At 36.7% G+C, this 144,179-nt stretch overlaps 2 protein-coding genes across 5 annotated transcripts; one reads left to right on the forward strand and one right to left on the reverse strand.

Annotated features, from left to right (window-relative positions):
- The first annotated feature begins 8,996 nt into the window (after nt 1-8,996).
- On the forward strand, nt 8,997-9,425 carry LOC137756494 (protein eva-1 homolog A-like). The gene has a single exon (XM_068532731.1). It carries the CDS (start codon nt 8,997-8,999, stop codon nt 9,423-9,425), a length of 429 nt encoding a protein of 142 aa, XP_068388832.1.
- A 7,438-nt stretch (nt 9,426-16,863) lies between these two features.
- Nucleotides 16,864-80,289, reverse strand: TMLHE (trimethyllysine hydroxylase, epsilon). 4 transcript variants are annotated; one of them, XM_068532757.1, is made up of 8 exons: nt 80,154-80,285; nt 60,321-60,502; nt 46,566-46,742; nt 46,019-46,298; nt 44,288-44,407; nt 40,929-41,165; nt 18,999-19,137; nt 16,864-18,313 (listed from the first exon to the last, which is right to left on the reverse strand). In XM_068532757.1, exons 2-8 carry the CDS (start codon nt 60,499-60,501, stop codon nt 18,182-18,184), a joined length of 1,266 nt encoding a protein of 421 aa, XP_068388858.1. In that variant the 5' UTR covers nt 60,502; nt 80,154-80,285; the 3' UTR covers nt 16,864-18,181. The 4 variants fall into 4 exon arrangements, with proteins under 4 accessions (XP_068388858.1, XP_068388859.1, XP_068388861.1 ...); XM_068532758.1 differs by having other exon boundaries at nt 18,924-19,137; XM_068532760.1 differs by lacking the exon at nt 60,321-60,502 and having other exon boundaries at nt 80,154-80,289.
- Between the last annotated feature and the right edge of the window lie 63,890 nt (nt 80,290-144,179).

Consider the following 144,179-nt stretch of genomic DNA (forward strand, 5'->3'; position numbering starts at 1 on the left):
TGTTTGTGACTATTAGATCAATATTATTAATTGTGTTGAGTTTTCACATCCCTCCTTTACTCCTGTAAGTTTTTGATTATGGATGTTGAGGCTATGTTATCACTTGCCTAAGATATTACATCATCCTGGTGTATTGACCTTTTATTTGTAGGTAGTGACCTTTTAAGTCTTCAGTAAGTTTTATTACCCTAACGTCTATTGTGTTTGATGTTAATATAGTTGCACCAACATTTTGTGGTTTGCATTTTCCTGTTATAGCTTTAAAGTTCCTATTGCTTTCTACATTTCAGGATTGGCGTATTTTCATTTTATTCTGATTTTCAAATTTATTTGCATAGAGTTGAGCAAAGTAGACTCACATAGAACTTTTAAACTTTTAATTTTGAAATAACTTCAAACATATAGAAAACTTTTAAGAATAGTACAGAGAACTCACCTAGGTTCTCCATGTAAAAATATTTTTTGTACATCATGCAGGGACTTCCCTGACAGTCCAGTGGTTAAGACTCTGGGCTTCCACTGCAGGGGGCATGAGTTCAATCCCTGGTCAGGGGACTAAGATCCCACATGCTGTGTGGCCAAAAAAAATTTTTTTATCACATATGCTTTCTTATTATATCACCTAACCATCTATCTCTGGGTATATGTCCATAATACTATTTTTCTGAACACATTGAGGATATGTTGTAGATTTGATGCCCCAGTATTCTAAAGTAGTTCAGTGTATACCTTTAAAACTACAAGCATCTCTCATTCATAAGCATGGAGCAAAAACCATAACCATTGTATATCCATACAATCCATACAAAGACATACATACAAACCATTGTATGTCCATAAAACCCTTGAAATCTGGGAATTAACACTGACAAAAACCACCATTAAATCCAGATACCCTTTTCAAAAATTTCCAGTTGTTTCAATAATGCTCTTTATAACTATATTTTTTTCTGATCTAGGATTCAATACATGATCATATGTTGCATTTGCACTTCATGTTTTTAGTTTCAATGTAGTCTCTTACAATCTGTAACAGTTCCTTGGTCTTTTCTCTCATGACCTTGACATTTTTGAAGAGGCATAGACCCACTGTTTTGTAGAATGTCCATAAGTTCAGATTTGTCTAGTGTTTCCTCATGATTAGATTCATGTTATGCACTTTTGGCAGAAATACCATAGAAGTGACGTATTTGTCCCATTACTGATCATGTTATCTTTGAAAACTTGGTTAAGGTCATGGGTCCCAGTTTTCTTTACTGTAAATAAATTTTCCCTTTGTAAGTAGTACATATCTTGTAGGGAGATGCTTTATATGAATGTCTTGTTCCTCAACAAACTTTCACTCACTATCAGTGATTTTTCCCTGAAAGAATTATTATTTTGGTTGCAAAATAGTGATTTTTCCAATTCTCATTTCTTCTACATTTATTTGTTGCAATTCATTTTTAAAAAGAGGTTTCCTTTCTCCTCATTTATTAAGATACTTTCATTGGTTTTTACATGCAGTGTCTAGATGTGGATTTCTTTTTATTCACCCTGATTGGTATTCATTGGAATTACTGAACCTGTGGATTTCATCAGTTCTAGAAAATATAAGCCTTTATAACTTCATATATTACCTCTGCTCAGTTTTCCTCTCCTCTCCTTCTAAGCCTCTGATTAACCATATAGTAAAGTTTCATACTCTATCCTTCATGTTTTTTATCTCTTGTATTTATTTTTTATCTCTATGCTGCATTCCAAATAATTTCTTCTGGTCTATCTTCCAGTGCTCTAAAGTCAGCTGTATCTGATCTGCCATTAAACCTATCAGATTAATTTTAATTAAAATTATTATATTTTTATTTACAGAATTCCTTGTGGTTCTTCTTCAAATCTACTGGGTCATTTTTATGGTTTTTGCTCTATATGCATATTTTCAATCTCTTATTTACATGAAATATATTAAACAATGTTATTTTATATAGTGTTCTTGATAATTCCTTATGCTCCAAATCACTATACTGCTTCTGGATCCTTCAGGAATTAGGAGTAGGTTGGAGTACGAGAGAGAAGTAAGGAGACAAAATGGTTTTAACTGAATAGTGCTGTTGTAATATGGTATTAGTGTCCTGTAGGTGGCAGGTGCCCTAATGTTGGTTGTTTCCCTTTGGGGATCCTTTTGGGACGTTCAATACTGCACTCCTTCTGGACATAATGATGCACTCTTTGTCTTACCTCTCATGAACCTACACAGCTTTTAAGTTTCATTAGGTCCCATTTGTTTATTTTTCTTTTTATTCTCATTACTGTAGGAGGTGGGTCAAAAAAGATCCTGCTGTGATTTATGTCAAAGAGTGTTCTGCCTATGTTTTCCTCTAAGAGTTTTATAGTGTCTGGCCTTACATTTAGTTCTTTAATCCATTTTGAGTTTATTTTTGTGTATGGTGTTAGGTAGTGTTCTAATTTCATTCTTTTACATGTAGCTGTCCAGTTTTCCCAGCACCACTGATGGAAGAGCCTGTCTTTTCTCCATTGTGTATCCTTGCCTCTTTTGTCATAGATTAGTTGACCATAGGTGCGTGGGTTTATCTCTGGGCTTTCTATCCTGTTCCATTGATCTATATTTCTGTTTTTGTGCCAGTACCATACTGTCTGGATTACTGTAGCTTTGTAGTATAGTCTGAAGTCAGGGAGCCTGATTCCTCCAGCTCCGTTTTTCTTTCTCAATATTGCTTTGGTTATTTGGGGTCTTTCGTGTTTCCATACAACTTGTAAAATTTTTTGTTCTAGTTCTGTGAAAAATGCCATTGGTAATTTGATAAGAATTGCATTGAATCTGTAGATTGCCTTGGGTAGTATAGTCATTTTCACAATATTGATTCTTCCAATCCAAGAACATGGTATATCTCTCCATCTGTTTATGTCCTAGTCACATTCTCTGATGTCCACTCTGGCCCAAGGGAAGCAATACACTTTATCTTTCAACCAAAACTTGGGCAGTGAAGGCTGCTCCTCACCAACTGTATCTCTGCTTTGTTATTTCAAACAACTCCAGCTAGCCTCTTGTTTCTGGACTTTTTAAAAAAGAGCCCGTTACCAAGTTCTGTGCCCTTCAAACTCCAGGGGATACAGATAAAGCTTGCTCCAAAATTCTCTTACATGTTTTACTTCAGTAGTAGTACAAGGTAGGACTGTAAACTTTTTAATCTCAGCACATCCAGCAGGGATGATGTGGGGTTGGAGGTGACACATCCATACTTTATGAGGGTAAAAATTTCCTCATGTGAAAAAGGATAGTGTATGAAAAGCACTTAACCAGGGAGGGGAAACAGCACTCCACACACTATCGATCATCTGATGGAAGATGCTTCAAAGAAATTTGTGCTACCAGCCTCTTTCCACAAGCACTCTCTCATTCTTTTATATAGCCTGGAGATGGATGATTACGAGCTAGAAGACACAAAACTGTTTCGGAGTCAGCCCTTTATAAGTCCTGCTCAGATGAATGGTCAACTACCTCTCTTTAATGTGGAGGTACTTGGACCTATTGTTCTCAACAGCAATTCTGTGGCAGGAAAATTCCTATTCTAGTATCTGTTTTTATAGTGTATTCTAATTTTTTGTGCTCAGTGGCAAAAAATTTAAGGTAAAGTTTTCATCACAATCACCTTCTAAGATAAGGCATAAGGCTACTTGAGGGAGCGGCTGTTGAAATGATTAGAGCTTTAGACTGAGAGATACATAAGTGGATTTAAAACAAATTTTGTTCTGTGTGGTGTGTAACACATAAAGCTGATGTGCTTTAGTCTGTGAACAGTGTCATGGCTAAGAAGCACAGTTCAATAGCTGAATATATTTTTAAAAGAGATAAAGTTCTTTACTTTCATTTCTTAAAATCTTGAAAGGGTATATGTAGACCATAGCAACGTTTCTTTAAAACTCCTTTTCAAGCTTCTGTAGGACTTTGTTAAAGATTAACTTTTCATAGCTTTTTTTGGAAACATATTTGTGTTTCTTTTACACATCTTACTGAGAATCTTTGGGGATGGGGTGGCAAGAAGGCTGAGTTTCATATGTCCATCTATTGAGGAGACTATGCTTTCTGAGGGCAAAGACTTCATTCATCTTTATTGTGTCACCAGCAGTAAAGTACCTAGCAATCAGAGGCGGGTAATAAATATTTGTTGAACATTTCATTGATCAAAGCAAGTCACATGGCCATGCTGGGTTCAATAGGGAAGGGATGTATAATGCTTCTATGGGAAGCAGCACTTCATGGTAAAAAACTGGAATATCTGGTGATGTTTTGTGCTGGTCTCAGACTATTGATAGTGATGTCATCAGCTAGAAATGTCTAGAAGCACTCACTTGGACCCGTAATACTCATAGTGAGCTCCTAAAGACATTTCCCCTTTCAGAGCCAATGTTGTGGCCGGACCAGCCCTTGTGGTTATTATGATTGCAAGACACACCTCAACAACAAACATCAGGGAACGTTGAAAAAAATCAAAGCAAGTTTTATTATTCATAGGTCCTGGAGGGTACACAGCATGCCTGGGGCCACACAGTGAGGCCCCAGGTAGAGAGTGAGAGAGAGGATATGGGGTTCTGCCTTTACTGGGATTGAAGGTAGGGTGCCTAGAGTTTCACAGGTTCACTCTTTATTGGTGAATTTAAAACATAAGAATAGGAATTAAAGTGCAGGAAGGGAAAAGCCAGAGCTTTCTAAACAAAAGGAAACTTGGGGTTGGGGGTGCCCTGACTCTTATCTAGTAGCTGGCAATGTATTTGTTTGCGATGGATGTCTTTGAACATAAGAAATCAAAAGCTAATAGTCAGGCACTTACACCACGGGTGAACAATAAAACCACCTAGCATGAGTTATCCTTCTGGTCACCAAATATTCAGTATGGACAATACAATTACCTATTATCTATCAAACAATAAATCACTCAGAAAGTCCCAATCACTGACTGTATTGAGCTCAAAGTTTGGGATCTCTAGGTGGTATGTGGTAGTCTCTACATTAAGTCCAGATATGACTCCTCTTGATCCAGAAACACCTGAACTAAAAGTGACCGGAGGTGGAAAGCATTGTTTGATTAGGCCTTTGTTCTGTTCCTTGGGAGTAATTCTCCCACTGTGTCCTTATCTATGAATCTTGGCATTTTCCTTTAGAAAAATCTTTCTTTTTCTTTTATTCTTTTTGGTAATATTTGAAATATGAGGCTGTAGTTAGGGGCTGAGAAGCTCTCTGGGAATACTTCTTATCCATGAAAGGGTTATTTTAAAATCCACAACCATCATATTTTCCATTAGTTAAGACTTATTTTTATTTTAGCAGTACATTTTCTAAAATTTCTTCAACTTTTTAGCCATTTTGTTTCAGTCAGATCCAGGTACCAATAGCTGTACCCACAATATTTTTTAATGTTAATTTTATTGGAGTATAGTTGATTTACAATCTTGTGTTAGTTTCAGGTATACAGCAAAGTGATTCAGTTATATGTATACATATATTCATTCTTTTTAGATTTTTGTCTCATATAGGTTATCCCAGAATATTGAGTAGAGTTCCATGTGCTATACAGTAGGTCCTTGTTGATTATCTATCTTATATATAGTAGTGTGTATATGTTTATCCCAAACTCCTAATTTATCCCTCCTCCACCCACATTTCCCCTTTGGTAACCATAAGTTTGTTTTCCATATCTGTAAGTCTATTTCCATTTTGTAAATAAGTTCATTTGTTTCATTTTTTAAAAAATTAGATTCCACATGTGATATCATGATATTTGTCTTTGTCTGACATTTCACTTAGTATGATAATCCCTAGGTCCATCCATGTTGCTGCAAATGGCATTATTTCATTCTTTTTTTTTTATGGCTGAGTAGTATTCCATTGTATATATATACCACATCATCTTTATCCATTCCTCTGGCATTGGACATTTAGGTTGCTTCTATGTCTTAGCTATTGTAAATAGTGCTGCAATGAACATTGGGGTGCATGTATCCTTTCAAATTATGGTTTTCCACAGATTATATGCCCAGGAGTGGGATTGCTAGATCATATGGTAGTTCTATTTTGAGTTTTTTAAGGAACCTCCATACTGTTCTCCATAGTGGCTGTACCAATTTACAGTCCCACCAATAGTGTAGGAGGGTTCCCTTTTCTCCACACCCTCTCCAGCATTTGTTTTTTGTAAACTTTGATGATGGTCATTCTGACCCCTGTGAGGTGATACTTCGTTGCAGTTTTAATTTGCATTTCTCTGATAGTTAGTGATGTTGAGCATCTTTTCATGTGCTTTTTGGCCATCTGTATGTCTTCTTTGGAGAAATGTCTATTTAGATCTTCTGCCCATTTTTTCATTGGGTTGTTTGTTTTTTGATACTGAGCTGCATGAGCTGTTTGTGTATTTTGGATATTAATCCCTTGTCGGTCACTTCATTTGCAAATATTTTCTCCCATTCTGTGTACCCACAATATTTTTAAAACATGTTCTCTCTCTACACTTAATTAAATTAAATCTTCCAGATTTCTGTAGGAGAACTACAACCTTAATTTCTTTTCCCTGCACCATTTTTTTATTTTATACACCATGAAAGGATTTAATAGGTACCAAATTATTTGATTCGGAGTTTAAAATTTCTCCTTCATTTATGAAAGACATTTTTTTCTGGACATAGAACTCATTGTTAAAAGTCTTTTTCTTCTAGCACTTTAAATATGTCATCCCACTGCCTTCTAGCCTCAATGGTTTATTGATGGGAAATCAGCTGTTAACATTATTGAGGATCCTATGTACATTATGAGTCACTTTTCTTTTGCAGGTTTCAAAATTCTTTTCATCTTAAACAACTTTCAACAGTTTTGTTATGATATGTCTAGGTATGACTCTCTGAGTTTTCTAACTTAGAGTTTGGTGAGTTTCTTGGATGTGTAGTGTTATGTTATTCATCAGATTTGGGGAGTTTTCTGTCATTATTTCTTCAACTACTCTTCCTGCCTATTCAACTCTCTCCTCTCTTTCTGGGACTCCTATTATGCATATGTTGGTATGTCTAATGGTGTCCCACAGGTCTCTGAGGCTATGTTAATTTATCTTCATTACTTTTTCTTTCTGTTTCTCAGGCTGCATAACTTCAAAGAACTAAAGGAAAGTATGAAAATGATGTCTCACCAAATAGAGAATTTCAATAAAGAGAAATCATAAAAATTCAACTTGATATAAATTCTGGAGCTGAAAAGTATAACTAAAATGAAAAGTTCACTAGAGAGCTCACAGCATATTTGAGATGGCAGAAGAAAGAATCAGCGAAATTAAAGATAGGCCAATTGAAATAGGAGGGACAGATTCTCTAAAGAAAGCAAGTTGAAATAGGAATGATAAAATAGGTATAGGTATGGATTAGTTCAGATTAAGGAAGATGAGGGAGTTTCTTTTTTGAGAGTGGGGATAGGGATGAATAGGTGGGGCACTGTAATGGTAGACACATAACATTATGCATTTATCAAAATCCATAGAACTGTACAACATAAAGAGTGAATCCTAATATAAACTGTAGATTTAGTTAATAATAATATATCACTATTGATTCATCAATTGTAACAAATGTATTACACAAATGAAAAATGTGACTGAGTTGGCCAAAAAGTTCGTTTGGGTTTTTCCATAACACGGTTAGATCCTATAGAATATAAAGTCATTAAAACAAATTTAGAAAAATACCTGAAAGATCTACATCAAAAAGTTAACAGTCAGCATTCCTAAGTGATGATATTGCCGGTGGTTTCTTCCATTTTCTGTATTTTCTAAGTTTTATCATAATATATCTCATGTTTATAATAAAAAAAAAGACAAAGATAAAAAGTTAATCCATCTCTCAGTGGGAAAGAAAGGCTATCTGGTCATTTCATGAAAAGATCATAATATTGTGAACATAATACTGCTCTAAAAAATAAAGTCCTTTTAAAAAAACAAAAGAAAAAAGATAATACTGCATATATAATGTTATCTGCTTTTTTCCAAGTAAACTCTCAGTAGCAGTTTCTCCTGTCATAATAAATAATTTTTAGATATCCAAAAAGACAACTAATTATAGGTAAAGGTCATAAAAAGATAAATTCTTCTTTCTGAATTGATAGCAAGGGGAGAAATATGTGTCTCTCTGGTGCACTGTGTTGCATTTAATATGGAACTGGTGTGAAATAAGCACCTTCTTTGAAGGTAGGAATAGGAAGTGTACCATTTTATTCTCTGTAATTTGAACTTTGACAAATGAAAAATGCGTATCCAACTACTATCTTTTGTTTGAGACATTAGGAAAAACCCCCACTAAACCATGCTTGGGCTCTACATTTATAAAGATTAAATAAACACGAAGGCCCAGTCCAATTCTTATTCAATGTCTTAGTCTGCTCAGGCTTCCATAAGAAAATACCATAGACTAGTTGGTTTAAACAACAGAAATTAATTTTCTCACAGATCTGGAGACTAGAAGTTTCAGATCAAGGTGCCAGCATGGTCGGTTTCTGGTGGGAACTCTCTTCCTATACTGTAGACATCTGCCTTCTCACTAGATGTCCTTAAATGGGAAAGAGAGAGAGGGACAGAGAGGGAGGGACAGAGAGAGAGAGAGACAGAGAGACAGAGACAGACAGAGAGAGAGAGAGATCCTTATGTTGTCTCTTGTTATAAGGGCACTAATCCCATCATGAGGGCCCTACCATCATGACCTTATCTAAACTTATTTTCCAAAGGTTTCATCTCCAAATACCATCACATTGAGGTTAGGGCTTCAAAACGTGAATTTGGGGGTAGCTACGCAATTTAATCTATAGCATTCAGGAATACAAAACCATCAAGAGACTAAAGAACCGGTTTGTCATTTGTCATTTATTCTTTGTTTGTTTCAGTATTTCTCATATCTGCCCCATTATAGAGTATTCTCAGAAGGATCTACCTTGGCTAAGCGATGAGATCAATAAATACTTGTCTCCTTGAACGATGCCCATGATCCTTATGGGTCACTGGTTTATTGTTTTCCTCACAGGCGTCCCTGAGAAAATGGGCCTGTATTTCCTGTGCGGTGTCTCCGGAGGTCTTATCTTTCTATTATGCATCTTTACTCCCAAAGTGACCTTTATCCAGGACTTGAAAGAAGTCTTCTGGTGTAAAAATTCCAAGTTGGGCAAGAGAAAGCTACAGGACCAAGAGGAAGAAGAAGAAGATAACCACAACGATGACAGTTCTTCTGGCTCCTCTTTCCATCATTTTACTCACACCTATCCAGCCTCAAATAGCCTGTTTTGCCCTGAACTGACTGCAGTTTTAGAGCGCGCAGCTAAGGAAAGAAACCGAGAAAGAGATGAAATCTGGATAGCCAAAGAACCTAGTCCCTACGCCATTTACAAAGTCAAATCTGCCACAAAATAAAATGACCCAGAATATGCTATTTACCTGAGTACCAAGTGTAAAGACAGATGATCGTGTGTTTTAAATACAGAAATGCCACAAAATACTGGGTAATAGGGATGGAAAAGTATTATTGTTAATATATCAGTTTTCAAAGGTCTGATTGAGACCATGAGCTTTCAGGTTACAGTAAGGCCCCATAAGCTATATGACCATACTAAATTTTTTAGAAAGGTCTACAAAAAGGAAAATAGAAATGAGGTCATTAGTGTGAAAGTTTGTTAATAAGCAGGGGAGTAAGCCCTGGAATTTTTGGTAGATAGGGAAAGAAATTACAACATATAAGCCTAGGATACTACCTATATCAATGAGTTCACCTGATGAAAAGATACTTTTAAGCATATATTTAGGATTTTATAAAGGCTCAGAGATGAGGTGGAACAAGCACTTGACAAGGAGTAGTAACAGGACACATGAACTTCAAGAGGTCACTCAATTTCTCCATTTTATGATCTATAAAATATACTTAAAATTGTGATTGTTTAGAAAATCAAATGGATTATTGTATGTAAAGGTGTTATATAAAATGTAATTTAGGGTGGCAGGAGTTACTATGTTCCAATTGTTGGCACTTTAGAATCTATCTATATTCAAAGGCAAATCAGCAAAAACACTAACCTTATGTGGTACAGTAGATTATTTATTTGTGGATTGTCAGGTGTTAAATACTGCCCATTAAATGTCCTTTTTAAATAATTCATTCATTTAACATCTCCAGATGCTGGGTATTGGGGATATAGAAATGAATAAGACAGCCCCTGCTCTCAAGGAGTTCACAAATTAGGGGAAACTGGCTCTTAAACAGAATATGGGGGAAGCATAAGGTGCTAATGTGCAAAGGGCTGAGGTCAGGGAAAAGGCAAAATAATAAAGAATATTAATAACTAAAACATACAGGGTAAAAAGAGGTGAGGCTACGATTGAATCTTGTAGGATGACTAAAAGTTTGCTAGGCACACTAGATGGTGGGAACATGGCATTCAAGGAAAAGGAAAAAGCATGTGAAAAGGCACAGAGGCAGGGGCAGGCATGGCACGTTGGGGGAACTGCAAATAATTATATATAAGATAACGTGTAGAATAGTGTGCAGTTTTTAAGGGCCACTCTGGGTTCAGTATGGAGATTCAATTAGGAACACGGACAAGAGTGAAGGCAGGAACATGTTAGAAAATATTTTTAAACCTTTTAGAAATGTTTAGCTAAAATATATATAAATACATTTTAACCTGTAAACTTGTATTGATATTGACAAATTGCCCACAAAATTTACTCCCATAAGATAGACACACACCAAAGAGTGTATGAATGCTCACTTCTCCACATCTTAACAATGCATACTAAAAATCTAAGGGAATCTACCCCAAATATGCTTCTCACCTTCCCTCCTATAAGCCTGAATTCTTTCTGTATCTTTATTTATTGTCTTTTTCACTCATGTCTGAAAGTGTGAAGCACAATTTCTTTTTAAGTCCAGCTCACAATAATTGCAAGAAGTGTGTTTATTTCTGCATGTTTTCTTTTTAAAAAATATTTCAGACATACAAGAGTGTAGATGATAATATAACAAATAACAATCTACTTACCACCAAGTTTTAGCTCTAAAGCATCACAACGATAGTTGAAGCCCCTGTGTATTCTTCCTTGATCTCATTGCCCTTTATTCCTCCAGTCCTTATTCCCCAGAGGTCATCATCACCTGGATTTGTAATTTATCATCGACACACAGATTTTTATTCTTTTGTTACATATTCATGGATTGCATAAAAATATCAGAGTGCTGTTCTGCCTTTTAAAAAACTTCATATAATTGGTAATATATTGTACATATCTTTGTGCAGGTTGCAGTGTTCACTTAATCTTATGTTTGGGGAATATGTCCACTTGGGTAATCATGATGCAAATTGTTATCAGTTGTGGCAGGATGATGTTCACTAGGAAGTCAAGACATTGGGATGTCAAGTAGCATTTACTACCTGTGTAGTGATTAGAAAGATGGTGAAGTCACTAGGCTTCTTATGTGTCTAGAGATGTGCTGTCAAATAGGGTAGCTATTTGGCCACATGTGGCCTTTTACATTTAAATGCAAATTGAATGAAATTGAAAAATCAGTTTCTCAGTTCCACTAGGCACATTTCAAGTGCTCAAAAGCCACATGTGACCAAGGGCTACCATATAGGACAGCACAAATAAGAAACCTCTCCATCATCACAGAAAGTTTCTATTATATACCAAATGGTGGGATTTCTATTATATCCCAACTTAACTCATTTGTTTCACTCCTACAAAAGACGGATGGGTCATGGAAAATGACAGCAGATCATCACAGATTTAATTCGGTGGCAATATCAATTGCAGCTGAGATTTCAGATGCGTTGTGAGCTCTGGAGCAAATCGACAACCCACAAAGTTTCTTTTCTCCGGTTCCCCACGATAAACAAAATCAGAATAAGTTTGCATTTACAAGGAGTATTAATTTTACTGTCCATCCCTCAGGGCAATGCCAGATCCCTTGTTCTTTGTTGTGAGTTGTGAGATATATATATATAATGTCTGCCATAAGGAGGGAGATTAAACTCCGTGGAAGTTCTACGGAAAGACAGGATATTACTTCTTAAGTGAGAGCAAGTTGCTGCACCTCACACTACTTATGATTAAGAAAGAGGCACAATAATTGGTGTGTCTCTTTGGATTTTGAAGACTGTGTACATTGATTTTGTATCCTGCTACTTTACCAAATTCATTGATTAGCTCTAGTAGTTTTCTGGTGGCATCTTTAGGATTCTCTATGTATAGTATCATGTCATCTGCCAACAGTGACACTTTTACTTCTTCTTTTCCGATTTGGATTCCTTTCATATCTTTTCCCAGAATCCTCTAATCTCTCCCTCTTCTCTGACTAGCTCCTTTCCTTTCAGTAAGAAACATGCTCCGGTCCACTCTCCCTTTCTGAAAATAAATATCCTCAAATGGATGGGTCTCCTCCTCCTCATCTTCCTCACAATGTCAAACTATGTGCTTCACTGTAGAGTAATCCAGCTGGGCCCTTTTTGGGGACACTTCAGTATCAATATCCTTAGATATTTTTCTCTTTCGTTGGTCAGATGGCCCACAGAATACTCCTCCAGCTGCCAGAATTTTAGGGTCAGAGTTGGAGAAGACTGGGGGTTTATAGCTTTCAGGGTGCATACCTCCACTTAAGCCCTCTGTCTTCAATATGAGACTCCAACTGTTGGCTATGTTTGGGAACTCCCAATCCAGATTGTCTCCGCTTTACCCTCTCCAGAGAATAACGCTTCAGACTTCTGTCAGGGCAGGGAAGGGCCAGACACTCAGCGCAGGCAGGCATCAAATACAGAAAGGGATTTTGAAAAGAATCTACTTCTTACTTTTCAAAAACCCTCATTAGTTTGGTACCCACTCCCCTTTCACCTCCCCTTCCAGAGTTACCTGTTGCAACCTTTGAAGATTCTTGTGAGGAGTGAAGGGGGGTTAGTAAATCAGGTTGTTTTCTGGCTTTTCCCACTAAGGGCTTAGAATTCCTAGTTTGTGGACTTCTTAGTTGTCTCTTTTCCTGCTCCTCTAATCTTTTCAAATATTGCTTTATAGTAGTTTCAGTGGGGTTTTGGAAGGTGAAGTTAGATGTGGAAGTGTCATTGCAGGCATGGATGTCTCCCTGCCTGCCTCATTCACCCTACACATCTTTGTTATCAAGCCACTCTCCCTAAAACACTCCAGACTCAGCTTTTCTCATCAGGCTCTCCGATCTCTTCTATGACCTTTCTGCTCTTTCAGCTCTCAGCCCTCAGACCACCTACCCCAAACCAACTTCCTATCCATAAAGGCCATGCTTGATGTTCAGATGCCTTGCCGGTACTTCTGCAATTCACGACCTGTCTACTCTCTCTGACCCTTAGCATTCCAAATACTTTTCCAGCTCTGACTCCCATAACTTTGCTCTTTCTCTCTAAGTAGAATGCTGATTTCTATCAAACACACAGGCTAACCCTGGTCTCTGCCATTTGTTCAAATAATGATATTGGTGACAATGATAAACTACTAAGTACTGAGTGTTTATTATGTGCTGCTCACTATGGTAGACACTTTATACATATGACCTCATTTCATTCTTTACCACAGGTTTATCAGATAGATGTCATTTTTTACCCCACTTTGCAGGTTAAGAAACAGAGGCTCAAGGAGAGAAAGTGGCTTCCCAAAATTCTCCAGGCTAGTAAGAGACAGAGGTGGAATTCAAGCCAAGGGTGGTTCAAGTCCATGCTCTTCTTACAACACTATGCTGCCTCAGTCAAGGTATGAGAGAGGGAGCTAGAAAGCAGAAGGTGAGAGGACACTGAGTACCTGAATTGGAGGGAGTTAACCACCATCAGTGGGGCAAAGGGTAGACCATAGGTAATGATGGGGCTAATAGAGAAGAGCCTTCACTGACTTCACAGGTTTGCATAGCATTGACCCTTGTGATCTTCACTTGCGCACACGATAAATTATCATGCTTATCCACCACATAGGAAGTAAGTTAGAACACCACTATTAATCAATATACTACACACCTACATGGCTTAAGACAATGTATCACAATTGTAAGAGATGTTTGATTAGTGTTTTCGAGAAAGGAAGCTTGGATTCCGTTAATCAAGCTAAGACTTTATACTGTTTCATAGTCTGGCACAAAAACAGACATGATAGCGATGAGTGTGATCCACCAAGAAAGTGTGCAGTCATATTTTGCAAACTCAATTTAGGGAATCAGGGAAGAAGAATATCAATATGGAAAAGATTTCCATTCAAGATGTTACAGTGAGTTCATGCTGTGGCTCACCTTGTGCTCCAAACACACAGCAATGATGGCAAAATATAAAAAGGTAAAATAAAAAAGGAATGGTCAACATACACACAAAAAGGATAATTGTCTCTTGTGCTGAAGCAGCAGGCTTTTGCTGCACGGGAAGCAAACAATGGTGTCTAAAAGTTAAGCTCCTGCTTAACTATGAGCAAGATGGAAGCTCACTGCTTAAAGCCAAGAACCAGGATGGAATTACCCACAAACCCACCAACCCCTGAATGTAAATCAGGAAAAAAAGAGCTACGACCAAATCTCCCAGCATCTTTGGCTCTGGTGAGCTGCAATCTTGAAGAGTTGAGGACACGGACACAGGCTGACCTCACAACTAGGAGCGGAGCCAAGCCATCAGCTGGCTCTGTGAGTGGATCTCCAATATGCCCAAGAGATTCCTGGGGCAGTGATGTGAGTAGGTCCTGTAAGGTGCTTTTGATCTTAACAACTGACTGGTATTTTGCGATTGTGGTAAGAAGGAAATATGCTGAATAGGTTGATTGAGTTCCTTCTATCATCAAGGTTCCACCTTTGAAAGAGGTAAAATTATTAGAGAAAGTGAAGAACAGTTTTTAGAAAGTTGGGGGGGTGTTTGTGGATGTTTGCAGACTATTTGCAAAACAAATGTAGATATTCTCATGGTTCTTTTAAGATATTTTGGGAAAGACTGTGAAAGTGGAGATGATTGTTATCTATGATTGGTCAGCTAGACTGTGTAAGTATGGGAAAGGGGGGTAGGAATTAACATTTATTGAGCAATATGGCAAATTACTTTAAAGCATTGTCTCTGTGGCCAGACTGTGAAGGTTCTATTCCAAACTCTGACACTTATTTAGCTATGTGATCTTGGGTAAGCCACTTAATCTCTCATTGCCTGTATTTGTTTATTTCTAAAATGGGGATAGGGTTGCTGTGGGGATTAAAAGCACTTAGAACTGTGTCTGGCACATAGCAAGCACTATGTAAGAGTTAGCTATTATTATTGGTCGTTATTATGTGCCGCAAACATCGTAGTTAATAATCAGAAATTTGTCACAAAACCCTGTAAGGTAGGTATTTTCCTTACTGTACCCATATAAGAAAACTTAAGCGATGAGAGGCCAAACAAAATTACAGAATGGCACAGCCTTTAGATGCTACTTAGTCCAAGGCCTTCATTTTAAACTGAAGAAGAGAAAACTGAAAAGCAAAATGCAGCTAGCAGCAACAAGGTAGGATCAACAGTCATGATTTGCGTGGGACTTTCCCAGTTTTAAAACTATAAGTTCTGCAGCCCAGGAAACCCCTCTCAGTTTGCGCACACTTGAATGCTTGGTCTCTCTAGATGAAGATGAACAAAATTCAGTGCCAGTTAACTGCCAAACACAAAAAGACAGAGAATGTGATATTTTCTGGTGAGTTTGTTTGAAAATAATTCATTAATTTATTCTCATTACAACAAATCCGTATTATGAAATGATTATGTTAGGTGCTATGACACCATATTAGGTGCTGTGCTCTTGACTCTCTACTGATCCCATCCCACTATAGCAAAAGGTAAAAGTGACTCTACGGTGAGCTTGGTTGACACACACCCATGCTTACATTTTCAGGGACACCAGAAAGAGATGTGAAAAAGAAATCTCTCACGTAGAAAGTTGTCAATGACCATGATCAACACTCAAATAATTCCTTTTCCTCTTTCTTCCTCTGAGGAGAGTACACTGTAGAAAAGTATTGATTGAAAATTTAGGAACATGAGGATGAAATAATTAATGAATCAAGGTCCCAGGGAAGACAGAAGGTAAAGGGAGTCCTTCAGTAAGGGAGAAGATTGATCTGTGTCCTTATCACCCCGGGGCCATGAATATGTTCTTTCCTTGTCATAAAGCAATGCTGACCTCAGTTATAGTGTAATTTTCAAGGCTAATTTAGGCAAAACTTCAAAAAAGGTAAATATCCTGATGAAGACTAATGAATGGTAACATATTTTAAGAGTACATAATAGTACAGAGAAAAGGCGGTATGTTAAAATGTTGTTACTTCTATTCTAATTGCTAAAGGGTATACTCTTTAAGACGTGAACTTAATTATCAATCCTTTGACCTAAGAGGAAAACACATTTCATGGAAGACCCCTAAAGATTCCTATATAGTACAATTAAAATGCAGAAATATTTGAGAACATATTTTGGAGCACTGGATGGGTCAATAAAATAATGTATAAACTATTAAATGTGAACTAGGAACTTCCTGAAAGCATCAGATTACGCTCTATTCTCTGTCAGAATACTAACTTTTCTTTGATTTGTGACTCCTAGCCTCACTAATAATGCTTTTTTCCTCTTGTGCACATCCTAGCCTGGACTGTCTTTCATCATTTTATAGCAGTCAATGTGGTTATTGTACAGCTTCGCTTTCAATGAAAGCCAAGGGAAAATAAACCTCACACCTATCTCTCTGTCTCTGTCTATTTCTGTCTCTCTTTCCCTCTCTCTCTCCCCACATATAAAGGAAAGCCATTAAAAAAATAAAAGAAACAGGGTATTATACTTAACCCAGTCAAATCTTGGCAATTAACATGTATAATATTTTAAGATGATAGGGAAAAAAAAAGATTAGCAGAAATGGAGGAAAACAGATTGTATCCTAAATTCCATCAAAAGCCAGAAAGCAATTTTGGATAGTAATCTCCAGTTCTTTGGAGGCACATTATCGATTGTGATGAATTCCCTGAACAATCTTAGAGACTACCCCTCTGTACCCTTTGTTGTGTTTTGTGTGTATGCACACAAGCGTGTGCATATGTGTGTGAATTACTATATGGAACCTCAGAAACGTCTAAAAACTTTCTGCAATTATCCCTCACAGAATTACCAAACTGATGGGTTTGTTTCACAGGAGCTATTGTGACTTCTCAGTTTTACTCCTCAAGAGATGACTTAGATAGAGATAACTCTTCTCACAAGATAAAACACTCTGTGTTCAGTTCCTACCTTATCACTGAGCTTGTGATATGAAGCAATTCCTACAATATCTGTAGTTCTAGGAGACCACAGAGAAAAATTTAGGGTTCCAGTTAAACTCTTTAATCCATAGGCCTATGTAAAGGACTGTCCCAAGGTATCCTCTAGCACACTGGTTCTCGAAGTGTGGTCTAAAGACACCTGGAGCAGTCCATGAGATCCCTTTAGTGGATTTGTGTATTAAAAACAATTTTTAATAACAACATTAAGATGATATTGCCTTTTTCACTCGAATTATCTGATGAATGTACAGAAGACTTTTCCAGAGGATACATGACATGTGATGATGTCATCTCTCTGATAGCTGATGGATGTGTGCTTTTTTGTTCTTAAATTTTAAACATTTCTAAGTTTTACTATCTAATACAATTAGTAGCAATAGATACGACCCACATCCAAGCATTCTTTGGGGTCCTCAATAACTTTTAAGAGTGATTAGGTGTCTTAAGACCGAAAATGTTGCAAATCTCTGCTCTATTAAGACTTTGTTATTCCTAGAATGCATTTCTTTTTAACAGATTCTGTTGAAACAAATTTTTACCTAGTGACTATTATTGTTTCTCTATCAATGTGGTGATTATATTTCTGAAGCAGATTGACCACAATTACATCAAAAGGTCCAAAAACCAAATGAGTCCATGTTATAACTTGGGGAAGAAAGCTACCATACTAGATGGCTGACATTGGCTATCTCAGAAGCCTCTCTCCAAGGTTTTCCCTATTAGAGAAAGGGGAGGTTTTTGTTTTGTGTGATGAGGTAAGGAGACAATTTGAAGTCGGTATTGACACAATATTATTCTGCTGATATGAACTCTGGTAGCCAGGTTGTCAGGTGTGTTCATAATACCAATGCTGTCAATTTTAAGCCTGAAGACCCAAGAGACGAGCAGTGTTTAATACATCATCCCTTGTTAAATAGCAGCCACAGAGTTGGCGGTAGCCAGTGAAGGATTCCCTGCCATGTAGGACGCGCCAGTTGTCTATAAATAGGACCTGTGAATGGGAAAAAAAGAGAGAAAAAACACTCAGAACAAGGGCAGACCAAAGGAACCCTAAATCAGAAGAGATCATTTAAAATAAAAGCTTTAGGTTGTTCTCTGGTTACATTCAATGAAGTGTTTTTCTTTTGAGATTAAACAAACATTTGGAAACTAGGATGTACATAGCTCTGTAGTAGGCTAAATGGAAGTAACAAAGGTAACAGCAGGTTACAGGCCCTGAACTTTGAGGAGCTTGTATTTCTTGAGTAATTATTCTCTTATCAAAACAAAGCAAACCAGATCATTGGTTTCTTTTTTTTTTCTTTCTCTTTGTTATTATATATGTTCTCAAAGAGTTAAACTATTTCATTATGTCTTATGCTAAGCTAGAGATATTCTTTATCCAGAGGAAATATCAAGAGCAAAAAAAAAAAAAAGGAATCATAAAGCCAGAAGGACCCTTAGCCCTTAGGGACTATCTAGTTCAACCCCCTCATCATACAAATAGAGTCACTGAGTCACTGGGGAGAGCCTGCTTCTAGGTCATTTAGTGAGTGAGTGGTAGGACCAGGGCCAACACCCAGGACTCTTTTCTCTTTTTCCTTTGAGACATTTTGACTCACATATTCAATAGGTACTCATTCTTCACTGCTTCAGTATAACAAGCTTACTTGACATCTTTTGAGTTTGGCACCCACCCTGCCAGGCTTTAGTTTGACCCAAAACTCATTCTCAGGTTTCCTCAACTCTATTGTTAGAGTCCGGTGTGCTGTATACCAACGATGGACAACATCATAAGGTACGGTATTGATGACAGCCCGGTCATAGTTGTTGTACCTAAGGTGAAATTGTGAGAAAGAAAGATCTCCTCAAACACATGTTAAAGACATCTGTTGCTTATTAAGCAATTTTATATAAGCTTTCCCTATACTTATTACTTGTCCCATGATGAGGTAACAATAATAATGTTCTCTCATGACTATAGGATTTTAGAGAAGAGCTCCACTGCCTGTTGACCATATTTTGTTTTCTTTTGGAAAATCTGAGGATAGGGGATAGAAGAAAGTTTTAGCTGGTTTCTACCATCTTAGAATATTATGTTTTATCTAAAGAACATTCCCTTGGCCAAATTTCATAGAAACATTGGGGAAAGATCTGAGCTTTCTCCTCACCAAGCTTAGGTTGGCAAGAGTTTGTACTAACAAAGCTTTCTTTTTACTAGGATGACTTACAACTTTTCAGGTGTTTTCCTTCATGGGAGAAATCCTAGCTACAGCCCAGTAGAGAGTTTACCCAGGAATCTTCATTGATTCATTCATTCAACCCTAACATTTACATGAGCACTTGCTATGTGCTAGGTGGTGTGTCAGGCATTAAAGATATAATGGTGAACACAGCAGACATGATCCCAGCCTTTGGGGATTTTACATTCTATTGAGAAAGATAGATGATGAACAAGTAACAAATACATAACTAGTTACAGATGTTATGTAGAAAAAAATAGTGTTAAATGATAAAAGAAAATATTGGGAAGTCTATTTCAGAAGGATTGTTGAGAGAAGGACTATTTTTTTTTTAAAGAAGTGACATTTGAGCTGGTACTTGTATGATAAGAAACCAGCAATATGACAAGCTGAGAGAAGCACGTTCCAGGCAGAGAACAGCAAGTACAAAGTCTTAGGGTGGAAAGTAGTTTTATGTTTGCAGACAAGTGAGAAGGCCATGTGGCTGAAGCTGAGTAACCAAGGGGAATAATGGTAAGAAGTGAAGTGGAGGAGGGTAGCCATGGGCCAGATCATGTATAGCTCTGTAGGCTATGGTAAGGACTTTGGATTTTATTCTAAGTACTGTGGGAAGCCACTGAAAAAGCTTTGCTAAGATATTGGATTTCTTTTTTACCTAAGGCAAATTAATTTTTTTACTGAAGTATATACTACATATACAGAAAAGTACACAAATCATAAGCTTGATGAATTTTCATGATGTGAACACATCCATTTCACTAGCACCCAGGTCAATGCATAGATAATTACCTGAACCCCAGAACATTCCCTGTCCCCCTTTCCCATATTGTCTCTCCCCTCACCCAAGGATAACTACCATCATGACTTCTTTCAGCAAAGATTAGTTTTGCTTATTTATAAAACTTTATATAAATGGAATACTACAGTATGTACTCTTTTGTGCCTGGCTTCTTTCATTTAACATTATATTTAGGAGATTTATCATCATTGTGCTATATGGCAATAGTTCATTCATTCTTCATGTTGAATAGAATTTTATTGTGGGACTATACCACCACAATTTATTCATCCATTCTGTTGATGGACATTTGAGTCATTTCTGGTTTGTAACTATTACAAATAGTGCTGGAGGTTCTGGTCCATGATGGAAATCTAGGAGGCTCCTGAACTCACCTCCTCCCATGGACACAGCAAATCTACAGTTACACAGGGAACAATTCCCTATGAAGAAATCTAGAAACTAACTGAGTGACTCCTACACATTGGGTGAATGAGAATGTATAAGAAAGGCTGAGACAATCTTGCCATGACCCTACCCCTGACTCAGTGACATATAAACATATAATCATGTAGAAACTCACAACTCCCAGCTTCTCCTTGAGGACTGAAGGGTTTGAACCCAACATCTAGTGTCCCAACTTTTAAGACTTCCACCTGAGGGATGGGCCCCCAAAACACATAGCTTTGAAAGACAATGGGGCTTGCAATCATGAGACCCAAAGGGCTATACCAAACAAAGAAACACTTCTTAATAGGTTTGTGAGGACTTATTGTGGCTATCCCCCCCAGGCCTACCGCAGAGACAGCAGACATAAACACTCATATCCCAAACTTTCCCTAAAAGAGGTCTATTTGTATACCTTAAAAGCTGCTGCCTGAGGGTCAGGTTTCTAATTTAGCACACATCTATGAACAGACTGTGACCCTCCCTGGGATGGGAAAGGCCAGTGGGCACCATCTTCACATTCTTCCTCTGGCCCACTCCAGGTCACCAGTGTCTCCCTGGAATGAGCTTGTATACATGTTTGGTAACCTGGTTTTTGTGACTGCTGCACAGGGGACACCCCCCTTGATCACATGGCTCTGGTAGTCAGTGGGGTTTGAGTTACAGAATCCACAGGACTGTAGCAAACAAAGAAACACTTCTTAACTGGCTATCTCTTCATGGCTTAGTGCAAAGAGGCCAAGCAGAAGCCCTCAGCTCCCAGTCTTTCCCTGAAAGAGGTCTACTTGTATACTTTAAAAACTGCTGTCTGAGGCTTCCAATCAGCCTGCATCTGGTGCTGACTGAGATCCTTCCCTTTGGGACACTGACAGGTCTTGACATACCCTCGACTACTGGGAGCCACTAAGAACAAAGAAGGCACCTTAGACAATCACAAAGGTTTGAGAGACAATCAAGAGGTAGAGCTGGGCTGAACAATAAGGTTCATCTCCTACATGAGACCACTCTGTCAAAACTGAGAGAAGTGTGAAAAACCACAGAGAATCAAGGAGAATGAAGAAACAGAGGAATATGTTATAAACAAAAGAACAGATAAAACTCCAGAAACAGACCTTAATGAAACTGAGATTAAATGGTCTACCTGATAAAGAGTTCAAAATAATGGTCAAAAGATTCACACCAGGTTAAGAGAACAATGCATGACAAAGTGAGAATTTAAACAAAAAGACAGAAAATATTTTTAAAAAATGTACCAAACAGAAAGCACAGAGTTGAACCCTGGGCCATTTGGGTTCACAGTTAATAGCTGAGTGTTAAGTGACCTTTAACAGATTCTGATTCTAATAACAAAATTTGATACACTTACATATTTCATTTAGTGTAGGATGTCAATGTTTACAAAACAGACATACTGTATGTAGTATTACAAATATGCTGCCTATTAAGCTGTGACTTTCTCAACAACAACAACAAAAAAGAAAGCACAGAGTTGAAAAATATAGTAACTGAACTGAAAAGGTCAATAAATGGATTCAATAGCAGAATAGATAAAGTGGAAGAAAGGAACAGTGAACTCCCAGATAGGAAATTGGAATTATCCAATCAGAGGAGAAAAAAAAAAGAATGAAAAAGAGTGAAGATAGCTTTAGGGAGTTATGGGACTCAGTCAAGCAGACCAGTATTTGCATTACAGGGGTCCCAGAATGAGAAGAGAGAAAGGGTCAGAAAGCTTATTTTTTTAAAAAAATAATAATGGCTGAAATCTTCCCTAATCTAGAGAAAGAAACAGACATCCAAGTCTAGGAATCCCAGGGATTCCCAAGAAGATAAATCCAGAGACCCGCACTGAGACACAATATAATTAAAATGCCAAAAGTTAAAGACAAGGAGAGAATCTTAAAAGAAGTAAGAGAAAAACAACTTGTTACATACAAGGGAACCCCCATAAAACTATCAGCAGATTTTTCAGCAGAAACTTTTCAGGCCAGAAGGGAGTGACATGACATATTCAAAGTGCTGAAAAAAAAAATCCTCCAATCAAGAATACTCTACCCAGCAAAACTGTCATCCAGAATTGAAGGAGAGATAAAGAGTTTTCCAGACATGCAAAAGTTAAAGGAGTTCATCACTACTAGACTGGCCTTACAAAAAATGTTAAAGGGACTTCTACAATATAAGCTGAAAAGAAAAGGTGTTAATTAGGAACAACAAAACATATGAAAGTATAAATCTCACTGGTAAAGGTAAATGCATAATTAAATTCAGAATACTCTAATGTTGTAATGGTGGTGGGTAATCACTTATAAACTCAGTATGAAGGTTAAAAGACAAAAGTAGTAAAAATGACTATAACTACAATAATTTGTTAATGGTTACACAAGGTAAAAAGATGTAAACTGTGATGTCAAAGACATAAAACACAGGGGAGAAAGTAAAAATACACAGCTTTAGTATGTGTTTGAACTTAAGTGTTAGCTTAAAATAGACTGTTATAAATATAAGATGTTTTAGATAAACCTCAAAGGAAAACCTATAATAGACACATGAGACAAGGGAAAAGAAATCTAAGCATAACACCTACAGAAAATCATCAAACCACAGAGGAAGAGACAAAGAGAAGAAGAAAGGAACAAAGGAATTACAAAATAGCCAGAAAACAAATAACAAAATGGCAATAATAAGACAGTATCTATGACTAATTATTTTATTTTTTATTATTTATATTTATTTATTTATTTATTTATTTATTTTATTTTTGGCTGTGTTGGGTCTTAGTTGCAGCATGCAGGATCTTTGTTGTGGCACACGGGATCTTTTGCTGTAGTGTGCGGGCTTCTCTCTAGTTGTGGCATGTGGGTTTGCTCTCTCTAGTTGTGGCGCATGGGCTCCAGAGTGCGTGAACTCTGTAGTTGTGGCATGTGGGCGTTTACTTGCCCCATGGCATGTGGGATCTTAGTTCCCTGACCAGGGATCGAACTGGTGTCCCCTGCATTGGAAGGTGGATTCTCTACCAGTGGACCACCAGGGAAGTCCCTATCACTAATTATTTTAAATGAAATGGACTAAATTTTCCAATCAAAAGACATAGAATGGCTGGAATGGATTGAAAAATAAGACCCATCTATATGCTGACTACAAGAGACTCACTTCAGCTTCAAGGACATACACAGACTGAAAGTAAAGGGATGGAAAAAGATGTTCCATGCAAATGGAAACCAAAAGAAAGCAAAGGTAGCTAAACTTATATCAGAAAAAATAGACTTTAAGCCAAAGACTGTAATTAGACACAAAGAAGATTATAATTTAATGATAATGAGGTCAATCCAAAAAGAGGATATAAGATTTATAAATATTTATGCACTGAATTTAATAGCACCTAAATACATAAAGCAAACATTAACAGACATAAAGGGAGAAATTGACAATAACACAATAACAGTAGGGAAGTTTATCATCACCATACTTACTTCAATGGACAGATCATCCAGACAGAAAATCAATAAGGAAACAGTGGCCTTAAATGATACATTAGACCAAATGGACTCTCTCTCTCTCTCTCTCTCTCTCTCTCTCTCTCTCTCTCTCTCTCTCTCTCTATATATATATATATATATATATATATATATATATATATATATGTATATAGAACATTCCATCCAAAAGCAGCATAATACACATTTTTTCCAAGTGCACATGGAATATCCTCCATGACAGATCACATGCTAGGCCACAAAGCAGGTCTCAACAAATTTAAGAGGATAGAAATTATATCAAACTACTTTTCCCAATTACAATGGTATGAATCTAGAAATCAATTACAAGGAGAAAACTGGAAAGTTCACAAATATGTGAAGATTAAACAACATGTTACTGAACAACCAATGGGTCAAAGAAGAAATCAAAAGAGAAATAAAAAATATCTTAAGACAAATGAAAATGGAAATATAACACACCAAAACTTATGGGATGCAGCAAAAGCAGCTCTAAGAGGGAAGTTCATGGCAATAAACACCTACATTAAGAAATAAGAAAGATCTCAAATAAACAATGTAACGTTACATCTCATGGAATAAAGCCCAAAGTTAGTAGAAGGAAGAAAATAACAAAGATGAGAGCAGAAATAAATGAGATAGAGATGAATAAGACAACAGAAAAGATCAATGAAACTAAAAGCTTTTTTTTTAAGAAGATAAACAAAATAGACAAGACCTATAACTAGATTTACCAAGAAAAGAGAGGACTCAAATAAAATTATAAATGAAAGGGGAGCTATTACAACTGACAGCACAGAAATACAAATGACAATAAGAGACTACTATGAATAATTATACATCAACAACTTGGGCAACCTAGAAGAAATGGATAAAAATTCCTAGAAACATACAACCAACCAAGACTGAATCATGAAGAAATAGAAAATCTGAACAGACCAATTACTAGTAAGGAGATTAAATCAGTAATCAAAAACCTCCCAACAACGAAAAGTCTATGACCTGATGGCTTCACTGGTGAATTCCACCAAATATTTACAGAAAAATTAATACCAGTCCTTCTCAAAATCTTCCAAAAATTTGAAGAGGAGGAACACTTCCAAACTCATTTAATGAGGCCATCATTACCCTGATACCAAAACTGATAAGGACACTACAAGAAAAGAAAACTATAGGCCAATATCATGGATGAATATAGAAGCAAATATCTTCAAAATATATTAGCAAAGCAAATTCAACAGTCCATTAAAAGGATCATACACCATGATCAAGTGGGATTCATTCCAGGGATGCAAGAATGGTTCAACATCTATAAATTAATATGATATACCATATTAACAAAATGAAGGCTAAAAATCATGATCATCTCAATAAATACAGAAAAAGCATTTGACAAAATCCAACATCCATTCATGATAATAACTCTTAACAAAGTGAGTATAGAGGGAACATACCTAGACATAATAAAGGCCATATATGACAAACCTACAGCCAACATCATACTCAACTCTGAAAAGCTGAAAGCATTTCCTCTAAGATCGGGAACAAGACAAGGATGCCCACTCTCACCACTTTCGTTTAACATAGTACTGGAAGTCCTAGGCACAGAAATCAGACAAGAAAAAGAAATAAAAGGAATGCAAATTGAAAAGGAAGAAGTAAAGCTGTCTATATTTGCAGACTATGTGATATTATATATAGAAACCCTAAAGACTACACCAAAAAACTGTTAGAATTAATAAACAAATTAAACTGCAAAATATAAAATCAACATGCAGAAATCAGTTTCATTTCTATGCCCTAACAACAAACTATCAGAAAGGGAAATTAAGATAACAATCCCATTTACAATTGTATCAAAAAGAATAAAATACCTAGGAATAAATCTAACCAAGGAGGTGAAAGATCTGTACACTGAAACCTATAAGACATTGATGAAAGAAATTGAAGATGACACAAATAAATGGAAAGATATTCCATGCTTATGGAATAATATTGTTAACATGTTCATAATACCCAAGCAATCTACAGATCCAATGTAATCCCTATCAGGATTCCAGTGGCATTTTCCAGAAAAATAGAAAAAGCAATTTTAAAATTTGTGTGGAACTACAAAAGACCCAGAATAGCAAAAACATCTTGAGAAAGAGGAACAAAGCTGGAGGCATCAAACTTTCCGATTTCAAACTATATTACAAAGCAATCATATCAAAACAGTATGGTACTCACATAAAACCACACACATAGACCAATGGAACAGAATTGAGAGTCCAGAAATAAGCCCATGCATATATACGGTCAACTAATATTTGACAAGGGAAGCAAGAATCCTCAATGGGGAAAGAAGTTTCTTCAATAAATGGCGTTGAGAAAACTGGACAGCCACATGCAAAACAACTGCACTGGTCTCCTATCTTATGCCATACATAAATATCAATTCAGAATGGATTAAAGACTTGAATGTAAGACCTGACACCATAAAACTCCTAGAAGAAAATATAGGGTGTATGCTCCTTCACATTGGTTTTGGTGACGATTTTTTGTTTTGACAAATAAAGCAAAGGTGACAAAATAAAAAATAAAGAAATGAGACTACCTCAAACTAAAAAGCTTCCCCACAGCAAAGGAAATCATCAACAAAATGAAAAGGCCACTTACAGAATAGGAGAAAATATTTTTAAATCATATATCTGATAAGGGGTTAATATGCAAAATATATATAGAACTCATACAACTCAATGGCAAAAAAAAACCAACCCTTAAAAAGTGGGAAGAGGACTTGAATAGACATTTTTTCCAAAGACATATAAACGGACAACAGGTACATGAAAATGTGCTCAACATCAGTAATCATCAGAGAAATGCAAATCATAACCACAATGAGATATATCCTCACACCTATCAGAATGGCTATTATCAAAAAGACAAGAGATAACAATTGTTGGTGAGGATGTGGAAGAAAGGAAACCCTTGTACACTGTTGGTGGGAATGTAAATTGGTGTAGCTACTATCGAAAACAGTATGGAGGTCCCTCAAAAACTGAAGAATAGAACTACCATGTGATCCAGAAATTCCACTTTTGGTCACATATCTGAAGGAAGTGAAATCACTATCTCAAAGAGATAGCTGCACCCCCATGTTAACTGTAGCATTATTTCCGATAGCCAAGACATGGAAATAACCTATGTAACCATGACAGATGAATGGATAAAGAAGATGTGGTAATACACACACACACACACACACACACACACACACACACACACACTGGAATATTACTCAGCCATAAAAAGCATGAAATATTGCCATTTGTGACAACATGGACGGACCTTGAGGGTATTATGCTAAGTGAAATAAGTCAGACAGAGAAAGACAAATACTGTATGATTCCACTCATATGTGGAATAAAAAAACTGAACTCACAGAAACTGAGAACAGATTGCTGGTTGCCAGAGGTGGGGTTGTGAGGTGGGTGAAATGGGTGAAGGTGCTCAAAAGGTACAAACTCCCAGTTAAAAGATAAGGCCTAATGTACACTATGGTGACTAATTAGTTAATAATACTGCATTGTATATTTGAAAGTTGCTAATAGAGTAGATCTTAAAAGTTCTCATCACAAGAAATAAAAAAAACTGTAACTAAGTGGTAATAGATGTTAACTATTGTGGTAATCATTTCACAACATGTACATATATCAATCAACACATTATGTTGTATACCTTAATCTAATACCAATGCTATATGTCAATTATAGTTCAATAAAACTGGAAAAGGAAAACAAATAGTGCTGATATGAACATTCTATTACTTGTCTTTTGGTGAATATATATATATTCATCTATGTTTGATATAAATTTAAGAATGGAATTACTGGGTTATAGGGTATGTATATACTCAGCTTTAACAGATACTGCCAAAGCTATTCTTTTAAAAGAGAAGAAAACATTTAATGGTACCTTTTTGGGACATCATACAGTATTCATTAGTGTTAGATAGTACATGGCACAATCAGAGCCAATACTCTTAGTTTTCTCACATATAAAAATGAGCATAACAACATCTGCTTAGCTGACCTCATAGAGCTATTGTGAAAATCAAACGAAAGAATGCATATAATAGTCCTTCATCCCAGGCTTCAAGGAGCCATGCGCATAGGGAAATATGGGTGAGGAAGCATAGTTTTCACCAGGGTCTTGACACTCACTGTCACTTCCAGAAGCCCTCAGTGCTGTGTTAGGCACTTGGTCAAATATTATTTCATTTAATCCTTTCATCACCCCAGAAGGGAAGGTGGTATTAGCCTCCTTTCACATGTGCAGCAACTGAAACTTAGGTTAAACCTGCCACAGAGTTTATAAATAGCAGAGTGGTTTTGAAATCAGGTCTCCATAATACTTCAACTCATTGTTTGTACCAGAGAGCAGAACAATGATCTAATTCCTGTGTATGCTGGTTCATAAGGTCAACTTTTTACACATCATAATTGTGATCTCTTGCCTTCAAATAGAGATTTGAAGTTTATAAGTGTTTTCATATACACCATCTCATTGACCCTCTATCTGATAACCCTGTGAGGTAAGTAGCACAGCTATTAATTATTATCTTACTTTACAGATAAGGAACATAAAGATAAGATTTGTCCAAGGTCACATGAGATCTAGTATTCACTATTTATATTATATTAGATGATGTTGTTTTCTAAGGCTGATAGCAAGAAGCAGCAGGAAAAGTTTATTACAGATTAGCAAAATGGATTTGCAATTTTTTAATATTTAGAATAAGCTGACTTTTGCACAAAGTGATGTCATTATATTATTGCATAATTTTTCTGTTTGTTTTTTTTTTCTGCTTTGATATGATGCAAGAAAGCCCTGGAAGTAGAGGAAAGCAAATAAAGCAGATACTTATCTGACAAGAATATCTAGGGAGTCCTAATGAAACTATTCCTCTTATTAGTTGACAGAAAATTAAAGATTTTCCAAGTACAGAGAGCTCAGTGATTGAATGGAAGATGCATTTGATGGGCACTGTACTCTGACAGATCACTGTTACAATCCCAGTTCAGATGTGTGACCTTAGAGAAACATTTGATCACCTTGAGCCTCAATTTCCCCATCAGAAAACTGAGAATAATAATAACTTCCTTATATGGTTATCAGGATTATATGAAGTATTATATATTATGAACTAACACCGTGCTTGACACATAGGTGGTCAATAATGTTAGCTAAAATAAACACTAGTTAACTATCTCAAGCCACAAAAATGAGCCCTAGAAACCATGAAAGTCTTCACAGTAAGTTATACTCAGACTTGGAGGACAGGGTTAGACTAAGCTTTGAATAATAACGGCTGAAGGATAGGTAAGTAGTTGTACCAAAATATTTGCATTTTAATACCCCTTGCTCTAAAATGTTTTAATAAGGTTTAAAATGTGAATAGGTATTGCACCTATTATAATGTCTCATTTATAGAAAAAGCTTACTTATATACAGAGCATGCCATATATATATAGCCATGCCACGCAGCTTGCAGGATCTTAGTTCCCCAACAAGGGATTGAACCCAGGCCGTGGCAGTGAAAGTGTGGAGTCCTAAGCACTGAACTGCCAGGGAATGCCTAAGCATGCTATATTTTTATTTTATTAAAAAATATTGAGCACTGTGTTCTGCTTCTGATAATGGCTAAGTAAACTCCTATTACATCAACCTGTTCCTCTCATAGGTGACAATGTAAAACTCTGGACAAAATACAAAAACCAACTATCCAAAGGTACTGTAGAGGCAGATATTGGAGGGGAGGAAAGAAAGAAACTGTACTGGGTGAGTTTCCCATTTTCATGGCATCTAGCCTGAGGGTATGCTACAGCCTTCACCATACAGGGCAGTTAAAACCCCAAAAGAAATCTCTCAGTCTTTCTGTCCTGAAGAACCAAACGACAGAGTTTGGGGAATCCACTGCCACCAGAAGGTGAAGAGGAAAACCTGGAAAGAAGAGAATCAGAGAAGAGGAGCACAAAACTTTATAAGCTCTACCCAAATATGTGGATTACCCCTGAATTTCACATGTGCAAGAGAAACTCCCAGCATTACATCTAGAGCTAAAATAACTGAAGTTTGAACTATCAAAGAACGGAGTTTGAAATCTGAGCACAATTAAATTGATTGCCTACTAAAAAAAACCCCAAATCAACATTCTTTAGAGAAATAGAATCTAGAGTCCGAATAACATAATATTCACATTCTTCAGAATTCAATTCAATATTATTCAATGTAACAAGGACCAGGAAAATGTGAACTATTATCAAAGGAAAAAGACAATCAAAAAACGTCAGCCCTTATATATCTCAGATGTTGGAATTATCAGACAACATTTTTAAAGCAGCTATTATCACTACATGCAATGAGGTAAAGAAAAATATGCTTGTAATGAAGGGATAGAAACTCTCCGCAAAAAAAAAAAGAAACTATAAAAAAGAACCACATGTAAATTTTAGAACTGAATAATACAACATCTGAATTAAAACATTTACTACATGGACTTACTTAACAACAGAATGATGCTGACAGATAAGAGTCTGTGAATTTGAAAACTGGCTAATTTCATTTGATCTATCTGAAGAAAAGATTTTAAAAATTTTTGAAAAGAAAATGAACAAAACATCAGGGACCTGTGGGACAATATCAAAAGGTCTGACATGTGTGTAACTGGAGTTCCAGAAAAGAAGAGAGAAAAGGGGGCAGAAAAAAATTTTGAAGAAATAATGACCAAAATTTGGTGAAAGACATAAATTTATAGATTCAAGATGCTCAGAGAATTCCCATTTGGAAGAAAATAAAGAGCACCACACCTAGGAATATCACAGACAAATTGCTGCAAATCAAACATAAAATCTTGAAAGCTCCCAGAAAAAATGTTTACATGGTGCATAAATTAAAAAAAGTATAATTCAAAACATGTATTAAAATAATCCATAAGAAGGTAGGTAAGGAGGAACAGAAAAAAAAAACGATCAGGCAAAAAGAAAACAAAAGATTAAAAATAATATATATAATATATTTGGTTGATTATCAATAAGGGTGCAAAGACCATTCAATAGGGGAAAGGATATAATCTCTTCAACAACAGTGTTGGGACAACTGAACACCCACAAGGAAAAGAACAACGTTGGACCCTTAATTCACACCATAAACAAAAATTAACTAAAAAATGGATCAGAGAGCTAAATGTAAGAGCTAAAACTATAAAACTCTTTGAATAGATCACGGGAGTAAATCTTCATGACGTTAGTTTAGGCAAAGCCTTCTTAGATACAAGACAGAAAAACACAAGCAACGAAAAAATAGATAATTTGGATATCATCAAAATTTAAAACTCTAGCACAACAAAAGAACACAGGGGAGTAAAAAGACAAGCCACATGCTGGGAGAAAAATAATTGTAAATGACATATCCAATAAGGAACTTGTATCCAGAATATTTAAAGAACTCATAAAACTTACCAACAAGAATTCAAATGATTTGCATTTCCCTGATGATTAGTGATGTTGAACAGCATTTCCTGTGCCTGCTGGCCATCTGTATGTCTTCTTTGGAAAAATGTCTACTCAGGTACTCTGCTCATTTTTAAATTGAGTTGTTTTTTGATGTTAAGTCGTATGAGCTATTTATATATTTTGGATATTAACTCTTAACAGATGTATCATTTGCAAATACCTTCTCCTGTTCAGTAGGCTGCCTTTTCATTTTATTGACAGCTTCCTTTGTTATGCAAAAGCTTTGTAGTTTGATGTAGTCCAATTTGTTTATTTTTGCTTTTGTTTCCCTTCCTTGAGGAGATATATTGAAAAAAATTGCTAAGACCAATGTCAAAGAGCATACTCCCTATGTTTTCTCCTAGAAGTTTTGTGGTTTCAGGTCTTATATTTAAGTCTTTACTCCATTTTGAATTTATTTTTATATACGGTGTGAAAGAGTAGTCCAGTTTGATTATTTTGCATGTAGCTGTCCAGTTTTCCCAACATCATTTATTGAAAAGGCTGTCTTTTCCCCATTGTATATTCTGCATCCTTTGTCATAGATTAATTGACCATAAGTGCATGGGTTTATTTCTGGGCTCTCTATTATGTTCCATGGGTCTATTTGTCTGTTTTCATGACAGTACCATACTGTTTTGATTATTGTAGCTTTGTAGTACAGTTTAAAATCAAGGAGCGTGACACCTCCAGCTTTGTTGTTCTTTCTCAAAATTGTTTTGGCTGTTCAGGGTCTTTTGTGTTTCCATACAAATTGTATAATTATAGTTCTAGTTCTGTGAAAAATGTCATTGGTATTTTGATAGGGATTGCATTGAATCTTTAGATTGCCTTGGGTAGTATGGACATTTTAACAATATTAATTCTTCTAAGCCATGAGCGTGGTATATCTTTCCATCAATTTGTATTATCTTCAATTTCTTTCATCAGTGTCTTGTAGTTTTCTGGGTACATGTCTTTTACCTCCTTGATTAGATTTATTGTTAGGTATTTTATTCTTTATGATGCAATTATAAATGGGATTGCTTTCTTAATTTCTCTTTTTGATTGTTCATTGTTAGTGTATAGAAACACAGAGATCACTTCACACTTATCAGAATGGCTATTATCAAAAAGATAACAGATAACAAGTGTTGGAGAGAATGTGGAAAAAAGGGAACCCTCGTGCACTGTTGGTGGGAATGTAAATTGGTGCAGTCACTATGGAAAACAGTAGAAAATTTCCTCAAAAAATTAAAAATAGAACTACCATATGATCCAGCAATTCTACTCCTGGGTATGTATATGAAGAAAACAAAAACACTAAATTGAAAAGATATGCACACCCCTATGTTCACTGCAGCATTGTTTACAGTAGCCATGATATGAAAGCAACTTAGGCCCCATCAATAGGTGAGTGGATAAAGAAGATGTGACACACACACACACACACACACTGGAATATTCCTCAGCCATAAAAAAGAATGAAAATCTTGCCATTTGTGACAACATGGATGGACCTAGAGGGCATTGTCCTAAGTGAAATAAGTCAGACAGAGAAAGACAAATACCATATGATAGCACTTATATGTGGAATTTAAAAATAAAACAAATGAACAAGCAAAACAAAAGAGAAACAGAGTCAAAGATACAGAGAACAAACAGGTGGTTGCCAGATGGGAGAGGGGAAGGGGGATGAGAGAAATAGCTGAGGGGCATTAAGAAGTACAAACTTCCAGTTACAAAACAAATGAGTCATGGGTATGAAATGTACAGTGTGGGGAGTATAATGAATAATTATGTAATAACTTTGTATGGTGACAGATGGTAAGTAGACTTATCATGGTGATCGGTATGAAATGTATAGAAATATCGAATCACTATGTTGTGCACCAGGAACTAACATAGTGTTGTAGGTCAATTATACTTCAAAAACAAACAAACAAACAAACAAACTCTCAGAAAAAGAGATCAGATTTGTGGTTACCAGAGGCAGAGGGTGGAGGGGGAATTGGATGAAGATGATCAAAAGGTATAAACTTCCAACTGTAAGATAAAAAATTACTAGGGATGTAATGTACAACATGATAAATATAATTAACTGTTGTATGTTATACATTAAAATTGTTAAGAGAGTAAATCCTGAGTTCTCATCACAAGGAAAAAATATTTTTTTATTTCTTTGATGTTGTATCTATATGAGATGATGGATGTTCACTAAACTTACTGTGATAATCATTTCATGATGTATGTTAAGTCAAATCATTATGTTGCACACCTTAAACTTATACAGCACTGTATGTCAATTACATTTCAATGAAACTCGAAGAAAAAAAAAAGACAAATGATACAATTTAAAAATCGACAGAAGATTTGACTAAAGAAGATGTACAAATGGCCAAGAAGTAAAATGAAAGAACAAATGAAAAGATGTTCAACATCGTTAATCATCAGGGAAATGCAAATCAAAACCACAGTGAGATACTACTTCACACCCACTAGGATGGCTATAATCAAAGACAGATAATAACAAATGCTGGTGAGGATGTAGAGAAACTGAAGGCCTCATACATTACTGGCAGGGATGTTAACTGGCACATCCAGTGGGGAAAACAGTTTAGCAGTTCCTCAAAGGGATAAATGCAGAGTTACCATATGAACCAGCAATTGCATTCTTAGAAATCTACCCAAGAGAAATGAAAAAAACATGTCTACATAAAGACTTGTATGCAAATGTTCATAGCAACATTATCTGGAATAGCCCCAAACTAGAAATAATCCAAATGTTCATTACTGTTGAATATATAAACAAAATGTGATATATGTAAAGGAATACTATTCAGCAATTAAACAGATACATATTACAACATGGATGAACTTTGAAATCATTATGCTAAGTGAGTGAAAGAGAGCTAACACAAAAGACTATGTATTGTATGATTCCATTTACAGAAAATGTCCAGAATAGGCAAATCCATACAGACAGAAAGTTGATAAGTGATTGCCAGGGGCTGTGATGGGATGGGGTGGGGGTGAGGGAATGGGGGAGTCACTGCTTTAAAGGGCAGGAGGGAACATTTTGGGTTGACAGAAATGTCAAAAACTGGATTGTGATGATGGTTACATGACTTTGTAAATACAATACCAATCACTGAATTATATACTTAAAACATATTAATTTTATGGTATACAAATAACTTTTTAAATGTTTTAAAGGTTTAAAAAATGTTAATGCACTTAATATCCCAATTAAAAAAGATTGTCAGACTGGATAAAAAAGCAAGACTGAAGTACGTATATGCCATTTATTTAAATACAAAAACATAGATAAGTTAGAAAAAGAAGATAGAAAATTAAATAGCATGCAAAGTGTAAGTATAAGAAGGTTGGAGTGGCTATATTAATTTCAGATAAAATAGACTTCAAAACAAAGTTAAAGAGGGACATTTTATGACAAAAGGTTGTTTCATCAGAAAGACATAAAAATCATAAATGAGTATGTGCTTAATAACAGATACTCAAAAAACATGAAGCAAGAACTGATGGAATTAAAGGGAGAAATAGACAAAATCACCATATTACTTGGATATTTTAATGTTGTTTTCTCAGTGGCTGACGGAATAATTAGTCAAAAAAATCAGAGAGGACACAGAATACAAAATAACATGGTTAAAGAAAGAACACATAAGCAAAATCAGAAAATATTTTGTACTTAATTATCATGAAAATAAAACATCAATATCTGTAGGATGCAGGTAAAAAGGCTTAGAGGTACAAACATAGTTTTTAATGATCATATTAAAAAAGACTAAATGTATAATATCAGTGATCTAAGGTCCTACCTTGGGGGACTAGAAAAATGAGAATAAATTAAACCAAAAGTATGTAAAAATAAAGGAATAATGAAGATAACATAAATCAATAAAATAGAAACAAACGACAGGGAGAATTAACAAAGCAATACGGTGGCTCTTGGAAAGGACAAACAAAATTGGTAAACGTTTAGCTAGACTAAACAAGAAAAAAAGAGAGCTAAAATTACGGATACCAAGAATCATCATTACAGAGACGATAGACATTATATGAAAAGAATAAGAGAATATTATGAATGACTTTATGACAACTTAGATAAAAAAATTGAAAACTGACAACTTAGATAAAAAAAAAATTGACAACTTAGATAAAATTGACAACTTAGATAAAATGTACAGATTTCTTGAAAGAACCAGTAGAGGAAACAAAAATCTTACTAGCTCTATATATACATAAAAAATTGAATTTAATATCCAAAACTTTCTCATAAAATAAACTCCATTCCCAGACAGTTTCCCTAGTAAATTCTAACAAACATTTAAGGTGGAAATAGCACTAATACCACACAAACTCTTTGGTAAACCAGAGTTTTACAAAGTCATTACAAAACAAGAAAACTGTCAACCAATATCCCTCTTGAACCTAGATGCAAAACTTCTCAACATGATATTATTAAGCTGAAAGCAGCTATGTATATGTATCAGCTACCAATTTATTGCTTCTCAGTTCTGAATGCATCCTTACATACAATACATGTTCTTGATTTAAGAATTCCTTTTAGCATTTTTCCTTTATAGCGAGTACAACATTAAACTTTCTCAGTAGCTGGCTTTGGAGGGACACTGCAGGAGAAAGACGTTCTCTTGCTATTTCTGGCCCTAGCCAGGTCTCTGCTGTGTGGGTGTGAGGGCATCAGGTGGCGCCAGCCCTCAGGGCCCAGGACACGGTCCCTATGCCACCTTGCAGCCTCATCCTGGTGACAACCTTTCCACAGCCCTCTCAACATAGTAAACCAGAGCCCCTGAATGACCTGCAGGAGGCCTCCTGTGTTCTGTGGGATCACACACTGAAAGTAAGTCTGAGTGCCAGTGAAAGCAGGAAGACTTAAGAGCACCTAGATTGCATGCTTTCACTGGCACCTAGGCTTCCGTTGCACACTCACACCACCAGTTGCTGATTGCCTGCTCCCCTGCCTGCCTGTACTCTGGAAGGGTGGCCTACTGTTTGCTCAGCAACTCTAGACCAGCTCCTGCCTGGCTAAATCAGCAAACTTCTCTGATATCAGGTGGCTGAACCACTCTTTCTTCCGGGTCTGAACCTCTTCCATGTTTATTCTTCCTTGGATACTCTGCCTCAGCCCTAGGGTACTATAATGAATTTCCTCATATCTTTTTTTTAAATTTTGTGATGCATGAAAATTATACGAATTTCAACTTTCAGTGTCCAGAAACAGAGTTTTATTGGAACATGGCCACATGTATTCACTTATATGTCTATGGTGGCTTCCATACTACAATGGCAGAGTTGAGCAGTAGCAACAGAGACATATGTGGTGCTCTCATCATTTTGCACCACTGCTCAGCACATTACAAACTGTGGTGATACAGTTATTACTACCAGCATTTTGAATGTTACATACTGTCATTCCATAATATTAAAAATTTTTTTTATTACCAGTGCATACCCATAATGTTGGAACAACAAAAGAGAAAAGTGGACTTAAGTGTCATGTGTTTAAGGCACAGAGGAGTATGGATTATTTTGTTATCAAATTAGATGGCAAAGCATTGTGTTTAAAATGCAATGACACTGTAGCTGCTCTGAAAGAATATTATATACATTAATTTCCTCATATCTCGTAGTCACTCTTTTATCCTAGTTCCTAATTCTTTATATTAAACTTTCCCTGTTTAACCTACCATGTAGTATCTATCTCTTGACTGGGTCCATACACATGCACACACAAACATATACATATATATGTGTGTGTGTGTGTGTGTGTGTGTGTGTATAGTAATAAATTATGATCAAGTACAGTTTATCCTAGGAGTGCAAGGTTGGTTTAACATTTGAAAATAAATTAATGTAATTTGCCATATTAACAGAATAAAGAAGAAAAATAGTATGATTATTTCAATTGATAAATGAAGATAAAACATTTATCAAAATGTAATACCCATTTATGGTTAAAAAAAAACTCTCAGCAAACTTGGAAGGGAAATTCCTTAATCTGATAAAAGACATCACTAAACCCTTACAGCTAATGTCATACATGGCAAAATAGTGAACACTTTCATCCTAAAGATGTCTGTTCTTGCCACTCTTATTTAACATAATAGTGGAGTGCTAACCAATGCAATAAGATAAGAAAAACAAATAAATAAGCATATAGATTGGAAAGGAAAGAATAAAACTGTCCCTACAACATGATTGTCTCTATAGAAAATTCCAAGAAACCTAAAAAATAAAAACTTCTCAGGACTAATGAATGACTTTAGCAGAGCTATAGAATAAAATGCTAATTTAAAGAGAAATAAATTGTTTTTATATAATGGCAGCAAACAATTGGAAATTATTAAAATTTTATTTTATAATACCATCAAAATATAAAAATACTTAGAAATAAAATAAACAAAAGATATACAAGATCTCTATCTTCAATAATATAAAACACTGATGAGAGAAATTAAATAAGACCGAATATATAGAAAGATCAGGTTCATGGATTGGTAGACTCAAAGCTGTTAGTTTGTCAGTTCTCACCAAAATGATCTATAGATTCAAAGCAATCTCAATCATAATCCTAACAGGCTTTTTCCTAAACATTGAAAAGCTGATTTTAAAATTTATATGAAAATATAAAGAACCTAGAACTAAGGCTGGCAAACTATGGTCTGTGGGCCAAACCCAGCCTCCTGCCTGTCTTTGTAAATAATGTTTTATTGGAACACAGCTACACCCATTCATTTACGTATTGTCTATGGCTGCTGTTGTGCTTCCACACAGTATTGAGTAGTTGCAATAGAGACCATACGGCCTACAAGGCCTAAAATATTTACTATTTGGCCCTTTACAGAAAAGTGTGTAGACCCCTGACCTAGAATATCCAAAATAATCTTGAAAAATAACAAAGTTGACAAACATATTACCTGACTTCAAGAATTACTATAAACCTGCAATAGCCAAGACTGTGTGGAGCTGTCATAAAGATCCACAAATAGATAATGGAACCAAACAGAGGGTCCAGAAACAAACTCACATTTATATGGTCATTTGATTTTTGACAGAGTTGCAAAGGTAATCCAATGGGGGAAAGGAAGGTCTTTTCAACAAGTGGTGCTATAACATCTGAGTATCCACGTGTATAAAACAGGAACTTCTACCTTTACCTCACAACATGTAAAAAATTAGTTTGAGATAGATCACTGACTTAGATGTAAAAGATAAAACCATAACACCCTTAGAAAACATAGGAGAATATCATTATGTCATGGGGGTAGTCAAAGATTTCTTATGCAGGTCACAGATTCAATGATCATTAAGGAAAAAACTGATCAACTACATTTCATTAAAATTAAAATTTTCTGCTTATCAAACATCACGGTTAAAAAAATAAATAGGTAAGCCACAGACTAGAAGAAAATATTCCTAAAACATATCAGGTAAGAACTGGTAACCAGGGTATATAAAGAACTCCTACAACTCAATAATGAAAAGACAGTCCAGTGAAAAAATGGGCAAAAGATCTAACTAGATACTTAGCAAAAGAAAATATATGAATGGTCAACATGCACATGGAAAGATGCTCAACATCATCAGTCGCCAAAAAATGCAAATTAGAACCCCAAGGAGATACCCACTATAATGGCTAAAATTAATAAGACTGACACCACCAAGTATTAACAAGGATGTGGAGTGGGTACAACTTTCATACACTGTTGATGTCCATGTAAAATGGAACAAGTACTTTAGTAAAAGTTCTGGCAGTTGCTAATGAAACTAAAAAGTCATCTACTCTATGATCCAGCAGTTCCATTCTTAGGTATTTATCTGAGTGAAATGAAAACACATATCTACAAAGATACTTTTACATGAACATTCATGGAAGCTTTATTCATAATAACCCCAAACAGGAAACAGCCCAGGTGTTTATTCATAAAAGAATGGATTTGTTCCATGATATGAATTTCTAGAACAGGCAAAACTAATCTATGGTGGTGAAGAATCAAAACAGGGTTTTCCTCTCAGTGTATGTGCAGGGTTGGACTGAGAAGGGGAATAAAGTTACTTTCTGTAGTGATGGTAATATTTGATATCTTGATAGGGGTTTGGGTTACATAGGTGTATGCATTTTTCAAAACTCAGCAAGTGTATATTCAATATTTATAACATCACTGTATGTATATTTTATATCAAAATTAAAGATCTGTAAACAAATATTGAACTTTAGACTTAAGGTTATAAATGTTGAAGTATATTAGGGGGACATATACTCATATCTGCAATGTACTTTCCAATATATCAAAAATAAGATTAATTGATAGATAAACAGAGGGATAGAAAGATGGATAGATAGGTAATAAAGTAAGTATAGTAATATCTCAATGGCAGAATCTAGGTGGTGGGTATATGAGTTTTCTTGTAAATGCTTTTCAACTTTTCTGTATTATGAAAAATGTTCGTAATAAAATGTTGGGGAAAATATTGAGCACCTACTCATTGTTCTAGGCAATTGAGATATAAGAATGACTGAGGGAGAGTTTTCCAGTGGAGCTTATCCCAGGGAAGTGATTTAGTATTTATGTAGTTCCTACTACAATCCAGGGGCAAAGACAGGGGCAACAATTTATTTTTATCCTCACAATTCGGTGTGAAGGAGAAGGCTTGAAATGAGTGGAGATGATGAGTTCAGTTTTGAATAAACTGTGCTTTATGATCCTACAAGATACTAGGTGGCAATATCTAGTAGACTATTGGATATACACAGGTCAGGAGATTTGCATAAATCTGGGCAACAGTCAAATGTTGTTGTTATCATGCCTTTGGGTACCCTTAGCTATTTGGTGACTGAGCACAATTTAATAACTGTTTTTTGTTTTAAAATGTTTTCCTTTTTAAATGCTATGTGAAATATCTGCCCCCTCCAATCTAGCATTCCTTGTCTGTTGGCCTATTCATTATTCCATGGGAATTATAATAAGAATGGAAATTGTACTAATAGAAAGCTATACAATAGCAATATTAAAATGTGACAGACATAGGATATTAGGAATTTTCATTACATTAGAAGACTAATATCTGACAAATACATTACACTGAGAGATAGTTCTTTGGTACTCACCTGATCATATAGAGCTCTTTATTCCACGGGTAGATATTTAAGACTGGCCCTACCCCAATCATGTGGTTGTGACATTCTCCAACATTTTCAATATATTCATGCTTCAATGGCACTTTGCTGAGGAGTTCAAATTCCTCAGGTGCCTTCTGAAGTACCTGTTCTGCTGCATAGAATCCATCTACTAGCAGTGTCCTGCCACCTGTTCCTTCATGCTTAAGACAGTGAAACACTTGAATGCTAAAGAGGGGGAAAAATTAAATTATTCTGTTCAGTGGAGAAAAGAGAATATATCAAAATTTTAGAAAAAATATATATGAAATGATTATTGACTCCACTTGTGTCATTTTCTTTTCACTAAGAAATAAATCTCATTTCCCAATTGCCTTCCCTTCATAGCCAGCTGTACTTTTTTGTGCTTTGAAATATTAATGCCACTACAGGTTCCTCCTAAGCATATTTAACATGTATTGATGGCTATATGTGACAGACCCAGGGAATACCGTCATGAATAAGGTATAGTCTCTGTTTTAAAGAAGGCCAGTCTACTAAGAAGAGATGAAGCAAGTAAGTACCAACAGGCACTATAATAAAGTTGTATACAAGATACAGTGGGGCCATAAGCAGAGGAAATTATTGTAGTGGTGTGTTGTATAGAGAAATGTTTTTGGAGGTGGATGAGAATGGTTTTGCTTAGTCTTAAAGAATGAGCAAGAGTTGGGCTGAAATGAGATTGAGGTGAGGAGAGGGCATTCCAGGCAAAAAAAAAAAAAGTATGACCAAAGATATCAACGCCAAACAACAAGGAGTTTAAACTGAGATGGGAGATGAACTGGTGGGAAGCAAGATGACAAAAAACATGGAAAACAACTTGGATAACTGAAATAGCAGAGAAAAATACTGAGGGCTTGAGCTTAGAGAAGGGTTTTATAGAAAAGAGGACACACCTAAGCAACATGACGGAGGACGAAGAACAGGCAAATATCTAGAATGACTGCAGGTTTTTCACCTGGACAACCTGACAAATAGTAATGCCATCTGTCAAGAGAACTCAGGCAGATGCATAATTGGATGATAATAAGGGGGTGAGAGGGGTTGAGGAAGAGGTTCAGTTTAAGGACATGTTGAAATAGTTGAGTTATATATGGCTGAAAATTTAACAGGAAAAGGAAATGCAACTATTAATGGACTGGAAAACTAAAGTAAAAATTTCAAATTAACAAGGGGAAAATAAAATTAATAGTAATTTAGGAAAAAAGCAAAAATAAGGAAAAGTAAACAACAAAGTAAAATAAGTAATAAACATAAATAAAGATAGAAGGAATAAAATCAAGGAGAACCTAGGGTAAATACAATTAAAATGAGAAAGGTCAGTTCTGGCTATGTTGACCTTTCTGTGAAATTTCTAGGTTAGGATTACTTAGTAGCCAGTTGAAGATGTTTACCTTAGAAGAGAGGTAGATTTTGTAGTTGTCTGTAGGTGATAGCTAAAGCCAAGAGCATGGAAGAAGTCATTTGGAGAGATCATTTCAAGTAAGAAAAGAGGGAGAAGGAGAAAACCTTGAGAAACAACAATATTTACAACATGGACAAAGGAAAATAAGCTGGCACAGGAGACTGAGGAAAAATGGCTATAGATATAGAAGGAAAACTAGAAAAGAAAGGATATTTAAGAAGAGGTAGTGGTTAATGGTCCCAGGGGTCAAATAAGATGAAGACTGAAAGGTACACACTGGGTATGGCAATAAGTTAGTTGCTGGTGACTTTGGAGAGATTAATTTTAATTGGGAGGGGGGTGGATAAACTAGCTGACTACAGGTTTGAAGAGTGAATGAGAAGTGAGAATGAAAAGACACTGAATGTAGACAATTATTTTAATAAGTTTAGCTGCGAAGGTGAGGAGTAAGGCGGGGCTGTAACTAGAAGGAGATAGAGTGTACAACAGTAGAGATTCAAGAAATGAGAAGCTGATAGGAAGGAGTCAATATGTATGGAAGGCTGAAGATACAGGAGAGAGAAACCCCCAAGGAGGTTGGAAAGGATGAGATCCTGAGCAAAGGTAGCTTTAGAAAGCGTAAGGCATATAACAATGATGATGATGATGACAATGGCTAAAATGATAATAATAATAGCTAGTATTTATTGAACATTTATTATGTTCTAGGAAGTATGCCAAGTGCTTTAAATACATCATGTAACTTAATCCCTAAGCAATACAAATGGACAGGTTTTATTACTAGTCCCATTCTACAGATGAATAAACTGAGGCATAGAGAGGTTAAGTTATTTTCCAAGATCACAAAGCTAACCTATGTTCCAGGTGGGATACAAATCCAGGTCTGGTTGATGCCATAGCCTGAACTCTTAACCACTCTCATTATACTGCTAATGTACTTGGTCCTTGCCATTGATTAGAAAGGGTTAAATTAAAGGCACAGACAACCGTGTATCTCTGGTAGTGGTCAGAGAGAAAAGAGCTAGTCAATATTTGAACCTCAACCCCTGTCCAACTGTTTCTCATCCCATTTCCTCATATTCTTCCTTCTGCATCCTGTAGAATGAGGATGCAGGGCTTTTTGTATATCGATAACATTGAGCAGGATGTCAAAAAGATGCTTTATTCTTCCTCCTCTGAACCAAATATTCTTAGGCTCCAAACCCTTAAAGGAAATCAATGCATCATGTCAAATAATTACTATATCTTTTCTGTGGTGAGAAGATTTAAGATCTACTCTCTGTTAGCTACTGGTAATAATATTACAGTATATGACCATATCAAATCAACACATTGTACACCTTATATTTACACAATGTCATATGTCAATTATATCTCAATAAAGCTGGAAAAAAGTATGGTATACGTTATCTTTGACTCAATAGCTTCTGAGTCCATGTGAGAAGGTTATTTTTCATTCATTCCTCCTCTCCAACTTCTTGTAAATTGGATTTAAATTCCTCTTACTACCATACCCAAAGTAGCTGTGTTTGGAAGATTGAACCCTTTGCAATATAACAACTAAATATGAAAAACTGTACAAATTCTCAAACTAATGGTTAATCAATACATTTTTGGTAAGTTATTTGTAATTACTTTGAGAAAAAATGTAAATTAAACAAAATTTACATCCATTTATGTAGTAAGGTAGATTTTCAATCATTTCAAAAATTTTATTCCTATAAGTCTAAAGAAGACTGAGCTAGGGTGTTTAAAAATGATCATGTTTCTAAGGAGAAAAGAAACAGTCATACAAATCAGCAGCAGCAGATATGATCTTGGTTCAAATAAAACAGAGAATGATTAAGAAACTATTGAAGACCATCACACGTAATGATCCCACTTTGGAAAATTCTAATCCACCTACCCACAGGGCTCTTGAAAATAGGTAGTGTCAGTGTGCCGATCCAGAGCTAGCTTGGTGTATGCAGTGTCACCCCTGGAGAAGTCTGAAGTGAAATACCACATCCTCCCATAGATGGTTTCTCTGTCAAATGAAGTATAGGAAACCTTTCATTCTTATCATTCAAAACTCTTTCCAATACTTTCTTTAATTATTCACAAATAACAATAGATTGTTTGGCTCCAGATTTCCATCTATAAGGTAAATATGACAGTTGAACACACCACCAGTCTAAACAATTCCTCCACTGAGTAATATTCTAGGAAGCTGGGGGGAAAAGGGTGAAAGGATAATAAAGTTTGAAAGCTTAGGGAATCATCCCACTCTGTTTATGTATCTACTTTTAATAGCTTTCACACTCAAACTTCTGTCCTGCACTCACCTTCCTCACATAGAAAAAGATGTTTTTGGGTAGCTGCTTTTAGAAGTGATTAATGTAGATCTTCACCCATCTTTTAGACATGGAGGAATAAGAAAAAGAGAAAGGATAGTTTATATTAGCAAGTATTTAGTGAGAGTTGCTGTATCACTGTTATTGTATCTCTCCTTGAAGAGAGATACAAGATACAATAACATCATGGGTTTTGATTTCATAGTTATTTTCCTAGTAGGCTCAGATCTGACTAAAGGTCACTTTAATTCTTTAGCTTTCAGAGTTCATCTTATTCTCTGAACCCTCAAAATCCAAACAGGAAATGGCCTTCCTTTTGAACTATAACCTCTAAAGCCCTGTCAACTTATTGCCTACTAGCACAGCTTTTTTACTTGATAGTTCTCAAACTGTGTTTGAAACTGAATGGTTCACAAATGTTAATTATGCTCTACTAGGATAGGGCAAATGACCCAGCATACTGTCTGCTACACAATGAGCTATATCTGGCTCTTATGAAATAAAAGGAAAGTACTAATTATAACAAAGTTGGTTTACATCACATTTAATACTACAGAAGATAAATCTATATACTACCTAGAAATGCAATGGAAAGAACATTGTATTTAGGATCAGGAAACCCGAGCTATCTGAATCCCAGTTCTACTGCTTACAAGCAGAGCAGTCCTGGGCAAGCCACTTAATACATTTGAGCCTCAAGAGCCTCATCAGTAGAACAGGAGATAAAATACACACTTATCAGGATTACTATAATGACCAATGAAAATAACGGATTTGAATATGCTGGTTAAATGCTATACAGTATAAGGCAGTAGTATTAACAACCAGGCTCTGAATTAAGCCTTAGGAATAATAGAAGGTCAAAAGCAGATGATCTTTAGACACCATCTTATTCAATCCTGTTACTGATCAGATAGGAAAATAGAGGCTACTGGGGCGGCGGGGGTGGGGATTGAGGGAAGGGGTGTGTGTGTTATGCAGTTGTCTATGTTTACCCAACTGCTTGATGGTAGAACTCAGACTACTATCTGGTTTTCTTTACTCACAGTTAGTGCTCTTTCTAGTGTACAATGACTAACTCCTACTTTGAGCATCACTGGGCTCGAAAAAAATACCAATGACTTTGAAGTCTTCACCATATTTAACATGTAAGTGTCTTTAGAGATTAGAAATCTGGGCTTCAAATAAAGCACTATAAATGGGAATCCCATTGTTCAGGCCACAAAATATTCTGGAAAAACGAGGGTGACCATACCTGTCACTAGAAATTAATTTCTGCAGATATCAGGAAACTAATGACTTACCTGATCAAGCTGATCCTTTCTGCCAACTTCTCTGTGTGTTCTTGAGTAGGAGGGACATTTTCTACAAAAGCAATTCCATAGAGCAGAAAGTTCTGTAGAAAGTTCTTCAGTCCCTCCTTGGTTTCTAAGAAGCTCTGGAAATCTACAGATGGAACTTGGGCTTGCTGGTAGATTTCAGCATTCCATAAGATTCTAGGCTGGATGACCTTTTGTTTCTGCCCTTCATAGCTGTTTTTCACCAGCCAATCCAAATCATATCTAGTCACGTGACCATCTGGCCCTTTTAAGGGAAAAATAAAAGGCATTAAAAATAATAATTATAAATACTGCCAATAATTTACTGGTTAAGAATGATGTCAGCTGTAGATTAGAGCAATTTTATTTAAGAAGAAAAATAAAAGGTTCAAAAATAAATGCTTCCAAAGAAAGGAAAAACAAAGAGTAACTAAAAGAATACCTTGTTTTGGAAAGGGGCAAACCATTTTTTGTAAAACAATTGTTCTTTAAAAGAGTACCCCGAAGAAGACCAAGTCTCCTGTCCACTCACAAGTGAAAAAGAGTGTGGTCTCATCCAGACGAATGGTCTTTGGCTGGATACATAAATCCACACTGGCAGTGTCTAGGCTGCGCTGGTGAGTCTTAGAGTTGTAGCAAGATGCTGAGTGGCAGTGGTCTCGAAGCCAGACATAATCGAAGCGCATCACGGTGTTAGCATATTGCAGTTCTAAGGAAAAGATCACACTCTTTTTATATTATTATATTATTTTACATTATTTATTTCGTAAAAATAAATAAATATTTATTTAGGAAAACTAAAAAATCAGGACCCAGAAAACTTCCTTCAAAAAGTCTTCTACCAAGAAATAAGCAAGAGCAATGAGGGGGACACTAGCCCCCTACTAGATATTAAAACATAGTATAGAACTTCTATGATTAAAACAGTGTGATGTTGGTATAGGAAAAGGCAGATAAAACAACAGAAGAGTATAAAAAGTCCAAAAATATACATGAATGCATATAGAAGTTTGGTACGTAAAAACTGGCAGGTGTAATCACTGTGGAAAATATGAATTTTTAAATAAACGGCGTTGGGACAACTGATAATCATTTGCAAAAAGATAAAATTGAGTCCATACCTCATATTGTCACTGGGTGTCCATGATAAACTCAAAACAGATCAGAGTTCTAAGTTTGGAAAATGAAGCCATTCAAGTATATAAAAAGAAGACATAGATAGAGGATATAAAGGAGGTCCTTGTACCATTCTTGCAACTTTTCTGTTAGTTTGAAGATGTATCAAAATAAAAAGTTAGCAAAAAATCAAACTTTCTTATACATCAGGTTATTCATTTAGACAAGGTAAATGAAAAGGAGTTCAAATTTATAAGAGGAACAAAAACTATAAAGTGTCTGGGAAAAAAATGAAAATGTGGAAGACTACTATGGAGAAATCTATAAAACTATCCTGAAAGACTTGAAGGAAACTTGAATGGAGAAATATGCTCACAGATGGGCAGATTCAATAATGAAAAGATAGGAATTCTCCCACAAATTAATACACAGAACTCCATGTACTTTCAATCCAAATCCCAGTGAAAATTTTCATGTACTGGACAGGCTAATTCCAAGAATCATACTCAGAATTAATAAAGTAACAATTTTGAGAAAGAAAAAGAAAGGCATGGAGGGGAAGTCTTACTAGATATAAAAATGTATTATAAAGCTATAGTCATTTAAAAAGTATGATATTCATGCAGAATGGACTAACAGATCAAGGGGACAGAATAGAGTCTCAAAACAGACTCAACTGTACATGAAAATATGGTATATGTTAAAGGTGGTATTTTGTAATAGTGGTGAAAAGATAGATTACTCAATAACTAGTTTTGGAAAAATGAATCTTGAAAAGTTGATTCTAGAGTCACGTCAGCCTCAACAGTAAACTACTGATAGAGTAAAAGATAAAAAATAAAACTGTTATATATTGACAACTCTGAGGTAGGAAAAGCCTTTTTAATATGACACAAAAAGCATAAAAGATAATTTGTGTATATGAAAATAAAAACCTTCTGTTTTGCAAACAATGTAAAAAACAAAGTTAAAAGACAAGTAACAGGAAAAATCTTTTTAACATAAAAGGGTTAATACCCAGGATATAGAATAAATCCTTGTGATCATTAAGATAAAAACTCAATAGAAAAATGACCAAAGGATATCAATAGGAAAGTCACCAGAAATGACCAGTAAACACATGAACTCTTCTAACCTTAGTAGTAATCAGAGAAATGGGTATTAAGATATCATTTTTTATCCATCAGAGTGACAAAAATTTTAAAGTTTGATTAAAACATGTGTTTTCAAAAGATGTGGAGAAATGCATACTCTCAAACACTGGTAATGTGAGTATAAATTGGTGAAGACACACTGAATGGCAATCTGGAAGTTTCTATGAAAATAATAAAAAATGTGTATATTTATTGCTTGACCCAGAAATTTACCTCTCAGTACTTACCTTATAGAAACCGTCACATATGAAGAGGTATGCACAAGGATATTCATAATAGTTTTGTTTATAATAGCAAAATAATTAGAAAATAAGACTAAATGTCTGTCAGTGGGGGAAGTCGAGGAATAGCTGAATAAACTGTGGTGTATCTACAATGAGATCCTAATAAACAGTTAAAAAATGCAGTATATCTGGACTCCTCAAATTAACTTTGTACAATGTTATCATTCTCACTTTAAGGACAGGAAACTAAAGCTCAGAGATGTTAAATAACTTTGTAAGATCATATAATCATTAGGTGGTGAACCCAGGACGTGAACTCAAGTTGTCCAACCCCAAAGTCCTATGCTAGTGTTTCTCAAAGTGTAGTCTTGAGAATCTCTGAAGGTGAGACTTCAGGAAAGGCAGAGTAAGGAGCTTGGAAAATCCTCTCCCCCAATAACAATGATAAAACTGGACAAAATTACCAATAACAACCATTTTAGGACCTGGAAATTGACCAAAGGCTTACAACAAATTAAGAAGCATTTAGTCAAGAAAAACTATTGAACCTTGGGTAAGAACAGTGGGAATCTGTGTGTTTTAGCTTGGGGTGCTTCCACTCCCTACCCCACCCCCACCAGCTCCATCAGCAATAGTTCTACCAGGGCAGGCAAGCCAAGAAAGCCAGCAGCTTTGCTGCTGAGGGGGACTAAATTGATTTGGAGCAGAGCACATTAAAACTCCATGCCCCTGGGTGTTGAAAACAATCAAGGAAGGCATACTGGTTGGGACAAGCAATAGATCCGCAGAACAGCCAGAAATCTATCAGGGGGATCAAGGGAATGAGACAGCTATAGTGGGCCTTGGAAAGCCCCCTCACATCCCCTGTGTTCGGTAAGGCTGTGCACACATGCAGGGCTGTGTGCACAATAAGGAGAGATTGGAAAGGTCCCTAGTTATCTACATGCCCCTGGAGGAGTGTGAGGCACAATGGAGACATGTGAAGAATGGCAGAAACTGAAAGCCTGGGCAGACTTATAAACAGCCGAAACTTTGTGTGCCCCAATCCACACACACATCCATTGGCAAAAGGTGGAAGCCTTACTGGCTTAAGGTTTTTAGCTTAACCTCTGACCAACTGTTAGCTGGCCACTAAACTATACGAGGGTTTCTCAAACCTTGGTACTCTGGACATCTAGGGCATCCCTAGTCTCCACCCACTAGATGCTAGAAGCATCCTCCTCGTCAGCTGTGACAACTAAAAATGTTCCCAGACATTGCCAAGTGTCTCCTGTGGTGGCAAAACCCCCCCAGTTGAGGACCACTGAGTTATGCTGACCCCACTGTGATACATAGAAGCCACAGTTAAAATTAAAACCAATTACTCCAGAGAAGTCAATAACAAATAAACAAAACACACATACAGCAACAATCCCCCTGCGAGGTCAGAAATCAGTTTCTGTATTACCTAAAATGTCCAGATTTTCAACAAAAGACCCTGAGATACATATAGAAACAGAAAAGAGTGACCCTTGCAGTCCATACAAACTGTCTGAGAAGAGTATTACAAGAAATCCTATTGTCTAAGTCAGGCATGCTGCTAGTAGGTAGCTTATTACCTGTGAGGAAATGCCTTTCCCTTCTAACATCCTTGGGAGAGAAGCAGAGTGGACCACTGGGGCATCACCTCCATGTACCTATAACATCTTCTAGTTATGAGTCAAAAGTTGGTGCTGAATGCTTGAAAATCCAGACACTGAAGTTAATTGAAAGAGTCTCTGATACAGCAACTGCTGATACTGTGGAATGGGGCTATTATTTGGTGGTGATCTGAAGTTGGAGTTCTTGATCTAGGATCCATGGAATGATATGTAAAACTCTGTGTGTGTATGTGTGTGTGTGTGTGTGTGTGTATGTGTGTGTGTGTGTATGTGTGTGTATGTGTGTGTGTTTGTGTGTATGTGTGTGTGTGTATGTGTGTGTGTTTGTATGTGTGTGTGTATGTGTGTGTGTTTGTGTGTGTGTGTGTATGTGTGTGTGTGTGTGTATAGCTCTGTATTTTTCTATGGAGAGGATTCATAGCTTGCAACAGAATTTCTATGAGATTCATAAACTAAAAATATTGAGAACCACTCCCTTAGAGTGATAAAAGTGATTAAGTACCACCAACCCTCATTCAGATTGGTCATTACACTGAGGTAATCCAGGGTTTTGACAAACTATAACCTTCAAGCTCTTGCACATGCAGTTCCCTCTGAACAGAACATCCATTCTTACCTTCTCACCCTTTTTCCCTTGCCTAATTCATATTTAAATATTCATGACTCTGCTCAAATCCTGTAGGCAGTCATTTATAACTCTTTAGTTTGGGTTAGGTAACTCTCCTCTTGTTCTTATAGCACTCCATATGCTGTCTAAAAGCATTTATCACACTGTTTTATAACTGTCTGTGTGTTTGTTTTTGCCATAAGACGGTACCTTGAGGATAGGGAATGTGTCTTCTCCATCACTGCATGCTTCGCATTTATCACAACGCCTGGCTCCTGGTACTTGCCCATTCAGAAATGAGAATGATCCTGTCGTCAAAACTATGGATGATCTTCTCCTGCCCTATTAGATGGGTGAGAAGTTGCCAGGCACATACTGTACAGTAGTGGAATAATTTGTACTATGGGGATGGACTCGTATCTTAAAAAGCTCCAAAAAATCCCCTTCATTTTAGTCAAGTTGGTATGCTTACTGTCCTTTCAATGGCTGGAATTCATTATTACCTCTGCTCTTGCCATTTTTCTCCTTAAAATTACAGGCTCCTCTAATTAAATGACCATCTTTTCTTTCAAAATCTAGCTAAAAATTCATTTAATTCAAGGAAGCTTCCTTGACTAACCCTACATTTTCTTTGAAATTAAGTAGTTGGTATGTATCAATTTAATTTGCATTTGCATATGGCATAAGCTATTTATGCTTCTTATATTTATTTACTCATTTTATGTTTTATGTTTACATTAAGGTAGGGACTATGTCTTCCATCTTTGGTTCTCTAGAAGTTCTCAGTTCTGTATAAAGTTGACACTGAACAAATGTTTATTAATTAGGTCTTGCCAAAATGTCAATACAGAAGAGAAACTTAGGACTCAACTCATTTCTCTTGTAACCTACATTTAATCAATCACCAAGGTTTGTTACTTCCGCCTCCTCTGTCACTCTGAAATCCACCTGACCTCTCCATTTCCACTCTTTTCTCCTGCCACCTTCAGGCAATCATCATCTCTAACCGTGGGCTTCTCTAAAAAGCGATTTTTAAAATCAGAGTACTAAAATCAGATTGAACTTTGGAAAAACTGCTCTAGTTTCTGGATCATCAAGGGAGCAAGGCAAGGCTGTAGTAATCCTGGTAGGATAGTTGCCTCATTGCTGCTTTGAAGCTCATGCTATCCTATATAACTCTAAACTTCTTCATTACTCTAATCATGTATCTCCTGAGTCGCTTTATTTTTAAATAAATGAAGATCAGTTTACTGTCTTTTACTGTCACCCCATCATCCCTTCCCCTGTCACCATTCTTGGCAGCTTCATCATTATTAACTGTAATACCTTCATAATTTTCATTTCAAACACCCTGTACTCTGACTACCTGTTGTTCCTTTTCCAGCTCAATTATTCAGGCACTCTTCACTGTAATAATCCTTCAACTACACAAAAAGCTCCAATCCATTGACCATAAGCTCCTTTTTGTTATCCATCATCTTGCCTCCTTTAATGTCTTCGATTCCCTCCTTACAGGGCCCACCTTCCATGATCCGTCATTTTAATTAATTCCTTGCCAACACCCTTAACTCCCTTGCCCCCCTATTGCCCTCTGCCATGCTTCCCTGACACAGCTCTGACCCGGATACACTCAGGTCCACACCTCCTCTGTGCCTGCAGCCAAGCAGCTAAACATTGTTAGAGAAAAAAAATTAAACTGTGTTGGTTACTTTCATTTTAAAATCATCACCAAAAATATCAAATGAGTACTCAACGCTGCCAAACAGTCCTTGCATAATTTCTTAGTAAAATCACTTACTCACTCTCCAAGAACACTATTATACATAGTCTCTTCTCTCCTCAAACTGCCAACACCACCTCTCCCTTCCCACTTTCAACTGATTACCTTGCTTACTCCTTCAAAGAGAATATGGAAGCAATTAGAAGACAATCTCCACAAACCCATGCTCCACATCCACCCACTTACATGCATCTGTGCCCATATATTCTGCCTTCCTTCTTGTTACTATGGTTGAAATATCTGTGCACTTAATCAAGGCCAACACTCTCATTTATGAATCAGATCCTATCTCTTTCCTACTCAGGTACTACACTTCTGAAATTTTTCTATCCCCCTCTTTTGCGTCATCAGATTGTCCCCTCCTACTGGATCATTCTCATCAGCGAACATGTTGCAATGTCTTCCATCTTAAAACAATATCCCCCTCCACTACCACTCCACCTCATATTCCCTTTCATAGTGAAACTTACGGCTTGAGGTTTCTACTACCTCTCTGTTAATAAATTTGTTTTAAATTTTAGAATGATTTTAATTTTATAGAAAAGTTGCAAATACAAAGAGTTCCCATATAGCCCTTGCCCAGTTTCCCTTATTACTAATATCATACATTAGTATGGTAAATTTGTCACAACTGATGAATGAATATTGATACATTATTAATTAATTAAATCCCATAATTTATTTGAATCTCATTAGTTTTCCCCTAATGTCTTTTTTCTGTCCCAGGATCCCATCCAAGACCCACATTACATTTAGTCATCATGTCTCCTTAGGCTCCTCTGGGCTGTGACTTTCCTTGTTTTTGATGACCTTGACAGTTTTGAGAGGTACTGGTCAGGCATTTTGTTAGAATGTCCCACAATTTGGGTTTATCTGATGCTTTATCATGGTTAAAGTGGGGTTATAAGTTTTTGGGAAGATAGCCACAGAAGTGAGGTGCCCTTCTCACCATATCATATCACTGGTACATGCTATCAAAGGTAGTGTTTGCTACATTTCTCTACTTAAGTTACCCCACCCTCCTTCCATATTCTATTCTTTGCCAGCAAATCACTAAGTGCAGCCTGCATTCTAGGACTGGGGACTTACGATCCACCTCCATAGTTGGGGGAGGAGGAATATCTGCATAAATTATTTGGAATTCTTTTGTATGGGACATTTATATGTACTCTCCCCATTTATTCATTTATGTATATCAGCATGGATTCATGGATATTTATTTTACACTTTTGGTTATAATCCAATATTACATTATTTATTTTCTTGCTCAAATTGTTTCCGCATTGGCCATTAGAAGCTCTTTTAGTTAGCTCCTGTGTCCCTTTAACATTGCCTCATCATTTTTTTGAGCACTTCCTTACTTTCTGGGACTTCAAGATTCTCCAGGCTCATCTTGTATTTTCTCTGACCCAGCTCTAGAATAGTCCATTTTTCTAAGGAGCCCTTGGTTCCTTTTCTTGGAGCGTGGTATTAGAAACCAAGATCTGGGTGTGCTCATTGCCACTGTGGTGTCATTGTTTCCAGGACCTCTCAGCAGCTAGAGCTAGGAAATATACTAATCTATGTGTAAAAACATTATCTATACAGCCGACCCTTTAACAACATGGGTTTGAACTGCACAGGTCCACTTATACACAGAATTTTTTTCAATAGTACATACTACGTACGGTACTACACAGTCTGTGGTTGGTTGAATCCGAGAATGCGGAAATGTGGATACAGAGCAACTGTAGCAGGGAAGAGCAAAATCAGACTCCGCGGTGGATCTGTTTCTTTTACTTTAACCTTTGCTCTCCGTTGCTTTTTGTTACTATAATCACTAAAAGGATGTTGTCTATAGCTATTGGCATACATAATGGCCTGCCTCGGGGAACCCTGCCCCTCTGCCCGAATGTTAAACTAAAGTGCCTTTGTTCAGCTCACAGGGAAACATCCTGACCCTGCCCACCAGTGAATGGCTGCAAGAAAGAAGAAATTAACACATCCCCTCCCTGAGGCTGGCCAAACCAGGAGATGTTTTGCAAGACTTGTGGCCTTTTTAGTTTACTTCCTCATCTCCTCCCCCTCTCTTTTCTATAAAAGAAACTGACATCCAGACCCCGATAAGATGATACTCTAGGACATTAGTCCACCATCTTCTCGGAGGCCCGGGTTTCCAAATAAGTCACGGTTCGTTGCCTCAACACCTCTCTGCTGATTTATTGGCCTGTTGTGCAGCGAGCAGAGCGAGCTTGGACTCAGAACTGTGTATACAGAGGGCAATCTACAAGTTATATGTGGATTTTTGACTGCACAGAAGGTTGGCACCCATAACTCCTGCATTGTTCAAGGGTCAACTGTAATTATTTCTGCATCTATCCATCTGTATCTATGTTAGGCTAAACATGAGTTTATACTGATGTCTTCAACTATAATCCAGTACCACATGATTCATTCTAGCATTTCCCCTATACTTATGGGTAACCACACTCTCCAGACCCCTAGCAACCACTGATTTGTTTTCTGTCCCTATAGTTTTGCCTTCAACAGAATGTCATGTCATTCCTTTTGATTGCTGAATAGTATTCCATTGTATGGATGTACTATAGTTTATTAGTTAACCTATTGAAGGATATTTTGATAGCTTCCCACTTTTGACAATTATGAATAAAGTGGTTTTTCATGTGTGGGTTTTTGCTGTGGACATAAGTTTACAAATCAGTTGGGTAAATACCTAGGAGTGCAACTGTTGACAAGTCCATGTTTAACTTTATAAGAAACTACCAAATTTTCTTCCAGAGTGGCTATACTATTTTTGTATTATTACCAGCAATGAATACAAGTTCCTATTGCTCTGCATTCTTGTCAGCATTAAGTACTGCCAGGTGTTTTTTGGATTTTAGTCATTCTAATAGGTGTATAGTGGCATCTCATTGTGGCTTTAATTTGCATTTACCTAATGAAATCATGTTGAGCATGTTTTCATATGCTTATTTGCCATACTTTTGTCCTCTGGTGAAGTGTCTGTTCAGATCTTTCTACCCTTTTAAAAATTGGGTTATTTGTTTTCTTATTGTTAAGTTTTAAGAGGTTTTTCTAAAATCTGCATACAAATCTTTTCTCAAGCATGTGGTTTGCAAATATTTTCTCCACGTCTGTGTGGCTTTTCTTTTCATTCTTTTAACAGTGTCTTTCACAGAGAAAATGTTTTGAATTTTGATATTGTCCAATTTACCATTTTTTTCCTTTATGCATTAAGCTTTTGAAGTTGCATCTAAGAACTTTTTGCTTAATCCAAGGTAACAAACATTTTCTCATACAAGTTTTATAGTTTTGCATTTTACATTTAGGCTTATGATCAACTTTGAGCTATTTTTTACACAAAGTATGAGGCAGGTGTGAACATTTTGTTTTGTTTTGCTCTTTTGCATAGGGATGTCCAACTGTTCTAGCACCACCTGTTGAAAAAAACAGTCCTTTCTCCATTGAATTGACTTTGCACTTTTATCAAAAATCAGTTTACCATATCTGTGTGGGTCTATTTCTGGGCTCTCAATTTTGTTCCACTGTTCTATGTATCTATCCTTTTGACAACACCACACTGCCTTGATTGTAGTTGATCCTTGAACAACATGGGTTTGAACTGTTTGGGTCCACTTATAAGCAGATTTTTTTCAATAGTAAATACTATAGTACTACCTGATTTGCAGTTAAATTGATCTGTGGATGTAAAACCACATATATGAAGGAACTGCATATATACAGAGGGCTGACTGTAAATTACACTCAGATTTTTGACTGCTCAGAAAGTTGGCACCCTAACCCCTGTGTTGTTTGTGTCAACTGTACTAAGGTTAACTTAAGCCCTTTGACTTAATTTTTTTCCAGAAGTGTATTGGCTATTCTGATACCTTTGTCTTTCCACATACATTTTAGAATCAGTTTGTCAATATCTATAAAAAAGTCTGCTGGGATTTTTTGAGTGGGATTGCACTGAATCTATAGATCATACTGAGAATTCACATCTTAAAAATATTGGGTCTTCTAATCTATGAGCATGGAAAGTCCTTCCAATTATTTATGTTCTTTCATTTTTTTTTATCAGTGTTTTGTAGTTGTCTGCACACAGATTGTGTGTGTGTGTGTGTGTGTGTGTATTTATTGCCATACATCCCCCTCCAACCACTGCTTTCGTTGCTTACCACAAATTTTGATAAGTTGTATATTCATTTTCATTTAGTTCAAAATATTTTTAACTTTCCTTGAGACTTACTTTACTTATACATTTTTTGGTAGTGTATACCTTGATTTCCAAATATTTGGGACTTTTCTGTCATAGACTTCTAGTTTTTTCTGTTATGGTCAATGTACATACTCTCTATGTTTTTAGAGTCTTTAAAATTTTTGAGCTTTGTTTTATGGCCCAGAATGTGGTCTACCTTGATGAATGTTTCATTTAAACTTCAGAACAATGTGTACTTTACTGTTGTTGGATGGATTGTTCTACAAATATCAATTGGGTCAAGTTGGTTGATGGTGCCTGATTAATCTATCGATTACTGAGAGAGGTATTAAAACCAACTGAAATTGTGGATTTGTTTATTTCTACTTCTATCTCTGTCAGTTTTTGCTTCATGCATTTTGATGGTTTATTGTTAGGTGCTACATTTTTAGGATTGTTACATGTTCTCTTGGAGAACTGACCCCTTTATCACTATGTTATGTGCCTCTTTATCCATGATAATCTTCCATGTTCTGAAGACTGTTTTGTCTGAAATTAACATAGTTACTGTTGTTTTGATTAGCATTGCATGGTGTTTCTATTTCCATCCTTTAACTTTAAATTTTAAAAAAATTTAAGTAGACTATTTTTTAGAGCAGTTTTAGGTTCACAGCAAAACTGAGACAAAGGTACAGACAGCTCCATATATCCCTTGTCCCCACATCATCCCTTAACATTTATCCTGAGCCTTTATATTTAAAGTGCGTTTCTTGTAGACAACATATAGTAGAATATTTTTTTGATCCATTTTGACAATCTTTGTATTTTGACTGGTGTGGTTAGGCAATTTATATTTGAAGAGATTATTGATGTAGTTGACTCTAAATCTACCTTCTTGCTGTTTTCTATTTGTTGTATTTACTCCTTGTTTCCTTTCTTTTTTCCTCTTTTTCTGCCTTCTCTGATTTTCCTTGGGTGTTTTTTATGATTCCATTTTATCTCATTTCTTGACTTATTATTCATACTATTTTTTAAAACTTTTTTAGTAGTTTTCCTAATGTTTACAATGTACATTTTAAATAATCTAAGCACACCTTTAGATAACTCTAAAAGTGTCATCCAAAGTGGCTGTACTATTTTGCATGCCAACAGCAATGAAAAAGAGCTCTGATTCCTATTCATCCTTGGTAGAACTTGGTATTGTCAGTTCTTTTGACTTACCTTATAATAGAATATTCCTAATTTCTCCCTCCTATCCTGTCACATTGTTGTCATTTGTTTCACTTTTATATGTGCTATGAACACCAAATACACTGCCATTACTATTTAAATAATTAAAATTTAGTGCAATTAAGGAAAAAAGTTTATCTTCACTCATTTCTAACACTCTTCATTTTTTTATGTAGATCCAAGTTTGTGACCTATATCATTTTTCTTCTGCCAGAAGAAATTCCTTTACAGTATTTTGAGAAGTTATATGAGAAAGTCTATTTCTCTCTCACTTTTGAAGGATTGCTGGATATAGACTTCCAGGTTGGCAGTTTTTTTCTCCTTTTAATACTTTAAAATTGTCATTCCATTGTGTTCTTGCTTGTATAGTTTCTCATGAGAACTCTGCTGTAATTCTTCTGTTTCTGTGTAAGTGAAGTGTTTTTCTCCCCTCTGACTGCCTTCAAGATTTGCTCTTTGTTTTCACTCTTTTGCCTAAGTGTGGGGTTTTGTGTGTGTGTGGGGGGGGTTAAAAATGGATGCTAAGCTTCTCTAAGCTTCTTGGATATGTGGTTTGGTGTCTGACACTTATTTTGGAAAGCTTTCAAAAATTATTTCTTCAAATATTTCTTCTGCTTAGTTCTTTCTTTCTTTTCTTTCTGGTATTCCATTCATGTATATGTTACAACTTTTGATATTGTTCCACATTTCCTGAATACTCTTTGTTTGTTTGTTTGTTTCCACTCTCATTTTCTCTGTGCATTTCAGTCTGGGTAATTTCTATTGACCTATCTTTATATCTGATTCTATCCCTTGTTGTCTCTTATGAGCCCATCAAAGTCATTCCTCATTTCTGTTACTGTGCTTTTGATTTCCTTTTGATTCTTTCTTATATTTTCCATCACCCTGCTGACATTATCTATCTGGTCTTTCATTTTGTCTACCTTTTCCATTAGAATCCTTAAGATATTAACCATAGTTATTTTAAATTTCCTGACTGAAAATTTCAACACCTGTGTCATATGTGAGTCTAGTTCTGATGGTGTTTTGTCTCTTCAACTTGTGTTATTTCTTGCCTTTTAGCATGTTTTGTAATTTTGTTCTTGTAGTTGACAGCCAGACATGTATAGAGCAGTAGACACTGAGGTAAATAGGAATTTATGGGTGACTATATCAATCTGGCCAAGAGCTGGGCTATGCTTGACATTTACTGTCTCTATGGGTACCAGAGGCTTTAAATTTCTCTCGTGATCTTGTTTTTATCCCCCCTCTTGGCCTTGGCCCTTCTCTTTGTGCTTCACCTCAGAGACAGTCTGTCTTTTGCAGCTGTAATCCACTGCTATTTTAACTGGAGGCTTATTAGTTGGTTGTAGTGGGGGGGAGGGGAATTCTCTAATCTTTGGATTAAGTCTAAGTCTTTGGAGTGCATAGTGGGTCTATGTTTTGGGAGTGTGGCCTTCACGGTTGTTTTTGTCCCTTTCCAGGGTGTTGTGAGTTGAACTGCATTCCCCAAATAGATATGTTGAAGTCTTAACTTCTAGTACATGTGAATGAGACGTTATTTGGAAATAGGGTCTTGGAAGATAATCAAGATAAGATGAGGTCATACTGGATTAGCGTGGGCCCTAAATCCAACACATGGTCCCCTTATAAGGAGAGAGAAATTTGAAGACACAGAAGAGACACAGGGAAGATGATGGAGGCAGAGAGTGGAGTGATGTTGCCAAAGAACACCAAGGATTGTTGGCAACCAGAAGAGGGAAGGAAGAGTTCTCTCCTAGAGTCTTCAGAGAGGACATGGCCCTGCCAACATCTTATTTCAGACTTCCTGCTTCTAGAACTGTGAAAGAATAAATTTCTGTTGTTTATGCCAATTAGTTTATGGTAATTTGTCACAGCAGTGCTAGGAAACTAATACACAGGGGTAAAGCTTTTTTCCCCTATGCCACCCAATACTTTCCCTGGCTACAGAATTTCCAGTCTACGTCTTTGAAACTCTCTCCCCTGTATACTGAGGTTTTTTTTTCTTCTTTATTTTTTCTTCGATGAGACAGGGAGATAGAGTGGGGCTGGGGCATAGCAGACTTCCTTTTCCCTAGCTGGGATGAGATTTTCCTGTTACCCTATATTAGTTTTGTCTTTCTTGCAACCTGTAAAATAATCCTGGAAATAAATGGTTAAAAGTCTTCGCAACTTCACAGAAAGTACTTTCAGTCCACATGAAAAGTATCTGTCATTGCACAATAATGTAAATATACTTTGCACTACTGAAGTGTACACTTAAAATGGTTACGGTATTAAATTTTGGTTTTTTTGTCACAATTAAAAATAAAGTATCTGCCTCTACACATCTTACCAAAATGATCTTCATGTTGCTGCCAAACACAATTCAGAGACTTGGAGGCTGTATGGTGCCAATGGATGGCTAATGGAAATAAGCTTTTGAAGTTGGGCTGTTGAAGGGCCCAACATGTGACTCGTCCCCTCAGCAGGTCCTGGAGCCTGCTTTGTAGATGGGACAACCTGCGGCACCACATCCTAGAAAATTTGACAATGAGAGTGTTAGTAACAATATAAAACAATGTTTATAAGGCTGTAGGAATGATACTACATATCTAACTATGTAAAAGAACAGATTTTATTATCTCAACCACAGCATTAAAGGAGAAATTCTGAACAGCTAAGCATAAGTGGTTGATAACCATTACTTCTATCTTCTCACCAGCCACTCATATTATGCATTGCAATCTTGCTTCCACCCCGCTATCTAACTGAAGTGGTTCTTTAGAAAATCACTAATTTTAACCTTCCAACCACATATGGAAGGATTGCTTTTTCGGGCTTATCATTCTGGGACTCTCCACTGTGACACTATTATCATCCTCATCCTGAATCCTTGAAACTTTCTTTTCCACTGATTATGTGTGATTGTGGGCAAGTTTCTTAAACTCTCAGTGTCTCTGTTTCCTGTTTTGTAAAACGAGGATGACAATAATACTTATCCCATGGGTTTAGTGTGAGGACTAAAGTACTTAGAACTTTGTTGTCACATAGTAAGTCCTATATATGTCCTATATATGATATGCTATCATTCTAATCATCATTATTATTGTGGTTATTATTAGGGATAAACTATATCTATTGGCAAAAGTACCTTGATAAACTTGCTTGGAGTTGGTGACACCCTAAGTGTCATGGTTTCAGAAATATTAATAAAATAACTTCATTTGCATAAGATCTTAAAAGGAATTAATTCATCCTGTGGGAAAAGATGGAGAAACCCATGCCACTGCAGAGAAGCTGTGTGGTGCTTGACATGAACCTTCTCAATAACCCCTTAAGGTCACTAAACCCGCTAAAAATGCTTATTTTGAGTGGATATATACATGTTAAGTGTGTGGTGTAAGCTAATAAAGGGACTGATTGGTTTCATACACAAAGGCCATAGCTAGAGACATAATAGAATTTGCTGATGAATTAGGGAGGGTTCTGAAATAGGTTAGGAAATTGAGAGTTAAAGTCTAAGACAGAGGCTGGCAAACTATGGCCCATGCCTATTTTCATATGGCCACATACAGGTTTTACATTTTAAAGGACTGTAAATAAAAACAATAACATTGGACCAAGACCATATGTGGCCTGCAAAGTCTAAAATATTTGCTATCTGGCCCTTCAGAGAAAAAAATTTCCAACCCTTAGTCTAATGCTTAATTCTTAATCAAATACTCTTCTCCATTTACAATGGCTTACTCCCCACAAAAAACACACTTAAGCAAGTGCATTCATTCATTTCTTCATTATTTCACTTGACAAATATTACTAAGCTTGTGTAAATAGGGTACTTTCTTAAGTACTAGGAACACAAATATAATCAATCCCAGCCACCATTCAAGAATCTCATAATCATCTAGTATGGAAGAAAGACAACTACTACTATCTATAGTAGTTTTAAACACAGAGTACAGTGAAAAAGTGCAAAGGAGAAAGTGGTTAACTATGCCTGGGAAACCTGGGAGGACTCCATATGATCAGTGTTCTTTGTAGAAGTGCTTCATTGTTTTCTATTTACTTACAAAATAAAATTTGCTCATTGTAGAAGATGCTGGAGTAAGGACCCTGAACTCATCTCCTCCCAGGGGCACACCAAAATTATGACTACGTACAGAGCAGCTATCTATGAGAATGACCTGAACACGAGCAGAAAAGACATTCCACAACTAAAGATATAAAGGAGAAACCACAATGAGATGGGTAGGAAAAGTTGAGATGCAGTATAGTCAAGACCCATACCCCTGGGTGGGTGACCCACAAGTGGGAGGATAATTACAATTGCACAGGTTCTACCCAAGGAGTGAGGGGTCTGAGCCCCCACATCAGGCTCCCTATCCTGGTGGTCCTGAACCAGGAAGACAAGTCCCCAGAACGTTTGGCTTTGAAGGCAACTGGGGCTTACTTTTGGGAGAGTCAGAGGGCTGTAGGAAATAGAGACTCCATCATTAAAGGGCACACACAAAATCTCACACACTCCAGGACCCAGGGCAGAGGCAGTAATTTGAAAGGAGCCTGGGTCAGACCCACCTGCTGATCTTGGAGAGCTTCCTGGAGAGGCAGAAGGCCACTGCAGCTCACCCTGGGGACACAGACACTGGTGGCAGCCATTTGGGGAGCTCATTCTACCATGAGGACACTGGTGCTGGCAAGGAACATTGTGGAATCCTCCCTCTAGATTATTAGCACCAGGACCTGGACCCACCCCCAGCCTGTTAGCACTAGTACTAGACTCCAGGTCCTGACTCTGCCCACCAGTGAGGCAACACTAGGCCCAAGATCACCAGGGCCACAACCCCACTAACCAACAGGCTAACACCAGCTCCAGGACCTCCCTGGGCCACAATCCTGCCCATCAGGAGGCTGACACCAGCTTTAAGACACCGTGGGCCCCTCAGCGAGCTGCCCCAGGATCCAGACCCACTCAACAGTGGGCTGACACCAGCTTTGTAATATCAGATGCCACAGTCAGCCATGTCAGGAACTGGCCCCATGCACTGGCAGGCTGATGCTTGATCTGGGACAACTGGCCCTGCAACAAGCCACACTGACTGGGCTCTGCCCACCCATGGGCCAGCACTAGCCCTGGGATTTCCTGGGGCTCTGCAGCCATCCCTCTTGAGACCCAGCCCAAACCTCCAGTGGCCAGCAGCCTCTGTACAAGGCAGAACCTGATAATCAGCCAGACAGGGCCTGCCATACCTACCAGACCACTCATAGTAGTCAGCCCCCCACAACAGAAGGGCCCACACAGCCCACACAGGGGGCACCCCCAGGGCATATAACTCTGGTGACCAGAGGGGAGTGCACTGCTCGGACACATAGGATGCCTCATAAAAAACGCCACTTCTCCAAAGTTGGGAAATGTAACAACCTACCAGATACATAGAAATAAAAATAGAAAATTAGGCAAAATGAGGCAATAGAGGAATATGTTCCAAATGAAGGAACAAGATAAAATCCCAGAAGAAGAACTAAGTGGAGATAAGCAATCTACCCAATAAAGAGTTCAGGTCATGATCATAAAGATGCTCAAAGAACTTGGGAGAAGGCTGGACAAACACAGTGAGAACTTTAACAAAGAGTTAGACAATATAAAGAGGAGCCAAGCAAAGGTGAAGAATGCAATAACTGATATTAAAAAGCACACTAGAAGGAATCGACAATAGATTACATGATACAGAGGATCAGATCAGCTAACTGGAAAACAGAGTAGTGGGAATTACTTAAGCTGAAAAAAGAAATTTAAAAAATGAAGACAGTTTAAGAGACCTCTGGAACAACATCAAGCGTACTAACATTTGCATTACAGGGGTCCCAAAAGGAGAAGAGAGAAAGGGGCAGAAAACATATTGGAAGACATAATAGCTTAAAACTTCCCAAACCTGGGAAAGGAAACAGACATCCATGTCCAGGAAGCACAGAGAGTCACAAACAGGATCAACCCAAAAAGGAACACACCAAGACACACTGTAATTAAAATGGCAAAAATTAAAGATAAAGTGGGAATATTAAAAGCAGCAAGGGTAAAGCAACAAGTTACATACAAGGGAATTCCCATAAAGTTGTCAACTGACTTTTCAGCAGAAACTCTGCAGGCTAGAAGGAAGTGGCACCATATATTTAAAGTGATGAGAGGGAAAAAACTTCAGCCAAGAATACTCTACGCAGCAAGGCTCTCATTCAGTTTTGATGGAGAGATCAAGTTTTACAGACAAGCAAAAGCTACGAGGGTTCAGCACCATCAAAACAGCTTTACAAGAAATGTTAAAGGTACTTCTCTAAGTGGAAAAGAAAAGGCCACCACCAGAAATATGAAAATTATGAAAGGAAAAATCTCATTGGTAAAGGCAAATATATACAGTCATGGTAGAAAAATTAACCACTTATTAAGCTAGTAGGAAGGTTAAAAGACTAGAGTAGTAAAATCATCTATAACCACAATGAGTAGTTAAGGGATACATAAAACAGAAAGATGCAAAATAAGATGTCAAATAGTAAACACTGGGGGAGGAGGGTGAAAATGCAGGTTGTTAAAATGCATTCAAACTAAAGAGATCAGTAGCTTACAATAATTACATATATATGTGTGTGTATATGTATATATATATATATATATATATATATATATATATACACACACATATATAATTTGCTATATATAAATCCCATGGTAAATACACATCAAAAAACTATAATAGATACACACACAGAGAGAGAGAAGAGAAAGGAATCCAAATATAATGCTAAAGATAGTCATCAAATCACAAGGGGAGAGAGCAAAAGAAGAAAAGAACAACAATTTAAAAAACTACAGAGACAATCCCAAAACAATTAACAAAATAGCAATAAGTACATACCTAACAATAATTAAGTATTTATTTATGTATTTATTTATTTTTATTTTTTGGCCACACAGCATGTGGGATCTTAGTTCCCTGACCAGGGATTGAACCCGCACCCCCTGCATTGGAAGCACAGAGTCTTAACCACTGGAGCACCAGGGAAGTCCCAACAATAATTACTTTAAAGGTAAATGAACTAAACGTTCCAATCAAAAGACAGAGTGGCTGGATGGATACAAAAACAAGACCCCTATTTATGCTGCTTACAAGATACTAACTTCAGATCTAAAGACACATACAGACTGAAAGTAAGGGGATGGAAAAAAGGTATTTCGTGTAAACAGAAATGAAAAGAAAGCTGGGGTAGCGATTTTTATATCAGACAAAATAGACTTTAAAATAAAGACTGTAACAAGAGATAAAGATGGACATTACATAATGATAAAGGGATCGAGCCAACAAAAAGATATAACAATTTTAAATATAAATGCACCCAACATAGGAGCACCTAAATACATAAAGCAATATTAACAAACATAAAGGGAGAAACTGACAGTAACACAATAATAGTAGGGGACTTTAACACCCTACTTACAGCAATAGACAGATCATCCAGACAGATAATCAGTAAGAAACACTGGCCTTAAATGACACATTAGACCAGATGGCCTTAATAGTATATATAGAACATTCCATCCAAAAGCCCCAGAATACACATTCTTTTCAAGTAACATGGAATATTCTCCAGGATAGATCACATGCTAAGCCACAGAATAAATCTCAGTAAATTTAAGAAGACTGAAATCACATTGAGCATCTTTTGCAAACACAATGCTATGAGACTAGCAATCAACTACAAGAAACAAAACTGTAAAAAACACAAGCACATGGAGAATAAACAACATTGTAATAAGCAACCAAGGGTCACTGAAGAAATCAAAGAGGACATCAAAAAATATGAATATGAAAATGAAAATACAGTGATCCAAAATCTATGGGATGCAGCAAAAAATTTCTAAGAGGGACGTTTATAGTGATTCAAACCTACCTCAGGAAACAGGAAAAATCTCAAACAACCTAATCTTACATGTAATGGAACAAGAAAAAGGAGAACAAACAAAACCCAGAGTTTGTAGAAAAGAAATCATAAAGATCAGAAAAGAAATGAATGAAACAGAGACTAAACTACAATAGAAAAGATCAACGAAACTAGGAGCTGGTCCTTAAAAAGATAAACAAAATCGATAAACCTTTAGCCAGACTCATCAAGAAGAAAAGAAGGCCCAAATAAGTAAAATCAGTAATAAAATACAAGTTAGAACCAACACCAGAGAAATAGAAAGGATCATAAGAGATTACCACAGAAAGTTATACACCAATAAAATGGACAACAGAGAAGAAATGGAAAAAATCCTAGAAATGTACAATATCTGAAGACTGAATCAGGAAGAAACAGAAAATATGAACAACAGACCAATGACCAGTAATGACATTAAATCAGGAATGAAAACAACTCCCAACAAACAAAGGTCTAGGATCAGATACCTTCGCAGGTAAATTCAACCAAACATTTAAAGAGTTAACACCTATCCTTCTCGAATTATTCCCCAAAACTGCAGAGGAAGGAATAGCTTCCAAACTCATTCTACCAGGCCAGCATCACCCTGATACCAAACCAAAGATATCAAAAAAAAGAGAAAATTACAGGCCAATATCACTGATGAACATATATGCAAATTCCTCAACAAAATATTAGCAAACCAAATTCAAAAATACATTAAAAGGATCATACACCATGACCAAATGGGATTCATTCCAGGGATACAAAGATGGTTCAATATCCGCAAATTAATCAGTGTGATACACATTAACAAATTGAAGAGAAAAAAATCATATGATCATTTCAGTAGATGAAGAAAAAGCTTTTGACAAAATTCAACATCCATTTACGATAAAAACTCTCAACAAAGTGGGTATAGAGGGAACATACCTCAACATAATAAAGGCCATATATGACAAGCCCACAGCTAACATCATACTCAATGGTGAAAAGCTGAAACCATTTCCTCTAAAATCAGGAATAAGACAAGGATGCCCACTCTCATCACTTCTACTCAATATAGTATTGGAAGTTCTAGCCAGACCAATCAGACAAGAAAATAAAAGAATGGAATCCAAATTGGAAAAAATGAAGTAAAACTGTCACTGTTTGCAGATGTCGTGATATTATACGTGAAGATCCTAAAGATGCCACCTAACAACTACTAGAACTCATCAATTAATTTGGTAAAGTTGCAGGATATGAAATTAATATAGAGAAATCTGTTGCACTTCTATACAGTAACAATGAACTATCAGAAAGAGAAATTAAGAAAGCAACCCCATTCACAATCACATCAAAAAGAATAAAATACCTAGGAATAAATGTAACCAAAAAGTAAAAGACATGCATTCAGAAAACTGAGAAACCAATGAAAGAAACTGAAGACGACACAAATAGATGGAAAGATATACTGTGTTCTTGGATTGGAAGCATTAATATTGTTTAAATGACCATACTATCTAAGGCAATCTAGCGACTCAATGCAATCCTTATCAAAACATCAGTGGTATTTTTCACAGAACTAGAATAAGTAAGTATAAAATTTTATGGAAACACAAAAAAACCCAAATAGCCAAAACAATCTTGAGAAAGAAGAATAAAGCTGGAGGTATCATGCCCCTGATTTCAAACTATACTATAATACTATGGTAATCAAAACAGTATGGTACTGACACAAAAACAGACACATAGATCAATGCAACAGAATAGAGAACTCAGAAATAAACCCACACTTATATGGGCAAGTAATCTACAACAAAGTAGGCAAGAATATACAATGGGTAAAAGACAGCCTCTTCAATAAGTGATGTTGGAAAACCTGGACAGCTACATGCAAAAGAATCAAAAGTGGACTACTTTCTCACACCATTCACAAAAATAAACTCAAAATGGATTAAAGACTTAAATGTAAGACCAGAAACCAGAAAACTTCTAGAAGAAAACATAGGCAGTATGCTCTTTTACATTTGTCTTAGTAATAGTTTTTTGGATATGCCTCCCTAGGCAAGGGAAACAAAAGCAAAAATAAATGGGATTACATCAAACTAAAAAGCTTTTGTACAGCAAAGGAAGCTATCAGCAAAATGAAAAATTTGCCTTTTGAATGGGAGAAGATCTTTGTAAATGATGTATCTGATTGGTTAATATCCAAAATATACAAATAATTTACACAATTCAACATTAAAAAAAGCAAATAACCCAATTAAAAATGGGCAGACAACCTGAATAGACATTTTCCCAAAGAAGACATACAGATGACCAACAGGCACATGAAAAGATGCTCAATATCACTAATCATCAAGTAAATGCAAATCAAAACCACAATGAAATACTACTTCACACCTGTCAGTATGGCTATCATCAAAAAGCTAACAAATGACAAGTGTTGGTGAGGATGTGGAGAAAAAGGAACCCTCATGCACTGTTGGTGGGAACATAAATTGGTGCAGCCACTATAGAAAACAGTATAAAGTTTCCTCAAAAAATAAAAAACTGATCTACCATATGATCCAGCAGTTCCACTCCTAGGTATTTATATGAAGAAAATGAAAACACTAAACTGAAAAGATATATGCACCCCTATGTTCATTGCAGCATTATTTACAGTAGCCATGATATGGAAGCAACCTAGATCCCATCAATATATGAGTTCAAAAAGAAGATGTTACACCCACACACACACACACACACACACACACACAGACAGACTGGAATATTAGTCAGCCATAAAAAAGAATGAAATCTTGCCATTTGTGAAAACATGGATAGACCTAGAGGGTATTATGCTAAGTAAGATACATAAGACAGAGAAAGACAAATTCTATATGATCTCACTTATATGTGGAATCTAAAAACCAAAACAAATTAACAAACATAATAAAACAGAAACAGAGTCATAGATACAGAAAACAAACAGGTGTTTGCCAGAAGGGAGAGCAGTGGGGGGAGGAAAGAAATAGATTAGGGAGATTAAGAGGTACAAATTTCCAGTTGCAAAATAAATGAGTCACCAGTATGAAATGTACAGTGTGGGGAATATAGTTATAGCTATGTAATATCTTTATATGGCGACAGATGGTAAGTAGAGTTATCCGGGTGATCATTTAAAAATGTATAGAAATATCAAATCACTATGCTGTGTAACAGGAACTAACATAGTGTTGTAGGTCAATTATACTTCAAAAACAAACAAACAAACAAATAAATTCATAGAAAAAGAGATCAGACCAGAGGCGGGGAGTGGAGGGAGAGGGAATTGGATGAACAAGATCAAAAGGTACAAACTTCCAGTTATAAGATACATAAGTACTAGGGATGTAATGTACAACATGATAAATATAATTAACACCATTGAATGTTATACACTAAAGTTGTTAAGAGAGTAAATCCTAAGAGTTCTCATCACAAGGAAAAAAATTTTTTTCCTTTTCTTTAACTTTGTATCTATTGAGATGGTGGATGTTCACTAAACTTATTGTGGTAATCATTTCATGATGTAAGTCAAATCATCATGTTGTACACCTTAAACTTATATAGTGCTGTATGTCAATTATATCTCAATAAAACTAGAAGAAAAAACCACTTCCTCACTGTAAAAAGAAAAAAAAATCTAAACAACTGAGAAATATATAAAATAAAAAGTCAAAGCCTCCTTCCCTCATTATTTGCCATTCCCATTCCTTCAAGGAAACTCATCAACAATCAACAGTTTGGAGAACCAACCTCAAGATCACATACAGCTGAAATCTCCACAACTGCCACACATACATACAGAAATACACTTTTTTTTTTTTTTTTTTTGGGTGAACATAGTTTTTGGATCACTTGGGTAAATGCCGAAGAGTGCTATTGATGTTTTACTTAACATTACTAGAATCTCTGAAACTGTCATCCAAAGTAGCTGTACTATTTTGCATTCCACCAGCAATGAATGAGAGCTCCCATTCTTCTGCATCCTTGCTAGAACTTGGTATTGTCAGTTTTTTGGATTTAGCCATTTTAACAGGTGTGCAGTAGTATCTCATTGTTGTTTTAATTTGCATCTCCCTAATTATGAATGATGCTGTGCATATTTTCATATTCTTAATTGCCACCTATATATCTTCTTTGGTCAAGTGTCTGTCCAAAGATCTTTTGCCCACTGTACATTTTTTTAAGCAAGATTTTTTTGAGAGCAGGTTTAGGTTCACAGCAAAATTGAGGGAAAGATATAGAGATTTCTCATGCACCTCCTGCCCCTACACATGCATAATCCCCACCATTATCAATATCCTCCACCACAGAGTGATACATTTGTTACAAGTGATGAACCTACACAAACACATCATTATCACCCGAAGCCCATAACTTATATTAGGGTTCACGCTGGGTGTTCTACATTCTATGGGTTTGGGCAAATGTATAATGACATGTATCCTTTATAATAACACACAGAGTATTTTCATTGTCTTCAAAATGCTCTGTGCTCTGACTATTCACCCCTCCCCCACCATGAGTTTTGATATGCAATATTTTCATTTTTTAGCCAATTAAAATATTTTCTAATTTCCATTGTGATTTTTAAAATTCGACCTACAGGTTATTTAAAAGTAAACGTATTTTAGAGGGATTTTCTATTTTTATTTTTATTATTGTTTTCTAACTTTATTTCATTGTGGCAAAAAAAACCCTCAGTGCAACTGTAAATTGTTGCTGTATGGTCTAGCATATCATCTATTTTTCTGGGTGCAGAAAAGAATATATATTCTGTAGTTGTTGCATGAGGTCATCTGTATATGTCTGTCAATTAGGTTGTTTGTTAATATTATTGTTCAACTCTTCTATATACTTATTGGTTTTATTTGTCTTATGATCTGTTAGTTATTGAGGGATATGTATTAAGATCTCTGATTATGACTGAATTTATTTACTGGACATCTGTCAATTTTTGCTTTGTATATTTGGGTTGCATACAAATTAGAACAATAATTTTATCTTCTTGGTGGATGGCCTCTCTTATCATCACAAAATATCTCTTATGTCTAGTAAAGAAACCTGCCATAAAGTCTTGTTTTATATTATTATATCTAAATCAGGTTTTTTTGGGGGGGTAGTGTTTGTGGTGTATATTTATTCCACCCTTTTGTCTCTTATAAACAGCACATATGTAGTTAGATTTTGTTTTTTAACCTTATGATTTGTCATTTAATTAATGTGTGAAGTCAAATATTTGCTTTCTATTTGTCTTGCCTGTTTTGTTACCTTTCTCTCTTGCTTTGCTTTGCACTGATTAGGTAATTTGTATCATTCCATTTCCTCCTTTGTTTACTTGTTAGTTATACATTCTTTTACTGTTTTTTTAAAAGCAGTTATTCTAGTGATTATAACACGTATCTTTGATTTTTTTAAATTATAATGCAAATTAAAGAATTTATATTAACTCTATCTTCCTTCTTCAACTGCTGTTGTGTATTTTAATTATACACACACACAAACACACACACATACATCCCACAGGGACATTCAGATCTACCCACATATTTAACCTCTCCATTGCATCCATTTTATATCTCCAAGCTTTCATTTGGGATCATTTTACTTTGTATCTCCAAGTGTTCATTTGGGATCATTTTACTTCGGCCTAAAGATCCTAAATATTTCCTTTGGTGTTTGGTGGAAGGTTCCGTAAGTTGGGACCATCTAAAAACATCCGTCTTACTTTCATTTCGAAGGCTATTTTCATTGGATATAGAATTTTCGATTAGCAGTTAGTTTCTCCAGCATTTTGAAGATATTGTTCCACTATGTTCACATTGTTTCTGTTGAGAAGTTAAAGCCAATCTAATTGCTACTCCTTGTAAGGTAATACATCTTTTTTCTCTAACTGTTTTTAAGATTGTTTCTTTTTCTTTATTTTTTTAGCAGTCCTTATTAAAATACATCTAGATGAGGTTTTCTTTATTTATTCTGCTCTGAGTTATAGCACTTTTTAAATCTGTGACTTCATGCATGATTAGGTTATGTATATGGCACAACTGACAATAAGAAAGGGAGATGATCTTTGGTGGGTCTGACCTAATCCAGCAATCCCTTAAAAGGGACAGGGATCTTTCTGGTGAAAGAAACTTGAAGCAGCAGAGGAATCTGCTGTCTGCTTCTATTGGCTTTGAAGATGGAGAGGACTATGTGGCTGATATGCAGCAAGGAAACAGCAACCTCAGTCCTATAGCCACATGGAATTGAATTCAGCCAACAATCTGAATGAGGGTGGATGTGGATTCTTAGCCAAAGCCTCCAGAAAAGAATACAGCCTACCCAACACCCCAATTTCAGCCTTTAATACACTGACCAGAGAACCCAGTAATGCCATGCCTGGTCTTCTGACATACAGAACTATGAGATAATAAATGGATGTTTGTTTAAGTACTAAGTTTGTGGTAACTTGGTATGCAGCAATAGCAAAATAACACAATACTTTGTTACTTTTGGAAAACTCTTAGTTATCATCTCTTCAAATATTGTTTCTGCACCATTCTCTCTCTCCTCTCCTAGGACTCCTATTACAAATATATCAGATATTTACATGTACTAGGTGCCAGGCATTCTTATAAGTGCTGACCCACTGCATTATATCTCTATCTGCTACCATCCCAGTCCAGGCCCACCATTATTTCTCACTCAAAGGCTGCAAAAGCCTCCCAACTGATCTATCCATACACACATTTGCCCTCCCTTCAAATCATTTTGCACACTGTAGGAATGGTGAATTAAAATATATATATTAGTATGTCATTCCTTTTGAATGGATCCCTAGGGCCTTCAGGGTAAAGTCCAATTTACTTATCATGTTACGTAATGCCTCCCATTACCTGATCCTGAGCTACCTCTCAGCCTCACTTCCTGTTATTTACATCCTTGTACTTCATTGTTTATAGTTTCCCAGACCCACTATACTTTCCTAATTCTGAGAAACTCATGTTCATGCTTTTTGTTCCCTCAAACTGGAAGCCGTTCCTACTCTGTCTTTTATACGTCTTTCAAGAATCAGTGGAGGTATCATCTCATCTAAGAACTCTTCCTTAAAGTCACAGAATGAACTAGTAGCTTTCTTTTGTTCTCTCACTATAGTCTGTTTATGCCTCTGTTTTCCTTCTCAATATATTTTGTTGAAATTATATGTCTTTATGTCTTTCCCACCAGTAATACTTGGACATATCTCAATGTGAAGACCTCTGGGTCATTCATTTTTGTACCCTAACATCTAGCATGGTTCCTAGTACTTAGGAGAATTTCATAAATGTTTGTGGACATTGGATTGAATTACTTTTCTTCCAGCTTCATAGCCTCTTTAAATCTGGTAAGATGTCTGCTCTAAATCTTCAGTTAAGTAAGTAATAAAAATATTGATGATGTCAAGCCAAAGGTAGGGTTTGCAACAGGCCAGCTAAAACTCTTCCTTTGCTTATGGTCTGCTATCAGCACTCTTTCAGTATGGTAATTTAATTAATTAATACATAATTGTATTAGTTATATAACCCATCAACATGGATTCATAATTCTTGTTCACAAGGGGGTCATAAAAGACTTGTTAAAATCTTGCTGAAGTTTCATTCATTCATTCATTCATTCAATGTACATGTTATAGCTGTCATATTTCCATAAACACCTCTAATAATCAGAAATAAAAATTAGACTTGAGTGGAACGTCTTTGTTTGTTGATAACACTGTGTAATTTTCTAAGTACTCACTTACTTGAAAATCTGTTCTAGAAGCTAACCCAGGACATATTTAGTTTATTGATTAGTAGATTGAAAACTCTTCCTCCTTTTCCTTTGTTAGAAGTGGTAGTATACTTATATAAGTCCAGTGTTAAAGCACCTGTCCTTATTCTCCTTAATTCTTTTGCTCATTGAGAATAGTTTAACAATATCAAGTTATAACTTATCCATCCCAGGACACATGTACTTTTTCTTTCTGAGAACGTAGTTAAAATTGTTCTTGTTGTCTTTGCAAATATGTATTTATACAAGCCTGAGGTAATTTGGGGCCTTAACCTTCCAAATACTAATCCTTTAGGCAAGTGCCACCTGTTATAGTCATCCTTCTTTTCCATCTTTTATATATTATTCTTTAAAAAAATAGCAACTATTAGGTCATTGTAAAACTTCCCTTGCAACCCCATAGTTTCCCTCATTTCTCCTTTAATAGAATCATTTGCTGTTTCATAGTCAAAATGATGTTTTTGAGAGCTTCCCAACCTTTAGAGTCTAAAGCCATCTTAATGTAAATTAAAGTCCAACAAGTATCAATCATAATAACAGAAACTTTTGGAGAACAGCCATAGCTAGAAATTCTAGTCAGAATAAGCAATTACATAATAGGTCAATCTGAATCTTTTCATGGTTATTACTAAGGAAGAAGCATTACCCCCTAAAAGGCTTAAAGCCAAGAGTCCATTTAGCTCCTGTCAATTTTTCCTTCCAAATGTCTCTCAGATTTGCCCTTCTCTTTCCATTCCTATAGATGCCTTCATCACCTCATACCTGGACTACTGCCATAGACTAGATGGTTTCCTTGCCTCCATTCCATCCATATTCCAATCCACTTTCCATACTATTGCCAGATTAATCTTCTTAAAACACTTTCATCACGTCACTCTCCTGCCTGAGACCTAGCTCAAATGTCACCTTTGTAAAATCTTCCTAACTCCCCTAGGAAGAGTTAGTAGCTACCTACCCAGTGTTTTCACAGCTCTTTGTGCATACCCTTATTAGTGCACTTACAACACATATAATAATTGCCTGTTTAATTATTTTTCTCTTCCCATTTGCTGAAAGCTCCTTGAGGGCAGACAAAAGGATTGAGTCATCTCTTTACAATGGCTTCACATAATTGGCTCCATCTATCTTGCCCACTGCCTCAGGGCCTTCACATATATTGTTTCCTTTGCCTACCATATTCTCCCTCTCATTCTTCCTGCACAATTCATTTAACAAATATTTATTGGGTGTCAACTATGTGCCAGGAACTATTTTAGGCACTTGGAATTTATCAGTGAACAAAACAGATGACAAAAATGCCTGCTTTCATGGAGCTTATCCTCTAGTGGAAGGAGGTAGACAAAGATAAACATAATAAATGAGTAAATTATATAGTATATTAGAAGGCAATAAGAGCTATCTGGCAGGATAAAGGGATGTGCTGGAGGTAGTAGGACATTTAAACAGGGTGATAAGGGTAGACTTTATTGAGCAAAATGATATTTGAAGAAAAAGGGAATTATTCATGAAGATATCTGATGTAAAGTAGGCCAATACGAAAGCTCTAAGCTGAGATTATCTGTCATATCTGTGTCTGTGTTTAACTAGTGCAATAATATATTGGATTACATGAGTTAAAAGAATGCTCCTTTACATCAGGGCCTCAAAATTAAATGCCCACAGGGGCTAGGCAAGTAACATAAATAGGTAAAGTATAAGAGACAATAGGGGATTGTGGTAAGAGCGGTGAACTGAAGAATGCTTGATCTGTCCAGAAATCCTAGCCACTACTCAGCTCTAGCTAATTATTGCCAGACAGTCCGAATGTTGCCAGATTTGAGAGGAGCCAGAAATGCACATTACATAAGAAATCTCCCAATTTGTAATGTTGACAACTGAATTAGTTCGGGTGCTCTGAGAAGGAGATGCCATGACAGGAAGAGATATACAAGTGGTTTATCAGGGGAAACATATGTGAGAGAAAACGGAGACAGAGTTTGAAAAGACTGGGAGAGCTGTTGGGCCATGATGTAGGTCTAATCCCTGTGGAGGAGGGTAAATGCAAATCAAAACCACAAAGAGATACCACCTCACATTTGTCATAATGGCTATTATTAAAAACACAACAAATAACAAGTGTTGGTTAGGATGTGGAGAAAAGGGAACACTTGTGCACTGTTGGTGGGAATGTAAATTGGTACAGTCACTCTGGAAAACAGTACGGAGGTTCCTTTAAAAATTAAAAATAGAACTACCATATGATCCAGCAATTTCACTTCTGGGTATATACCCTAAAAAGTGAAAGTACTAATTTGAAAAGATACGTGCACCCCTGTGTTCAATGCAGCATTGCTTACAATAGCCAAGATATGGAAGCAACCTAAGTGCTCATTGATAGATGAATGCATAAAGAGATGTGGTATACACACACACACACACACACACACACACACACACACACAGGAATAATGTTCAGGCATAAAAAAAGAATGAAATCTTGCCTTTTTCAACAACATGGATGGACCTAGAGGTTATTATGCTGAGTGAAATAAGTCAAACAGAGAAAGAGAAATACCATGTGATTTCAGTTATATGTGGAATCTAAAAAACAAAACAAATGATTAAACCTAACAAAACAGAAACAGGCTCAGAGACACAGAGAACAAACTGGTGGTTGCCAGAGGGGAGAGAGGTAAGGGCGGATGAGAGAAACAGGTAAGAGAGATTAAGAGGTACAAACTTCTAGTTACAAAATAAATGAATTGTGTGGATTTAATGTACACGTAGGGAATATAGTAAATAACACTATAATATCTTTGTATGGTGATAGGTGGTAACTAGATTCATCATGGTGATCGTTTTGTAATGTATAGAAATATCAAATCACCATATTGTACACCTGGAAGTAACATAGTGTTGTAGGTCAATTGTACTTCAATTAAAAAAAACGAAGTCAAAATGGATTGGACATAAATGGAAGATAAAACTATAAAACTTGCAGAAGAAAATATAGGAGAAAATCTTCGTGACCTTGGATTAAGCAAAGTGTTCTTAACCAAAAAGTAGAATTTACAAAAGAAAAATGATAAATTGAACTTAATAAAAATTCAAAACCTTTGTCTTTCAAAAGACACGATTAAAAAATGAAAAGATAAGTCACAGACTGGAAAAAATATTTTCAAATCATATAGCTGATAAAGGATTTGTATCTTAAAACTATAAAGAATTCTTACATCTCAATAATAGGAAGGGAAAAAACCTTATTGAAAAATGGGCAAAATATTTAATAGACTTTTCTCCAAAGAACATACACAAATGGACAAGAAACAGATGAAAAGATGTTCAATATCATTACGATCAGGGAAATGCAAATCAAATTCAAAATGAGATATTACTTCACACCCACAAGGGCAGCCAGAAATTTTTTAAAAGGAAAAATAACAAACATTGGTGAGGATGTGGAGAAATTAGAACTTTTATACACTGCTGGTGGTGCATGTAAATGTAATCAATATAAAATGGTGCAGCCCCTTTGGAAAATACTTTGGCAAAAGATTAGACACACAGTTACTATATGACCCAGCACTTCCACTCCTAGGTACCTACCCAGGAGAATCGAAAACACATGTGCATCCAAAATCTTGTGCGTAAATGTCCATACCAGCCTTATTCACAATAGCCAAAAGGTGGAAATAACCCAAATGTCCATAAACAAAAGGTGGTATATACATATATTATATACCATTATTCGGCCATCAAAAGTAATGAAGTACTGATTCACATTACAACATGGATGAAACTTGAAAACGTCACACTAAGTAAAAAGAAGCAAGTCACAAAAGATTGCATACTGCGTGATTCCATTTATATGAAATGTCCAGAATAGGCAAATCCATAGAGACAAGAAGCAGATTAGTGGTTCCCAGGGGCTAGGGTGGTAATGGGGACTAAGTGCACATGGGCAAGAGAGAGGTGCCATTGAGGTGATGGAAATATCTAATATTGGATTATAGTGATGGTTGCACCACTCGATAAGTTTACTAAAAATCCCTGAATGTACACGTAAAATGAGTCAGATTTATGGTGTGTAAATTAGATCTCGATACAACATTTTAAAAACACCTTGGGAAGTAGAGGAAATAAAGTTTGTGTCAATTGACACAATTTATTAGGGGTCATACAGAGCTCATTGGGCTGTCGTATGTTGTTGATGCTGTCGTTGTTGCCGTGGTTATGGTGGCTTTCCCATGAGGGCTGAGGGTCAAGCAGTGATTTGGGTCTTTTACAATAAAAATTTAAACAATTAACAGGAAAAGAATGTTGCTGGGTTGAAATTCTGAGTAGCAGTGGGGGCGAAGAGAAGTGGATGGGTTTCAAAACATATTCAGGATGCGGAAGTGACAAGATTTTGTACTGATTAGATACTGGGAACGGGGAAGAGTGAGGACGCCTCAGACTTCACATGCTTCAAGTTGAACTCCTGTTGTCCTCTCAAACCTACTGTCCTCCTGTGCTGCTAACCTCGGGGAGTGGAGCAGCACGCTGGCACAGAGTAAGCGTTCATTGATTGTCTTTGGAGCGGAAGACTGAACGAACAGAGTAAACACATGGCCAACGCATCCACCAGGTCCTCCAAACAACCAGCCCTATACTCACCCACAAGGTCAGCTCAGCAGACGTCTATCAGGATTTCCCTCTCGCTCTACTGACCATTTGGGAAATCAACAGGTCCCACGCCTTGAACAACACTCACATTCATACCGGCGGCCACTCCTTGCCTAAACCCTGCAGCTGTGGCAGAGGCCGGGTTTTGCCCAAAGCCTCTCATCCTGTACATTCTTTACACGTGGGCAATGGCAGGTACATGTACAGCCCATAGGAGCATGGGGGACGTTTGGTGTTGTAGAAAGAGGGTCACAGTGGTGCCCAACTGGTGGGTCTGTGTTCACTTTGGCTCCAAGCAGAAAGAGACGTTTCCCATCCGAGGGGGTTTATTAACCCAGGGCCCACAGCTCCACCCACCCACCATCCTGGCAGGCAGAAAACACAGCTGCCAGAAACACTGCAGACAGTGAGCGACCAATTTGGGTGTTTTACTGCTGTTCCCAGGGTTGACAAGCAGGGAAACAGAACCGCTTGCGGTTCCTGATACAGATACCAAAACCAGGAAGTGATCCCTCCCAATCCACCCTTCCCAGAAATAGAGAGTGAGGTGGGACACGCAAAAGACGCCCCCAGACTCAACCGACAAATTGAAAATCCCCTTCATCATACTGGTTATGAGATAAAGTATAACCTCTTTAAGTATCGTGATACATAAGCACATTTACCTCTCATGGTTGTGAAGATTACAGTGTTTTGCATAATATATGGTTGCCGTTATCATTATCACCAGTTCCTTAATGAGGAAGAATCAGAATGACAGTACAATGTCCTTCCATAGTGTTTCTAATTCTTTGCCTTTATAGTTAAGTTAATGTAAAATAAAGTGTAATTTTTACTACAGTGTTTCCTGAAAGGGCAATACCAAGCTAAGAGGCAACCCTAAGAGACTGCTGTATGGGAAGGGAATATGGACGTATTCCCACACATGGGAGCTCAAGTTTGTCTTTCAGTGCTTGAGTATATAGTTAAGTCACCAAGTCTTTTACGATTAGACTTTTGCCAGGCAGTGTACTATGCTCATTCAACCCATAAGGTTTTGGACAATCATCTGTCATCTGGTTAAAATCTTTCATGGTAAGGCATTCAGAAGAGCATTCTTCAGAGTTAACATTCAACTAAGGCATTGAATGAATGTTGTTTCCAGTTTTCAGGGCAGTCAGTAAAGTAAGTAAGCCTAAATAGGCTTTTCAGAGTTGTTTTCAGAACAGAGAAAGAGCTGCCTTGCCTAGCTTCCCCAATGCCCTGCCCTGCCACTCCTGACTCTTGCTAGGTTTCCTGCTCAGGAGGGGCAGAGAAAGGGTAAAATCTGGGCAGAAAACATTACCAAGAAAGAAAGTCAAGGTCTTGCAGACAGCCGAGTTCCACCTTCCACTGCACTGCCCAGCAAAGTAAAGCAGGGAGAGGGTAGGGACTCGCCGAAAGCTAGACCCCAGTCAATGACAGACCCAGGGCGGGGAAGTCCGATTGAGTTGGAGACAATGTACTCTGGGCGTCAGTCCCGGCGCAAGGTTGCTCCAGCTCTTCCAGCTCTGCCCAAGCACTAGGCCCATCTGACCCCGCGCTGATCTCCGGGCGGGCTGTGTTTCGCGCAGCTGGCACAAACCGTGACGAGAGCCCCGCGGCAAGGCACAAGTGGCCTTCTCCTCTGCCGGGGTAAAGGTGAGTACCAACGCCCCGAGGCCGAGCAGCCGCCTCTCACTGCGCCAGGCCTGAAAGCCAGCGGCTGGGCAAACCCACTCATCGCGCCCACCCAGAACACCCCTTCGCCGATCCACAGGGCGGAACCCACCTGTGCCGGAGGTCGCGACTCCCCGTTCAGCAAAGCGGGACGAACTGCAAGCAAAGAGAGCCTCGGAAAGCAGCCCTGCGCCCGCCTTTCGCTTTTTGCCCTGAAACTGTCGGCTCCGCGCTCCCCTCCCCCAGCGCGCTCGGACCCGGCGCCTAGCCTGGAGGCCCCGCCCCGCTCCTTCCGGCCATGCAGGGTGGGGGCCTCGCGCGCCTGGGATCAAGCGGGCTTCGGGGCGTGCTGGAGCCTCTGATGCAACAGGGCTGAGCCGGGCCGCTCTGGTTGATTGCCTTCATTTAGCAGATTGGGAACCACAGGCGCAGACAGGAAGATAGACCCAGAAAACTACGCGTGTAAAACCTAGGTCGCCTTGCTTGCCGTTTCAGGACTCCTCCCAGTACGCTCCTATTTATGGTGGTTTATCGAGGGTCGCTGGAACTTAAATTCTTCCGATATCCCTCCACCACTTTCTTGAACTTACATCGCATACCACTCCACTGCTGGACTCCTACCAATTTACTTGGGCACCTTGAATCCAAGGTCCAGGTGCAGTGTTAAGCACATTGAGCACTAGAATGGAACGAGCCGTTAAGAATTCATATCTTATGCACGTAAAAACTGAAGAACAGTACATATTACAAAGAAGGACAAAAAATGCGCTGAAATAGTATGTGCAATGGAAATTCAGGACAAAGGGAAGAAATTGAGAGCAACAACACGTAACAGATGTAATGTATAGACATTGAAAATGGGAAAGTGAGCAGTATTGTAGTTATTGGAGATTAAAATTGTTACTCAAAAGGGTAATAATAAAGGAAAAGATCTGTAGAAGTCAGCATCAACAAAAGAAAAAAAGCCCTTCATACTTTTACCCTGGAATTCTTGCTGCCAGACGCTTTACCCCTATTTGTCTATTTGGAAAATTGATCCTTTTTCGTGGGTCCAATATGACCAATGTATCCAGCACAGGCCTCAAGTATACCACTTACCGTTTGGGATTATAATTTCTCTCTTTGCATGCCTGTGTCCCCCAATGAGCACGTACCTTCTTGAGAGCAGAAAATTCATATTTTTCAAATTTATATTCCAAGTCCCTAGCCCAGACCTAACAAATATTGTGTTTAGTGAATATTTGTTTAGAATTGTGTAAACCAGTGAGTAGAAAGAAAAAAGGCTATAGCTAGGATGTGAATTAATATACAGAGGAATAACTGAATAAAGTGAGATGATAGACTCAGACTGGTGCTCATTCAGGCAGCCAACATTAATGAGTGTCTACCGAACCCCAGGTGCAGTATTAAGCACTGGGTGTAAAATGGTAAAAAAAGCAAAGCAAAACAAAACAAGACAGATAAGAGTTCATGCCCTTATCGAGTTTAAGAACAAATAGGAATTGGCCAAGCAACAGGAAAAGGAACATCCCAGATGGAGGGAACAGTATGACCAAAGGTCCTGTAGTAGGAAAGAACATGACAGTAGCAATTAGAGTGATAAGATCAATAAAGGTAAGGTGAAATCAACAGAAAGTACTCAGAAAGAGGCAAGAGGTTGATAGATAAAGCCTGTAAGAGTCGGAAAAAGAAGCCAGTTGCCTTAATAATAGTAACCAACATTTATTAAATTTGTGCTATATGCCAAATGCTGAGCTGTGTTTTATAACAAACACTTAAGATAAATATTACTGTTATCCCTGATTTAAGGATAAGGAAACTGGGGCACATAGAAGTTAAGCAATTTCACCAGGATCACACAGTAGTTAAGTGTCAGGGCTGAGATTCAAACCTAGGTAATCTGGCTCCAGATCGGAGGGCAAGAACTGTAATAAAAACACAAATAAAAACTACAAAGAACTCTTTTACAAAATATGTTCATTGTTCTCAGATATTTGGCATCTATCAGAAACAATACTAAGAGCTTCAAGGAACAATGTCCTGGACCCAAATATTAATGCTCTAGACATAAGACTTTGGCACAGACATTGGTTGGTATTGGCAGTGGTGGTGGTGCCTTTGGTAGGTGATACCGTCAAGCAGCAATGATCTTAACATTAGGCATCAGCAGCAAGCCAGAGCACAGGAAGTAGAAAATAGTTGACATGAGTGCTCTTTTCTGGAGCACATATGAGATCTTGGGCAAAGGACATCAATTCTTTAACCCTCAATTTCCTAATTCACAAATGAGCATAATAATAGTATCTATATTACAGGTTTGTGGTGATGAAATGAGACAATATGTGTAAAGTGCCTGGCCATATCTGACACACAGTAAATGCTCTATGAGTGTTAGCTGCTATGACGGTGATGCATTTTAGTGACTGGAGGGGAGGCATGACCAACCAGGGAAGGTGTGGCTCAGGTACAGTTTGGGGAAGGTGATATGGCATATCAGATAAATATTGAATAGGTAGTGAAACAAAAGTTTATTTCCTCCTCTTTGCATCAATTAAATCATTCCCCCTCTGTTATAATTGCTTACTTGTTGGTTTCCCTTATTATGATTTGTGTGTTTGTGTGAAGAAGCTAATATAGTGTCTAGGACAGAGTGGGAACTTAAAGAACATTTGTTGAATGAATGAGTTAATGTCTGAGTAAAAAGCAATAGGTATAAATGTGCTACAAAATAGGAAAAGAAAAAAACCAATGATAGTATCTGGGTTTTACGTTTTAGCCACTCTGGCCTTCCTTTATGTTACTAGAACTCACCAGGCTTGTTCCTGCTCTGATTCCAAAAATATAATCTGCTCATTTATTTGTCTCCACTTGTACTGCTAATACTTAAGGCCAAGTGTTGGCAATTTTTTTTAGAAAAAGGTCAGGCAGTAAATATTTTAGGCTTTGTGGGGCACATGCAGTCTGTCTGCCACTATTCAAATCCATGTTCATTGAGCAAAAGTAGTCACAGACAATATTTAGATGATGAGTGTGGATATGTTCTAATTAAACTTTATTTACGAAAATAGACAGGAGGCAGAATTAGGCCTGTGGACTCTAATTTGACAATCCCTGCTCTAGACTAAATTACCACCATCTCTTGCATGGGCTATTGTATAAGAAAGATATGTGGGAGCCACCATCTCTGGCCAACATCTACATCTTGGTTTTATCAGCATCTCAGTGAAGCTTTCATGCTTTCTAATCCTGTTCATCACCTTAAGAGTTGTTGAAAAGTGATTCAAAGTGTGTATTGTAATTTTGAATTTTTATTCATCAAAATGGTTTTTAAAAGAACCAACTACTAGTGATCTTTGAAAGGTTAAAAAATAAAGAAAAGAAAGAAAGAAAATGAACATTCATAATAAAAGTAACTTTTATTATGTAACTAAAAGTGACTTTAGCCAGAAAATAAATATTCTGTACACAGTGCAATGTTGAATTTGGCTGAGGCTTTGGTCTATGACAACAATTCTACTATACACTCTATACAGAAACAAGTGAATGCTAAAAGTTTTCAGAAGAAATCGTCTAGGCCATGCAAAATTTCCCTCATCTACTGATGGATAAAAATTTGGTAAAACCTGAAAAGTGTATTAATTTTGTATATGAGGATATGAACAGGGTATGGACATTTCTGACTCTCAACAGAAATATGATTCAGCACAAATTTAGTAGCCTGTACAATAAGTTTACACTGAAGAGGCATTTCATTAGTTTAAATTGACAAAAACCTACCTGAAACTAACTTAAGTGAAAGAGAAATTTATGGAAAGGTAATGGGGCGTCTCACAAAATTCTAGGAGTGGAGCAATCAGAACTTGGAAAGAACAAGGTACAGTTAGGCCTCAAGAATGGTCAAAACCAAGGATTCAAATGCCATCAAGACTCTATCATTCTTTAATCTCTATTCTTCCTCATACATCTATTTGTGAGCTCTCTCCCTCTCTCTCCCTCTCTCTCCCTCTCTCTTTCTCTCCCTCTCTCCCCCTCCCTCCAAATCTCCTTTTGTTTCTCAGGTCCATGCAACAGGAAATAGGGTTACTGACACCTTCGTAAATTTTCATCTTACAGCTTCAACCACTGGAGAACACTATGCCAGGTTGGATCATCTGAAAAGCAGATGCCAAGTTGGCATCTAGAGATTTATTGTGGGTAATGATTAGGAAGATAAAGAGGAGGAGCAGGAGTGGGCAGGGAGAGACTTCAGACCACAACACAGGTCTGACGCTTGTTAAAGGATAGGAAATGAAGGAGGAATGGGTAGGAAGTGCCTCAGATTGCAGTGCAACTCTATGGAAGTAACAGCCAGTCCAACTGGGGAATCCAGAGCAAAGGTTGCTGATTAGATGAATCCCGCATTGGACAGAAATGGCCCTAGTATCACTCCTGTGCTCAGAAAATGGCTGGAGGTGCTGGGACGGGAATGGCCTTGGATCAAATGATGCAAAAATATCCTAACAGTGTTACAATTGGAGGCTGTTGGCTGACTACATTCCTCACAATAGGTTTCTTCTTGAAAGAAAATCTGCAAGGCACCTCCAGGGCTGCCACAGACACTGTGGTCCCATATCCATAAATCTGAGGGAGGGATTCATCAGCCAAGTTTAAGTCTGGTGCCTATGCAGAACGAATCAACTGTAGCTAAGTGAGTGATGTCACATTATATTAAAGGACAGTTTTCAAGAGTGAGCAATCATCCCAGTTTGGCTAGGACTGAGAGAGTCCCCCGGATGTGAGACTTTGCTAAAACAAGGATGGCTGGTTATCCCAGAGGTACCCATCTTAATAGGGATGGGAGGGGCACTTAAGACCATCCTATCGGTTGTATACTATATAAACCATTGCATTTTACTGCGTTTTATGGAGGAAATTCTACATTATAATGCTTTTATTGGATTAGGAGAATTTATGAAAGTCTAAGAATTAATCCCTTGAAAATGCCAAAGGTGTCATACTTTATTTCATATCATGCTCAGTCTCCTGTGCATTTATACATGCTTCCTCCATCTAGAAAGCTTCTCTCACTGAAACCTCTCTCCCTTTACCCCTCATACCACCGTTAGAAATGCCTCTTGCCCATTGCTTTGCTTTCTATAAGGAAGGATTCCTCTAAATGAAGATTAAATCACGTAATGAACGCTAAGCACCTATTTAGAGCGTAGCATAAAGTGGTGGCTTGCATCAGTCACAGCTCTTAGTTGCATGCAACAAAAGCTGAGTCTGGATGATTGAAGCAGGAAAAACGTTTAATAAACCTATACTGTGAATGGCACTAGACTAGCACTCCTGCCGTTACAATAAATCGTTAAACTGCATAAGATATGTAAGGAAGCTATTTACAGTTATTGAACAATACTCAGCACAGTGACTGTGACCCACAGAAGAGAAACTCACAATGTAAGCCCTCAGAATCACGTGAACTCTTTGCCTGTTGACGATTTCCTGACCCCAACACGGAGAGCTGGGATCCCCAGCTGAGTTTGGCAGTCTCACTGAGCTCAGGAGGCAAAGCTGTGCAGACGTTGGAATGAGCAAACATATGTCTTGGGGCTTTCAGCAAATCTTTAAAAAGAGTGAAAAGGTCATAGAACTTATTGTTCTTGGTTCCAAGACTTACTATAAAGCTACACTTGTCAAAACAGTGTGACACTGGAGTAAGAAATGACAAATAAATCAGTGGAAAAAATTAGAATCCAGTAATAGACCTACACACATATCGTTATTTATTTATTTACTTTTGGTTTGTTCAATCATTCACCCATCAAAGAACATTTGGGCTGTTTTCAGTATTTTTGTATTGTGAATAAAGCTGCTATGAACATTCATGTACAGGTGTCTGTGTGAACACAAGTTTTAACTTTTCTGGACTAAATGCCTATGAATACAATTACTGGGTTATAGTCTAGTTACATGTTTAATATTTTAAGAAACTACCAAACAGTTTTCCAGAGTGGCTATGCCATTTTACATTCCCACCAGCAATGTATGAGAGATCCAGTTTCTAGGCAACCTTTCCAACATTTTGTGTTGTCAATATTTTTTATTTCAACTGTTCTGATAGGTCTATAGTAATATTTCATTGTGGTTTTAATTTGCATTTCCCTGCTGATTAATGATGGTGAACAAATTTTCATATGCTTATCAGCTATCTGTATATCATCTTCAGTGAAATGTGTCTTCATGTATTTTGCCCATTTTTTGCTTGGATTATTTCTTATGGTTGAGTTTTGAGAGCTCTTTATGTATTTAAGATACTAATCCTTTGTTGGATATGTGGTTTTTTTCTCTTTCTCTGTTGTTTCTCTTTTTTTTTCATCCTCCTAAGTATTCCATACAGTAAAAGTTCTGAATTTTGATCAGGTCCAATTTATCAATGTTTTTTTTATTGGCTGTGCTTTAGGTGTTGAGTCTAAGGACTCTTTGCCCAAACCTATATCCCAAATAACTTTCTCAGTTTTTTTCTAAAAGTTTTATAGTTTTGTGTTCTGTATTTAAGTCCACAATCCATTTTGAGTGATCTTTTGTAAAGTGTGAGACTTAGGTTGAGGTTTATATTTTTGCCTCTGGATGTCCAGTTGCTCCAGGACAATTGCTTGAAAGGTTATCCTTACTCCATTGAATTGATTTTGCACCTTTGTCAAAAATTATTTGGATATATTTATTTGCATGGGTCTATTTTTGACTTTTTTTTAAATAAATAAATTTTTTTCTTTATTTATTTTTGGCTGCGTTGGGTCTTTGTTGCTGTGCACAGGCTTTGTCTAGTTGCGGCGAGCGGGGGCTACTCTTCGTTGTGGTACATGGGCTTCTCATTGCGGTGGCTTCTCTTGTTGTGGTGCGTGGGCTCTAGGCATGTGGGCTCAGTAGTTGTGGCTCACGGGCTCTAGAGTCCAGGCTCAGTAGTTGTGGTACACGGGCTTAGTTGCTCCGTGGCATATGGGATCTTCCCAGACTTTTTAATTCAGTTCCATTTATCTAGGTGTCTGTCCTTCTGCCAATACCACACTGCCTTGATTACTTCAGTTACTTTTATCTAAAGTCACCAATGCCATTAAATAGGAAAGGAAGTCTCATAAACCATTGAATATTGAAGAAAATGAAGCTCAAACTTTACCTCATACCACACACAAAATTTAATTTAGGATGAATCATAGACATAAACATAAATGCTAAAACTATGAAGCTGAAAGAAGAAAACATGGGACAATATCTTCATGATCTTGGGTTAGGATGATAGAAAACAGAAAAAATCATTAACCATAAAAGAAAATTGATAAATTGAACTTCATCAACATTAAAAACTTCTGCAATCAAAGACATTGTCATAAAAATGAAGATGTAAACCATGGACTGGAAGAGAAAATAGTCACAATACATATACCTTACAAAGGTTAGGTATCTAGAATACATAAGGAACTCTTTGAAAGATAAAGCACAAACAAGCCCAATTAGAAAGAGACAAAAGACTTCAATGTGTACTTAACAAAAGAAGATACATGAATGACCAATAAACACATGAAAATATGCTCAATATCATTTACTCTTTAGATGAAGGGGAAAAATCACAAAGACAGAACACTTCACACCAATACAAATATATAAAATTTAAAAGAATGATACCATCAAATGTTGGTGAGAATGTGGAAAAATTTGAACTCTCATACCTTGTTGATGGCAAAATAAACTGGCACAATTGCTTTGGACAATTATTTAGTAGACTCTTCTAAAGTTAAAAATACACTTTCCCTATGACTCAGTAATCCCACTTCTACTTATTTACCCGAGAGAAATGAGAATACAAATTCATACAGCATTTTGTACACAAATGTTTATAGCAGCTTTATTTGTAATAACTCCAAACTGTAAACAATCCAAATGTCCATCAATAGGCAAATGTATAAACAAACTGTACATCCATAAAATGGAATACTACTCACCATAAAAAAGAAATGAATTACAAGTGGCAAACATGGATCAATTTCCAAGACATTACACCTTGCTTCTATTTTTAAATAAACTACTTATTTTGGAACAATTTTACATTTACAGAAAAATTGCAGAGTACAGAAATTTCCAATATAACCACCACTCAACTTCCCCTCATGTTAACATCTTACAAAGCCATGGTACATTTGTCAAAACTGAGAAAAAACTACCAATTAAATGCCAACTATTTGTATTTTAAAAAGAAACATTATGCTAAGCTAATGAAGCTAGACACAAAAGAATACATACTATGACAATTTATAGGAAATTCTAGAAAATACAGAACTAAGGTATGGTGATTGAAAGCAGAATAATGATTGCCTGGGGCAGAGAGAATGTGGGTTTACTGAAAAGAGGAATGAGGGAATCCTTTGGAGTGATGGTAATGTTCTGTATCTTGATTGGGATGTTGGGTAACACAGTGTATACATTTGTCAAAACTCACTGACCTGCACAGTTAAGATTTGTATATTTAACTGTGTATAACTTATAATTGATAAAAATTAAGTTGGAAGAAAGGATATTTAGAAAGAAAGAATCGCTGTGAGGCATGGAGAATCAGGTATAGAGCTAAGTTTCCAAGTTCAACAACCAAAAATTCACTGCACAACTGGTGTGGTGAGGAAACCACTATTCTTACCACTGCTACTTCTGCATTACTGTAGTCACTTCTATGCTGGAAACTCAATCTGGCAACTATTATGGCTGCTCACAGAGAGAGCATGAAAGAACAACTAAATTTTCTGATCAAACTCTGTCACAATCATTATGGTCAGTTTACTTATTCTCTTTACGTGATTCTAAATAGTTTTAAACCATTGTTTTAGAAGACGTATTCCATGCATGTCCTGTATTATAAATGGCTTTAAATCCATTTTGGATTTACACCAAGAAATGCATAAAACAATGAAAAAGTATATTTTAGTCACCTCATCATATTAATTTTTCTCTTATTACCTATTTCTTTCTAGTCTTACTGCTGGTGAGGCAAATCCTCTGGGTTCTGGAGTCTGACAAATCTGTTTTTATCCTGGTCCCCTTGCATTGTCCACCCTAACCCTTATTCGCACCCACTCTACCACTCCCCCACTTCCATGAGTCTCCTTTTCCTTAAATTAAATATTCCCTGTGGTTCAACTATTTCTCATAAATTGTGTCTTTGGGAGTCTGCAGGCCGAGTTCCCAAATGATGTCCTCTCCACTCAGGGAGTCAGGATGATATCAGCCAATGTCCCTTCCTTCCAGTATGGTCAAAGATTTATTTGGGTTTCACAGGGTACTACCAGTAGTGCTGGGCCCAAATTCATCAGTATGACTGACCTCCTGGGCAAGAGACTCAGGGTCTCTGGGACTCCAGAGCCTCCCAAGGCATTCAGGGTGCCCCTCATCTATACCCCATTGTACCTCACAACAGCTATACATCTAATAGAGGGACCTCTCCAGCAGAGCTGTACTAGAGACCCCTGCACTGCCCCTACTCTGCCCATACTTTTACTACAAACTCTCAGCAGCCAAAGGCCACCCCCAAAGTACAGGCTGGGTGATAGTTAGCCTCTCCAGAGTATAGGGTCACCCCCTCCAGCTTTGAGGCATTTTTTATTTTTAAAAAATTTTATTAATGGAAAATTTCAAATCTATACCAAAGTAGAGAGAATGGCATAATGATCCCCATATACATATCACCCAGCCTCAACTATTCAATTCACGGCAAGTTGTGTTTCACCTAGATCATTTTGAAGCAAGTCCCTTATATTTTATCATTTCATTGGTAAATCTTTCACTTTGTAGTTCTAAAATAAAAGGACTTTTAAAATTTGACAGAACCATAATACCTTTATCACACCAAACAGTATTTCCTTAATATCATCAAATATTCAGTTGGTATCCTAATTTCCTACTGTCTCATACATGTGGTAAATGTTTTCTCTTTTTCAGTTTGTTTGACTCAGACCCCAGTAAGGTCCAGAAATTGAAACTGGTAAGTTTATTTTTTAAATCTCTTTGAATATAGATTTCTACTTTATCTCTCTGTTTTACTTTTTCTTGCCATTTGTTTGTTGAAGGAGTGTTTATCTGTAGTTTCCCAGAGTCTTAATTTTGCAGATTATTTATGGGCATGTTTTTAAATAGATTTATTGAGATACAATTCACATACCATACAATTCACACATTTAAAGTGTACAATTCAGTCACTTTTACTATATTCACAGAATTGTGTATTCGTCATCACAATCAAGTTTAGAACATTTTCATCACGTTCCAAAGAAACCCTGCACCCCTTAGCCATGATCTTCCACTGCCCCTGCCACTGGCAACCACTAATTTACTTTCTATCTGTATAGATTTGCCTGTTCTGAACATTTCATGTAAATTGAATCATACAATGTGTGTTCCTTTGTGACTGGATTCTTTCACTCAGCCTAATATTTTCAAGTTCAATTCATGTTGTAGCATGTGTCAACACTTCATTTCTTTATATGACTGAATAATAGTCTATTGCATGAATACACTACATTTTGTTTATCCATTTATCAGTTGATGGACATTTTTATTGTGTCCTCTTTTTGGCTTTTGTGAATAATGCTGCTATGGACATGTGTGTACAAGTTTTTGTGTGGAGTTATGTTCCCATTTATCTAATAGTGGAGTGGCTGGGTCATATGGTAACACCGTTTAACCATTTGAGTAACTGCCAGATTGTTTTCCACAACAGCTGCAACATTTTATATTCTCACTAGCAGTGTATGAGGGTTCCAATTTGTCTGCATCTGTGCCAACGCTTGGGTTTTTTTTAATTGTTGTTTGTTTGTTTGTCTTTAATTATAACCATCCTAGTGTTAAGTGGTATCATATTGTGGTTTGGGTTTACAGGTCCCTACGGACTAATGATTTTGAGATATTTTATGTGCTTATTGGCCATTTGTATATCTTCTTTTGAGAAATTTCTATTCACATCCTTTGTCCATTTTGAAATTGGGTCATTTGTCATTTTATTATTGAGTTGTAAGAATACTTTACACATTCTGGATACAAGACCTTAGAAGGTATATGATTTGCAAAAATATTCTCCCATTCTGTGAGTAGTCTTTTCACTGTCTTTTTTTAATTTAAGTTTTCTTTTATATTGGAATATAGTTGATTTACAATGTTGTATTAGTTTTAGGTGTACAGAAAAGTGATTCAGTTATATATATATCCATTCTTTTCCAGATTATTTTCCCATATAGGTATTACAGAATACTGAGTAGAGTTCCCTGTGCTATACAGTAGGCCCTTGTTGATTATCTATTTTATATATAGAAGTGTGTACATGTCAATCCCAAACTCCTAATTTATCCCTCCCTTCCACGTTTCCCCTTTGGTAACCATAAGTTTGTTTTCTATGTCTGTGAGCCTGTTTCTGTTTTGTAAATAAGTTCATTTGTATCATGTTTTTTAAGATTCCACATATAAGTGATATCATATGATATTTCTCTTTCTCTGTCAGACTTCACTTAGTATGATAATTTCTAAGTCCATCCATGTTGCTGCAAATGGCATTATTTCATTCTTTTTTTTATGGCTGAGTAATATTCCATTGTATATATGTACCACATCTTCTTTATCCATTCCTCTGGCGTTGGACATTTAGGTTGCTTCCAAGTCTTGGCTATTGTAAATAGTGCTGCAATGAACATTGGGGTGCATGTACCTTTTTGAATTATGATTTTCTCTGGATATATGCCCAGGAGTAAGATTTCTGGATTGTATGGTAGTTCTATTTTCACTTTTTTAAGGAACGTCCATACTGTTCTCCGTAATGGTTGTACCAATTTATACTCCCACCAATAGTGTAGGAGGGTTGTCTTTTCTCCACATCCTCTCTGGCATTTATTGTTTGTAGACTTTTTGATGATGGCCATTCTGACTTGTTTGAGGTGATATCTCACTGTAGTTTTGATTTGCATTTCTCTAATAGTTAGCAATGTTGAGCATCTTTTCATGTGCTTTTTGGCCATCTGTGTGTCTTTGGAGAAACGTCTATTTAGATCTTCTGACCATTTTTTGATTGAGTTTTTTTTTTTTGATATAGAGCTGCATGAGCTGTTTGTATATTTTGGAGATTAATCCCTTGTCAGTCACTTCGTTTGCAAATATTTTCTCCCATTCTGTGGGTTGTCTTTTCATTTTGTTTATGGTTTCCTTTGCTGTGCAAAATCTTTTAAGTGTAATTAGGCCCCATTTGTTTATTTTTGTTTTTATTTTCATTACTCTAGGAGGTGGATCCAAAAAGGTATTGCTGCAATTTATGTCAGAGAGTGTTCTGCCTAAGTTTGCTTCTAAGAGTTTTATAGTATCAGGTTTTACATTTAGGTGTTTAATCCATTTTGAGTTTATTTTTGTGTATGGTGTTAGAGAATGTTCTAATTTCATTCTTTTAAATGTAGCTGTCCAGGTTTCCCAGCACCGCTTATTGAAGAGACTGTCTTTTCTCCATTGTATATTCTTGCCTCTTTTGTCATACATTAATTGCCCATAGGTGCGTGGGTTTGTTTCTGGGCTTTCTATCCTGTTCCATTGATCTATATTTCTGTTTTTGTGCCAGTACCATACTGCTTTGATGTCTGCAGCTTTGTAGTATAGTCTGAAGTCAGGGAGCCTGATTCCTCCAGCTCCATTTTTCTTTCTCAGGATTACTTTGGCTATTCAGGGTCTTTTGTGTTTCCATACAAATTTTAAAATTTTTTGTTATAGTTCTGTGAAAAATGCCATTAGTAATTTGATAAGAATTGCATTGAATCTGTAGATTCCCTTGGGTAGTATAGTCATTTTGACAATGTTGATTCTTCCAATCCAAGAACATAGTATATCTTTCCATCTGTTTGGGCCATCTTCAATTTCTTTCATCGGCATCTTATTGTTTTCAGAGTAAAGATCTTTTGCCTCCTTAGGTAGGTTTATTCCTAGGTATTTTATTCTTTTCGATGTGATGGTAAATGGCATTGTTACTTTAATTTCTCTTTATGATCTTTCATTGTTAGTGTATAGAAATGCAACGGATTTCTGTGCATTAATTTTGTAACCTGCAACTTTACCAGATTCACTGATGAGCTCTAGTAGTTTTCTGGTAGCATCTTTAGGATTTTCTATGTATAGTATCATGTCATCTGCAAACAGTGACAGTTTAACTTCTTTTCCAATTTGGATTCCTTTTATTTCTTTTTCTTCTCTGATTGCCGTAGCTAGGACTTCCAAAGCTATGTTGAATAAAAGTGGTGAGAGTGGACATCCTAGTCTTGTTCCTGATCTTAGAGGAGATTCTTTCAGCTTTTCACCATTGAGTATGATTTTAGCTGTAGGTTTGTCATATATGGTCTTTATTATGTTGAGGTAGGTTCCCACTATGCCCACTTCCTGGAGAGTTTTTAATCATAAATTGGTGTTGAACTTTGTCAAAGGCTTTTTCTGCATCTATTGAACTGATCATATGGTTTTTATTCTTCAGTTTGTTCATGTGGTGTATCACACTGTTTGATTTGCAGATATTGAAGAATGCTTGCATCCATGGGATAAATCCCACTTGATCATGGTGTATGCTCCTTTTAATGTATTGTTGGATTCGGTTTCCTAGTATTTTTTTGATGATTTTTGCATCTATGTTCATCAGTGTTGTTAGCCTGTAATTTTCTTTTTTTGTGGTATCTTTGTTTGGTTTTGGTATGAAGGTGACGGCGGCCTCATAGAATGAGTTTGAGAGTGTTCCTTCCTCTGCAATTTTTGGGAAGATTTTCAGAAGGATAGGTTTTCACTCTTCTCTAAATGTTTCATGGAATTCACATGTGAAGCTATCTGGTCCTGGACTTTTGTTTCTTGGAAGTTATAAAATCACAGTTTCAATTTCAGTGCTTGTGATTGGTCTGTTCATATTTTCTATTTCTTCCTGGTTCAATCTTGGAAGATTGTACCTTTTTTAGAATTTGTCCAGTTCTTCCAGGTTGTCCATTTTATTACCATATAGTTGCTTGTAGTCTTATAGTAGTCTCTTATGATCCTTTGTATTTCTGTGGTGTCAGTTGTAACTTCTCCTTTTTCATTTCTAATTTTATTGATTTGAGTCCTCTGCCTTTTTTTTTTTTTGATGAATCTGGCTAGAGGTTTACCAATTTTGTTTATCTTTTCAAAGAACTAGCTTTAATTTCATTGATCTTTTTTGTCGTCTCTACTTCTTTTTGTTTTGATCTTTATGATTTCTTTCCTTCTACTAACTTTGGGTTTTGTTTGTTCCTCTTTCTGTGGTTGCTTTAGGTGTAAGGTTAGGTTGTTTATTTGAGATTTTTCTTGTTTCCTGAGGTAAGATTGTATTTCTATAAACTTCCCTCTTAGAACTGCTTTTGCTGCATCCCATAGGTTTTGGATTGTCATGTTTTTGTTGTCATTTGTCTCTAGGTAATTTTTGATTTTCTCTTTGAGTTCTTCAGTGATCCATTGGTTGTTTGGTAACATATTATTTAGCCTCCACGTGTTTGTGTTTTTTACAGTTTTTTTTTCTGGTAATTGATTTCTAATCTCATAGCGTTGTGATTGGAAAAGATGCTTGGTATGATTTCAATTTTCTTAAATTTACTGAGGCTTGCGTTGTGGCCCAGGATGTGATCTATCCTGGAGAATGTTCCATGTGCACTTGAGAAGAATGTGTATTCTGCTGCTTTCAGATGGAATGTTCTATAAACATCAGTTAAGTCAATCTGCTTTAATGTGTCATTTAAGGCCTGTGTTTCCTTATTTATCTTCTGTCTGAATGATCTGTCCATTGATGTAAGTGGGATGTTAAAGTTTCCCACTATTATTGTGTTACTGTCGATTTATCTTTATATGGCTATTAGCATTTGCCTTATATTTTGAGGTGCTCCTATGTTAGGTGCATATATTTTTACAATTGCTATATAGTCTTCTTAGATTGATCCCTTGATCATTATGTAAAGTCCTTCTTTGTCTCTTGTAACAGTCTTTATTTTAATGTCTATTTTGTCTGATATGAGTATTGCTATTCCTGCTTTCTTTTGATTTCCATTTGCATGGAATACCTTTTTCCATCTCCTAACTTTCAGTCTGTATGTTTCCCTAGATCTGAAGTGGATCTCTTGTAGACAGCATCTATACAGGTCTTATTTTGTATCCATTCAGCCCGTCTGTGTCGTTTGGTTGGAGCATTTAATCCATTTACATTTAAGGTAATTATCGATATGTACATTCTTACTGTCATTTTGTTAATTGCTTTGGATTTGTTTCTGTAGGTCTTTTTTCTTCCCATCCTCTTTTATTTTCTTCCCTTGTGTTTTGATCTATATTTAGTGTTGTGTTTGGATTGCTTTTCTTTTTTGTGTGTATCTATTGTAGACTTTGGTTTGTGCTTCCCCTGAGGTTTTGATATAGCCGTCTGTATATATACAAGATTGTTTTCAGTTGCTGGTCTCTTAATTTCTAATGCATTTCCAGTATCCTGCATTTGTACTCTCCTCTTCTCATGATTGCCGGTTTTGATATCATATTTGTGTGTGGAAGATTTCCTACCTTTACTGTATGTTTGCCTTTACTGGTGAGCTTTCCCATTAGTAATTTTCTTGTTTCTAGTTCTGTCCTTTTCTTTTCCCCCTAAAGAAGTTTCTTTACCATTTGTTGTAAAGCTGATTTGATGGTGCTGTATTCTCTTAGCTTTTGCTTGTCTGTAAAGCTTTTGATTTCTCCATCAAATCTCAATGAGAGCCTTGCTGGGTAGAGTATTCTTGCTTGTAGGTTTTTCCCTTTCATCACTTGAAACATATCATGCCACTCTCTTCTGGCCTGCAGAGTTTCTGTTGAAAAACCAGCTGATATCCTTATGGGGATTCCCTTGTATATTATATGTTGCTTTTCCCCTGTTCCTTTGAATAGTTTCTCTTTGTCTTTAATTTTTGTCAATTTGATTAATATTAATATGTGTCTTGGCATGTTCCTCCTTGGGTTTAACCTGTATGGGACTCTCTGCACTTCTGGAACTTGAGTGAGTGTTTTCTTTCCCATGTTAGGGATGTTTTCAGCTACAATCTCTTCTCAGCCCTTTTCTCTCTCTTATCCTTCTGGGACCCTTATAATGTGAATGTTGGTACATTTAATGTTGTCCCAGAGGTCTCTGAGACTGTCCTTATTTCTTTTCATTCTTTTTTCTTTATTCTATTCCCTGGCAGTGGTTTCCACCACTCTGTCTTCCAGCTCACTTATTCATTCTTCTGGCTCATTTATTCTGCTGTTGATTCCTTCCAGTGTATTCTTCATTTCAGTTATTGTATTGTTCATCTCTGTTTGTTCTTTACATCTTCTAGTTCTTTGTTAATCATTTCTTGTATCTTCTTGGTCTGTGCCTCCACTCTTTTTTTGAGATCTTGGATCATCTTTACTATCATTACTCTGAATTCTTTTTCAGGTAGATTGCCTATCTCCACCTCCACTTCACTTAATTGTTCTTCTGGGTTTTTTATCTTGTTCCTTTGTCTGGACCATATTTCTCTGCCTTCTCATTTTGTCTAACTTTTTGTGTTTGTGGTCTCCTTTTCCACTGGCTGTAGGGTCATAGTGCCTCTTGCTTTTGGTGTCTGCCCCTGGTGAGTGAGGTTGGTCCAGGGGCTTGTGCAGGTTTCCTGGTGGGAGGGACTGGTGCCTACTCACTGGTGGGTGGAGCTGGGTCTTGTCCCTCTGGTGGGCAGGGCTGTGTCAGGTGGTGTGTTTAGAGGTGGCTGTGAGCTCAGTATGACTTTAGGCAGCCTGTCTGCTGATAGGTGGGGCTGTGTTCCCACCCTGCTGATTGTTTGGCCTGAGGCATCCCAGCAGTGGAGCCTGCAGGCTGTTGGGTGAGGCCAGGTCTTGGGTGCCAAAATGGCAATCTCCAGGAGTGCTCATGCCAATGAATATTCCATGAGGCCTCTGCCACCAGTGTTTTTGCCCCCACAGTGAGCCACAGCCGACCCCTGTCTCCCCAGGAAACCCTCCAAGACCTGCTGGTAGGTCTAGCCCAGGCTCCTATGGAGTCACTGCTTTGTGCTGGGTACCAGTTCATATGAAACCTTTTGTGTGCCCTCTAAGAGTGAAGTCCCTGTTTCTCCCAGTCCTGTGGATCTCCTGCACTCAGACCCCACTGGCCTTCAAAGCCAAATGCTCTGGGGGCCCCTCTTCCTGATGCCAGACCCTCAGGCTTGGGAGCCTGATGTGGGGCTCAGAACTCTCACTCCTGTGGAAGAACCTCTGTGATATAATTATTTTCCAGTTTGTGGGTTGCCCACCCAGTGGGTATGGGATTCGATTACATTGCAGAAACTCCCCTCTTACCATCTCATTGGGGCTTCTTCTTTGTCTTTGGATGTAAAAATATCTTTTTTGGTAGGTTCCAGTCTCTTTTGTCAATGGTTGTTCAGCAGTTAGTTGTGATTTTGGTGTTTTCATGAGAGGGGGTGAGCTCAAGTCCTTCTACTCTGCCATCTTGTCAGGAATTGAGGGTCTGCTTTTAGTTTGGATGCTTGCTGCCTCTTTTCTCAGCTTGTGCTGGCCATTATCCCCTTGATATGGGGTGTGCAGGTGTGGCGGCCTGTGCATGCTCCTGGGATGGTGGGGGCAGCGATTGGCGCCTGCTCGCATGTCTCTTAGCAGCAGAGGCAGCCCGCATACTCCTGGGACAACAGGGGCAGCACTTGGCACCTGCTTGCAGGACTCTTATTGGTGTCGACAGCCCAGGCCTGCCTCTGGAGCCTAGGATGGCAGTGGCAACTTGCACCTGCCCCTGGAGCTCATGTAGGCAGTTTCCTGTTGCCTGAGAGCACACACAGGGAAAGTTTCACTGTCTTGATGGTATCCTTTGAAGCACAAACATGTGTAATTTTGATGATGTCCAGCTTATCTACTTTTTAATTTTGCTACTTGTGCTTTTGGTGTCATAGCTAAGAAACCATTGCCTCAACCAAAGTCATGAAGATTTATACCTGTTTTCTTCTAAGATTTTTATAGTTTCAGCTCTTACATTTAGTTCTTTTATCCATTTTGAGTTAATTTTTGTATATGGTGTAATGTAGGGGTTCAACTTAATTCTTTTGTGTCTGTTTTTAATGTTCTGTTTTTAAGCCAAAAATTATCACATAAGCAAGTGCTCCCTCAGTTCAGTTTTCTCATCCCAATGTGACATGAGATATCATTAACATTTGTTAGGGGGCTTAAGCTTCATGATCATTCTACCCCAAAGATCTTTCATCAGAAGCCAGAAATGGCATCTCTGACTTTTTAAAAATACTTTTTAACTCTTTTTTTTGGTTTACTGTTTTTTAAAACAATTGATTTATTTTTTATTGAGGTATAATTTGCTTATAACATTATATTAGTTTCAGGTGTATACAGTAATGATTCTATATTTGTATATGTTGCAAAATGATCATCATAACGTTTAGTTAACATCCATCACCACACATAGTTAAAAAATTTTTCTTGTGATGAGAACTTTTAAGATTTACTCTCTTATCAACTTTCAAATATTTGATACAGTATTATTAACTACAGTCACCATGTTATACATTACATCCCCATGATTTATTTATTTTATAACTAGAAATTTGTACCTTTTGACCCCCTTCACCCATTTAACCCACCCTGCACCTCTGGCAAACACCAATCTGTTCTCTGTACATTTGAGCTCAGTTTTTGTTTTTGTTTTAGATTCCACATATAAGTGAGATCATATGGTGTTTGTCTTTCTCTGTTTAAGTTATTTCACTTAGCGTACTGCCCTCAAGGTCCATCCATGTTGTCACAAATAGCAAGATTTCATTCTTTTATGGCTGAATAATATTCCATTGTATAGCATTATCCATTCATCTGTCAATGGACGCTTAGGTTGTTTCCATGTCTTGGCTATTGTAAATAATGATGCATTGAACATGGAGGTGTATATATCTTTTCAAATTAGTGTTTTTGTTTTCTTTGTATACATACCTAGAAGTGGAATTGCTGGATCATATGGTAGTTCTATTCCTAATTGTTTGAAGAACCTCCGTACTGTTTTCCACAGTGGTTGCACCAATTTACATTCCCAGCAATAGTGTACAAGGGTTCCCTTTTCTCCACACCTTCTCCAGCATTTATTTGTAGACTTTTTGATGATAGCCATTCTGATTGGTGTGAGGTGGTACCTCGTTGTGGTTTTTATTTGCTCAAAAACATTTTAAAGTTGAATGTGACACAAATACAGAAAAGTAAAGATATTATAAGTATACGACTCAGTGATATGCACAAAATTAACACACCTGTGTAGCCACAAATTAGGTCAATAAATAGAACATTGCCAGGACCCCAGGAGCCTTCTTCAGGATAACCAATATTCTGACTTATCAGTATAAATTAGTTTTGCCTGTTTTTGAAATTTATATAAATGAAATCTTATTTATTTATTTATTTAGTTACTTAGCTATAATTCTATCTTCATCCCTAAATATTAACTTTATGAGATTCATCCTTAATGTTGTGTATAGCACCAGCTCATTCATCCTCATTACTGTATAGAGTTTCATTGTGTAACTATACCACAATTTATCCATCAATTCTACTGTTGATGAGCATTAAGGTTATTTCCAGTTTGGGGATGTAATGTGTAGTACTACTATGAATATGTCTGGTACATGTCTTTTGTAGCACATGTGCATGCATTTCTGTTAGGTACATACCTAGGAATACAATTGCTGGGTCATAGAATATGCATATGGTCAGCTTTAGTAGATACTGTCAAATTGTTTTCCAAAGTTGCTTTTCAAGAGGATCTATATTTTCCTCAAGATCTACTCCCCTACTGTTTTTTGCCACTAGACTCATCACTAGAATCAAGATCTCACCATGTTTCTGGTGGGCAAGTATAAAGTCAGACTCAAGAGGAAATAGTTTCTATTTGATCAAAATTTAAAGATTTTTTTATATTTGTTATATTGCCATAAACCTGAGGGAATATGTACTGGAATGGATTCTAAGGGTGTTTTACCAAGAAAGATGGACTCTAACACCATATCAGGCCAAATTCATTGATATAGGTATACTTACCAAAGATTCTGGATTTAATGCATTTGCTTCTGCAGAAGGAATTAGCTCTAACAGCTTAACTGGCTAGTTGACTAAAATTTGGACTGAATGGTGGCCTACATTTAATGAGATTGTGATGCTAGAACTTCCATGACATAATGTAGAGGAAAGGCTCTAAAGGCTTAGGGGGATAGGAATGATGGAGTGAATTTATGAAATGCAATTTCTACACTCACCATTGCCACTACCACTACCACCACCCATATATACACTCTGTACCTCATGATGGCACAGAGAACATTCCCTTCTCTAAGGCTTTGAGAAATATATTAGTAAGAGGAGCACTGGTATATTAGGCACCTAGGGCTATTTAACAAACCACCCTAAAACTTAGAAGCTTAAAAAAACACACTTATTTAAATCACAAGTTCATGGATTGACTGAGTAGTTAGATCTAACTAACAAGAAAACTCCAGATCTGATAGAAACTTGACTTGAATCACTAAAATGGAAATTCATGACTTCTAAGAACCCAGTTCCAAGACCTAAGAAGTTCACAGAGACAGAGCTCTGTGACTGAAGGAGAGGCTAGGTCCCTTGAGGAAAGACCCTTCAGCATTGCCATAAATACATACTGTAAATATTTTCCCCAAACCTTCTACAAAGGGACCTGTAGCCATTCACCATGGTGACAACACTGAGGAAAAAAATATTCAGGCCTTCTGGGGGAAAACTAGACACTCTCTCTGAGTCAATGTTAATTTCTGAGGACCCAAATCATCAGTCTGATCCATAAGTCTAAAAGTGGGCTTATGGTGGTAAAATGGTAAGTGGCATTTTGACCTATGTTTGAATAACAGTGGCTAAATACGTAAGATAACCCTCTCTCTGCTTACTCCACCCCTTCCCCCAGTTCTTGAATATATATAGATTAGACATATTCAGACAGTGGCAGAATCTCTACATTTGCTCTCTGATCTATGAAATAAGAGCTATTATTGCAGGAGGAACCAAGTATAAGCCTCAGAAACTTCCTGTTTGTACACAGATAGTAAGCCAAAAGCAAAACTTAATGCTTGTGGAAACTGTAGGAATTAGTGACACCATCACAGACTTAAAAGAAGGAGGGTGTTGATACCTATCATATCCTCATTTAATTCCCCTGTTTGGGCTGTGCAGATACAGGATGCATCTTGGAGAATGACTGTGGACTCTTGTAAACTTCATCAGATGGTGACAGCTGCTTTCCAGATGTCCTGTATTTACTAGAGCTAATCAATACATCCCCTGACCCCTGGTATGAAGCTATTGACCTGGAGAATGCTTTTTCTTTCTGTAAGTTTGCAAGGATCACAAGAATCAGTTTAGTTTTACCTGAAAGGGCCAACAGTACACCTTCATCATCTGGCCTCATGGCTACATCAACTCTACTACTCTGTGCCATAATATACAAATATGATGACTATCTTGAGTTCCATAAAATATTATGCTAGTCTTCTATATTGATGGCATTACAATGATTGTACCAGATGAAGGGAAAGTAGTACACTAACTAGAGAATTGGAAACAAACCTCATAAAAATTGAGAACCCATTGAATGGTCTTGACACCTTCATAGAAAATCTATTACACATGAAAGTTTGAGTTCATTCTTCAACTCCCAATTCCATTTCATTGATTTATAGATTCCATTGTGTATGCTTATGCCAGTACCACAAAGTTTTGGTTGCTATGGAGCTATGGTCTGAATGTTTGTATTGCTCTAAAATTCCTATGTTGAAATCCTAACCCCCAAGATGATGGTATTAGGAGATGGGGCATCTGTGAGGCTACAGTGGGAAGATGGCCATCTATGAACCAGGAAGTGCATAGATCTTGGACTTCCCAGCCTCAAGAACTGTGAGAAATAAATGTTTATCGTTCATAAGGCACCCAGTCTATATTTTGTTATAGCAGCCCAAAAGAACTAAGACATGTAGCTTTGAAGTAAGTTTTGAAATAAGGAAGTATAAGTACTCTTATTTTGTTCTTCATTTTCAAAATCGTTTTGAATATTCAGATTCCGTTACAATTCTGTATGAATTTTGGGGTTCGTATTTCCATTTCTTCAAAAAAGGCCGCTGGGACATTGATGGAGGTTGCATTGAATCTGTAGAGTGATTTGTGGAGTGTTGCTATTTTAACAATACTAAGTATTCCAATCCATGAACACAGGCGGTTTTCCATTTATTTAGGTCTTCTTTAATGCTAACTTTAGGTGTAGTTTGCTCTTCTTTTTCTAGCTCATTAAGGTGAAAATAATTAATTTGAGATTTTTATTCTTTTTTAATGTAGGCATTTAAAGCTTTAAGTTTCCCTGGGCACTGCTTTTGCTGCATCCTATAGGTTTTGGTATGTTGTATTTTTGTTTTCATTCATCACAAAGTATTTTCTAATTTCTTTTTTGATTTCATCTTTGACCCATTGGTTGTTTAAGGATGTGTTGTATAATGTTGACATATTTGTGAGTTTTGCAATTTTCCTCCTGTTATTAATTTCTAGTTTCATTTCATTGTGGTCAGAGGAGATACTTTGTATGATTTCAACCTTTTAAAATTTATTGAGACTTGTTTTGTGGCTTTACCTATGGTCTATTGTGGATAATGTTCATGTGTACATCAGAAGAGTGTATATTCTGCTCTTGCTGTGTGAAGTGTCCTATATTGTCTAAGTCTTGTTGGTTTATAGTGTTGTTCAAGTCCTCTATTTCCTTAATGATCTCCTGTCTATTTGTTCTATCCGTTATTGAAAGTAGGATTTGTATTTCCCTAATTAGTAGTGATGCTGAGCATCATTTCATATACCTGTTGGCCATTTGTATATGTTCATCGGAGAAATGCCTGGCCAGAGATTCTGGGGACCTCTCAAACTTTTATGCTATTTCAAAATGCTGTTCTTGTTCTCAGTGGCCCCCAAGCATCTTGACTATGACAGGTTCCATTAGCACTCTTAGACAGGCAAGACAGAAACCAGTGCCTTATGCAGCCCCCAGAAAAGAATCAAAATGTTGGATATATGGTCCAGTCCTTTACTTTTCTCCACAGGGAGAAGCTGGGAGCTGGAGATTTTTCACTTTGCACTGAGCTGGGGAGTAGGGCTATGGTTTATGCTAGCTTGCTAGTTCAAACCACAGTTTTTGTTCTTAATGGGTCCCAGGTGACTAGAGTATTCTGGGTCCCATCAGCACTCTAAGACAGGTGAGACAGAAGCCAATGCCTCAGTCAGCCCCCAGAAAAATCAGAATATTGGTTATATGGCCTAGTCCTTTCATCCCCAGGCATAAGCTGGGAGTTGGGAGTTCCTTCAGTCATATGGCACTGTGGTGTTAGTAGTGCTTATGTTGAGAGGGTGTTGCAAATATTCCTACTGGCTTTATTGTGGCTGGTTTCACATCACCAGGGACACAGGGGCCTCTCAGCTAGTTTCTGGATTTCTCACAAAGGGAATTGTTCTGTGTATTGTGTTGAATTGGTGTTTCTGTGGGAAGAATGGAGGATCCAGGGCTTCCTATTCTGCCATCTTGCTGATATCATTCCCCTTCTTTGTCTTGAAACAATTTTTAACTTGAAGTCTACACTTCAAATATTCTGATGCTTTATTGGTTAATTGCATACATGTTTAGGACTGTTATATCTCCATGGAGAATTGACCTCCTATCATTACATAATGTCCTTCTTTATCCCTGATATTCTTCCTTATTCTCAGGTCCACTTTGTCTGAAATTAATATAGCCACTCCAATTTTTAAAATTTAGAATTGGCATGGAATTTCTTTTTCCATTTCTTAACTTTTAACCTATTTGAGTGTATATATTTTAAATCAGTTTCTTGTCAACAACATATAGTTGGGATCTTTTTGTAAAATTCATACTGACAACCTATTTCTTTTAATTGGTGTATTTAGGCCATTTATATTGAAAGTGACTATTGATACTTTCAGACTAATATCTACCATTTTTGGTAACTTTACTATTTGTTACATTTATTCTTTGTTTTTTCCCCCCTCGTTTTCTGCCTTCTCTGGTTTTAATTATTTTATATGATTTCATTTTATCTTCTTTCTTAGCATTTCAATTATTCTTCTTTTTAAGTTTTCTTTAGTGATTGCCCTAGAGTTTGTGATATACATTTTTTAACTAATCTGGGTTCACCTCTAAATAACACTAAACTGCTTCACATGTAGTGCATAAATCTTCTAACAGAGTATTCCCAATTCCTTCCTCTAATCCCCTATGATTTTTCTTTCAATCATTAAGCCTTTTTATATGCTATAATCACTCAACACATTGCTACTTTTATTACTTTAAAATAATTATCTTTTAGAACAATTAAGAATAATAAAACTTTAAAAATTAATTTTACCTTTACTCTTTTTCTGGTGATCTTCTCTTCTGAATGGAGAGTCAACTTCCTGACAGATATTATTTTCCTTCTTCCTGAAGAACTTCTTTTAATATTAATTGCAGGGCATATCTGTTGGTGATGAATTTCCTCAGTTTTTGTTTTTCTGAGAAAGTCTTTATTTCTTCTTTACCTTTGAAGGATAATTTCATTAGATATAGAATTCTAGGTGGTGGGTTTTTTTCTTTCAATACTTTAAATATTTTACTCCACTTTCTTTTTGCTTTCATGGTGACTGATGAGAAGTCCTCTGTAATTCTTGTTCTTGTTCTTCTAAAGGTAAGGTGTTTTCTCCCTTTTCTGGCTTCTTGAATATGATATACTCTTGATGCTCTCTGAGCTTCCTGGATCTGTGGTTTGATGTTTGTCAATAAGTTTTTAAAATTCTCAGGCATCATTACCTCAACTATTCTATCAGCTTCTTTGTTTCTTTCTGTTAACCAATTAAGTGCGTGTTACACCTCTTGAAATTGCCCCATAGTTCATATATGTTTTATTCTGAGTTTTCATTAATTCTTTTTTCTCCTTGCATTTCAGTTTGGGAGGTTTTCTTGACCTATCTTTACATTCACTGATTCTCTCCTTGGCCATGTCCAGTCTACTGATGAGCCCATCAAAGATATTCTTCATTTCTGTTACAGTGCCTGTGATGCTAGCATTTCCTTTTGATTCTTTTGTAGAGTTTCTGTCTCTCTGCTTCCATTACCCATCTATCTGTTCTTGAATACTGTCTACTTTTCCCATTAGAGCCCTTACCATATTAATCATGTTTTTAAATTCTAAAACCTTTGTTGTATCTGAGTCTGGCTCTGATGCTTATTTTGTATCTTCAGGCTCTGTTTATTCTTGCCTTTTAGCATGCCTTATATTTTTATGTTGAAAGCCAGGCATGATATATTGGGTAATAGTACTGAGATAAATAGGCCTTTGGTGTGAGATTTTGTTTTAATCTTGCTAGAAGTTGGACTGTGTTTAATATTTGCAGTAGCTGTAGATGTCAAAGGCTTCAAATTCCTCTAGTGTTCTTGATTTTTGTCTCATTTTGTCTTTGGTATGCCCTAAGAACTACTCATCAGGTAGAGTCTGCATCTTGCAGATTTTTCATCTGTAATCCACTCTTATTAGAATATATAGAGAGTTATTTCAGAGAAAGGGCTCCAGAAGAAACCTGCTCAGAGAAATCTGCAAAAGTTGTGATGTTGGAAAACTACTCTTTATAAATGAGATGGCTGAACAATGGGAAGGTGTGAGCCAAAGATTTTATATCTGACTAAGTTAACTTTCAGATATAAATACAAGCTATAATGAGCATGCAATAACTCAGGAAATATTATTCCCATGATACTTTCTAAGAGATTTAATAGAAAAAAAGCTTTAGATACCAAGAAATCATAGGAGTAGTTTGGCATATATTCGATGGTGAGCAGTAATTATATTTACCTGTAAAGCTAAGAATAAGTGATGAAGATGGAATGACAAAATAGAGGCAAATATTATATACTCTGAAATATATGTATAATACAAATAACAAAAATGGGTATAGAAGGAGGACAACTTCATAGATACTAACTAGGAGTAAGAAGGTATAGGCTTAAATTAGAAGCTGGGTGAGAAGGAGGGGAGAGGCAAAAAGAGAGTACTAGCAAATTTTATTATGATTCATGAAGGGAATCAACAGACAGTATCTTTAAAAGTAAGATAAAAGTATTATATGAAGATATTAGTATAAAATAATGGTTCTTCAAGTGTGGTACTGGACCAGTAGATCCATATCACTTAGAAAGTTGTTAGAAATGCAGATTCTCACGTCCTACTCCAGACCTGCTGAATCAGAACTCTGGAGTTGGGACCCAGCAATTTGTGTTGTAACAGCTCTCCAGGGGATTCTGATATATGCTACAGCTTGAAAACCACTGGAATAAAGATATCATTAGAACCAAAATGAAACCTTTTTAAATGGCAAAAGACACACCAAAAAGTAAAGTGAAATATTTTATGTGCATAAAACACACTCACATACACACATATATTCATATGCCAAAATTGAGACCCCCCCTTCCCGAAGGTACTATTTATAATAGCAACAAAAATTACAAGGTATATTAAAATAAATCCTATAAAAGGTGTAATACTTTTAGAAAGAAAATTATAAAACTTTAATTAAAAATCTTTTAAAAGACCTAAGTGAATATAGAATTATACTACATTCATGAGGGGAAGATTCATTGTCATAAACATAGTTATTTTTTTCAAATTATTCTACACATTAAATGAAAATATAATCAAGATATCAATAGGATTTTATTCTTACAGAACTTGACATGCTGATACTAAAATTTATATTATAATTCATGTAGAAGAAAAATAGATAAGAATGATCATGAAAATTTTGAAGAATAAGCATAAAGAACTTGTACTACTGGATAGCAAAATGTACTACAAATCCATAATAATCAAAATACTGTAGTATTAAGGCACACATGAATAGACAAATAATAGATGGAGAAAAATAGTGAACTCATAAACAGAACCAAGTATAAATGTAATCTTATTATATGACACATAGAGAACAGTAAGTCAGCGGGTGAAATGATTGACTTTTCAATAAATGGCATTAAGATAATGGGCTCTCCTTATGGAAACAGATAAATTTAGATCAATACCTCACACCATTCACAGACATTTAAGAATTTAATTTCTGGGACTTCCCTGGTGGTGGTCCAGTGGGTAAGAATCTGTGCTCCCAATGCAGGGGGCCCAGGTTCGATATACAATCGAGAAAAGACAGTCTCTTCAATAAGTGGTGCTGGGAAACTGGACAGCTACATGTAAAAGAATGAAATTAGAACACTCCCTAACACCATACACAAAAATAAACTCAAAATGGATTCGAGACCTAAATGTAAGACCGGACACTATAAAACTCTTAGAGGAAAACATAGGAAGAACACTCTTTGACATAAATCACAGCAAGATCTTTTTTGATCCACCTCCTAGAGTAATGGAAATAAAAACAAAAATAAACAAATGGGACCTAAGGAGACTTCGAAGCTTTTGCACAGCAAAGGAAACCATAAACAAGACGAAAAGACAACCCTCAGAATGGGAGAAAATATTTGCAAATGAATCAACGGACAAAGGATTAATCTCCAAAATGTATAAACACCTCATGCAGCTCAATATTAAAGAAACAAACAACCCTATCCAAAAATGGGCAGAAGACCTAAATAGACATTTCTCCAAAGAAGACATACAGATGGCCAAGAAGCACATGAAAAGCTGCTCAACATCACTAATTATTAGAGAAATGCAAATCACAACTACAATGAGGTATCACCTCACACCAGTTAGAATGGGCATCATCAGAAAATCTACAAACAACAAATGCTGGAGAGGGTGTGGAGAAAAGGGAACCCTCTTGCACTGTTGGTGGGAATGTAAATTGATACAGCCACTGTGGAGAACAGTATGGAGGTTCCTTAAAAAACTAAAAATAGAATTACCATATGATCCAGCAATCCCACTACTGGGCATATACCCAGAGAAAACCGTAATTCAAAGAGTCATGTACCAAAATGTTCATTGCAGCTCTATTTACAATAGCCAGGTCATGGAAGCAACCTAAATGCCCATCGACAGGCGAATGGATAAAGATGATGTGGTACATATATACCATGGAATATTACTCAGCCATAAAAAGGAATGAAACTGAGTCATTTGTTGAGACGTGGATGGATCTAGAGACTGTCATACAGAGTGAAGTAAGTCAGAAAGAGAAAAACAAATATCGTATATTAACGCATGTATGTGGAACCTAGAAAAATGGTACAGACGAACCGGTTTGCAGGGCAGAAGTTGAGACACAGATGTAGAGAACAAACGTATGGGCATCAAGGGGGGAAAAGCGCGGTGGGGTGGGGATGGTGGTGTGCTGAATTGGGGGATTGGGATTGACATGTGTACACTGATGTGTATAAAATTGATGACTAATAAGAACCTGCAGTATAAAACAAACGAACAAACAAACAAACAAACAAAAAGAAAGGACTAGAGGGAACTTTCTTGAGTGCTAGATGTGTTCTATACCTTTATCTTTATAGGGGTTACACAGACATATATGCATATGTGTAGTTTTATTTAGTAATACACTTAAAATTATTGCTTTTTATGTATTTCATGTATGTTATATCTTAATTAAAAAAATTTAAGTTCCTGTGGCAATTCTTATATTACATTTCTCCTCTGTCCTTTGTTTTCAGTCTCTTCTTTAAACCATGAAAGTCAACACTATCCTGGGGCTTTCAGAGTAACTACCTCTCTTTGGGGCCCATATTATCCCTGTGTCTTCTTTGTTTTATTGCTGATCCTCTTTCTCTTTTGCTTAGGCCAATCTTATATAACAGCTCTAGGATATTCTATTTTTGCCCTCTTCCATGTTCCATGATTTAGGATTGTCCATGTTCTAAAGGTCCAAGGGCACAGGGGTACTTATGGAGGATTTGTTCTTTAAGTGTCTTTCAAATACAAAAAGTAGGCCATCATAGACAGTGAGCTATTAGTAACCCTAATGCAACACTGGCCCCATTCCAATGATTTGCTTTTGGAGATAAACAACCTAGATCAGACAAATAATAAAGGGATTCTTTCTGGGCTTTAAGTGCCCACTGAATAATTTCTAACATGTCTCTAAATAATCATCAATGGCTTTTATAGAGTTACCTTTAAGCTAATTTGCCCTCTTTTCTCATCCTTCCTCTATCCTTATACTTCTAGTCCTTCACATCATGTTACCCATTTTAAACACTTATACTGTTATATTCCTCAGTCATCTTCCACAAAGCCTTTTAAAATTTATCCCCGGACCTCTCACCCTCCACATTCTAAACATTGAACTATTTAAGATGTGGAATATGTATAAGTCAAATTATTCTCCCATATTATTACCTGTATCTTAAGAAACTCACCTTAAACTCACACCCTCCAGAAAGATGAATCGGAAGCATATTTATAATCCCTATGCTGATACATTATTTGCTAATCACAACACAGACCACAGTACTGTTTCAATTAATGGCTAAATATGTTTAGCATTACAAAAATTTTTCTAAATTAAAATCCACAGAAAGTACCTAAATCTACAATGACAATACCTAGACATTCCTCAGTAAATTCCATCACAGTGTGAATGCAAATGTGTAGAAGTAGATACCCTATGTCTGCATGCTCAGTCAATTGAGTTCTCATACATACCAAGTTAGTGAAGAAGGTACAATAGTGTAGTGTAGAAAGCACTTGACCTGTGAGTTAGGCAGAGTAGGTATTATTTTTTCTATTTCACGAATTAGGCCCAGATTGGCAAAAGGACTTGTTCAAGGTCACACAAGGCAGAATCAGAGCTGGAACCTTTCTTTTGCAGTGTTCCTTCCATATTACCATACTGACCTTTTAAAGCCCTTTAGGGGTCAGATTCACTGATCATCCTCAAACAAGAGTTCCCTGAGGAAAGCTGTACCAATTACTAGTCCGTGATCTTTCCTTATCCTCAGAAGTGAACTCATTGCAAACTTTTCCTTTTATATAACACACTTGGCACACTCTATGCCATTTACCTCCATCTATCTCCTGAACCTCTGTATTCCTACCTTCTGAGGCTTTGGAAGGTGCTGAGATAATCTGCTGGGGTGTGATACTTTATTTTAGAGATAATGAGGAAGCTGGGGGCTTGGGAATGTCGAACTGGGAGACATAGAGGAATGATGGGCTGGGAAGAGGAAGACAGTTACTTATTTTAAATGGTTTTTATTCTAGGTTGCTCATGATTTAAACAGTAATATTTTAGCCTGATAATGTTTTTGTTAATCATGCTCTCCCCTGAGTCATTCTGATCCCTGAGGCAAGGAGCCAGTTTTCTTCTGCAGAAAGGTTATTGCTTCTCTTAATGTTCTGAGAGAACATTAAGAGAAGGGGGATGGGGATATCTTGAGGGTTGGTATTTGAGCTTGGTGAGGAAGCAGGAAGAGCACGCCAAGGGCTAGGACAAATCATTCTCCGTTTTCTTATGGGTGTCATTCCAAGTCTTAACAATTATCCAACAATTTCATTCAAACATTTGTTTTGAGCATATATCCATAGTGTTCCTATCCATCTGCCTATCAATATCTATCTATCTATCTATCTATCTATCTATCTATCTATCTATCTATCTAACAGTCATCTATCTATCTATCCATACTGTGCTCTGTTAGATACCAGAATGCAAAGATGAAAGTTCAAGACAGTTTCTGCCCTTAAGGACCTCATGTCATGAGCACAAAACATGGCTATGAGCATAATGTGCTTTCAAACTACTACATGTATATAACTCTGTTTTCTTCTTTGCTCACTAAATATGAAGTAGATTCGAAAAGATGGTGGTATTGCTCCTGTGAAAAGAATTTGTTGGTTTTAGTAAATTCTGCCTGGTATTCTCAAAAGGAGACATTGCAGTGGGAGAGGTTTCTGGCCGAAGTTTGTCAGAAGTGCTGCCAAAGTGTGAAATCAGCCAAGGTTTCTTTGGTGCCCTTCCAACCTCCCTGACTACTGGCTCTCAAATCTCCAGTGCCTTAAAACTGTCCCCCACCTTTCCAAGCCCTCTTCCTATTGCATCTCACCCAGATCTGCCTTACTTGGGAAGTTCCTTCTTGGAGTTTTTCTATTTAGTCTTTTGCTGGTGAAAATGTATCTATACTCTTTTTCAGAAGACTGTGGACTTGGAGACACTAACCCTCTGGAGATAGGCACTGATTCAAGATATACTTAAATAGAGGTCAGCCCTATTTGCCTCTGGTTAATTCTACTATCTGTGCATGAGGGATGGGATTTCTCCTCCTTGTACCAGACCATTAGAAAAGTAGCCTATCCCATTTGTCTTCTTTATCATCTTTCTCTAAGTCAAATTCCACAGTAGTTATGTTTATTTTGCTTCAAGATTCTATAGCTGTTTTACTCTCTATTATGGGTGCTATAATTTAGAAAGAATGCTGTACTAATTTCAACTCTAATAATAACCTAGACAATTCAGTCATCATAGTTGAAAGGAGTTCATTTTGTACAGTGGTTCCTAATCTTTTTCACATCATGATACAAATAGAAGATAGTATTTGTATATCTCACTGGGACAAACAGGCAAGGCTGCTTGCAGCTAGAAGCAACTGGCCTGGAGGTTCCAGCTACCCAAAGCCATTTCTGATCACCTTGAGAGTTAAAGGAATTAGTATCTTATTACATGCCTATAGTCTATTTGTGGAGAACCAATGTGCCAAGAACAACACACCACTTGGGAGGTTCCAAGATTTCCAAGTACTGTCAACTAAATCCCCTAAGTCTTTTTTCACATATGAAGCTCTTAAGTCAAATCTGATCCATCCTGTGTATTTGAAGGATTTTTCCATTGATCATTATCACATTTCATTTTTAAAAAAAAATATTGGGCCCATTTCAGCTCTCTTCATCCCTATACAGGTCATCAGCAAAAATTTTGAACAAGCCAAGGACTACATTTCTCCCTGTATTTGATACCTTTTATCCCTTTACTTAACATTTCTTGAGCACCTTTTACGTGATGAACAAAACATCTACAGTTTCCATCCTCATGGATCTTATGATGAATCCAGTAAGCAGAACTGTTTTGGTGTAATTGTTCAATTAGTTGTGAGCTCATCTAATTGTGTTGTTACCTTTCTATTTTTTTCATAAGTATATCATGTGAAACTTTGTCAAATGCCTGCATTGTTCAATCCAGATATACCACATATACAGCATTCATCTTATACGCTAACCTAGTAAATGTAAGAAAGAAGTGCACCATGTCTGTAAATAGGCATGAAATTGTAAGTCGCAAGCTTTGCTGTCACTTGCCAGTAAGTACACAGGAAGATTTTGTGGGGATGTGTCTCTGGCTTGCTTGAGGAGAAAGGCTCCAAAGGAAACAAGAAATATGTTTCTGCATGGAAAGAGAAGAGGAAAATGAGGCGGGGTGTGTGTGTCATGGAATGAGAGGGGAGACGTATCAGAGTAATTGAGAGTGACTAGCACATAGCTTAAAGTTATGCCAGTAACTCCAAAAGTAACAAGTAAAGTAGTCAGTTGAGGCACACCAGGGTGAGAGGGACAAGATTTTAAAAGGTATTAGGAGACACACAGCAAAGATGGTGGTTCCCAAACAGCAATATTTTCTACAACTTTGGTCATTATGAGTGAGACAAAAGACATACAAAAGACTATGAATTAGGCAATGTGGGAAAAGTGTAGCTGTCCAGCTGTATATGCCAGTTACTGACAATATTGTTATATATTGTTTTCTGTTAATTGAGCTTCTTAATGTAACATTAGGCCAAGGGTGTACACTATGCAAATTATGATGCTTTGGTAAAAGAAAGCTGCTTGCCTTGGCACAACAGATATTGCTAGCTGTGCCATATACCAAAATAGAGTATTCATAGTAACTTAATTTGGGCCTTTTGTTCTATCAAAAATCAGCATGGGATTTTCAGTACGAAATTTGAGTATTCTATCAAAACTGTTGGTAATACATGTTGGTTCCTAGTGATCACCACTTTTTTTTTCTTCTCATCAGTAATTTCTTTTGGTAATCAGTTCTAAAGCCCTGACTAAACTTTACATTGAGATCACATTTTATAAGTTCTGAAATTTCCTCTTATTAATAAGGAGTATATTTTCCAGCCTCTATTTTTAATAGACTTTATATTTTTAAGAGCTCTTTTAGTTTCATAGCAAACTTGAGCAGAAGATGCAGAGATTTCCTGTATAGCCCCTGCCCGCCCCCCCACATAGCCTCCCCATTATCAACACCCTTCACCGGAGTGGAACATTTGTTACAATTGATGAGCCAAGATTGATATGTTATTATTAACTAAAGTCCAGAGTTTACATTAGCGTTCTCCCTCGTGTTGTACGTTCTGTGGGTTTGGACACATGCACGATGTCGTGTATCCACCATTACAGCATCATCAGGGTAGTTTCACTGCCCTAAGAATGCTCTGTGCTCAGCATGTTCATGCCTCCCTCCCCCTCCTAAACCCCTGGCAACCACGGATCCTTTTACTGTCTCCATAGTTTTGTCTTTTCCAGAGTGTCTTATAGGTGGAATCATACAGTCTGCAGCCTTTTCAGGTTGGCGTCCTTCGCTTAGTCATATGCATTCAGGGTTCCTCCATGGCTTTTCGTGGCTTGATAGATCATTTCTCGTTAGCAGTGAATACTATTCCATTGTCTGGATGGACCACAGTTTATTTCTCCATTTGCCTACCAAGGTCATCTTGGTTGCTTCCAAGTTTTGGCAATTATGAATAAAGCTTCCATAAGCATTAGTGTGCAGTTTTTGTGTGGACCTAAGTTTTCAGCTCCTTTGGGGAAATACCAAGGAGCATGATTGCTGTATCATATGGTGAGAGTATTTTTATTTTGTAAGAACCTGACAAACTGTCTTCCAAAGTAGCTGCATCATTTTTTGCATTCCCACCAGCAGTGGATGAGATTTCCTGTTGTGCCTCATCTTCATTGGATTTTCATCATTCTAATAGGTGTGTAGTGGTATCTTACTATAGTTTTAATTTGCATTTCCCTGATGATGTGTGATGAGGAGCATCTTTTCATATGCTCATTTGCCATCTGTGTATCTTCTTTGGTGAGGTGTCTGTTCATATCTTTTGCCCATTTTTAAAAATTGGGGTAAGAACACTTAACATGAGATCTAGACTCTTAACAAAATTTTGAAGTGTACAATACAGTACTGTTAACTCTAGGCACTATGTTGTACAGTAGATCTCTAGAACTTATTCATCTTGTATAACTGAAACTTTATATCCATTGAACAACATCTCCTCATTTTCCCCTCTCTTCAGCCCCTGACAACCACCATTCCACTCTCTGCTTCTATGAGCTTGACTATTTTAAATACCTCATGTAAGTGGAATCATGCAGCATTTTTCCTTCTGTGACCGGCTTATTTCACTTAGCATAATATCCTTCAGGTACATCCATGTTGTCACATATGGCAGGATTTCCTTCTATTTAAAGCTGAATAATATTCCAATGTATGTATATACTATATTTTCTCTGCCTGTTCATCTGCTAATGGACATTTAGGTTGTTTCCATGTCTTGGATACTGTGAATAATACTGCAATGAAGATGTGAGTGCAGATACATCTTCAAGGTCCTGATTTCAATTTGTTTGGATATATACCCACAGCTGTATTGCTGGATCATATGGTGGTTTTATTTTTAAGTTTTGAGGACCCTCCGTATGTCTTCCATAGTGGCTATACCATTTTACATTCCCATCAACAGTGTACAAGGGTTCCAATTTTTCCACACCCTCCAAGCACTTGTTATCTTTTGATAATATCTATCCTAACAAGTGTGAGGTGAGATCTAATTGTAGTTTAGATTTACATTTCTCTGATGATTAGTGATGTTGAGTACCTTTTAGAGTTCTTCCATTCTCCATAAGTCTTTTTTTTTTTTAACATCTTTATTGGAGTATAATTGCTTTACAATGGTGTGTTAGTTTCTGCTTTATAACAAAGTGAATCAGTTATACATATACATATGTTCCCATATCTCTTCCCTCTTGCATCTCCCTCCCTCCCACCCTCCCTATCCCACCCCTCTAGGTGGTCTCCATAGGTCTTTAAAGATCACCAAGAAGGATCTCATCCATAACTTTTCACAGTATAAATATGAATCATCTGGTCAGAAGTTTTGACCTATTGCATGAACTACACACTTTCCTTTGTTTCATCACCTATATTGGGCCTAAAATTTCCCTTTCCAAAGGGAACTAATTCTGATCTTTTTTTAAAATCACATGTTAACATAGCATATGGCCCAAGCATTTTCCCTACATTAATCAGCATATGTGAGAGGTGCTCAAAGGATAATCTGTAGTCGTGGATGCTCACTGCTTTTATGTTATCCATTGTCCCTACAGACATCTTGGACCCCTGTGTTTTCCTTTTATTTTGTTCATTTGTGCTTTAGCTAATTCAGATAAGTGATTACAGATGTTAATTGAATCATAGAATTGTATAGTTGTATCTTCCGCAACATGTTCACAGTGAGAAACACCAACAAATTAGAAAGAGTCATTTGCAAAGGTATCATAAGGTTACTAGTAGCATCAAGTTAAAAATGAATACCCATCAATAAAAATACAGTGCAAAGTTTGGAAATATATAATTATCCTACCTGTAGGCATAGACTTTTAGAACGTTACATTTTGCAGGTGAAAAACTGATGTTCTGGGAGGTGGAGACCAACTTTTCCTATGGTTTCCATGAGGAAAGATTTTTTTCCCTATACTCTCCTGGAATCTGTCTATTCCTTCATCTACTAGTTCTGATGATTCACCTGACTGATATGAATGGAGCATGTGTAACTGAGCTTCTTCCTCCTTCTGTTCCCTTGGTTGCCAGCTGACCACAGGAAGCATGCTTTTTGATCTGCTTCTTCATTCCTTACATTTTACATGGACAGGCTTTCACATAACGTTACCTATGGTTGTATAGTATTGCCTGTGAATGGATGGGTAAAGCTAATTCTTTGGTACAATATTAAGGAAGCCGCATTCTCCGGTATTCGCTTTATCAGTAATAAAGCTAATGTTTTGATTTTCGTGTGCATGACTTCTCTATCTTTCAATTGGTTTCAAACTCAGGAAAGAAAGGGGGAGCTGTGTTGCAATCCCCTAAAGCCCTTATAATCAGAAAGTAGAACTCCTACAAACTTAGAAGGCATGTGCAACCTCTGTGGACTTCATCATGCTCCATTGTGTATCTGGGGAGTCATTCCAATAAATGTCTTATCAGAGCAAATATGTTTAGTTTCCTGGCCAATAACTTGTGGATCTCCTGATGGAATACTTTTTTATTACTTCCATTAACAGACTGAAATGCCAACTGAATGACTATTTTCTACTAGTCAACCCAGTAACTTTGGAAAACTCCCACCAGAAAGACAACACACAAGATCTTGTTCTTTTGAAAAACCTTATACTTGTGGCACCTTTCATGCAAGCTTGTAAGCTTTTTGAACAAGGCAGGGATATTTCCAGGGATATCTCAGCACTGTCACATTGAATGAGATGACCTGGAGTGAAATGTGAGGATTCCTACAGACTCTAATGGACTACTGCTTCTAGACTGAATGAGCTTGTTATCAAAGGGGACTTCCCCTAGTGTAACAAAATTTCGTCTCTCTTTACCTTTATTGTATGTGCTCTGAATTTAGGAGAAAATCATTCTACCTCCAGCCTTCTAAAATGTAGTTAGGAGAAAGTTTCTATAAATCTTATTTCAGGAGAGAAAAAAAAACACCTTTGACAACTGCAATAGAATGATTCCAGTATCCTTCAGAAGGGACAGGAAAAACCTTGCTGAGCAAGATGCTGGCCTGTCTACTTGTGATTCTGTTATGTTAATCTATAAAGTATCCAATTCTAATGTCCCCTATTTTTCTGGCTGGAGAAACCCCTTAGCAAATACTTAGCAAATTAACAGTCTGTGTTTCTTTGCCAGAGCTTCCAAATCAGCCCTTTCCCTTAGAGCAAAAATAAGGGATCAAAAGTGGGAGAGGAGGAATAATTATACTGTTTAATAATTGAAAAGAGTGCCTTTTGGATGGTGTTTTTTAATACTTTGTTGAAGCAAGGGAAAGAAATAGGAAAGTGTGATGCCTTTCAAACTGGACAAACCAAGTCAGTCTAGGCTGGATTTTATTTAAAGCATTTGAAATTTATAAACTATAATATCACTTATTATTATGTGTTTTATTTTCCTTTATTTTCTTAGCAAAGTTTAATTTTGATAAATTGTGTTTTCAACTGAAATCATAGTGTACTGAGTTCTTTCACACTCTAAACAATATTGAGAGAGGATAGATTCATTACACAAATGAATGAAATAAGCTCCTACTCTGTGTCAGGCACATATAAGGCAATAAAGTTTTCATTATGAGCAAACAATAGATATGGTCCCTATCTTGGTAGAGCTTTCAAATATGCAGGGGGATAGTCATTAAATAATCACATAATAGTAGCCTGTATAGCATTTATAAAGAAAAATTACAGAGAACTGTAAGAGCATATATAGCTGACTTTATTTGAGTTGAATAATCAGCAAAGATTTTCCTATGAATGGGACGTTTACACTGAAAGCTAAAAGATAGTTAAAAGTAAGGTAAGCAAATGGTACGTAAAGAAAGGGAGCAGGAAGACATTCAAGGCAATGGGAACAGCATATGAAGAGGCTCAGAGTCATTAGTCTCTAGAACTACAGAATAATTAAAAGAAAAGCAGTGTGGCTAGAAAGTGGAAACCAAGGAAGAGTACCAAACAGTGAGAACAAAATGGTAGATATGGGACAGAACTTTCAGGGTTCATAAATTATGTTAAAGATTGGACTTTATTTTAAGGGCATTGGGGAGCCACTGAAAGGTTTTAAGCTGTACTGGTGTGTGTATGTCTGTGGTAGGGGAGGGAGGGAAAGTCAAATTTGTATTTTACAGAGTGACTATTCTGGCTCTAGTAGGCAGACTAGTACATAAGGGGTTAAGAAAGAGAACAAGGGGACCAGTCTAGAGACTACTAAAATCACCATGTGAGAAACTTGAGTTAGTGACTTGAGTTAGAGTAGAAACGGTAAATTGTGGAGATGGGGAAAAGTACTCAAATGTGAGGTCCTTTTGGGAACTAAAATACCACAGAACTTAGTACTAGATTGGATATAGGATATAGGGGATTCCCCAATGTCATTTTGACTTGCTTGACTGCATGGATGGAAGGATTATTTGCTGAAATACAAAATACTGGAATAATGGAGTTTGCTTATTTTTGGCAGAAGAGACATGATGAGTTCTATTTTAATACTTAGTTTGAGACATCTGTGAAATATCCAAATAGAGATAGTAAAGTAGCAGTTGGATATATAGATATGGCTCAGGAGAGAGGACTGAGCTAGAGATATAGATTGAGTCATTGGCATATAGATAGTAATTTTGGCAATGGGAATGGATGAGATGATCCAGGAAGAATACATAGAGGGAGGTGAGAAGGCAGCCTGGGACAGGAGCTGGGGAAAGTCCAGCTTTTCAGGGGAGGGTCAAGGAGGATGATCTAAGCAAGAAGGATGAGGAGCATCCAGGTGGGGTTCAAGGGTGCTGCCCCAGAAGCCAGCCGAGAAGGGTTTCCGCGGGAGGGCTTCAGCCTGCGTGGCCACCTGAGGGTCAAGGGACGTTAGGGCCAACAGGTAACCCCGGGCGCTGGCACCAAGAAGGCCCCAGGCGGCCTTGGCCACAAGCCGTCCTGCGGGGGTAATGGAGGCAAGGGCAGAGAGGGGCAGGTTGCGAGACGGGGAGGGAAGCCTATGGAAGGAGCCGGCGCACAGGACTTTGGAGGAGCCGGCAGGGAGAGGAAGGGAGGGCGCAGAGCCCCGCCGCTGGCTGCGGGTGTGATTCCGAAGGAGGCCTCTCCTCCCGCGTTTTCTGAGGATGGGAGGTGTTGAAAATAGAGGGGAAAGAGGGAGACAAAGTGACCGCTATGCTAAGAAAGCCGAGCAGGGCGGAGAGCTCGGCGCCCAGCTCACAGCAGGGGAAGGGAGGATCTGCCTGGCCTTGCAAAGGAGGAGGAACCGCCTCCGTCACCGTCACAGGAGAAAGGGGGGCAGGATGGCAGGGACTCAAAGACGTTGGTAGCCTCAGAAGCAGGAGGTTAGGGGGCCCCTCCACACCGCCAGGGAGAGCCAAGCTGAGCCTTGGGGTTGGAGCTCAGCTTCCTCCTTCGCCCGTCAGGAGCTCCCACCTTCCTGTTCTCCCGTCACTTCTTCCCAAGCGCCTGGGGAGATCCGATCATGAGAGGCCCTGGGGTCGTTCGGGAGCTCGCTGGCACCCGAGGAGGCCTTGCCCGTGTCTGTCATGCCTCTAGGTCCCCTCCGCATCGTGGCCCTGGTCATCACCGTGGGCCTCACCTGGCTCGTAGCCAGCATCCTCCTCGGTGGGCCTGGCGGTGGCTTTCCTCGCATCCAGCAACTCTTCGCCGGTGAGTGTGGGACTCTCCCTCACCCCGCTACGAGGTCCCCGGCGCGGCCGCCTGGGCCTGCAGCCTGAGGCTCGGGGTGGGGGTGGCGGTGGCCTGGGTTTGCTGTCTCTTCCTGGCAGGGCACCTGTAGCTGCCCTCGGTCCGCCTCCTGGCATCCGGCACAGCCTTCCCCCTGCCACCCAGTTGCTTCGGCTGGAAACGCCAATCCCCGCTAATTAGAATCCTTTGTTCACTGGGGCCCGCGTGAGGGGCAGGGGGGCTTCTGCTGAACGCTGGGGACGACTCCCGAGTTGTTCCCTGCAGGCTTTCCGCTGGGTTCTGAGATGGGGAGGGGACTCGACACCTCGTTACTGGTGACACATCACCTAAGTACTTTTTTTTCAACTTTATCAATAAAAATTTCAGAATTTATTTATATGTATAAAAGATATGTGTGTATTTACAAAAGACTTAAAAACCATAACCACATTTAAAAATAATCAGTTTACTTAATTTCATCAAATATACAGTGAGTGTTCAAATTTCTAAATGTCTCATAAATGTAAAAAACATTTTATGTAGATTTTAAAAAAAATCAGGATCCAAATAAGGTCTACATATTGTGATTGGTTGTCTTTTAAAGTTTTATTTCTTAAACTATCATACACTAAAATCGACTTTTTGTCCTTTTGGTGTAAAGTTTTACACATGCATAGATTCATGTAACTATAATTAGAATATAGTATAGTTCCATTATCCTAAAAATCTTGTTTGTACTATATCTTTATAGTCATAGCCTCCTCCCTACCCCTAACCCCTGGAAACCATTTATCTGTTATCCTTCCCTATAGTTTTGTCTTTTATAGAATGCCATATAATGGGAATTGGTATGTAATCTTTGACTTCTTTCACTTAGTATAATGCCTTTGAGAATCAGTCAAGTTTTTGCGTGTATCCATAGTTGTTATTTTATACTAAGTAATATTCCACTGTATGGAATGTATCACAATTTATCCATTCACCCACTGAATAACATTTAGGTTGTTTAATACTTACGTACAGAATATATTTCGGTCATGTTTTCCTTTATCCAACCTGATCATCTCTGTCTCTTAATTGGTGTGTTTAGCTCATTTACATTTAGTGTAATTATTGATATGTTTGGATTCAAGTCTACTGTTTTGTGTTTCTTTTGTTTATTTTTGAACATTTTCTAGTATTCCATTATAAATCATTTATAGTACTTTTGAGTATTTCTCTTTATACATTATTTTTAGTGGTTGCTCTAGGGATTACCAAATGTATACTTTTCACAGTCTATTTAGAATCAATAAATCTATTTCAGATCAGTATCTTACTAATTCAACTGAAATGTGGACACCTTACCGCCATATAGATACCTTTACCTTCCACATAGTTATGCTATAGTTGTCTTATATATTACATCTACCTACATTGAAAACCCTATCAGAGATCATTATGTTTTTTGCTTTTAACCATCAAACATGTTATAAAGAACTCAAGAGGAGAAAAGTCTACTATATTTACCCAGATATGTACCATTTCTCTTGACTTTTTTTGATTCCTGATGATGTAACTTTTCTTCTGGTATCATTTCATTTCTGTTTGAAGAACTTTTTAGCAATTCTTTTAGAGCAGGTTTCTGGTTTCAAATTTTCTTAGTTTTTATTCATCTGAGAATGTATTTATTTCACCTTCATTAGTAAAGATATTTTCACTGGATTTACAATTCCAGGTTGACAGTTCTTTTCTTTCAGCACTTGGAAAATATTGTGTACTTCCTTTTGGATCCTTGTGGCTTTTGATGTGAAATCTGTTTTTCCCCTATTGCTAATATATTTTTGTCTATGGCTGCTTTCAAGACCTTTTCTTTCTCTTTAGTTTTCAGCATTTGATTATGATGTATCTGGGCATGGATTCCTTTGTGTATATCCTGTATGGGGTTGGCTCATCTTCTTGAATCTGTAGATTTATGTTTTTCCCCAAACTTGGGATATTTTCAGTCATTATTTCTTCAAATATTTTTTCAATTCAGCACTCTTTCTCCTCTCCTTCTTGGATTCCAGTGATGTGAATTTTAGAATTTTTGTTATTGTCCCGCAGGTTCCCAAGACTCTGTTCACTTTTTTTTTTCAATCTTTTTTCTCTCTGTTCATATTGGATGATATCTAGTGGTCTATCTTTAAGTTCACTGGTTCTTTCCTCTGTTATCTCTATTCTACCACTGAGTCCATCAGGTGAATTTTTTTTCACTGATTGTTTCAGTTCTAAAATGTCTGTTTGGTTCTTCTTTATATCTTTTATTTCTTTACTGATGCTTTCTATTTTAATATTTGTTTAAATAATGTTCACAATTGTCCATCAGAGATTTTTTTATAATAGCTGCTTTAAAGCCCTCATCAAATGACTCCAACATCTCTGTCATCTCATTGTTGCTATCTATTGATTGTCTTTTCCCATGCAAGTTGAGATTTTCCTGCTTATTTGTATGCCAAGTATTTTTTTGGTTTGTATCCTGGGCGTATTGAATATTACATTATAAGATTCTCAGTTTTGTTTACGTCCTAAGAAAATGCTGATATTTTTGTTTTAGTCTTCAGTGGGCTGTGGGTTCCAAAGTCAGTTCAATTTTTGTTTTTGCAGTACTAATTGCATCTGTCCAGCATATGCGCCACCCAGTGGTCATCCTGAGACCTGAATGAAGATCTACCTGTTAGCTCACTTCTGAAAGTCTTTGGTATATTAATTAGTATCAAATACATTCATGAGCAGGTCAGGGTTGCTCCGGAGTTCATAAACAATTTTATGGGGGTTACTCTTCCAAGTTCCTCTCTCTCAATTATCTCCAAAGTATTTTTTAGCTCCCAAGTCTCTTCTTTTTTTCTTCCACCCAAAACTGCCCACTTCTATGATTGTACCATGTCCAAAGTCAAGCAGAAAGAAGACAGAAAGGAAAAAAAGCAATGGGATATGTTCTTACTCTCTTGGAGCGACGACTCCATCCAATGGAGGGAAATGTTCCCCTCTCTGAGTTTTGGCTCCCGCACGCCTCCATTGCCAGCCAATATCACTGCCATAGGATTGCCTGGAGGTTAGGGCACAAGAGAATGGAATAAAAGGAGGAAAAAATGAAAGATTCCCCACCCCCGACCTTTAGGTTTTATGTTTCCTGTTCCTTAAGCCAGGCTTCTTCTGAGTCCTTTTTTGTACTACAGTGTTCACTTCTGAGTTTTGTGTTGCATTGAGTTGAGGCCAGGATATACCAAAATGAAAATCATGGTACTGTTTGGGGTTCTTCAAGTTATGGTGTTTTTCCATTATATATTTACAATTGAACAACATTTATAAATTGATCAGGGAATGTTCCAAGTTCAGCCTGGCTTAGGCTCTGAGTTTCTGACCCACTTGCCTTTCACTTCTCAATGTAGGCCAGGCTGACCTGCTGCAGGCCTCAGGATACCTCTATACTAACAGAAATAATTCTTTGTACCCATAAGACTGACTGGTATTTCAGTTAGGACTTACATTTGCAGTTGGTGAGAAACTCAATCTAAATTGACTTTATCAAAAGGGTAGTTTATTGGCTCATGTAACAGAATAGTCCAGGGATAGGTCTAGCTTTAGATAATATGACCTAACCCAGGACCTCATAATATCATCAAGGCATGAACTCTCTCCATTTCTCAGTTGTGCTTTCCTCAGTATTACATGCATTTTCATATAGTTTCTTCCCTCATTATGGCGAGATGGTTACCAATAATTCCTGGTTTACAACTTCATGACTTAAGTCCAACAGAATAGAGAACACCTCTTTATTGCTTGAACAAGATTCCTGGTATTATCTCTGATTGGATCAAAATGTTTTACTTGAATCATCTGCCCATATCCAAATCATACATTGTGGCCTAGGAGAGTGATTGGCCAGGCCTGTGTTACACGTATGCTCTTGGAACCAGACATAGAGTCAGCTTTACCCAAAGCACACCACACATAAACAAAGCACATTGCTGATCATCAGTGATGATCTTCCCAAAGTAAAATCACGGTGGTTCTACCAGATGAAGAGGTGATGGATGATGGGAGAAAGAATTAACAAATGTATACTATACCCAGAGAACTCAATAACTTCCATTAGGGTGCTTAGAAAGCCTTGCCTTCCCTCTGTACTTTTTGTTGGTCCAGTTAGTCTCTCTTCCCTTGCTGAATCCTTACCCATAAGTTTTAATTATTGTTTGTTCTTCAGAACAGAGGCTTATAGATTGTAATTGAAACCATTTATGAGATGAAATATCCTGAAGTATATATTAAGCAGTGGCTCTAAAACTCTTGTCTCTGGAGCATCAGCAGCATAGCCTAGGAACATGTTAGGAGTGCAAGTTCTTGGGTCCCATCCCAGACCTAATGAGTCAGAAACTATCGTGATGGAGCTCAGAAACCAGTGTTTTAACAAGCCCTCCAGGTGATTGTGATGTTCACTAAGATTTGAGAACCACTGAACTAGAGAATAAGAAGATTAAAGGACTGGAGGGAAGTGGGAGAAGGCGGACGCTAACTTTATCTGTAATATTTATAGTTGTTACAATGAGAATGTGTTCATATATTACTTAGACAATAATTTCTTTTTAACTAGGAGAGGACTTAGGTCCTTGAGGACCACTGACATTTGAGGGACAGGCAGAAAAAAGTAAAGATTGCAAAAGAGACTGCAAAGAATAACCAGAGATGTAGAAGGAAAACCAGGAGCATGTGGTAACAAGAGAAGTCAAAAAGGATGCTTTAGAATGTGTTTACTAATTTGTTGGATAGTTCCCATATTATAAGGTAAGGTCTAAGAGACCAGAGACTTTTTTTGTCTTGCTCTCTGCTGTATCCATAGCGTATAGTTGGAGACTTCAAAACTTCTCTCTCTGCAGCTGGTTGAACAAGTAAACAGAAAATTAGTAACGATATAGAATACCTAAACAATACTATCAAATAAGACTTAGTTTGTATTTACAAATACTCCACCTAACAAAAGCAGAATATAATTTCTTTTCAAGTGTGCATGAAAGATTCACCATTATAGAACATACTTTGGATCATAAAACAAGCCTCAACAAATTTGAGTATCAATCATATAAAGTATGTTCTCAGATCACAATGGAATTAAACTAGAAATCAATAACAGAAATATATCTGAAAAATTGCCAAATATTTGGAAATTTAACAATATACATCGAAGTTACCCATAGATCAAAGAAATCTGAACCAATAACTTAAAATATTTTGAACTGGGGAATTCCCTGGCGGTCCAGGGGTTAGGACTTGGCACTTTCACTGCTGTGGGCCTGGGTTTGATCCCTGCTCAGGGAACTAAGATCCCAAGGCAGCTGTGTGGCACAGCCAAAAATAAATTTAAAAAAATATTTTGAACTGAATAAAGATAAAATACAACAGATGAAAATATGTGGGATGCAGCTAAATCAGTGTTTAGAGGGAACTTTATATTGTTAAATTCTTAAATTAGAAAAGAAGAAAAGTCTCATATAAATAATCTAAACTTCCAGCTAAGAGGTTCAAAATAAACCCAAAGCAAGCATAGGGAAGGAAATCATAAAGATAAGAGCAGAGGTCAATTAAACTGAAAAAAGAAAATTAATAGAGAATATCAATGAAACAAAAGTTGCTTTTTAAAAGATCAACAAAATTGATAAGCCTCCTGCCAGACTGACCAGAAGAAAAAAGCAATAAAACTACCAATATCATTAAAGGCCACACAGACATTAAGAGGGTAAAGGAATACTATGAAAAACCTTATGCTCAGAAATAAAACAACTTAGATAAAATGAACAAATTTCTTGAAAGACACAAACTACAGAAACACCCAAGAAGAAATAGATAACCTTAACAATCCTATATCTATTTTAAAATTTTAATTCATAGTTAAAATGTGCCAAAAAAGAACACTTCAGGCCCAGATGGTTTCACTGATGCATTTCCCCAAACACTTAAGGAAGAAATAATATTCTCTTCAAGAATATAGAAGAAGGAACACTTCCAAACTCATTTTATGAGGCAAGCATTACTCTAATACCAAATCAAAGAAATTACAAGAAAGAGAAACTAGTATTTCTCATGAACATAGATGCAAAAATATGCAACAAAATATTAACAAATTAAATCTAGCAGTATATAAAATGCAAAATACATCATGATTAAAGTGGGAATGGTTTATTCTAGTAATAAAAGGCTGTTTCAACATTTGAAAATCAATCATCATGATTCACCATATTAAGAGACTAAATAAGAAAAAAACTATGGTCATTTAAATAGACACAGAGAAAGCATTTGACAAAAAAGCATCTATACATGATTTTTTTTAAACTCCCAGAAAACTAGGGATAGAAAGAAACTTTCTTAATGTGGTAAAGGGGAATCTACAAAAAATTGACAGCTAACATCACACTTAACGGTGAGAAGCTGAATAGTTTCTTTGAAGGATGCAGAACAAAGCAAGGAAATCTTCTCTCATAACACCTCTTCAACAAAGTACTGGAAGTCCAAGTCAATGCAATAAAGGATAACAAGAAATAAAAGGCATAGAGATTGAAAGAGAAAAAAAAACTACCTATACTTGCAGGTGACATAATTGTTTTATGAAGAAAACCTACAAAGAATCTACAAAAAATATCCTAGATCTAATATATGAGTTTAGCAAGTTTGTAAGATACAAAATCAGCATACAAAATTCAATTATATTTCTATAGACAAGCAATGCAATGTGTTTCAAATTTTTAAAAATACCACTTACAATAGCACAAAAATGAAACACTTAAGTATAGGTCTAATAAATTATATTCAGTGTCTGTATGCTGACAACTACAAAATACTGCTAAAAGAAATCAAACAAGGCATAAATTAATGGACTTCATTATTATTTAACAACCATTTGCACTGCAAAGGACACTGTTAAGACAATGAAAGGGCAAGCTACAGACTAGGAGAAAATATTTGCAAGTTACACTTCTGACAAAGGACTTCTATTCAGAAAATATTTGCAAATTACACTTCTGACAAAGGACTTCTATTCAGAATACACAAAGAATTCTCAAAATTCAGCAGTGAGAAAACAAACAACCCAATTAAAAATGATTAAAATAACTGAACAGACACTTCACCAAAGACAATATACAGATGTCAAATTAGCATATGAAAAGAAACATGTCATTAATCATTTGGAAAATACAAATTAAAACCACAATGAGCTACCACAGCACATCTAGTACAACTAAAAATTTTAAAACCTGGCAATACCAAATTCTGACGAAGATGCAGAGGAGGTGGAATGCTCACACATTGCTACTAAAGATGCAAATTGGTACAGCCACCTTGAAAAATAATCTGGCAGTTTCTCATAATGTTAAACATACGCCTACAAGGTGACCCAGTAATCCCAGCCCTAGATAATTACCGAAGAGAAATGAAAATTTATATTCACCCAAAAGCCTGTATGTGAAGATTTATACTAGTTTTATTTATAATTACCAAAAATGGAAATAACTTAGCTGTCCTTCAACAAGTGAATTGACTAACTATGGTACATCCACAAAATGGAAAACTACTCAGCAATAAAAAGGAACAAACCACTGATTCATGCAACGACATGGATAACATCCAGTAGTAATGATCACACCTAGCATTCAGATCTTGGTTTCTAAATACCATTCTCCAATAAAAGGAACAAGGGCTTCTTGAAGAACTGGGTGATTGCTGAGCTGGGAAAGGGGAAATGTGAGATGAGACTGGAGCATCTTGTAAGGCCAAAACGTAAGAAAGTGCTCAGAAAAGGAGGAGGGTTGAAGGAATATCGAAAAGGCAAAGAAGCCAACCTGAATTAGCTACCAATGGTCAAAGTTGACTATAAATGGTCAGAAGAAGGAAATTTTGGGGGTGATAGAGCTGTTCCATATCTTATTTAAGGGTAGTGCTGACTGTGCTTTTGTCAGAATCCATAGAACTGTACACCACAAAGCATGAAGTTTATAGTACATGAATTTAAAAATAAATTAGAGAGAAATAAAAAGAAATTTCCAAAAATTATAATGCACATGTTGCTAAATAATTCCTACCCAAAACATATCTTTTTGTATTATACTCACTGTATCTTTAAAATAACTTGACAGTTTTATTGTTATACATATTTATGTTCTCTGCACATTTATTTTTTAGAATAATGTAATGAATTCCCATGGAGCCATTGCCCAAGCTAAAAACTAAAGCATTTTCAATAATTTATGTACTCCCTCCATCTTGCCTCCCTTTACCTGAAGTAACCATTATTCTAAATTTTATGCTTATCATTCCCTTCCTTTTAAAATTCTCTGATATCATAAACATTTAGCTAAATCAATGTTTCAAAATGTTCATTTATGTAAGCAGCACTCAGATCAAGAAACAGAACATGACCACTTCCCCAGCAACTTCCCTTAGGTCCCTTCCAGTCACTGCCCCCACCCCCAGAGCGATTACTACTCTGATTCTATAACAGCATAGATTAGTTTTTCCTGTTTCTGAATTTTATATAAATGATATTATATACTATATAATATCTAATGTCTGACTTATTTTGATTAATATTATCTCTTTTGTATTCATCCATATTGTTTCAGGCAGTTGTATAGCTGTTATATAGTATCCCGTTGTGTGAATATACCGCAGTGTATTTATCCATTTTGGTGGGCATTAGTTTTTTTCAAATTGGGACTATTATAGGCAGTGCTGCTATGAATATACATGTCTTCTAGTGAACATGTTATGCATTTCTGTTGGCTATACACTTATGATTGGAATAGCTAGGTCATAGGATATGTATATGCTCAACTGTAATATATACTTGAGTTTTCCAAAGTAGTTTACCATTTGACAGTCCCACCAGCAATGATGAGAGTTTGTTCTATATCCTTGCTGAACTATGGTATTGTCTGTCATTTTCATTTTATCCATTCTTGTGGATGTGTAATGGTATCACGTAGTGGTTTCAATTTGCATTTCCTATTGATTAATGAAGTTGAGCACTATTTTATGTTCCTTGGTCATCTGGAGATCCTCTGGTGAAGATTTTTATTGGTTGTCAATTGTTTTTGTTTTTTAAAAAGTAACAAACTATTGGATTTATTTAATTAATCTTAATTCATTAATTTGTTCTTTTATCCCTATAACTCCTTTCTTATGCTTTCCACAGATTTTTTTTTTCATATGTGTGAGCTCATTTGTAAGGTTTTGAATTAACTATTAGTTAATTTAAGTTTTCCATGTTAAGTAATGAAAGTATGTTGTGGCCATATTGAGAAGCAAGATACATCTCTATCCAAAATTGGTTTGGATGTCAAGACTGATGGTGCCACACACACACACCAAGAGTGTATGAAAAGTTTTATTCCTTACATACAAGGCTTTCTAGGAAAACCAGGGCAAGCCTCTGAAACTTGTCCAAAGATGGCTTGAGAGAGCAAGGAAAAGAGACTGGGTTGGATGTTTATGGTGCTTAGGGAGTGGAGCCAGTGTGAGGATTCCTGTGCATGGGTAGGGCATTGTGTGGTTTGAATCTCTGACCTGCACCAAAGGAGAAAGCATCCAGGCTTTCTCGTAAGCATGTCTAGATGTGGAGCAGAAGAACAAGTGGGAAGGGTGAGGCTTAAATCTGACATCAGCCAAACATTAAAAAATGGAGTCAGACTCTTTATTACAAAGTATTTAATTTTTTCTCTGAGCTCAGTTTTATCTGTAGCACATATATTTTGATGCTGTAGACTGCATTTTAGATTCTCTACATTTTCTTCTTTGGTTTAGGTTTTATTGTTGTTGTTCCCACTTTTGTTGTTACGTACTAATTTTATTGCCTTTACCCAAAAATATAGTCTGTATTTTGGAATATGTTGAAATTTCCTCTGTGAGTAATACCTAGCTAACTTTAAAAACTGGTTTATTGATATATAATTCATATCATAAATTCACCCATGTAGAGCATACAATTCAATGTATTTTAATGTATATACAAGACTTGTGCAACCATCACCACAATCTAATTTTAAAACATTTTCAACAAAATACATAGGAATAAAGCTAACCAAGGAGGTGAAAGACCTATATGCTGAAAACTATAAAACATTGATAAAGGAAATTAAAGATGATGCAAAGAAATGGAAAGATATCCCATACTCTTGGATTGGAAGAATTAATATTGTTAAAATGGGCATACTACCCAAAGCAATCTACAGATTTAATGTGATCCCTATCAAATTACCCATGACATTTTTCACAGAACTAGAACAAATAATTCTAAAATTTATATGGAACCACAAAAGACCCAGAGTTGCCAAAGCAATCCTGAGGAAAAAGAACAAAGCAAGAGGCATAACCCTGCCAGATTTCAGACAATACTACAAACCTACAGTAATCAAAACAGTGTGCTATTGGCACAAAAACAGACATATGGATCAATGGAACAGAATAAAGAGCCCAGAGATAAACCCACACATGTACGGTCAATTAATCTATGACAAAGGAGATGAGAATATACAGTGGAGAATAGACAATCTCTTTAGCAAATGGTGTTGGGAAAGCTGGACAGCCTCACATAAATCAATGAAGTTAGAACACTCCCTCACACCACACACAAAAATAAACTTAAAATGGTTTAAAGACCTAAATATATAAGGAAACAATAAAACTCCTGGAAGAGAACATAGGCAAAACATTTTCAGACATAAATCGTAGCAATATTTTCTCAGATCAGTATCCAAAGGAAAAAGAAATAAAAGCAAAAATAAAACATGGGACCTAATCAAACTTAAAAGCTTTGCACAACAAAGGAAACCATAAGCAAAATGAAAAGACACTGTACTGAATGGGAGAAAATATTTACCAATGATACAACTGATAATGGGTTAATTTCCAAAATGTACAAACAGCTCATACAACTCAATATCAAAAAAACAAACAACCCAATCAAAAAAAATGGACAGAAGACAAATAGACATTTCTCCAAAGAAGACATACAGATGGCCAACAGGAACATGAAAAGATGCTCATCATTGCTACTTATTAGAGAAATGCAAATCAAAACTGTAATGATGTACCACCTCACACCAGTCAGAATGGCTATCATCAGAAAGTCTACAAATAATAAATGCTGGAGAGAGTGTGGCGAAAAGGGAATCCTCCTACACTGTTGGTGGGAATGTAAATTGGTGCAGCCACTATGGAGAACAGTATGGAGTTTCCTTAACAAACTAAAAATAGAGCTACCATATGATCCAGCAATCCCACTCCTAGGCATATATCCAGAAAAGACAAAAACTCTAATTCAAAAAGTTACATGCACCTATTACTCAGCCATTAATAAAATGAAATAATGCCATTTGCAGCAACATGGATGGACCTAGAGATTGTCATACTGAGTGAAATAAGTCAGATGAGAAAGACAAATAGCATATGATATTGCTTATATGTGGAATCTAAAAAAAAGGGTACAAATGAACTTATCTACAAAACAGAAATAGAGTTACAGAAGTAGAAAATAAACTTATGATTATGAGGGGGTAAGGGGGGGAGGGATAAATTGGAAGATTGGAACTGACATATACACACTACTGTATATAAAATAGATAACTAATAAGGACCTACTGTATAGCACAGGGAACTCTACTCAATACTCTGTAATGGCCTATATGGGAAAAGAATCTAAAAAAGAGTGGATATATATATATATATATATATATATATATATATATATATATATATATATATATATATATATATAACAGATTCACTTTGCTGTACACCTGAAACTAATACAACATTGTAAATGAACTGTACTCCAATAAAAATTAAATTTAAAAAAAGAATAAAAAAGAAAACATACATGCACCCCAATGTTCATAGCAGCACTATTTAGAATAGCCAACACATGGAAGCAACCTAAGTGTCCATCAAGAGATGAATGGATAAAGAAGAAGTGGTATATATATGTGTGTGTATATATATATAAGACTGAATATTATTACTCAGCCACAAAAAATAAAAAATAATGAAATACTGTCATTTGCAGCAAGATGGATGGATTTAGAGATTACCATACTAAGTGAAGTAAGGCAGAGTAAGACAAATATTGTATGATATCACATATCTGGAATCTAAAAAATAATACAAATGAATCTATGTACAAAACAGAAACAGACTCAGAGACACAGGAAACTAGCTTATAGTTACCAAAGGGGAAAGGGAGTGAGGAGGGATAAATTAGGGGTATGGGATTAACAGATACAAACTATTGGGTTGGCCAAAAACTTAGTTCGGGTTTTTCTGTAACATCTTACTATGCATAAAATAGATAAGCAACAAGGACTTACTGTATAGCTCAGGGAACAATATTCAATATCTTATAATAACCTATAATGGAAAATAATCTGAAAAATATATATATAATAAGATCACTTTGCTGTATACCTAACACAATATTTTAAATCAACTCTACTTCAATAAAAAGGAAAAATAAATAAAACATTTTCAACACCCTAAAAGGAAACCCAATACCCATTAGAAGTCACCCCCCTTCCTTTCCATCATTGTGTCCTAGTCCTAGACAACTACTAATCTAATCTCTGTCTATAGATTTGCTTATTTAGGCTATTTCATATAAATGGAATTATACAATATGTGTTCTTTTGAGGACGGATTATTTAGCTCAGCCTAATGTTTTCAGGGTTCATCAATGATGTTGCATGTATCAGTACTTCACCTTTTATTGCAAACTAATATTCTATTGTATGCATACACAATGTTTTATTTATTTATGTATTGGTTAATATATTTTTGTGTTGATTCCACTTTTTGGCTACTATGAAAAATTCTGCTATGGCCATTCTTGCACAAGTTTTTGTGTAGACATATGTTTTTATTTCTCTTTAGCACATACCTAGAAGTAGAATTGTTGGTTAATATGTTAACTCTATGTTTAATATAGAGTTAAACTGTTTTCCAAAAGAGCTTCATCAGTTTACAATCCCACCAGCAAATGTATAAGGGTTGAAATTTCTCCATATCCTTGACGACTCTCATTAATGCCTGTATTTCTGTATTTCTTATAGCCATCCTACTTGGTATGAAATGGTATCTAACTGTACTTTTGTTTTGTATTTCCCTAAGGAATAATGATGTCGAACATCTTTTAGTGTGCTTATTATCCACTTGCATTCTTTTGGAGAAATATCTATTCAGATCCCTTTCCCATTTTTCAATTGGGATGTTTGTCTTTATATTATTCAGTTGTAAAAGTTCTTTTTATATTCTAGATAAAAGTCCCTTGTCAGGTACAGGATTTTCAAAAATTTTCTCTCATTCTTAGGGCTGTCTTTTCACTTACTTGATGGTATCATTGACAGCACAAAAATTTTTAATTTTCGTTAACTCCAAATTACCTATTTTTTCTTTTGTCACGTGTTTTTGGTCATGCATCTAAGAAACCATTGCCAGATCCAAGATAGTAAAGGTTACGCCTATATTTTCTTCTAAGATTTTTATAGCCTGAGCTCTTACACCAAGGTCTATTATCTATTTTGAATTGATTTTCTTGTATGGTGTGAAGTAGGGGTACAAATTCATTAATTTGCATGTGGACATCTTAGCACCATTTGTTGAAAAGACTATTCTTCCCCCCCCCCCCAATTAAATTGTCTTGACACTTCTGTAGAAAGCCAATTGACCATAAAGGTAAGAGTTTATTTCTAGGCACTCAATTCTATTCCATTGATCTATATGTCTGTCCTTATGCCAACACTACACTGTCCTGATTACTATAGTTTTGTAGTAAGTTTTGAAATCGGAAAGATTGGATACTCCTACTTTGTTTTTCCTTTTCAAGATTGTTTTGGCTATTCTGTGCTATTGCATTTCCATATGAATTTTAGGAATTGCTCATCAATTTCTGAAAAAAAGTACAGCTGGGGTTTTGATGGGGATTTTGTTAAATCTGTAAATCAATTTGGGGAGTACTGCCATCTTAGGAATATTTAGTCCTCTGACCCAGGAACATGAAATGTATTTGCATTTATTTCTTTGTAAAGAAAACTGCTACACTGTTGAAAGTTACATTCCCTTAGCTTAAAGTGCTTGCCATTAAGTGAGTGTTCAGGGTCACTTTTTATCCACGAATGCAGTAGCTAACTCTTTGCAGACCAACCACCTGTGCATCTCCCCTAGTCCCTGACTTAGTTGCCCTGAATGTTTTCCCATAGATGGAGACACAGGGATGGAACTCTTATGCATTATATTTGGAATTTGGTTCCTTCAATGAGTCAGTATCATTCTGAAAAATTATGCACAATGAACTCTGTGGGATGTGTTATTAATATTTGGTAACCTTCATGTGATCACATATAATCGTTAAGCACAGGAATGTGTCTTCCTCTTAGATTTTCTCTTGTTTTTACACTCTTTCAGCCAGGCTTCCTTTTTACATTTGAAAAAAACCTGAAATTATTTTGATTATCTGAAGTCTCCACTATCTTCTTTTAATCTAGTTTGGTGAGGCTTTCAAACTTCCTTTTTCTGCCTTTGTCACTATCTTTTTTTTTAAATTTTATTTTATTAACTTTTTTATACAGCAGGTTCTTATTAGTTATCCATTTTGAGCATATTAGTGTACATATGTCAATCCCAATCTCCCAATTCATCACACCACCACCCCCCTGCCACTTTCCCCCCTTGGTGTCCATACGTTTGTTCTCTACATCTGTGTCTCAATTTCTGCCCTGCAAACCGGTTCATCTGTACCATTTTTCTAGGTTCCACATATATGCGTTAATATACGATATTTGTTTTTCTCTTTCTGACTTACTTTACTCTGTATGACAGTCTCTAGATCCATTCACATCTCTACAAATGACCCAATTTTGTTCCTTTTTATGGCTGAGTAATATTCCATTGTATATATGTACCACCACTTCATTATCCATTCGTCTGTCGACGGACATTTAGGTTGATTCCATGTCCTGGCTATTGTAAATAGTGCTGGAATGAACATTGGGGTGCATGTGTCTTTTTGAATTACGGTTTTCTCTGGGTATATGCCCAGTAATGGGATTGGTGGGTCAGAGGGTAATTTTATTTTTATTTTTTTGAGGAACCTCCGTACTGTTCTCCACAGTGGCTGTATCAATTTACATTCCCACCAAAAGTGCAAGAGGGTTCCCTTTTCTCCACACCCTCTCCAGCGTTTGTTTGTAGATTTTCTGATGATGCCCATTCTAACTGGTGTGAGGTGATACCTCATTGTAGCTTTGATTTGCATTTCTCTAATAATTAGTGATGTTGAGCAGCTTTTCATGTGCTTCCTGGCCATCTGTATGTCTTCTTTGGACAAACGTCTATTTAGGTCTTCTGCCCATTTTTGGATTGGGTTGTTTGTTTTTTTTAATATTGAGCTGCATGAGCTGTTTATATATTTTGGAGATTAATCCTTTGTCTGTTGATTCGTTTGCAAATATTTTCTCCCATTCTGAGGGTTGTCTTTTTGTCTTGTTTGTAGTTTCCTTTGCTTTGGAAAAGCTTTTAAGTTTCATTAGTTCCCATTTGTTTATTTTGGTTTTTATTTCCATTATTCTAAGAGGTGGATCAAAAAAGATCTTGCTGTGGTTTATGTCAAAGAGTGTTCTTCCTATGTTTTCCTCTAAGAGTTTTATAGTGTCTGGCCTTACATTTAAGTCTCTAATCCATTTTGAGTTTATTTTTGTTTATGGTGTTAGGGAGTGTTCTACTTTCATTCTTTTACATGTAGCTGTCCAGTTTTCCCAGCACCACTTATTGAAGAGACTGTCTTTTCTCCATTGTATATCCTTGCCTCCTTTGTCATAGATTAGTTGACCATAGGTGCATGGGTTTATCTCTGGGCTTTCTATTCGGTTCCATTGATCTATATTTCTGTTTTTGTGCCAGTACCATATTATCTTGATTATTGTAGCTTTGTAGTATAGTCTGAGGTCAGGGAGTCTGATTCCTCCAGCTCCGTTTTTTTCCCTCAAGACTGCTTTGGCTATTCGGGGTCTTTTGTGTCTCCATACAAATTTTAAGATTTTTTCTTCTAGTTCTGTAAAAAATGTCATTGGTAATTTGATAGGGATTGCATTGAATCTGTAGATTGCTTTGGGTAGTAGAGTCATTTTCACAATATTGATTCTTCCCATCCAAGGACATTCTATATCTCTCCATCTGTTTGTATCATCTTTAATTTCTTTCATCAGTGTCTTATAGTTTTCTGCATACAGGTCTTTTGTCTCCCTAGGTAGGTTTATTCCTAGGTATTTTATTCTTTTTGTTGCACTGGTAAATGGGAGTGTTTCCTTAATTTCTCTTTCAGATTTTTCATCATTAGTGTATAGGAATGCAAGAGATTTCTGTGCATTAATTTGTATCCTGCAACTTTACCAAATTCATTGATTAGCTCTAATAGTTTTCTGGTGGCATCTTTAGGATTCTCTATGTATAGTATCATGTCATCTGCAAACAGTGACAGTTTTACTTCTTCTTTTCCGATTTGGATTCCTTTTATTTCTTTTTCTCCTCTGATTACCAGGGCTAAGACTTCCAAAACTGTGTTGAATAATAGTGGCTTGAGTGGACATCCTTGTCTTGTTCCTGATCTTAGAGGAAATGCTTTCAGTTTTTCACCATTGAGAATGATGTTTGCTGTGGGTTTGTCATATATGGCCTTTATTATGTTGAGATAGGTTCCCTCTATAACCACTTTCTGGAGAGTTTTTATCATAAATGGGTGTTGAATTTTGTCAAAAGCTTTTTCTGCATCTATTGAGATGATCATATGATTTTTATTCTTCAATTTGTTAATATGGTGTATCACATTGATTGATTTGCTTATATTGAAGAATTCTTGCATCCCTGGGATAAATCCCACTTGATCACGGTGTATGATCCTTTTAATGTGTTGTTGGAGTCTGTTGGCTAGTGTTTTGTTGAGTATTTTTGCATCTATATTCATCAGTGATATTGGTCTGTAATTTTCTTTTTTTGTAGTATCTTTGTCTGGTTTTGGTATCAGGATGATGGTGGCCTCATAGAATGAGTTTGGGAGTGTTCCTTCCTCTACAATTTTTTGGAAGAGCTTGAGAAGGATGGGTGTTAGCTCTTCTCTAAATATTTGATGGAATTCACCTGTGAAGCCACTTGGTCCTGGACTTTTGTTTGTTGGAAGATTTTAAATCACAGTTTCAATTTCATTACTTCTGATTGGTCTGTTCATATTTTCTATTTCTTCCTGGCTCAGTTTTGGAAAGTTATACCTTTTTACGCATTTGTCCATTTCTTCCAGGTTGTCCATTTTATTGGCATAGAGTTGCTTGTAGTAGTCTCTTAGGATGCTTCGTATTTCTGCGGTGTCTGTTGTAACTTCTCCTTTTTCATTTCTAATTTTATTGATTTGAGTCCTCTCCCTCTTTTTCTTGATGAGTCTGGCTAATGGCTTATCAATTTTGTTTATCTTCTCAAAGAACCAGCTTTTAGTTTTATTGATCTTTGCTATTGTTTTCTTTGTTTCTATTTCATTTATTTCTGCTCTGATCTTTATGATTTCTTTCCTTCTGCTAACTTTGGGTTTTGTTTGTTCTTCTTTCTCTAGTTCCTTTAGGTGTAACGTTAGATTGCTTATTTGAGATTTTTCGTGTTTCTTGAGGTAGGCTTGTATAGCTATAAACTTCCCTCTTAGAACTGCTTTTGCTGCATCCCGTAGGTTTTGGATTGTCGTATTTTCATTGTCATTTGTCTCTAGGTATTTTTTGATTTCTTCTTTGATTTCTTCAGTGATCTCTTGGTTATTTAGTAACATATTGCTTAGCCTCCATGTGTTTGTGCTTTTTACGTCTTTTTCCCTGTAATTGATTTCTAATCTCATAGTGTTGTGGTCAGAAAAGATGCTTGATATGATTTCAATTTTCTTAAATTTACTGAGGCTTGATTTATGACCCAAGATGTGATCGATCATGGAGAATGTTCCATGAGCACTTGAGAAGAAAGAGTAATCTGCTTTTTTTGGATGGAATGTCCTATAAATATCAATTAAATCTATCTGGTCTATTGTGTCACTTAAAGCTTGTGTTTCCTTATTAATTTTCTGTTTGGAAGACCTGTCCATTGGTGTAAGTGAGGTGTTAAAGTCCCCCACTATTATTGTGTTACTGTCGATTTCCTCTTTTATAGCTGTTAGCAGTTGCCTTATGTATTGAGGTGCTCCTATGTTGGGTGCATATATATTTATAATTGTTATATCTTCTTCTTGGATTGATCCCTGGATCATTATGTAGTGTCCTTCCTTGTCTCTTGTAACAGTCTTTATTTTAAAGTCTATTTTATCTGATATGAGTGTAGCTACTCCAGCTTTCTTTTGCTTTCCATTTGCATGGAATATCTTTTTCCATCCCCTCACTTTCAGTCTGTATGTGTCCCTAGGTCTGAAGTGGGTCTCTTGTAGACAGCATATGTATGGGTCTTGTGTTTGCATCCATTCAGCGAGCCTGTGTCTTTTGGTTGGAGCATTTAATCCATTCACGTTTAAGGTAATTATCGATATGTATGTTCCTATGGCCATTTTCTTAATTGTTTTGGGTTTGTTTTTGTAGGTCCTTTTCTTCTCCTGTGTTTCCCACTTAGAGAAGTTCCTTTAGCATTTGCTGTAGAGCTGGTTTGGTGGTGCTGAATTCTCTTAGCTTTTGCTTGTCTGTAAAGCTTTTGATTTCTCCATCAAATCTGAATGAGATCCTTGCTGGGTAGAGTAATCTTGGTTGTAGCTTCTTCCTTTTCATCACTTTAAATATGTCATGCCATTCCCTTCTGGCTTGTAGAGTTTCTGCTGAGAAATCAGCTGTTAACCTTATGGGCTTTCCCTTGTATGTTATTTGTCATTTTTCCCTTGCTGCTTTCAATAATTTTTCTTTGTCTTTAATTTTGCCAATTTGATTACTATGTGTCTTGGCTTGTTTCTCCTTGGGTTTATCCTGTATGGGACTCGCTGTGCTTCCTGGACTTGGGTGGCTATTTCCTTTCCCATGTTAGGGAAGTTTTTGACTATAATCTCTTCAAATATTTTCTTGGGTCCTTTCTCTCTCTCTTATCCTTCTGGGACCCCTATAATGTGAATGTTGTTGCATTTAATGTTGTCCCAGAGGTCTCTTAAGCTGTTTCAATTTCTTTTCATTCTTTCTTCTTTCTTCTGTTCTGCAGCAGTGAATTCCACCATTCTGTCTTCCAGGTCACTTATCCGTTCTTCTGCCTCAGTTATTCTGCTATTGATTCCTTCTAGTGTATTTTTCATTTCAGTTATTGTGTTGTTTATCTCTGTTTGTTTGTTCTTTAATTCTTCTAGGTTTTTGTTAAACATTTCTTGCATCTTCTCGGTCTGTGCCTCCATTGTTTTTCCGAGGCCCTGGATCGTCTTTACTATCATTATTCTGAATTCTTTTCCTGGAAGGTTGCCTGTCTCCCCTTCATTTAGTTGTTTTTCTGGGGTTTTATCTTGTTCCTTCATCTGATACATAGCCCTCTGCCTTTTCATCTTGTCTCTCTTTCTGTGAATGTGGTTTTCATTCCACAGGCTGCAGGATTGTAGTTCTTCTTGCTTCTGCTGTCTGCCCTCTAGTGGATGAGGCTATCTAAGAGGCTTGTGCAAGTTTCCTGATGGGAGGGACTTCTGGTGGATAGAGCTGGGTGTTGCTGTGGTGGGCAGAGCTCAGTACAACTTTAATCTGCTTGTCTGCTAATGGGTTGGGCTGGGTTCCCTCCCTGTTGGTTGTTTGGCCTGAGGTGACCCAACACTGGAGCCTATCTGGGCTCTCTGGTGGGGCTAATGGTGGACTCTGGGAGGGCTCATGCCAAGGAGTACTTCCCAGAACTTCTGCTGCCAGTGTCCTTGTCCTCACCGTGAGACACAGCCGCCCCTTGCCTCTGCAGGAGACCCTCCAACACTAGCAGGTAGGTCTGGTTCCATCTCCTATGGGGTCACTGCTCCTTCCTCTGGGTCCCGATGCACACACTGCTTTGTGTGTGCCCTCCAAGAGTGGAGTCTCTGTTTCCCCCAGTCCTGTTGAAGTCCTGCAATCAAATCCTGCTAGCCTTCAAAGTCTGATTCTCTCAGAATTCCTCCTCCCATTGCTGGACCCCCAGGTTGGGAAGCCTGACGTTGGGCTCAGAACCTTCACTCCAGTGGGTGGACTTCTGTGGTATAAGTTTTCTCCGCTTTGTGAGTCACCCACCCAGCAATTATGGGATTTGATTTTATTGTGATTGCTCCCCTCCTACCATCTCATTGTGGCTTCTCCTTTGTCTTTGGATGTAGGGTATCTTTTTTGGTGAGTTCCAGGGTCTTCCTTTCGATGATTTTTCAGCAGTTAACTGTGATTCCGGCGCTCTCACGAGAGGGAGTGTCTCTGACTATCTTAAAGCAGATTACCTAGGAAGTTTTCTACCTTGATCCTCTTCTAATAGCAGGTATGTTTTTTACCCTTAGGGTAGTTTTTTTCCTCCTGGTTATCAATGAGTGCCTTGGATTTTCAGCAAGTCTTGTTTCATTCAAGTCGGGAATGGCTTCTAATATTTCTTTCATAATGTTTTCATTTTGGTCCATTCCTATTACATCCTCTCTCCTGATCACTCTATTAACAGGCTTCTCTAATTTAGTTCCATAGGTGTAATGTTTTCTTGAATATCATTGATAGTATTATTTAAAACCTGTTCTAAAATGTTCTATTTTAGTTTTTGCAGTGATCTATTTCATAGAAATATGTTTATTTACAAGATCCCCTTCTTTTCAACTGTCAAAACTTTTCATATGTCCCTATATTTCTGTTTTCTCAGCCTTACTAAGGTAGGCTTATTCTTGCATAGAATTGGGATATAAGACAGGTTTATTCATATGTTAAAGGTAGCCCTTTAGAATCTTTTAAACACAAATGAGGAACAGAGGACATCTTTAGAGTTACAGGAATTTTATATTGTCAGTTCAGAGATCCAGAAGCCTGGAGTAAGATGAAATGGTTGGAAGATGGTCAAGTGGGGTTAGAGTTGATGGAAGTCACAGAGATCTGTGCTTTAAAATTTCTTTCCAGTGTTTGCTGTGATTGTTAGGTGATAGCTAGGAGCCAAGCTCTCATTGGGAGGTAAAGGAAGAAGTGCTCCCATGCTTCAGTTTCATAAAATACTGCAAAAGCCCTATTTAGACATAAAGTCAAAATGTAAAAGTCAACTCAAAAGGCTTTAAAAAGAACACAATAAAGCAAAAAGAATAAAATATAAATATAAAAAGTAAAATAAATTACAAAACAGAAAAAGAGTTGTTTTATAAATAATTCCAAGAAGGTGTTCTTAGAAAAAAGGCAATTAAATAGACAAACCTCAGGCAAATGTAATCAATAAAAAACAATTATTGATTGGAAGGGAGGACAATATAGTAGAGGAAGTTGGAAGTAAGCTCTTCCATATAGACTTTGTTATATCGGTAGAATTATAAAGGAAACTGTTCTTTTATACAAGAGACCTCACAAGTATATTAGTTTTACCTTAAGTTTATCTGACAAACTAAAAAATTTTCAGGTACATGAATGTCACTTTCTCCCAGTTTCTAGCTTTAGTGTTCCATTGATCACGTTAATGAATGAATAGTGGGGGGTAGGGTAAGAGGAGTCAGACTGTGTGCTCAAGTCACCCTCCTACCATTCCTGTTTCCAATTTTGAGTAAGTTATTTGCTTAGTCAGGTTTTTAATGGTGCTTATTATATTCACATTTTATGGGTTTTTTTTCTCATTTTACATGTTAGTATATTTCTAACATAACTGTACTTGCACCCCTTTGATAAAATCTATTTGATTATAGTATATTATTATTTTTAATATACTGTTCAATTTAACTTGCTGGTATTTTATTTTTTTATAATTTTAACACATAGATTCATAAGTAAAATTGATCTACAGTAGCTTTATTTGTGGTATGTTTCTTAATGTTTCATGTCAGGGTTTTGCTAGCTTCATAAAATGAATGAAATATCTTTCAATATTTTCCTGTGTTCTGGGATATTCTTCATAGACTTTGAATTAACTGCTCCTTTGACATTTTCTAAAACGAATCCATAGTTTGTAGGGCTCAGAGCCCCCTTTTCCTTTCTTGGTTATTGGTCTTTACACTTTTTATATTTCTTTACTTAATTTAGGTAATTTATATTTTTACAAAATATTGTCCCTTTGAGATTTTCAAAAGTTCATACTTTATATATTGTAATTTCCCCTCTGCATCTACTATATTGTCCTCCTTCCAATCAATAATTGTTTTTTATTGATTACATTTGCCTGAGGTTTGTCTATTTAATTGCCTTTTTTCTAAGAACACCTTCTTGGAATTATTTATAAAACAACTCTTTTTCTGTTTTGTAATTTATTTTACTTTTTATATTTATATTTTATTCTTTTTGTTTTATTGTGTTCTTTTTAAAGCCTTTTGAGTTGACTTTTACATTTTGACTTTATGTCTAAATAGGGCTTTTGCAGTATTTTGTGAATTTAGTTTAATTTTTAAATATTTTATTAGACTTCAGTTTTTAGAGCAGTTTTAGATTTACAGAGAAACTGCACAGAAAGTACAGAAGGTTCTTATTTTCCGCTTCACACAAATACACACACACACACAGTTTCTCCTATTATTAATATTTTGTATTAGTGTGGTACATTTGTTATAATTGATGAACAAATTCTGATACATTATTATTAATAAAGTCCATAGTTTACATTAATGTTCACTCTTTGTGCTATATACTTCTATGGATTTTGACAAATGCGTAATATCATGTATCCACCATTACAGTATCATACAGAATAGTTTCACTGCCCTAAAGAAAGCCCCTGTGATCCCCAATTCATCCCTCTGCTCTCCCCCGAACCCCTGGCAACCACTGATCTTTTTACTATCGCCATAGTTTCGCCTTTTCAAGAATGTCTTATAGCTGAAATCATACAGTATGAAGCTTTTTTCAGACTGACTTCTTTCATTGCTCCATTGTCTGGATGTACCACGGTTTGTTTATCCATTCCCCTATTGAAAGGCATCTTGTTTACTTCCAATATTTGGCAATTATGAATAAAGCTGCTATAAACATTCTTGTGAAGGTTTTTATGTGGATATAAGTTTTCAACTCATTTGGGTAAATATCAAGGATGCAACTGCTGGATCATATGGTGAGAGTATGTTTAGTTTTGTAAGAAATCACCAAACTGTCTCTCAAAGTAGTGGTACCATTTTGCATTCCCAGCAGCAATGAATGAGAGTTCCTGTTGCTTTTGGAATTGTCAGAATTTTGGATTTCAGTCATTCTAATAGGCATGTAATGATATCTCATTGGCATTTTAATTTGCAATTCCCTAATGACATGTGATGTTGAGCATCTTTTCATATGCTTATTTGCCATCTGTATATTTTCTTTGGTAAGGGGTCTGTTCAGATCCTTTGCTTATTTTGTAATTGAGTTTTTCTTTATTGTTGAGTTTTAAGATTTCTTTATATATTTTGAATACAAGTCCTTTATAACATATGATGTGTTTTGCAAATATTTTCTCCCAGTCTGTGGCTTGTCTTTTTATTCTCTTAACAGTATCTTTCACAGAGCAGAAGTTTTTAATTTTAATGATGTCTGACATCATTTTTTTTCTTTCATGGATCATGCTTTTGGTGTTGTATCTAAAAAGTTATCATCAACCCCAAGGTCACCAAGATTTTCTCCTATGTTATCATCTAGAAGTTACATAGTTTTGCATTTTTATTTAGGGCTATGATCCATTTGGGGTTAATTTTTGTGAAAGGTGTAAGTTCTGTGTAAACTTTAGAATCAGTTTGTCAGAATCCACAAAATAACCTGCTGGGATTTTTGACTAGGGTTGTATTGAAGCTATAAATCAACGTGGGAAGAAATGACATCTTACTAATATTGTCTTCTTATCCATAAATGTGGACTATCTCTTCATTTATTTAGATCTTTTTAATTTCTTTCATCAGAATTTTGTATTTTTCTTTTTCCCCCAGCTTTATTGAAGTATAATTGACAAATAAAAATTATATATGTTTAAGACATACAGTGTGAGGTTTTGATATATGTATACATTGTGAAATGATTACCATAATCAAGCCAATTATCATATTCATCACCTCATATAGTTACCTCTTTTGTGTATGTGATAAGAACACTTAAGATCTACTCTTTTAGCAAATTTCAAGTATACAATACAGTATTATTAACTATAGCCACAATAATGTACATTAGATGTCTAGAACTTATTCATCCTGCATAACTGAAACTTTGTATCTTTTGACCAACATCTACCCATTTCTCCCACCCCCAGCCTGTGACAACAACCATTCTACTCCCTGCTTCTAAGAATTTGACTTTTTTCGATTCCACATATAAGTGAGATCATACAGTATTTGTCTTTCTGTGTCC

This window comes from Eschrichtius robustus, chromosome X (genome assembly GCF_028021215.1).
Source record: "Eschrichtius robustus isolate mEscRob2 chromosome X, mEscRob2.pri, whole genome shotgun sequence".
Lineage (NCBI taxonomy): Eukaryota > Metazoa > Chordata > Mammalia > Artiodactyla > Eschrichtiidae > Eschrichtius > Eschrichtius robustus.

Bases quoted from the DNA above. Each gene is read 5' to 3' on its own strand.
- LOC137756494 (XM_068532731.1), top strand. From the start codon at position 8,997: ATGCCCATGATCCTTATGGGTCACTGGTTTATTGTTTTCCTCACAGGC.
- TMLHE (XM_068532757.1), bottom strand. From the start codon at position 60,501: ATGTGGTGCCGCAGGTTGTCCCATCTACAAAGCAGGCTCCAGGACCTG. The intron at 46,299-46,565 runs GTGAGTGGACAG...TTCCCTTAAAAG, and splicing joins GACCACACTCTTTTTCACTT to GGCCAGATGGTCACGTGACT. The intron at 18,314-18,998 runs GTGGGTGCCAAA...TCCCATTCACAG, and splicing joins TCAAACTAAAGCCTGGCAGG to GTCCTATTTATAGACAACTG.